This window comes from Rhipicephalus sanguineus, chromosome 9 (genome assembly GCF_013339695.2).
Source record: "Rhipicephalus sanguineus isolate Rsan-2018 chromosome 9, BIME_Rsan_1.4, whole genome shotgun sequence".
Taxonomy (NCBI): Eukaryota; Metazoa; Arthropoda; class Arachnida; order Ixodida; family Ixodidae; genus Rhipicephalus; species Rhipicephalus sanguineus.
The window spans coordinates 26,861,549-26,981,358 of NC_051184.2; the positions used below are offsets into that span (position 1 = coordinate 26,861,549).

A 119,810-nucleotide genomic window follows, 5' to 3' on the forward strand; every position below is an offset into this window, starting at 1 on the left:
GTGTGTGTGCGTGCGTGCGTGCGTGCGTGCGTGCGTGCGTGCGTGCGTGCGTGTGTGTGTGTGTGTGTGTGTGTGTGTGTGTGTGTGTGTGTGTGTGTGTGTGTTTCGAACGGTAAGTTCGAAACACACACACACACACACACAAAAGAGGGGGGGGGGGTTCACTAAGAGATGTAGGAAAGGTGCATCATGCAGTTCGTTAAGAGAGTAGCGATGGGAGGGGGGGGGGTATGTTTGTAGCCGCGGGAAAGTGGACCGACAGTGACTGTTGCGAGAGGGAGACCTCTTTTGATATGCGCGCGAGATGGGGACACTACCGCCACCTAAATTGGTCGTTCCCTTGGCAGCGGCCGGCTTCCAATCTGCCGTTCGCCCGTTTAAAGGAACGTCGACGACATCATCATTTTCTTACTTTGCCTATAGCATCGTCGCAGTGCCGTTTTATAACCGCTATCCGAGATAACCTAAGTGTGTCAGGAAGACACCGGGAAATAATTTCACTCATACAGAGGAGATTCTCGAAAACGCATGCAATCACATACACGTCTGACAATTACTGTGAGTAATCATCATTGCACTAATACTTCCTTGGCATGTTTCAGCTCAAACGAAGAGATGATAACGAAACGCGAAATGAACGTGAACGAAAAGGGGCCGGGTACCTATACACATGTGAGGATTAAATACACATCGGTCCGCATTACTCGCGCGGTGCTTTAGACATGAACTGAGTGACCATGCTTCCGCTCCGTTTCCCGGGAATTTACCGGATTTACATATATAGCAAACCGATGTTTAGTTGCCGATTCGCGTACACCTCGTTTCACCGCTTCCAATTACACGCGCTCGGTCACGCATCGGCCGTTACGTCGTTATATAATCAGTTGAACTTTTCTTTTTCGGAGGCATAAGTGGAATAAGTGGAAGTGGATAAGTTGAAGTTCGCAGGGATAAAGTGGAGTCAGCTCGCACGGGATTGGGTAAATCGAAGATCGCTGGGAGAAGCCTCCGTCCCGCGGTGAACGCAGACCAGGCTCATGGTGATGCTGATTTAATGAGTAGGCTAGGCGACTACTGGTAGCCACCTCGTTTCAAATTGGACGGTAGCGAATACCATCATTATCCACGACGACTTATGCATTAAGTGCATAAATTTAGCTGCAGATGTTGAGAGAGGTCAGTGGAAATGAGACGCCTCTCTCCAGCCCGACTTCCAGCTTACAACGGTAATCCGCGGCGGTGTGGTCTAATGGTTATTCTCCTCGACTGCCGACCCGAAGGTCGCGGCATCGACTCCCGGCCGCGGCAACCGCGTTTCGATGCAAGCGAAGGGCTCAGAGGCCCGTGTGCTTAGATTTAGGCGCACGCGCCCCAGGTTGTCGAAATTTCCGACCCCTCCACTCCGCATGCTTCATGATCATGTCGTGGTTTTGGCACGTGAAACCCCAACAATTATTATTATCAGCATACGAAGGTAACCTCTGTCGCCGTCTTGCCAAAACACAGGAAACGAAGACTTTTTTTTTTCTTTTTTTTAATAACTGAACAATGAAGTGATTTCTACTTATAATTTTGGCAGCAGTGCTGGCCGCCTTATCTCGTTTCCGGTGTTGATCAAGAAAACAACCCCGTTTTGTTTACACGGCGGAGATAAGGCCGCGAACCGGGAGCACGGTCATTGTCTTTTCTGCGGGAAATTTCAACGCGGGGTCGATGGCCGAATAAGCCGTGATACTATATTTAACGCTATCTGTATCGTGTTAGTGCGTGCACAAGCAGGTGTTTTAACACAGAGCCACGCGCGTGGTTTGAGAAACTGTTTCAGAAAAAAAAAAACTATAATGTCACGTAGTGCGAAGAGTGTCACGTAATACTGCGTGGCAGAAGTGTATATAGAATCACATCAGGCATCAAAACAAGTAAATTGCGCGACGAGTGGTGTAACTGAATTGAGCTTATTCTTCAACAGTGTTGCGAGGATGATTAGGCAAAAAGATGCATTAAGCAGCGTGAAGTTTAGAAACCCCACCAATGACAAAGGCACAATTAATCCCACCCACCAAAGCGCATAGGCACAATTAATCATCATTTTAAGCAGCATCATCAACAAAGCTTGCAGCTGCGTTCCTTTACCTGCGGCACGGTTGTCTACTGAGAAGCGAAGTCAGGCCAGCGATTGAGAAGCCGTTGCGAATGGGGCTCGATTACGCTATCGCGTTCTATAGAACGCGATAGCGTAATCGGGCCCCGTTCAAGAGTATACTCTTGAAGGCGAAGCTCAAGCGTCCTCCAAGTTTTTTACAGCGAAAACTGTTATGAGATCATTTCAGGGGCCGCTTTTGGCGCCTTAGTTGTTGTCCGCCGCCGGTGTCCGTACCACTATCGCTCGAAATAAGAAAAAAAAAAAACGAAATGAGAAAAAAAAAATGCCAGGATGGAACGTCCTCTGCGTGGGAGCCTAGTATTCAACCTCGGAGCCATGCCGGTGCTTGAAACTGTTTTGCGAAAAGGGTCCTACACAGGCTTCATGTCAGGAAGGAACCACATTTAACATATGCAATATACCGTGGTAGAAGAGTACAATAAGCACCAAGCGTCGCACAACGCGAATTCTGTAACCAGGCGTCACACAATGCGAACTGCGCAACGAGTAGGTTGTTGAATGTTTGCAACCCATTACAAAGGGCTCCGCATAATTATTCATCGTCATCAGGCACAGCATCAACAAAGCGCATAATGCTTTACATGCGTTTAGCAGGTACCACGGCTCTCCGTAGAATGACGAAAAATGGCATAGTGCCTGCTTCCCTACTTCTCAAAAATTACAATGATTTATAGCGTAGTGGGTTCCTCGCAAGTGCACTTATATTGGTTGCCAAGGAAGCCCTGCCCATAAACGCGTGATCCATTTCCTCGGGGTCTCAGTAAAGTTCTTCGCCCCCCCCCCCCCCTCTCCCACCCCACGTCAACGTATGTTATACAGCATGGCGGGAGAGGGAAAATAGCGACCGGGCGTCACCCAATGCAAATTGCGTAAATGGTGGGCCGTTTAAGCTTCCCACCCATTACAAAGGGCTGAGTCATAATTCTTCATCGTCATCAGTCGTCGCGTCAACAGAGTGCGCATAATGCGTTACAGACGTGTAGCTGGTGCCTCGCTTCTCCGAAGAATGTAGAATAACGGCTTAGTAGGTGCTTCCCAACTTCACAAAAATTGTGATTTATGGCGTAGTGGGTACCTTGCTAGTGTACTTTTATGTAGCCCCAAGAGAGCTTACAACAGGCTCTAGAAACGCCGCTCTTCCAGCTTTCGCTGTGACTGTACTGCGGTTTCAGCGCAGGCCTGGCGTTTTTTTTTTTTTTTTCCCGATAGGGCAAGAGCTCCTGAATTTTTCTTAGCTCTTTTGTCGGAACACACCTGAGCACGTTCACTTGGCTCTCGGTGCTGCGAAGGCTGCTTGTGCATTAAGTGAAGGAGTGTTACTGTTCACAATATAATGAGAACTAACAGACGATAATGCCGAGGAAAGTATTGGGGATGTTACTTCTAGTAATTTGGATATAAATGTGAAGAAAGTAAAGTGGACGAAAAAATAACTTGCGCCGGCAGGGACCGAACCTGCGACCTTCGAATAACGCGTCCGATACTCTACCACTGAGCTACGGCGGCGGTCATCCTCCCGTGCGCCGATCGCAGCCACGGCGGCGTGTGGAACACTCTTTTACTGCCTGTTGGCGTCACGTAGCAAGTGATATTTTTACGAACTGGCAGCTGACCAATAATCCCTCGCATACTACCTGAAGGCATCAAGTCTGCCAGAACGAGACCCTCGCTACGAATGAAGGAAAGAAGGTGACTGAAGAAGGAAGAAGGGTCTTCTGTGCACGGCACACACCCAATGCTACAGGAGATTGACCGAGTATAGTGCATTTTAAGAAAAGGAAAAGCTTGGCACTTGCTGAGCTGGCATATTATATACAATGCCACGTGCTTTGCGGCAGAACACTCGGGGCAGAAATACTCTGTAAAGATAGCTTGCCGTCTGTAAGAACAAGCATTTGGGCGCTAATGCCCTCCGCAGCGCCCGGCACCTGCATGTCATCCATTTGTGAATAACACCATTACTCTGCATTCAGGTGAATGAAAGAAAAACATTGGTATCTTCCGATGATTTACGAAGGCAGTTTATTAATATCAATCGGTTTAAGGGTACGGAAAAAGGCGACTAGGGGTTATCAGAAGACCCGTTGGCTTCCCTCGCTACGTTGCTCTAATTCGCTAACACCTGTGCCCACTGCGCTCCCCACTGGGGCTGTTAACTGTCGCATACCACGCAAAGAACTAGCACATTTGCAAAGAACCACCGACTCCGTCCTGCGCCAGCACTTCTCTCGAATTAAGTGAAACCTCGGTGATACGATCACAGCTCATACGAATTTCGGGCTGATACGAATTTTTCGTTGGTCCCGGCCAAGGCCCATTAGCCTGCAATGCAATGGAGTACGGTTGTTACGAACCAATTTTCACCCAGTGACGTTTGATACGAACGCATGCTACCGCACAGGTACGAAGAGGTGCTGTCCGTGCTGTCCCGGAAGATGCGCCAAGCACGTGCGAGCGCGGGAACGCAAGCGTGGCATGCGCGCCGCACCACCAAATTGTCAGAATCACGGTGTCAGAAAAACACTTTTCTTACGGTCAGAATAAACCTTCAGAGACGCGTCACGACCTCCGAGATTGTGTGCGCGAATCTTTGAAGCTCTTAAGTGCCTCCTTGTGCCTTCGCGTTTAAATTGCAGATGATATTAGCGCCATGCTTCTTTTTCTAACGCGTCGATGCGGGCTACTGTCGTTGTACTGTGTTTACACGTGCATCAGACATCCTATGAAAGGTGCACGAGGACCGAAAGAAGACCAGGACGGTCTTTGCGAAGGAGTCACGCCTCACAGTGTCAACATGCGCGACCGTTGAGGTCGCATGGGCATGGCCGTAAATATCCCAAGAACATCCCCAACACTTCCACGATAACAAAATCATAACACAAGACCGTGGTTCTGTAATTTTGTGGCCTTGATTCATCGCGTCAAAGCGCTTCTTTCGTTACTTGTACTGCAGTACTCCGGGGTCATGCAAAAAAAAAAGATACTAAAATTTTAAAGGGGCTACTGCTGTCGCGGGTCACAACGCACCTGGTTCGTTAATTAAATACGCGCGTACGGGCCATATATTTATGAGTGCTGGTATGATTGCCGACATCTAAAAACTTAGCTGACAATAATTCAGGGTTCTTGCGGACGTTGCTGCGGCCCTGAAAAACAATAAATGAAAATGTACGCCACCTTTCTTTTGTCGCAAGCTAATTTTTCATGCTTTCTGCTGATACGAATTTCGGATGATACGAATATTTTTGGTGGTCCCGTAAGATTCGTATCACCGAGGTTTCACTGCAATTCTTTAATTAGCAGGCGGCAAAAAGACTGCGTACTATATTACGCGAGCCGCATCACAATCGCCTGCTCTTTTGTTTCTCGTCCCTTGGCAAAGGCGCCGAATCAAGCGAGCCTCTCTTTTCACTACAGAAGATAAGGCTTCATTTTATCGCAGTGTATTACCGCTTCCACTCGTCCATTTTGTTTCCTCGGAGCTGCGCAATACGACAAACGATTGTTGGTCATGTTGAGGCGTTGCACGATATAGGAGAAATAGCGAAAATAACTTCCCCGAAGAACGGCGATCGACGGACGCGATGAAAATTCCGTGCTGCGGTGAAGACAGCACACGAAGCATACTGAACTGCGCCGATTCGACAGAGCATGGAATCGCGAAAACATCGCGACCTATCCACAGTGTCTACGACCAAGCAGAATTACGAGAGAGAGCGTCGGTGAACATGATGAAAGCAAACGCGTATCGCCCTTATACGTGATCGCATTACGTCAAGGCGAGAGGTAAAGGTGTGAATTACTTAACCATTAATGTTAACCAAACATTTCTGGCCAATATGTCGAGTTTCGGAAGTCACGTGTTAGGACGATATCGGCGAGGGAAAAAACGAAAGGTACGACATGGTCAAGTAGCTAAAGCATCCGCCTATATGCGGGAGGCACCGGGTTCGATACCCAGTGCCGCCCGGCACCCTCCCCCAACGACGCTTAGCCATGCTCCCTTAGGGGTTGCAGAAATAGGCAGCTTTCCAATCCTTAATTAAACCACCACTACTGCTGCAACCTCCCGCGGCGGGCGGCGTCACGTGATACCCTCTCCTGTGTAGCTTATTCACATCAACCATGGCATGCAGCACAATTGTGGCGGCATTGGTAATAATAATAATTGTAGGGGTCTAACGTCCCGAAAACACGATTTGATTATGAGAGACACCGTAGTGGAGGGCTCCGGAAAATTTGACCATCTGGTGTTCTTTAACGTGCACCTAGACCTAAGCACACGGGCCTCAAGCATTTTCGCCTCCATCGAAAATGCGGCCGCCGCGGCCGGGATTCGATCCCGCGAGCTGCGGGTTCAGCAGTCCAGCACCATAACCACTAGACCACCGTTGCGGGTGTGGCGGCATTGAAGGCAGTGGTTTTGTAATGGCTCCAATAAATTTCCTTCGTATTTGTGATAGTGAGCGTTGTGACGTCACTCACGCTTTCCTGGGTGCGCACAGCTGGGTTGCGTATATACGGCTTGACGCGGTGTCCGGCGTTTGTTTTGCCGGCATTTCTTGCGTTCCTATCAGATACGCCGAGAAGCTATTTCGTGTACGATATCTTTATACCACCGCGATAAGAACTTTCATTGGTGCTCGTTCGCAAAGTCTCCGGCGCGTGATAGCCTGACTTCTGAAGGAAAAACTTGTAGCGCAGAGCAACACACGGACAGACAGAGAGGACGGGACTGGCGCTAACTTCCAACTTCCCGTCGTCTCTGTCTGTCCGTGTGTTGCTCTGCGCTACAATTTTTTTCTTCAGAAGTCATGAACCAACTAGCCCGACAAAACGCATTGATAGCGTGACGCACGTTGGGAAACGCCACACGCCATTCAGCGAGCATTCAACAATTTTTTCGCTTGGTTTGTCGACTGTGCAACGCTGACAACGCGAGCGCAGTGGCATTTTCACGACGACGCGATGTAGGCGGTGTCTCCGAAGTGATGCCGAGGATTTGTCCATGTCGCGCCAAGTCTTGTCAAAAGCAGGCGCCATGGCAGCCGCGCTCTCAGAGCAAACAGAAAAAGCGTGCACCGGTGACTAGGGGCGCGCGATTGCTCGTCCCGTATACGTGTGTGTACGCTGAGCCTTTCAGGCTCCTCAGAGTCCTCAGCACTGCACCGAATAAGCGACAACACTGAGAGGGCGGTCTCTTATCAGGTGCGCAGCTTGCAGCTGTGCCGCCACCTTGCGGACTCCGATTGCGCGATTCGTCCGCTGCTGCTGCTGCCCGCCTGCTGCTAACAATGGGGCTCAGTGACAGGGTTCCTTTTCTCCGGCCGGCGTTATGCCGCACGTCTGGAGATCCCGTCACACCGCAAGAAGAAAAACAACACAGAATTCTTCGGGCTCGCTGGACAAGCAGGTGTGATTTCGACTCCGGCATCGAATAGGAGTGTACGCTTGCGATCGCCAATGCGTGCGCGAGTGTGCGGCTACCTACTGCGTCTGACTGGCGTGATCGTTGACTGAATGGATTCGTCTTCCAGCACGCTCGACAGTAGCGGCTCTCCGACGTTGATTGCAGGTGAGGTGCGTTGTGTTGACATTACGCGGTCAGCACATTGCTTATATAAACGCGCGCCCCGCGTATCAGCGGAAGACGCGGACTGCTCGGTGAGCTTCGTTTCCCGCTTCCGTTCGCTTCGTTGGCTCGTGAAGGCGTGAAGCGTTTGTCTGCCGGCGTGATAAGAACTCCGATGGGTCGTATAGCATCGGGGGTGAGCACATACACAATATCTGCTCGCTGCGACTGACAGTAGTGATCGCTCTGATATCGCGAAGGAAAGGAAAAAAGGAAACACGGATTGACGTTTTGAACTGATTGCACGTACGGGTGTTCTCAGAATAGTGAAAGAGTGAAAGCAAACTGTTGCTTAATTACCAGCCAATGGTGACAGTACAGTAAATACATTATATAGTAAGTGTCGGGGTCTTACGTCCCAAAACCACGTGTGATTATGAGGAATGCCATGGTGAAGGGCTTCGGAAATTTCGGCCGTCTGGTGTTTTTTAACGCGCACTGACATCGCAAAGTACATACATGTGCACGCGCCTCTAGGATTTCGCCTCCATCGAAAAGCGACCGCCGCGGCCGTGATCGATCCCGCGACTTTCGGGTTAGCAGCCGAGCACTTTAAAACACCAGCGAGGTAGACCACTTGTAAAAGAGTCAAAGCAAACTTTTGTTGAATTACCAGCCAATTGTGACTGTGGACCCGATACATTGTACAACGCTGTCATTGCTGGCATTCAACAGATAGCGAGCGATATCTTTGGAAATTATTGAGAATAGCATTTTCTGCGCAGTGAAAGCACAATGTATGCATACAATACGAACTGACTGAACGTGTTGTGGGTCGCCGTATGTTATGCTTCTACTCTACGACATGTTTGCGCGTAATTTTTCAAAAATAAGATGAAGTTGTATGCAGTTTGCTCGAAGCCTACCATATATACCCGCGTATTGCCAGCAGTGACTATAACGTTGGCTATCCGCCGCTGCTCTTACAATGTAGAGTAGGGTAGAACCGTGTATCAGTGGCACACGCCACGCTGGGGCACGGGTCAAAGAATAACACGTGCGTGATAATATGCCTCGGCCCCACTCCACGAAACGCTCTGGGCACTGCAGCAGTTTGTTTCTGTAAGGGAAATTAGGCAGAAATATGTTTAGGACAATTTTTTCCTGGGCCGTTTACGTCCTGTTATGGGGTAAGATTAGCGATGCCCGATAACTGACCGAAATAAAGAAACACAGCAACAAAAGCAAAACAAATAGGCAGACAAAACAAAGTAAAAAAAACATGCCAAAAATTAATGGGAGTAAAAATAACAAAACCAAGTCATAACTTAAAAGCACACAAATACACAGCTAAATGAAAGTCCAAAGTACGAGGTTGCAACGTATACATACTTCACAGGCACTTAAAAATTATATATTTTCTTCGCAAACTCTCTAATAATATCTGGAATTTTACGTGCCAGAACAACGATGTGATTATCAGCCACGCCGTAGTGGAGGGCTCCGGAAATTTCGACCATCTGGTATTCTTTAATGAGCATGCACTGACATCGTACAGTATAGACCGCCGCGTCCGGGATCGAACCCGCGACCTTCGGGTCAGTATGCCGGGCACCGTAACCATTGTACCACTGAGGCGGACCTTCGCAAGATCTCAATTCAGCGATTCAGTTGTCTACCAAAGTTATTTTCAAGTTTTGTGCGCTACTTTAAGTGACGGAAAAGTTCCGTGAAAAGCATCAGTAAACGGAACTTCTAACAACAACAAAAAACTGCCTCCATGCGCAATATTTTTCTGCACACAATTGTACGCCGAGCTTCCCGCGATCGGAACCTCGGTATTAACGCGATAGCGTTAAAGAGCTCGTATCGCAGAAATTGCGCTGTCGGCGTCGGGGCCGTTGGTTGTGAGCGAAAAATCATCATCATGTCCGTGACCGAAAAATCGAAAAAGCTGCAAATAAAATAAATAATAAAAATGTTGGGTCCGAATGAGAATCGAACCCAGGCCGTTTGCGTGGCAAGCAGGTGTTCTACCACACAGCCACGCCTCTGCTTGGAGCTGCACTGAAAGTAACTTTCGTGCTTCCCAAAAATACGCGTCCTGTATACAGGTGTCACAGTACGAGATGTAATATCGCAGTAATATTGCGTGGTACAAGCGTACATTGCCATAGGGCGTCACACCATGCCAATATCATAACGACTTCGTGGCTTAAAGACAGCCACCCATTACAAAAGGCGCACACATTAGTGCGCGTATTCCCTTAAGACTACGTAGTGGGTGCATCGCAACTTCGAAGAAGTTTCTCGCGCATAATTGCTACTGGTTTAAAGCATGCTACCCATTACATAAGGCACACGCCTTAGTGGGCGCATTCTGTTAAACCCTCGTAGTGTTCGAACTGCGCAGTAGGAACAGAATATCGCTATCGCGTTCAGCTCTTAAAGGCGAAGCTTAAGCGTCCCCCAATTTTTGTCCTCTGTCCATCTTCTCACAGATACGAGCTGTCTACGTGTGCTTGAGTGAAAAGAAAAAAAAAAGAAATTCCGTCAAAATGTAGCCTGATGCATATGCTGTTATGTCATGGCCTCCGAGATTAGCCGGCGCCTCGGCGCCGGCTAATCTCGGAGGCCATGGTTATGTTCTGCCAGTACTGACGCGAAAGTGGCATTTTTGAAATAACTTTTACATACACGCGCAGCCAATTTCATGACTGTGCCCGCCACGGTGGCCTATTGGTTATGGATGGTGCTCGACCCAAAGGTAGCGGGATCGAATCCAGGCCGCGGTGGCCGCATTTCTGGATGTAGGCGAAAATGCTGGAGGCCCGTATTTACTTAGATATAGGGGCACGTTCAAGAACTCCAGGTGGTCGAAATTTCCGGTGCCTTCCACTACGGCGTCCCTCATACGACGCCGCAGTGTCCCTCACACCACTACGGCGTCCCTCATACGACGCCTTCCACTACGACGCCGCAGTGGAGGGCTCCGGAAATTTCTACCACCTGGGGTTATTTAACGTGCACCTAAATCTAAGTACACACTGGCCTCTAGCATGGCGGACAACTACGCCACCAAAATCGGCTGTTGTGATCTCATAACAGCTTTCACTGTAATAACCGCTAAACCACCGCGGCGATTATACTGCCTGCATGCCTCGCAAGGATATATATCCGCCTGCAAGCGACAAAACGTCCTATACTCCTGTCTTACGCGAGAACTTCATTTCATTCCTGCGAACTTGTTAATTCCATCGATCCACCTATAACTTTGTGCCGACCTCGGCTGCATTTTTCATCCCTTCGTATCCGTGCCGTCGTTCTATGTGGCCTTCGGTTATCTTCCCTACGCATTACGTGATCCGTCCCATGTCTACATTTTTATCCTATAGTGTCAACAAGGATATCAGCTACCCATGTCTGCTCTATGATCCACTCTACTCTGTTCTTATCTTTTTGATATTGCGCCCTGCATTTGTTCGTTCCATTGGGTGCTGCGTGGTCCGTCATTTATTCCAGAATCCTTTCGTTATCTTCCAAGTTTCTGCCCCGTATGTTTGAACTGCTAAAATGCAATAGTTGAACTTACAACTCAAGCATCGGAATTTTGATTTCAGTGCTATATTAAGTTATAACTGGGGGGTGGGAACTTAGTCAAGCGGCTAGTCGCTTTTTTTTCTCACCCCCTCCATCCACACTGTATTGGTGGGAATAAATTTATTATTATTATTATTATTATTATTATTATTATTATTATTATTATTATTATTATTATTATTATTATTATTATTATTATTATTATATTACTTATGGTATGTCTCGTGGATAAGCGTCTGCATTATTTCGACGCGACAGCGTTAAAGAGCTCGTTTCGCAGAACCACAATTGAAATTAATCTGACATAACGCCTGTATCGTAGGAGTACATATGTAGTGTTTGCTGGTTTGTTAACGCGATAGCGTTAAAGAGCTCAGAAATTCCGCCGTCGGCGTCGGCGCCGGCACCGTTGGTTGTGAGCGAAAAATCATCATCTTGTCCGTGACCGAAAAATCGAAAAAGCTGCAAATAAAATAAATAATAAAAATGTTGGGTCCGAGTGAGAATCGAACCCAGGCCGTCTGCGTGGCAAGCAGGTGTTCTACCACACAGCCACGCCTCTGCTTGGAGCTGCACTGAAAGTAACTTTGATGCTTCCCAAAAATACGCGTCCTGTATACAGGTGTCACAGTGCGAGATGTAATATCGCAGTAATATTGCGTGGTACAAGCGTACATTGCCATCGGGCGTCACACCACGTCAATATCATAACGACTTGGTGGTTTTAAAGACAGCCACCCATTACAAAAGGCACACACATTACTGCGCGTGTTCCCTTAAGACTACGTAGTGGGTGCATCGCAGCTTCGAAAAAGATTCTCGCGCATAATTGCTCCTGGTTTAAAGCATGCTACCCATTACACAAGGCACACACCTTATTGCGCGCATTCTGTTCAACACTCGTAGTGTTCGAAGTGCGCACTAGGGGCAGGATATTGCTATCGCGTTCAACTCTTAAAGGCGAAGCTTAAGCGTCCCCCAATTTTTATAAAATTATATAGCCAGCACTACAACCATAATTGACATTGCACCGACATTACGCCTGCATAGGCTGTTTTTCCAAAGCAGTTTCTAGAGCTGGCGTGGCTCTTTGGTAGAATACCTGACTGTCACGCAGAACGTTAGGGTTGGATTCCGGCTGGGATCCTTATTTTTATTCTTTGCATTCGTCTGGTCAACTCTGCTGATGTCGGTTTTTCTTACCGCTCTCGCATTTAAATTACCAATATATGTTCCCGCCGTTCCTGGGTAGACATAAACTGTCAATCACCTGCAGTGTGGCGCATACCCGTACACCACGCCCCGCGGTAAACGGGTATGTGCCACATGTCATGGAGTTTCCTAAAGGTTGTAGGAAATTGTAGTATTGTAGGAAACTCTATGCCACACGTGTCTGGAGATAGATAGATAGATAGATAGATAGATAGATAGATAGATAGATAGATAGATAGATAGATAGATAGATAGATAGATAGATAGATAGATAGATAGATAGATAGATAGATAGATAGATAGATAGATAGATAGATAGATAGATAGATAGACTCACAGTGCCTTAGGTTCGCTAAATTAGTCGCATTTAAAAGCTCCGGGTTCGAGTGAGAATCGAACCCAGGCCGTCTGCGTGGCAGGCAGGTGTTCTACCACAGAGCCACGCTATTTCTTGAAACAGCGTCGGAAAAAAAAAAAAAAAACACTAACTTCATGTAGTGGAAGGAGTCTCCTTAGCAAATGTAATATTGCGTGGCAGACGCATAGAATCGCACCAGGCGCCAAAACATGTGAATTGCGTAATGAGTGGGTGTTTTAAAGGCTCGCCCATTACAAAGCGCTCAGACATATGTAATCATCATCGTCAGCAAAAGCATAAACAAAGTGAACAGCTGCGTAGGTTCGCGTGTTGCCTTACGGACGCGTAGCGGGCCCTTCGCTGATTCGCAGAAGTAATTACGGCGTAGTGGACACTTAACAACTGTACTTGCAGTAGGCATTCTAGGATACCTTGAAACGGCCAGTGTTACGCGCACAGTCGTTCGTTTCCTTACGGCACTGTTGAGGCATGCATTGTGAATCGAAGCTAGGCTAGCAATTGAGAAGGTGATGCGCACGGGGCCCGAATACATTCCACGCTTGAAGGCGAAGCTCAAGCGTCCTCCAAGTTTTTATAGTATACCTAACCTACACGTCGCCAATGTTGTTGCAAGAAGCTAAGACGAATAGAGACCCGAGTGCACAAACTTGGAAGGACTTTTAAAATGGCTCGTTCTTAGACTAGTTGGTTGATGAAGCGGTTGTATAGAGCTAAATAAAAGGAACGCGAATTCAGGTCCTGTACTGCGCGTCTCATACTCCTTGTACTCGGCGTTCTACAATAGCTTCATCTTGAAGGACACCGTGCGACAACCGCGCGATGGCGACGCCTCTTCCGTCTTCTATTGTGCTCATGCGAGCTCGGCCATTGTCGACAACGTTGACGAGGATAGTCGGTGCAGGTTTACAGATACCTTAAACAAACGGGCGATTAGAAAGAAAGAAAGAAAAAGAAATAATGGAAGAGAACTCCATCACCGGACTGGCAATGAAAGAAAACCAGGGTTGGATTTTAGTTTTTTAATTTCTTTTTGACATCCTGGCTGTCGCGTCGTACATTAGATTTTAAAAATTTATGTATTTTTTGCTTCTCTTAAAGTTTTTGTCACCATGATATGCTTGCTTCTTCCTCACGTTTTTTTTTTTTTTTAGTGTTTCTTTGTTTCGCTTTTTTTTTTTCTTGCCGTTTGTGGGCAGGAATTCCGTAATGTTAACTTCTGTGATTTGAATCATGTAGATCCTCTTTGCTTCTAGCATACCTTTCGCTATTTGAATGCTGTTACACCATCATTCAACTGTCTCTTTGAAAGGCTGTTGTACATAAACATAAAACATATTGCAAACGATTAGGAACAATTCATTGCAAATGATTAGGAATGACGGAGTGCTAAGGAAACGCTGGCGTTGAACAATAGTCAACGATGAAAGATTAACAATAGAGGGAGGATATTGATAAGGTTCGGAGCAATGACAGCAATGTAAAACGCCGGGTTGTGACGAAACTGTTATGTATTGTCAGGATACTCTCAATCTTATACGCCTTTCGGCAGACTTGCTATCCGTCATGCGCGTTGCACTGTGTACAAACGTAGCAGAGGCACGCTTATCGCTGCAGTTCTAGGTTTAACACCTTACGTGGCCCACATTTCGCAATGAAGAATGGGCGAAAACTTAAGTGCGTCTGGTGTTATGGAACAAAGGATTCATTTCGGCTGAATGCTCTGTCTCTTTATCGGTGGAGCGCGACCACGAAGAATTTTGGAGATCCCGAAAAATTCAACGTTCTGATTTGGTTGCCCCAGCCGATCTTCAGCTTCACCACCTCTAAAAGATCAATCGTGTCTGGAGTTTTAAGTGCCAAAAGCAAGATACGATTACGAGGCAAGTCGTAGTAAACGACGTCCGGAATACGTCTGAGGACGCGGGTTTCCTTAACGTGTGCCTAAATCAAAGCACGCGGGCGTTCTTCGATATCGCACCCGTCGAAATACGGCCGTCTTTGCCGGGAACCGAAACCGCACCTTCGGGCTTAGCAGCGCGACTGTTAGACTCTATACACGAAGCAAATTTGTATGTGTATTTATTTAGTACTATAGTACTATGCCTCAAGGCAGGCTTTCCAAATTTAAAGAAAGTGAGAGAGAGAAAGAACCGCCGAAGCCCTTCCAAAGGAGAACGGTGTGCGGTGTTTTATGTGGTAATAAAGACGATATTGGCAAAAAAATGAAGTGTATCATTGGCTTTTCATAACCTCTCCTGAATTTCCCCCTTCGCTTTTCGGTCCCTGTCGGCATTCCATTTCTGTAAAAGTGAAAGTTAAATGCCGTAGATGACACGTTCGAGACCTCTAGAAGCACCGACTGCTACACGAAATCAGTGTACGACTTCCGTGACCGTGGAGATTTATGGCGTAGTATCAGTATGACAGCGGCGTCGATAGCAAAGAGCTGCTATTGATTAACAGTTTGACACAAAACCGCTCGCTTCGTCTCCGGTCTGTGGCGTCGCGTCGTCTGCTACAAGCATCGCGCTGCGCAGACGCGCCGCCTGCCCGCTTTCGTTTTCTTCTGTTACTGCGCTGGTATCGATGGCCGGACGAAGCGCGGCTGGCGCGGCCAAAGTGGAACGGGGAAAAGCTGCCGCCGCTGCACAAACACGGGACGACGACGAAAACAAAAACGATAGCGATGCCGGCGATAGCCGTGGCGTGGCGCTGCGAGCGTCAGTGTTCTCGCGCCCGCGGCCCGTGCGGCAGCTGCCAAGGCAGCACAGGTGGCACCGGGGCGAAAAAACATGGCAGCACCGGACAGCCCGGTGCGGTCGCCCCAAAACTCAGAGGACGCCCGACTCCGAGTCCTAGAAATCATCGCCGAAGACGTCGCGGCCGCCGACCTCCAGTGGTCCCTCTTTGTGGCCGCGCTGCGCTCGTACCGCTACGACACCGTGCTGCGACCGTTCCCGACGTCGTTCGCCGATCAGGCGACGGACACGAAGCGCATCGACGAGCTTCGCGACGTGGCTGCCAGGGTTCCTCCGCTCGGCGCCCTGTTGCCCGCGGGCTCCGCCGCCAAGTCGTCGACCTCGGCGGCGACAGGTCCGAAGGGAGTGCCCCGAGAGTCCTGGGAGCTTCTGCTATGGGTGCTCACGTGCGGCGGCGTCCGCCTTAGGTCCCGAAAGAAGGAGGACGTGCCCGAACTGAATGGCGACTCGGCCGTCGACGTTGTCTTCGAAGTCGAGCATAGCCTGCAGGCCGACCGGCGTTTCGAAGGAACCCGCGGGGACCGCGAGGTCTTCTTCGCTTACCACGGTTCGCGGCTCGACAACTTCCACTCCATCCTCCACAACGGCCTGCTGGCGCACATGAACAAGAACGCGCTGTTCGGCTCCGGCACGTACTTGTCGAGTGAGCTGAGCGTCTCGGCCACCTTCAGTCCGGCCGGCTACGGCTGGCAGCACTCGCTCGTGAGCCCCGAGCTCTCCTGCGTGGCGATGTGCGAGGTGATCGACCATCCGGACGTCAAGTGCCAGGACAGGGCCAGGAGCAAGCCCTCCAGGGCCTACGCCCGGGACTCGATGGCGGGCATGGTTCCGGAGAGGTACTACCTCGTGCAAAACGACTCCGTGGTTCGCGTCAAGTACCTGCTGGTGTACACCGCGACGCAGCCGGCGCCGCCGCCAGCGCCGGACATCTTGCCGGCGGGCATGGTGATGAGGTCCGCGGACCGGGCCTACTACTCGCCCGGCTGGCAAGACTTTCTGCGCAAGAACAAGTCGTGGCTCATGGTTGCCGCGTACGCGGCGTTGCTGTGCGGCATCGGGCTGTCCAGCTCGCGCGTGGGTCACAACCTCATGCTCAAGCTATTCTATCGGTGACGAAAAAAAGAACGAAAGCCTGACGCCGGCGGTCACGCAATGTCCACATCTGTGTCCGGCACCTGTCAACGAGGACCAAAAATTAAGATTGAAGGGCGTCCGGAGCTAACCTCGCGCTTAGAAGGGAGCGCGAGTTTCGATGTTCCTATAGGAGCTCAAGGGAACAGCTGAGAAAAATCGACGTTGGAGGCAGATACCCGATCTCAAATGTCAATTTCCTCATTTTTTTTTTCGCGCTGCACTAGTCGACAATTATTTTACGAGAGACACTTTGAGACTTCTGATCAGTATTACAAATGTGCGACAGGGTGCGGCACTGAAAATGCCGCTGTGATATAAATTAATGGTGCCATCTGACGATGCGGTGTCTTGGCCACTGCCACTGATTCGCATCTATACAGTATACATATATATAGTTCATGAAGTGCCTTGTTGAGTGGCTGGGGGGCTGAACGTTAGCCTGAAATTGATAAACCAGCATGTGTCCTCCTTTATAAAGCTGTTTACTGCGCTGCAAGCGAAAGTTACAGTCGTTGGAGAGAGTGAAGTTGTACTTTGATCTTGCTCAAAGGTTTCGCGTCTAGATGTTGGCCCGTTCTTTTGCAATCAAGCGAAAGTTGTCGTCGTTAGAGTTGTGCTCCGAAATTGCTCAAAACGTTTGACGTCTAGATGCCGCCACGTTATGTTGGAATTCTCCGTTTGCCCGTCATGTTGAATGTGGTACGTTTTGTATACAACGACGTCCAAGTCGTCTCACAGCCCATTCGCATGTATACACAATCGTTTTAAGGCGTAAATGCAGGTGGAACGCCGGACTAGACGTCATTTTTAGTATTTCCATTATTTGCCTACGCTTTTAAGGGAATCTTGCATCTCTCACACGTATGGATGCGCTTTTACTTTTTAAACGATTATTGCAACCTCGCTACCGAGCTACACCATTGTGCTGAATATGCTTCAATATCTTCTCTTTCATCTTCGCGGAAGCACTGCGAGTCTCGAATTTACGAGCTTCTGCGCTTCGTGTCTGCAGTGCCACGAATGGACGCCGTAAACTTAACAGCTGCTCCGCGCTGTTCGACGAGCCATTTTATATACGCGTACGAAGTCTAAACAGCTTCCATTGAAAAAGTCTCGCGACGCGGCTGCGCGGTAACATTTTTCTTCCACGCCCTTTAGTTCGAAGCTCTGTCGTTGAATACTACGTGCCATTAATTGCTCTGTAAATAAAAACAATGAAACAGAGAACTAAATAAACTCCGTGTATATTTTGCTCGCTTTCGTATGCCCCTTCTTCCGACTGTACCGTGTTATTCATTTATTCATCATTAATATAGATAGGCATCGCGAAGTTGCAAAACTTGCATGGAGATGAGTAATTAACACGTCATTGGACGCATGACAATGACGCACGTCCACGTATACGCGAGGTTAATATAGGAAATAATCGGAAAGAAAAACGCAACCAGAGATTACCAACAAGTGAAACATGTACTGCTCAAGAATAATTAAGATTTCTAAGAATAAAAGTTGCGGACCATTAAAGATGGTTAGAGCATAAAAAGAGGAGCCTTGGACAAATACACAGGTACATGCGTAGCCAACAGCATAGCCAGCAAAGCGCAGACTACTTACCTTGAGTAAGGCGAAATTTGGGTTACTCCGTTAAACTCTTTGAAACTGAGTATATCATGTCCAGGAATTCGGGACATCGACAACTAGCGCCATCTGTTGTGTTGGCTGCTAAGTGGCACCGTCACTCAATGGGAACCGACCTTTGAACATTTATTGTAGTGTAACGCTTGAATGTACGCTTAAATCACTTCGTCCATAGCATATGGGTGTCATTATGCCACAGTACGAGAAGTTTTGCTTTATTCCCATTAGCTTCCTGGGTTCGAGAGCCACTTTTATGTGCTATGTGAAACTCCATAGGAGATAATTTAAAAATTTATATAAAAACAATGCGTTCTCACCTGCTTAAATCACTGAAGGGACCCAATCTCGATGATTCAATATTCGTACCTGTGAAGTTTAGCGGATGTCGGCGGAGTTTCTGAGGTTCGACGGGAACTTTTGTCTAATGTGCATTGCAGCGAAACCACCTTATAGGGGTGCATACGCTTCATAGTGTTTACGGTTGCCCTAAAACAGGTGAAAATGTCAGTGTTTTTATATAATCTTGTTTTTCTTGAAGCTGCTAAAGATATGGAGGGTATGAATACTGTGGAGGTCTTAAGTTGTTAATTAGCAATGAAAAGTCTTAGGTTAATTAGAGCAGATAGTAAAAAATGAGAATTGCTCCTCGTAATTCAAAGTAAGTAAGAATTGACAAGATATATTGATACGGATACGAATTTTGCTCCACTGCGTGGAGCAAAATCAAGGGTACTAATGAATTTAACAAGCTACTTAAAACTTATTGGTAAAAGCGGTTAGTATACAAGGACATGTGTATTATATATATATTTAGATATAGTATTGCGATGCACGCCATTAATATTAGATGGCTGTCGCATGCAAGTAACTAGCAGTAGATACTGTTATAGCTAATTAGTAATCAAAGGTATAAGAGATATGGTAATTATACTCTTTCATTACTAATACTTACACCTTGAAGTAAATAGAAAAGGGGTCAATAAGAATCAACTAATCCCAGGATTGCGTTGTAATGTATCACATGGAAGTGGAGACGAGGAGGATCAAAGATATAAGAACCTTAGGATGCTCATTAGCGATTAGGGGTCTTTTAGCTTAATTACTATGAAAAATTAACAGAGTTGACAATGACCCCCGAGAATTCACACTGAGTGAGATTTACTCAGCAACATTATGCACATTTGCACCCTGACCATATAAGTAATCACTTGTAATGAATTCACCAAGTTTTAGGTTATAATAGAAATCTTTCAGTATAGAAGGATATGTACATGATATATATAGGGTATTCAATGTATGAAATTTACATCCGAGGTAGATAGTAACATGCAATTATCTTTAGTGATAGTTATCGATAATTAGCAATCAGGGATAATTTGGGGAAAATCTATGGAAACTAGCAATTAGAAATGAAGATTATAGTTTATTAGTGATCGTTGTAGGCAAGTGCCAAGTGCGGGTATATGGTCAATAAATTAATAGGTCGACAACATAGTAATGCATCAATGCAAATATATAGGAAGAGGCTGAATACATTTGGGATGTGTGCTAATTGGCATTTAGGGGCTCTGCAGCGTAAATAATATTAATATTTTTTACAGCAGTTACGCCCACGCTGTGTACTACTCGCGATGTAGACAAAAAACAATCATCATTATGCCGGCGCACTCAGCATAGCTGTGCCTAGTTAAGCCATGTTAATCATAGCCGATTGTAATTAAGTTTAGTTGAGCACGATGAAAACTAATTAGCCAAGCATAATACAGCTAGAAGGCTAATTAGCCCTAATTAAGCCGAGTTGAGATTCTAGTCTGCGTAGTCATGCCGAGCTCGGCAAGAGATGCCGAGCGACACCGATATATTAATTATGAATCAGTCTAATTAGCAATATTTACGTTATATAACTCATTAGGTCTAGATTGACATGAGGTGAAAGCTCGTCGAGATGAAGCCTCGAGTAGCCCCGCCACGGTGGTCTAGTGGTTATGGCGCTCGACTGCTGACCCGAAGGTCGCGGGATCGAATCCCGGCCGCGGCGGCTGCATTTTCGATGGAGGCGAAAATGTTTGAGGCCCGTGTACTTAGCTTTAGGTGCACATTAAAGAACCCCAGGTCGTCGAAATTTCCGGAGCCCTCCACTACGGCGTCTCTCATAATCATATCGTGGTTTTGGGACGTTAAACCCCAGATATTATTATTATTATGAAGCCTCGAGTATGTAGATTATACTAATTAAGTTCATTAGATTAATTAAGCTAATTAGAATATAATTAATGCTAGCTTGACTTGGGATGCAAGTTAAGCTAGACCAAGTTCCAAATGTGCAAATTAGACCTATTACGCAAATTATTCCAAATAATCTGATTAAGCTAATTAACCTGTTTGGTGTTGTGACTGCCGAGCGATACCCAATCGAACCCGATCAACGCCTAGTCTATACTCGTGATTACCAATGTGACCCCCTGAACACTTCGTGCATCGTCGTGTGAATGCCCGTGTGTATAGTCAAGCCAAGACCAGCCAAGTGCCGACCAGCTCTGCTCTAGCCAAGGTTTGCGCGACTCAGTGCAATAATAATACCTAGGGTTTAACGTCCCAAAACCACGATATGATTATGAGAGACGCCGTAGTGGAGGGCTCCTGAAATTTCAACCACCTGGAGTTCTTTAACGTCCACCTAAATCTGAGTACGCGGACCTCAAACATTTTCGCCTCCATCGAAAATGCAGCCGCCGCGGCCGGGATTCGATCCCGCGACCTTCGGGTCAGCAGTCGACTGCCATAACCACTAGACCACCGTGGCGGGGCGCGCGACTCAGTGCAAGCTGCGCAAATTTTTTAAAATTAGGTCAGCTAAGCAGAATTCACGGTAAGACTATCTTACTAATGTTGATCTACATTCGCACCTTGGTACACAGTGCATTACTAATGAATGGTGACAATGAATTCAACATATGTTCAATTTAGGGGTGAAAGCTGTCAGTGTAGGACATCAGTAAAATAGATAGATAGTATCTAATCTATGCAGCTATAGATCTCAATGTATGCAGTTACAGTACAGTGGTGGGAAATAATAGAATATCATTCATTATTAGAAGTCATAAATATCATTAATTCGTAATCAATTATAATTATTCGTTTAATATAGACACCATCTATCACCGACAAGTGTCAGGAGAAATGTTTACGAGAGATGACGATTTAAAGGAGTACTGCGTTGAAACGGCGCGAAAATTGGACGCAGGCTAAGGAAAAAACAAAAACACAAGCGCTCGCACATTGATGAGTTATGCAAAACACTGGGTGCAAAATAGCCTGATGTAAGAGAAACAATATGCAGAAGGGTGTCTTCAAGGGCCAGTTGCTACATGTTACTGCACTCAAAACCGCGCGAAAACGGCAGGAAGGCTAACGAACAAAGGAACAGCGCTTCTGTTGTTTGTTCCTAAGCCATCGCCCCGTTTTTGCGCTGTTTGAAACGCAGTAACATGTACCAACTGACCCTTCAAGACATCCTTCTGCAATTTAAAGGAGTAATTAAATCTATCGATAGTTTTAGGAAATTAATAATTAAGTGCAGATATATGATAAAAATAAATTGAGGCATATGATTGCAAAGCATCAGATGATAGTCTAAAGAGAGAGGGTGAATGCATTGCGAGATTCTCTTGCTAATGAACATTTTCAAGCAATCCCAGAGAGCCCCGCGGGAGCGTGGCGCATTATGGTAAAAGTTTGTACATCGAGCGAGCCGGCCGTTCGGTCGCCCGCGGCTCGTTGGTGCCGTGGGAGCACGAAACGAAAGGAACGTACACGTCGCGGCTTGTTGAATATTCTTACATCGTAAAAGACTACACTTATCCAAACGCATCTGCCTGTATATCTACGCATGAAATGTGAAAGGAATAACACAGTCAGTGTAGGTATTGCCGAGCGTATGCATATCGGACGTAGCAGTTAATCGACATGCGCGTTATCGCGTGCCGATGCCGTCACGACGTTCGTTTGTGAATAATGTGAGCGGAACACCGAATTCATGTTTAGTGTATGAATACTTGGAAGGTACTAATGCGAATGTGTCGTATTGAAATGCCATATAATTTTCCGCCTCAGCATTTGGTGTCATGAACACTTTTGCGCTTGCTCACTGCGTTTAGCCGTTATGGCGTATTTCAAAAATAATTTCAGTGTTAGAGACTCATCTTGCGCACGACTACACATATCTACGGCATGCATTCACCTGCGAGCAAACACGTGAAAGTACAACCAGCGTTTCTAAAATGCAACAACTGCAGTTAGTATCAACGAAGGGCGCTAGAATCTTATCATTTTTTATATACATGTATATGCGGTACGAGCGACGCGCCCGCAGTCTAATCAGTCTCTCGAGGTACTCTGTAAATATCACAATCTCACCTTGCGCTCGTCGACAGTGCCGATGGACGTTGATTCCATGTGGATGCGCGACTTGTATAGACCGCTCCTGGACTTCATGTAGGAAGCCACGTTGTGTCGTTTTATTTATTTTTGCTGCAGGGCTGGGGTCTCAAACGTGACTCGCTCGTGACTGACTTCGTCCCATCCTTTTATCGGTCATCTCTAGGACGGACGAAGCCTCAAAGGGGTCAAAAGGAAACCGCGCAGAGGCAAAAACCGGACGTATGCACTAAGGGATGAGGAAGGCAAAGTCACTGTCAATATGGATAGGAAAGTTAAAATAGCTGAGGAGCTTTACAAATATCTGTACAGCCAGGAAAACGAGGACGATAACGTAAGAAGTAGGCCAGAGGAATCGGACAACCCCCCAGTAATGACATGGGAAGTAAAGAAATCCTTAGAGGGAACGCAAATAGGCAATTGCCGCTGGTTAGGATCAGGTAACATCAGATCTGTTGAAAGACGGTGGAAAGATTGTTTTAGAAAAACTGGCCACCATGTATAGAAAGGGTCTCTTGACGATGAAGGTACGAGAATCTTGGAATAATTTTAAAATCACCTTAATTCATAGCAAAGACGACGTCAAGGGCTTGAGATATTACATGCCGATCTGCTTACTGTCCGTTGTCTACAAGCGATTTAAAAATATAGCAAGATTCCGTACAGGCTACTTGACAATAAACAGGTTCACACGATCAATCAAGTGATAGAGAAATGCGCGGAATATAACCAACCCCTACATATAGCCTTCATAGATTACGACAAGACATTTGATTCGGTCGAGATGTCAGCAGTTATTCAGGCACGGAATCAGGGCGTCGACGAACCGTATATAAAAATACTGGAAGAAATCTTAGATTTAGGTGCACGTTAAAGAACCCTAAGTGGTCAATAATTCTGCAGCACTCCAATACGGTGTCCCACATAATTATATCGTGGTTTTGAGACATCAAACGCCACTAGTACTACTACTACTACTATTACTACTACTACTACTACTACTACTACTACTACTACTACTACTACTACTACTAATAATAATAATAATAATAATTATTATTATTATTATTATTATTAGTAGTAGTAGTAGTAGTAGCAGTAGTAGTAGTAGTAGTAGTAGTAGTAGTAGTATTACTAAGGCGTGAAACTGGTAGAGTGTTGGTTTATGTAAATTGCATTACCGCAAATGAAAGCTTGAAGCATTTATATTCAACCTGTTTTATTGTTTTCTCCACGGTGCATCGGTTTAAACCGCACTCGTATTAAGCGTCTGGTCGGGTTGTGGATATCACAACTTGCAACCTCACTGCAAAAAATATATATATACAGAGACCAGGAGGAGCCATTTATTTACTTCTACACCGCCAAAATACGGACACACTGCGCCGTACCTTTTCGGATGCGACAGCAGCCCCAGAAGATGGCCTAGCGAATAAAGCAAGCAAGACTAGAGGAATATCATAGCCTTCTCCCTTTATATCTCGATTTTTTTTTATCCTACGGCAAGAGCATGCGTAATTCCGAAGTATCCATGTGCGCATTCACATGGATACTTCCGAATTATTGATAAGAAGATGCTTGTGATGGAACATGCAGAATATTAATTTAGGCAGAACTCTGTGCGTGACACTCCCGCATTAATGATGACGCGTGTGTACGAGGTTGTTTTTTATGCATTATTTTTGTTGCCCCCAAGCGGCCTACCTAAACAGTAATACATTAAGGGCCTTTACGTGCCATAACCCCATTGTCATTATCGCCAAGCCGCAGTGGGAGATTCTGTGATAGGTTTAAACAGCCGGGGGTCTAGAACGTGCATCTAACAGACCTAAGTAAGCATGTGTTCTTGCATTTCGTCCCCGCCGGAATACGACCGCCGTGGCAGGGAATAGAACACGCGACCTCGCTACTCAGCAGCGCCACACTTTATCAGCCAATTGCTTCCACGGCGTTGGCGGCGTCAACAAAAAATCACGTGATGACATCACGATGGGACGTTATTATGACGTCACACATTCCCAAGATCACGTAATTATGACGGCATGATGACGTCACATAACGTGACTTCATCACATGACATTGTCGCATTGCACTGCCTCTGTGATCGGTTGGCCAATCACAGAGGCAGTGCAAAACCACGTTAGGTGCAGAAAGCTTTTGCTCGAGGGTGGGGCAGAACAGACACATCGAGTGACGACAAGAAGAAAACTTTCACCTTCGAGTCGTCTTAGTCTAATGCATAAGGGGCCCAGTGCGTTTTTTTTATACGAATGATAGGCCTTGCCTACGAGAAGTTCTTCTCGCAAACGTAGTCACGAGGCGTGCGCTTTCGATCTTTCCTTGGCATGGCACGTGCCCACGCTTCCAAGCTCACCGGGTCACTAGGAGCTTTGAAAATATCAAGCCATACAACACTGCCCTCTTAAATAATGATATTACTTAGCACCCTCTAGTGTTTATTGGCATTACTGTACGATTGAGACGATGGTAATGAGTGATGCGAGGAAACCGAAGAATTTCATCATATAAGATTTCTGACAAATTCGGTCCGTCACTTAGCAGGCGAATATCGTGTCTACTAAGTATGAAAATAATCAAAAAGTTGGCCATGCCTTTAAGAGGGGGGTCACACTTTCTGCGAGATGGGAGTCGCGCACTGCAGCACACTGCTTTCAGCGTCATTGACTGCAGCACGTGGCTTCAGTTAAGCTCCCATTGCGAGAAGCTCAATGCGGCCACTCTAGAAGCGCCACGAACCAACACAGAAAAAAAGTTGGGCTCATCACGTAAGAAAAACAGAGTATGTACATTGCCTACGGTACGTAACGAAATGCAGGGAAAGAACTGCGCTTGCAGACTTGCAGACCATCGCCGTGGTATAGGTAAGGCCTGCGTTAATAATATCCGGGATTTAACGTCCCAAAACCACGATATAATTATGAGAGACGCCGTAGGGGAGGGCTCCGGAATACTTGACCATCCGGTGTTCTTTAACGGGCACTAACATCGCACAGTACACGGGCCCCTGGCATTTCGCATTCATCGAAATGCGACCGCCGCGGCCAGGATCGAACTCGGGACCTTCCGGTTAGCAGCCGAGCCCCATATTTACTGCTCCACCGAGGCGGACAAGGCCTGTGTTGACAGCAATGTTTACCTTCTGGCAGCACGGTAACAGGGCAGTTCAATGCCTTGCGGCTGTTATAATAGTGGGTACACCCCGCTAAGGGTTGCACACACACTAGCGATGTGTATGTGTGCTTCTTTTCGTTTTCTGTCCCCTCTCGGCGCGCTTTTTCACGCTCAGCAGTGAACTAATTGACTAAAAAAAAAGAAAGATATTCGTGGAAGGTTGCTCAGCTTGCCTTTAACAACTTTCAGTGTAATCCACTATTTGAGAAACATCGCCTCGTGAGGTGCTACGTTGTCTACCGGTAAACAAAGGCACGACACAGAGAATAAACATAAAACGGCTTTTCGAGAACCTTCCACGTCACTTGCGAACATAAGCAAGAGATTTCAACTCGTAATGAAAATATTAAATGGGCCCTGACGAGAGACTTTTTAACGAACTTTACCATGTAAAAACAGAAACAAGCTATTTTGTCCAGAATAAAGCTGGTTGCAAGAACCGGGTTTCAGCCGCGACCTCCTGCAATTCTACAGACCAGCATAATATAATAATAATAATTGTTGGGGTTTAGCGTCCCGAAACCCCGATATGATTATGAGAGACGCCATAGTGGAGGGCTCCGGAAATTTCGACCATCTGGGGTTCTTTAACATACACCTAAATCTAAGTACACGGGCCTCTAGCGTTTTCGTTTCCATCGAAAATATGGCCGCCGCGGCCGGTATTCGATCCCGCGACCTGCGGGTCAGCAGTCGAGCACCTTATTCACTAGACCACCCTGAAGGGTTGCAGATCAGCATAGGCAGTCAAACAAGAAGGCGGGTTTCACGATACTTTATATCAGTCTAATCTGTTTCATCCCTCTTTCACCAACACTTAGCGGAGAGGAAAACGCGGCCTGGGTAGCATGTCATGAGCATAAGAAGTCGGTGATTTCCGGCGTCTTTAGTTATCGACTAAAACGCGTTCTTGGGCTAGTTGGTGCATGGTCTGACAAAAATGTGGATGCACAAAGGAACGAGGACAAGAAATGACAGGACCGGTGCCAAACTAAAAACTGTTTTATTTGAAAGAACATTGCATTCCAGGTAGCTTCACGCGCATGGGCGAGTCACATTGACAATCACGGTAACAGAATGACAACCTACTTTGAGTTATCAAGACTTGTCTAAAAAGTGTAATTCGATGCGATATATATTCAAGGAAGCCACACTAACCCATTGGGCACCCTTATTTATGCAAAAAGCCTCCCACAATTCTCTGGCCACCTGGTTTTGACTTTTCCCAAGCATCGTGGTTTCGAAAAACCAGGGCGCGCATGCGCAGGACTTGCAGTGCGAAGGCAAGTGTAAACCAATACATTGTTAAGGGAGGCTTCATGTTCGTTTAATCGAATATTTAAACATCGACCAGTCTGGCGGATGTATGTCCTACCACAGCTGAGGGGTATTTCGTAAACCACCCCAACTACGGGCAATACGGTTTTACAAGCTGTATGTCACAGGCGGCCTTATTGTTATTCTCAGACACACGGGCGCATAGCCGCGAGAGCTTGTTAGGGGCGCTGTTGAAACTAAGGTGACTTTATTAAAATGATTCTTTTAAGATCATTGAACAATATTGTGCTTGCAAAGGTATTGTTGCTTTACCTCTGCTGGTAATTGAGCTTTAAAGAAAAATGTCTGTGGGCAGCGAATATAACACGGCAAGACGTCTTCTAAAAGCGCAAAATATTGAATTAATAAATAGAGACCAACTGAAATTAGGGACGGCAAGCGTCTGTCTACACATTTTGAAACCCGCGATCGTCATCACCGCCTCACAAGCTTGTGTTATTTTCTGGAAGTTAGGTTTTTTCACACTACAAAAACAGCAGGGCTAAAGGACGTTCTTGCTTTAGAACTTTTAGGAAACCCGTGGGAGCCAACAACAATATAATCGGACGAAATATATTGAAGAGGCAGGGGATGCGAAGAAGGGCAGCACGCTCTTTCGAGAGCTCGTCGTTATCAAGCCCAGCCAAGCGACATGTAAGCCTCCTTTCATTGCAACAGAACTGCTGATTCATGGTCCAGCAGCCCAACCGGCCGCTCGTTGCATGTGCTGCGGTTATCAGTCGTCGATTTAGGTTCGCGCTCGCTGCTTGTAGCGGATATTGTCGTCGTGCTTTTTTTGATGTATTGTGGTATTCTCGAATCGCGCGACTACGGCAAGCGTCATCGCGCGAATTTTGAACGTTGAAGGTCCGTACGCCACGTGGTGTGAAAAAAGGTGAACTAAAAGCGATGTCCCGAATTCCTGGGTATGAGTATTGTTAATTTGCAGCCACTTTCATGTCAACAAACCTATACCTGCTATGTAAAGCTCGAAAGGCATTTACTATTCCTTTCGCAAGAGCCGCGTCGTATACAGTCAGCGTCTACCCGCCACGGTGGTCTAGTGGTTATGGTGCTCGACTGCTGACACTAAGGTCGAGGGATCGAATCTCAGGCCGCGGCATCCGCATTTTCGTTGGAGGCTAAAATGCTCGAGGCCCGTGTACTTAGATTTAGGTGCACGTTAAAGAACCCCAGGTGGTCGAAATTTCCCAGCCCTCCACTACGGCGTCGCTCATAATCACATTGCCACACGCGCTCCTTTCTATGTTTAACAGCCGAGCTCTTTAACATAGAATGAGGTCTTCAGCTCTACACCACTCAATAAGAAAAAAATGATGTTCCAATTACAACAGTTCCCTGATTTTTTTTGAAATATAAATCTTGCCCTTAGGCATAGTACTACGCGGTGTCATAAGTACACGCATATAAATTTGCTTCATGTATGAAGTCCAAAGGCTCATTCACACTTGCGATTTGCAACGGTCGCGCGGCGAGTGACAATTAAAATCACACCATCTCCCGCTAAAGGGGACCTGAGGCGATGCGAAGCAGCGTTTCGGCATGTAGAGCCCGCGTTTCAGGGAGGGGAAGTGGACAAGGGGAAAGGGGAGGGGAAAGGGGAAGTGGAGATGAGGATGGGAGAGGGGGAAGGGAGGGGAAATGGGGAGTGGAGAGGAGGATGGGAGAGGGGTGTGTGGAGAAGGCTTGCGCATGCGCAGTAAGGGTGGTCACGCCGCACACCACCACCGGATTGAACTCCGCTATAAGATGCTTCACATCTAACAGCGACTCTGCACGCTACCGATGTTCACACCTGCGTGCGACCTACACCCGTCGCCACCCAGAATTCACGTCTGCTTGCGCTGCATTTGCCCCGTAAAATAAGCTGACATCCTGTTCTTGCACATTTGACTGGTTTAAAGTCCCTAGATTTTTTACTTTTACCAAAGTAGCGACAACTGTCTCCTCTTCCGACCCTCTCTCACACGCAGCCGGCGTCTGCCGCCATGTTCTTCCTAACCGATCAGATTTACAAAGCCACGGCCCCCCCCCCCCCCCCCCCCCCCCCCCCAACCAAAAGTTTGCGGAACGCGAAATTTCCGATAAAGCTATATTCCCGATTTGTCTGAGAACATAGCCTCCAAACAGATGTTCCAGTCTGTTGTAGTTATTGCGACCTACGCAGCTATCTGCTAGGTTAGAAGCGCCGTGCACTAACAGAGCAGAAATTCGCATTCGGCGGTTGAACCCACGTTCTCTAAACTTTTGTGGACGGGTGTACGTTTAAGTACATAGCCATGCACCTTTCAGATGACAATATGCGAGCGCGACGCGCATTTCTCCCTCCGCTAATGTCCCCGTCATTAGTGAGCGGGGGCCAATGAGCTAGATTCGTCGGTGGCGCTTCAGTGGTTGTCGCTACTTAACAAAGAGGATAGAAAAAAAAAATCTAGAGACTTTAGAGGGTTTGCGACTGCAGCCGCGTGACTGAGAAGACGAGCAGAGAGCGACTGAGCCAAAGTAGTCGCTTTGCGACCAAAGCGGTCATTCGCGACCGCTTGCGACTTAAACTTGGTCGCGCGACCGGTGCTAGCCGCATGTGCGAACAGTGGGCGGTGGAACGGTCCGTGAATCCAGCGATCTAGGTATGTCCGGCAGTCACATTGCGGATTGGGGCGTCACAAAATGAGCACGACGCACCATATGGGCCGCGGTAATGTTACGCCCATAGAGTGGTCACAGATGAGATTACTCTTCCGAATACTGCGGCTGCATAATTGCGCGTAAAGCCCAATTCGGATCCCTTTTGAAGAGACTGAAATATAAAGTTCAGCGTTTCTTGCGGAAAATAGCTTTTTCACTTGTCCACGCGGCACGCGTGGACAAGAACCGTGGCATGCCACGCATGCCACGGTCTCATTAAAGGAAACCAGGGGCGTAGCCAAGGGGGGGGATGGGGGGGTTCAAACCCCCCCCCCCGAAATTTTTCAGTTTTGCTTGCGCATATAGGCACGCACACATACAAACGCACGCACGAACATACATTAGGTATGGTTGAACCCCCCCCCCCCGAAAAAAATTTCTGGCTACGCCCCTGAAGTAAACTCTCTCTCTCTCTCTTTTTCTCACGTTAACGTATGTTATAATGCGTGGTGGGAGAGTTAAATAACGACCGGGCGTCACACAATGCGCATTACGTAACTAGTGGGTCGTTTAAAGCTTCCAACCCATTACAAAGGGCTCAGCCATAATTCTTCATCGTCATCAGCCGGCGCATCAACAAAGTGCGCATGACGCCTTACGGATGGTACCTCACTTCTCGGCAGAATGACGAATAATGTCGTGGTGGGTGCTTCCCAACTTCACAAAAATTATGATTTGTGGCGTAGTTGGCACGTTGCTAGTGTACTTGTATTAGTAGCCACAAAAGAGTTTATAACGGGCTCTAAAAATACCGCTCTTTTAGCTTTCGCTGTGACTGTGCTGTGCTGTCCGCGCAGGCCTGGCGTTTTTTGTTTGTTTTTTTTCCTGGGGAGATCTTCCTTCTTCGTGTATAAACAGTTGATATGGCGTAAGGTGGTGCATCGCCTACATTCCAGAAAATAGCAACGCTACAATACTAATCCACTCGTATGACTCAATATGCCTAAGAAAATTGCTTACCGTATTCACCCCCGTATGCAAGATTTGAATCTTTACCACTGCTTATAGTGCATACATTGCGCCGATTTCGTTTTACACCTTATCGAGGAATACTATGAATCTGGGAACTATAACACAGTGCACTAAGTACAGGGACGCTTATTTGGCATGTTTTGGTGATGTCAGAGCATCCGGTTACAGCGTGTTGCGAACGACATGACGATAATGAGTGCCAAGTTTCTCTTAATTATTTTACACGTATACTCCTATCCATGACAATTCAGCAGAACTCTACATGTTCCACCGTATATTCTTCAGTAGATGGCAGTAGTTGTAAAACCAAATAACATATCCTTGTGTGTGTCGAACCGTGGATCCAAGTTTGAGCAAAGATTCGGGATATTTCTTGAAGGTCGAGGGCAGCTTACCGGGGCTGTGAGGCTGTCCCATAGTAGAACACACAGTGTACACACTATATCGTCCCCCTTTACTCTGATATCATGCTCCCTGCTATAATGTGTCCGTCCATCTTGGGATAGCTTGCCCTCCCAATGTGGAGGTATGTTACTCTAAATCGTCTCATTTTTTTTTTAAAGCGAAGCATCTTACAACTCGCAGATTTAGGTGGCTTCGTTCGCGAAGGACCCGGCGCCCGCGAATGCTAAGAAATACGGCCCTCGATGGTGCGCCGGTTACATCCGTATACATATATTTGCATACGCCGTTTTACAATAATTGACTCTCTCTCGACCGTGGGCTTGTCGGTGATCGGCCGTTTCTGATATGACAATCTGATCTTTCATCGAGGTCGCTTGGCATTTCACGTCGTCACATTTCATTGTTGCCTGAATATGAACGCGTAATATAATAATAATCTGGGGTTTAACGTCCCAAAACCACGATATGATTATGAGAGACGCCGTATAGTGGAGGGCTCCGGAAATTTCGACCGCGTGGAGTTCTTTAACGCGCATTTTCGCCTCCATCGAAAAATGCAGCCGCCGCGGCCGGGATTCGATCCCGCGACCTTCGGGTCAGCAGTCGAGTGCCATAACCACTAGACCACCGTGGTGGGACAAAAATATGAACGCGTGCACTGTCGTTGTCGCATGTAGCTACTTAAGTGTTGCGCTGCTAAGCACGTGGATGAAGGTGCAACTGCCGGCATAGAGGAAGGAAACAGTTAGAAGGGATCATAGCGCAATAAGAAAGAAAGAAAGAAAGAAAGAAAGGAAGAAAAAAAGAAAGAAAGAGAGAGAGAGATAGAAAGAAATAAAGAAAGAAAGAAGAAAGAAAGAAAGAAAGAAGAAGAAAAGAAAGAAATAGAGAGTGAGAGAGACCATGAAGAAATAAGAAAGAAGAAAAGAAAGAAAAGGCCAAGAATAGAAAGAAAGGAAATAAGAGAAAGAAAGAAAGAAAGAAAGGTAGTATGTGAGGCACACAGACGCAAAGTCTCGCTTCTCCCCATTTTCCCGGTAACCGACGGTATAGTTTCCGATTTTAGCCAGCACGTGGTGTGCAATTCTTGCAACCATGTCTGAGTGACCTTTGTCTCCTTCTAAAAGAAGCAAGGCGGCCACTTGAGTCTTGTTACGTTGAATCGTCGCGTGCGGAGCAGCGAGCATGTCCTCGAGGGTGAGGTTGAATTGATCCTTCCGGCCCAGAGTTGTACGCGGCCCGTTGTCATGGTGACACCGAAGAGGAGAAGGAGAGTGCTCACGCACTCGCACACAAAACGGGACATTCTGTTTTGCGTGACTGCACTCGCGCCTTTGTGTATACGCCTACGTGCGCGTGTGTGTGTGTGATGTTGAGGATTTCTTACAGTGACGATGTGGAATGGGAGCGCTACCTGAGAGGTAAAGTCCTTGGGCCAGAGTTACCTGTTAGCGATGTTGATGTCGTAAGGCACATCGGGCTACTTACTGACTCACAGGTAAAAAGTTGGGCAGAGAAGTGATTTGCAAGACGGTAGGCGCGCCAGCTACGCAGTCGTTTCGCGATAACTTTTACGGCACATAGAAGAGACGTACGACAGGAACGACGGGGCAGAATGCTTGATTCCAACCGAAGAATTTAATCATGTTTTGAACGTGTGCACGTGGAAGTTGATTGCGCACGTGCAACAAGACAGACCGTTGCAAAACGAAAAACGACATACAAGTACTTCTTTACGGAGGCGTTATGTTTTCCATTCTCTTCAAAAGAGAGGTGGGAAGGGGGGGAGGGGCAAACTGCGTCGCGTTGAGGAGAGAAAGGTGGCAGGCGACGTGAGGCGCTGAACGAAACTGCATTGAGGGTGACTCAATATAAACACATCTACTTTTTCATCAAAATTTGAACGTTAATGTACGCATGGTTCACCCCAGCACTACAGCTGCACGTCTAGAACAAAATGCAGCCGGTTATTTAGCTCATAAGGTATGTAGCCCGCGCGGTCAAGAAGGGGGCCGTAAAAGTTCGAAGGGGTTTGGGGGGGGGGGGGGCGAGGCGAGGCGAGGCGAGCTCACCCACGCCTCCCGTAGCTGACGCATATCTCCCTCCGCACCTTGTTTATGCGGTATAGCGGCATATCTATTATCAATAAATGACGCAAACGCGATTATACTTTTGATCCTGTCGTTCCTGCTCATTTGCATTGGTCTCGTAAAACAGTCTCAAAAAACGGTGCTAAGCGCGGAACCCACAAGCCGTAGACAATATGCTCGAACGCGACTGACAAGCGAAGGGTGCAACTGCGCTCGCACACACTTCCGTCACACATATGTCGCTATATCGCCGTGAGTATTGTTTTAACGCGATAGCGTTAACGCAGTAAATGCGGTGTCGGCGTCGGGGGCGTTGTCCGTGAGCGAAAAATCCGGACAGATGCGTGCAAAGAATAAAAATCAGTGTTCGAGTCGGAATCGAACCCAAGAGTGCAGTCATGTATTCTACCGCAGAGCCATTCCGGTGCTTGAAACTGCTTCGGAGAAATACCTTATACAGTTGTCATGGCGGGCGAGGAGTCAGTTAACGTGTGTAATATTGCGTGCCTGAAGAGTAGAATCGCGCCATAGGCGTCACGCCAGGTGAATTGAGTATCGAATGCGTGATTGAAAACTGTCAACCCATTACAACGGGATAAACTATATTTCTTAATGACCATCATAATCATCATCAGCCACAACATAAACAATGTGTGCAGAGGTGCGCGTACCGCCTTACAGACGCGTAGATGGCACTTCGCAACCGTAATTGCAACAGGCGCCCTATATATAGGAGAGCTTACAACGGCAAATGTAGCGCGACCAGACGTTCCTTTCTTCACAGCACGGTGGAGGTGTACTACATCGAGAAGCGAAGAGCATGAAAAGCGATCGAGAGGGCTGTGCGAACGGGTCCGATAACGTTATCGCGTATCTCTCTTCAGGCGAAGCCTCCGTATTTTTCTGCGACATTGAGCTGGTCTATACTTGGAACGCTCGCAACTACGGGTGTTCGGCTCGAGCCACTCGACGTCCGCTTCAAACAACGCAGGCACAGCTGCTCTGTTCTTCTTCTATTTCCTCCCTATGCAAAGTGGGAACGACAGCGGAATGACAGATAGATCGCGTGCAGCACCGAAAAACAAAAAAAGTATATGCCGTCCTAACTCTATCACGTCGTCTGCCATGTATTTCGTTGTACTGTGCAGCTGTGGCAAACTGTATAAAACGGTCATGCATATATTTCAAAGTTTTACTTGCCGGAAACGATGTACACGCCTCGAATGAAGCTTTGTTATCCCTTTCCAAGATGACATGGAACAGGAGCAAGGGCATAGCCAGAATTTTTTTTCGGGGAGGGGGGGGGGGCGAGGGTTCAACCAATTTTTATGCATGTTTTTGCGCGCGTTTGTATGTGTGTATGTATGTTATATACATGCAAGTGTGAAAATATACGGAGGGGGAGGGGTGTACCCCGCAAACCACATGTGTGTGATCTGGCGACTTGGGGGAGTTGACTTGGGGGGTTGACTTGTGGACTGGTGGGTTGTACAACCCCCCCCCCCCCCCCAATTACATGTGTGGCATTCTCAGCCTACATTTGTTTTCGTCGCGCGGTCACGCACGCGAAACGGGCGTTAAGTTCACTTAATGCCGTTATATGGAAATGACGCTACATTCGCACTGTGAGAGACGCAATACATTCTTCCGCCGTCGCAGTACGGCCGTTTTTGCTGTGACAGTACGCTTTGTAAGACCGAAAGTACACGTCTCAGCGGCCGGGTAAATCATATATGTAACGCAGGAGACATGATGGCTGTACGAAGATTCGTGTTTATTAAACACTTCGTCCTCCTCTCTGACGGCAACCGAAGTTGTCATGAGAGCTGGAAACGCGTTACTGGCGCTATGTTTTGGACATGAACCCGATGTAACGAAATAAATAATAAATAAATAAATAAATAAATAAATAAATAAATAAATAAATAAATAGAGCTGGGCAGGTAGTTGACACTCAATGTCAGACTACCTCCCCTTATTACTGTGCGCTCTAAGAAAAGGTGTCCTTTGACTTTTTTTTTTTTTCTGGGAAGGTCTTGGGATGTAGAACTCGCTTTAAAGAGACACGGTCACTCTCCTTTGGAGTGTCGTGCGTCCCACGACTGTTTTAAAGAGAGTCCACGTGCCTCTCTAAAAAGAGTTATACATGTGAGAGTCACACGTGTGGCAAAAAAAAAAAAAAGAGTCAAAGGACACCATTTTTCTTAAAGTGTAGGGTCAATAAACGTTTTTTTTTTTTTTTTTTGTTTACCTTCTTCGTCTATCGATCGGTTTGCATCGCAGCTCAACGGTTGCATTAGATAAATCAACGAAAGTAGGACGTAACCTAGAAAGTTTCGGAAATTCCCTTATTTTGCCGAAACGACCAAAATGCGAGGAAACAATCCGGAATTCCAGTCGAAATACGGAACTAGAGCAGGGTAGTCGATTGAAGAGCCCCATTTTCGTTTAATACAGCCGTATGAAGCCAACAGATACCGAAGCCAAGGAAAGCATATCGGCGTTGTTTGTAGTTTGAATAGAAATGGTACTAAAGGGCATAGGCGTGCGCACGCGGGGGTAGCCCCCCCCCCCTCCCCCTAACCATCCAAAGGGGGGCGCCAATTCTTCTCCCTGCCTTTGCTTAGTCTCATGGGCGTGCGCAAGGGGGGGGGGGGGGGGGGCAGGGGGGCGGCCGCCCCCCTTAGTCACCTAAGAAGAGGGGCGCGCTATGAACCTTCGCCCCCCACCCTAAAGGGGAACCCTGCGCACGCCTATGCTTAGTGTTACCTTTCACGTCATTGTTCAATATTCGCAGGGTTATCGTTAGGCATGTTTTTTTACGATAATGGCGACCACGGACCCCTGATGTATTATGAGAACTGTTTGCTTGCTTCCTAACCTTACCCCGAGAAAGCCGGGGACCAATGGTAGGCCGTTCTGAGAAGCACGTCATCGCTTCATTTTCATTTTTGCATCCATTGCGGACCTTGTATTCTTTCGGATGCGACCAACGAAAGGCGGAGGGGGGGGGGGGGGGGGGTTATGAGACAAAAAGAAATTGAAGTGCACGAAAAAGCAACTCGCCGCTGGTAGCGGACCGAACCCGTAACCACCTCAGCGTTCGAGAAGCGTGGACCTAATTTTCTCAATAATAGCGAAGAAACCTTTTCCTATCCAAACTGATTAGAACAGATTTTCGAATGACTCATTGAACGGTATCGACTACATCTCTCTATTCTTTCCTCCTCTCCCTTCACTGTACGCGAAACGATATCGATCGTTCCTCCGGGTCCATGTCGTAGCGTCGAGGGTGGAGTTACAAACTTCCCTCTCAGCGCCCGTGTTTCTTAAGCGTCCAAGGTCACTCGTAACATCTGAAACGACGCCAGCAGCATTCCCCGTGTTTCTTTCGGTGTGATCGTGGTGCAACCTTGACCTCGTCGCGCGCGCGCGCTTCTTCCATTATTACGTTCAATTAAAGGAAAGAGTGTATCCGACAAAAAAAAGAAAGAAAGAAAGGAAGGAAAATAACATTAGAGATGTGTCCGAGGCATCGCCTCGTCGCGGTCCAGAACGCAGGTTTGTCGTCGCCACAGCGCTATGAGGAAGCTCAAGCGAGCGCTCGTGTCTCCAAGGAGCAGATACAGCAGCAGCAGCCGATCACCTCTCTCAGGTTCGAGCCTCATGTTCTTCAAGCAAAGGCTTGTTACGAGTTGCACATTTCGGCGGTGATGGCGGCATCGCACATATACGAGTAAAAACCGACAGTGTAGACAGATGCGGCCCTCGAGGCTGCAACGCTCACATGTGTATTTTTGTATGTGACATTTTCTTTTCGAATAATTCATGCTCTTTCGATCGTGGACTCTCGGCAATCAGCCGTTTCTGATATTGAAATTTGATCATTTATCGATGCCACTGGTCAGTTCACGTTGCCACATTTCATTGTTGTCTGGATATGAACGCGTGATCGTTTTCGTTGCCTGCATGTAGCAACTGAAGTGTTACGCTGCTAAGCACGTGGATTACGGTCCAATTCCCGGCACGGAGGAAGTAAACCGTTAGGAGGGAGCATTGCGCAGTGCATTAGAAACAAAGAAGAGTAATAAGTCAGGCATGCACGCGCGAAGCCCCGCTTGCCTCCATATTCCGGATAGGGTAAGGGGCTCCTGAGTTTTTCAACCTCTCCTAACCTGTTGTCGCGATTTCGCGACGTGCAAATCGCGACGTGCCGAAGTAAGTATATATACTCGCGGACCGGTTTTCTTGGCAATGAAGGGAAGGCTGCGGGGGCGGAGCTACTGGACATGTTACTGCTCCGCGAAGTAGTCGGTGGCACTGGGAGTCGAACCCAGCACCTCCCGCATTGGAAGACGAACGCTCTAACCAGTCGACCACCGCTGCGGTGTGCCGAATGTAAGCTCCCGAATCCAAGCGGAATGCTCAGGAGAGAGAAATCTTAAAAGGGACACTAATAGTGAAATGCCAAAATAAGTCTATGCTGATAAATCTTTTCTTCGAGAACTCGGTTGACGTTATAATATCCTAATATTGACATCGTAGATCCGTTTATAGATGATAAAGTGAAGGTCAGGATTTCATTCTTGAATTTCGCGCGAAAATCTCAGCCTTGAATGTCACCGTGACGTCACAAATTCAGAGCCCTCCCCCACCCTTTCCTTTTTTGTTGTTGGTAGTTTGACCGCGTTGGTTCAACACGATTTCCTGAAATTTGCAGTGCCAAGCCCCTAGTTCCCTCAGACTAATGCACTGTTCTAATGGAGCAACGGAATGGATACAGGGGTGTTCTAACGTTCAGACGTTCAACATCCGCACAGTGTTTTTTAGTTGGGAAATGCAGATTTCGACGCCAGCTCTGTCACAAACTTCTCCACAACGTAGGAAGTGTCGTATACACGACAGAGTTTTGGCACAGAGCGAGACGAGACAGAGCACATTTAATCATAAATATAGTTTATGTATACACCAATAAGTTGACAAATACCCGTGAAATGTATCACACTTTTTCAACGTACATTTGGCAGTGATGCATGCGTAGTTTATGCGGTAGAAACAAGACGCCAATGGCGCCAACAGGATAATCTGCAGTCACGCTTCACCCGGGAAATTATTTAAACGCTTAAACCTCGAGCGGAGTAGCCGGTAGCGAGTATGTCGTGTAGTGCACATACAGACGTTCGACGTGTCACGGGTAGAGATAAGCGATAAATGGAGGTCAGTCACTTCAGCTTACAGACAAGCCACTTCACGCCGACAGGCGAAGCGACCACCATGTGGAACGCGAACTTTCTGAACCCGATCGAATTTGAAAAACTCTCGCGTTTGCCTTTATTCCTTCGAGATGGCGCCAACTGTCTCAATCCGCCTGTAGCGTCGGCTTCTGCGCAACTTCGTGTCGCTATGCGGAAAGCACGCCGTAGCATTATCAGCGGGCCCTTCAATTCTTTGAGTCTTATGTGTTAACATTCCATCTCCATTTCGTCCCTCACTCCCTGTCCTTATTCTCGACTCCCTCATCCACTGCTCACCGCCATTCAGGGGTCAGCTAATAACAACTGCTGGGGTTTTTTACGCACCAAACCCACGATGTGATTACGCGGGACGCCGTAGTGGAGGGCTTCGGAAACTTTTAACCACCTGGGGTTCTTTAACGCGCACCTAAATCTAAGCACACGGGCCTCTAGCACTTTGCCTCCATCTAAATGCGGCAAACCCGGCCGGGATTCGATCTCACGACCTTCGGGTCAGTACTCAACCTCCATAACCACTAGACCAACACGGCGGGCAGCGGTCAGGTAGTCACGTTAGTACGGTCACCAGTAAAAATATTTCCTTCTCCTGAATTCCATTTGCATATATTTTCCCAAATAAACATCCACTTACTGCTACATCTTGTGCCAGAAAACTCGTAGGCTGCGTTACAGAGCGTCTATTGATTGGTAACAGGGCCTTAACGTTCCAAAATGGCAACCGGCAGCTATAAGGTATGACGTAGTAAAGTGATCCTAGTTAATTTTGATACGCCTACGCTTTTTAATGGGTAATGAGGTTTTTAGCGCAAGAAAGAAACGACACGTGCAAATGCAAGAAGCGACACACAAAGGCGCTAACTCGCAAATGTTTATCTTGAAACAGGAAACCATATGGTTCGCATCGAGATTGTTCGTATCAGCAGGGAATCAGTTAACCCGCGAAATCGTCGAGGCTGAATCGATTGACAAGCTGGGGTGGTAACTGTATTTCCAAGCCGTCGATTGCCCTCTCCCGTAAAGAGTTAGCCTATCTATGTAAAGATAGTTGAGCTCTTCAAAACTGCGCAAGTGATGATTCACTCTAACAAAAAGAGGGTGTCATTTCACTATGTTTTGCTACACGTGTGACTTTCATATGTATAGCTCTCTTTAGAGAGTCACGTTGACTGTCTCTGGGAGAGTCGTGGGATGTATAACTCTCTTTAAAAGGACATGCTGACTCTATTTTGGAAAGTTGTGCGTCCCACGACTCTCCTAAAGAGAGTCAAAGTGACCCACTAAAGATAGTTCATAAGTAGTAGTCATAAGGAGTACATAAGTAGTCATAAGGAGTACATAAGTAGTACTTATTGCTCTATTGTAAAATTAGATAGCCAGCACCACAACCACAATTGATATTGCACCGACATTACGCCTGCATAGGCTGTTTTTACAAACCAGTTTATAGACCTGGAGTGGCTCTGTGGTAAAATACGTGATTGCCACGCAGAATGCTTGCGTTCGATTCCTGTTGGGATCCTAATTTTTATCCTTTCCATTCGTCGGGTCAACGCTGCCAATGTCGGTTTTCTTAACGCTCTCGCATTTAAATTACCAACGGCTGTTCTCGCCATTCCTGGGTAGATATAAACTGTCAATCACCTGTGGCGCATACCCGTACACCGCGGCCCGTGGTATACGCGTTCTGGAGGAAAGGGTTTGTCGACGTACGCAACAGGACTTTCACGTTATTCATGTCGTGACCAGAGAGTCATATTCGTCAAATCCGCTACCCTACCATGCCAATTTTGGTGACACTAAGTTAGAGAGGTGATTACGAGAGTACCCAGACGTAGGCGGATAGAAGATAGATAGAAGATAATAGATAGATAGATAGATAGATAGATAGATAGCTAGATAGATAGATAGATAGATAGATAGATAGCTAGATAGATAGATTAGATAGATAGATAGATAGATAGATAGATAGATAGATAGATAGATAGATAGATAGATAGATAGATAGATAGATAGATAGATAGATAGATAGATAGATAGATAGATGATAGATAGATAGATAGATAGATAGATAGATAGATAGATAGATAGATAGATAGATAGATAGATAGATAGATAGATAGATAGATAGATAGATAGATAGATAGATAGATAGATAGATAGATAGATAGATAGATAGATAGATAGAAAAACGCTGGAAGTGCCAAAGGGTCGCTAAGAAATGCTTCGCATTAAAAACCGCACTATGCCATACCAACACGCCCGAAACGATACGTTACTGAGTTTCAATGGTCACTGTAACGAGGGTTTCCGACGTCAGATACCGCAGCCAGAAATCGAACCCACGACCCTCGCAAACAGCACATAATTGCACAGCCACTTTTCCGTCGTCGCGGCGGGTGTTACGAAACGTGTGAAGCCGGGAGGGGCGTAGGGTGCAGCTTTTGTTTGCCGATGGTGAATGGCGCAATCGGCATCCTTTCTTCATGTACTCCTTCTTTTGGGAACAAGCCAAAGACTGAGAACTCGCCTGTTGCCATAATTTGCGTCCTATAATCACGCACCTTGTTTATAAAGCGGGCTTGATGGGCTGGGCGCTTTGCCTGCCGTCATACTTGTATCATGCATGTGTTCGCCATGACGCGTCATGTCCGTCGTATTTATTAAGGCGAAAGCCTTAGATTTCTCATCAAACTCGAAAAGTGACCGTCGACATCAAACGAAGTGACACAAAAAAATCATCATACGATGACGTCGCTGCACCAGTGACGTCATAACGTGACGTCATCACAAGACATCGTCGCTTGGTCAAAGGCGGGCCGATCTTGCAGAGGCACTGTAAAACCACGTATAGGTGTAGAAAGCTGCGTAAGCCTGCTGCGCGTGGGTCCATGGTCCAGGAACCTGTGCCTCCGAAAGTGGCCATCCGCGGGTACGGCCAATTTAACGTGCTCCGAAGAACGTCGCGTTCCACTTCTTGGTAACGAGGACGAAAACACAATCCGTGGTTGGGCGGTCTCTTCGCACTTGCGCGAGTTTTGCATCGACAGTTCCTTAATTACTACTAGATGAAGAAATTATAGTCGGGTACAACTTTAGAAGGCAGCGGCATTTCCTCCTCAAAGGCGGATGAACGCAAGCCTGCACCAATGGGCGCGCACTCGGGACTGACGTCATGAGCGGGACGGCCGGTGGCTCCGCCTTCGGAGAACATCGGCGCGTGCATGAGCGGAACTATTTCTTTAGTCGCGGAGGCGATCGGCTGCCGCGCTTCGGTCGTCTGGGCGGGGCCTCTCTTGCCTTCTTAAGTTGTATCCGACTATATTATAGTAAATATAGGGGAACTTCAACGAGGAAGCTGCCGTATGGCCAAATGGGAAGGTAGCCCGTCAATGGGGAACTTCAAAAATTATTCTCTTCCTTAAAACAAAAATTGTAATGATAAAACTTGCCATGTAAGAAGAACTATTTATTTGCTTGCGATTGAGGTATGAAGCTGACTCTTTAATTGGAGCACCACGTGGTGTAAATTGCGTCTCAATGTGACCAAAATGATGAATTTTCTCAAATTTGTAATCTTTTCTCGTAAAATTTGGAAGCACCGGTAGTCTGACAATATTTTTCACGCAAGATATACTTTGTGTGGAGTAAGTAGTCATCACTCAGATATTCATGCAAAGCGCGTTATTACAGTGAAAAAAAAAATGCAAACGTGGAACATTTTGACAAATTTTCTGGAGGCGTACTTGGCAAAAAGATTGCAGTAATATTATTGAGCTTCCAACACCTTAAACAACCAACTGTGGTATTGAATCAGTAAGCGATACTTTCAGAATAATTTTTTTTTCAGACAAACAACACTCCCGACGATATTCTGCAAAATTCGGAAGGCTCCCACGTGACCAGAATTTGTTTCTCTCCGAAATATTCTACCGACTCACTGTTTTGAATGCAAGAATCAGCACAATTTTCGTTTTCTAGTACGTTTGAGATGATCGACAAAATGGCTGGGACGTTTGGCGTGGAATGACCTAGAACTGTTCACTTCTCTTACTCCCGGAAAGCCAGGGACCAAAGGCAGGCCATTGTGGGAACCACGTCGTCGCTTAATTTTCGGTTTTTTTTTTTCATTGTGAAATATCTCTTTAGGACTCTCACCAACAGATGGGGGGGCTGTAATGACTCCCCCCCCCCCTCTATTGGGGGACCCTGCGCCCTCCCGTGATTGTGCTCTTTAAGGGTATTGAAGCACCCCTGTCTGCAGTCATCGTTTCCCACGCTATTTACTCGTCGTAGCAGAAAACATGTAACGCAGGCTTCTTCGCCAGACGCCCGCGCAACACGTTCGCGGGTTTTGGCCCTCTCGGTGCTACTGAGCTCGGCTCGGATACGGCTTCGTAATCTGGACAATCCCCGTGCCGTCCCGCTGGCGCAGTACGCGAACTCCGACGCCGCCTCTATGTTTTCTCGACATTCGCTCTAGAAAGCGGATAATCGATGTTCTCACTAGAGTGTATAGCGCTGTGGGGAGAGGACTGACGCTTATATCTGCAACACTTAAGGGAGCACGGCTCAAGCCCGTATTAAGAAACCAACCTTATCCTTATCTGTCGATTTCCTTATCGTTATTGTGCCCATGACGCACGTTAAGTGCATAAAAAACAGAAAGCAGGGCAAGAGACAACCGAGGTTGGTTTGTGAATGCTGACATCATGTTTGTTATGAAGCTTGTTAAACGCTACAGAAAAAAAAAAATCACGCAACATAATAATATCACGCGAGCGTCGACCCAAGGATACGGTAGTTTCTAACATCGGCGAGATGAAACGAGGTTGGCGATACGACGATCAGCGTCACAGCGGATTTCTGAACACACGATCGCACAGATCATGCTGATATTGTGCACGCATCTCTAAGCAAACAGCGCAGCAGACGGCGCCCGTGCTAGTGTGTGCTCTCTGCGCATGCGCATTATGTAGGAAATCTCGTCACAGGCGCTACCAAATCCAGGGGTAATAATATCTGGGGTTTAACGTCCCAAAACCACGCCGTAGTGGAGGGCTCCGGAAATTTCGACCACCTGGGGTTCTTTAACGTGCACCTAAATATAAGTACACGGGCCTCAAACATTTTCGCCTCCATCGAAAATGCAGCCGCCGCGGCCGGGATTCGATCCCGCGACCTTCGGGTCAGCAGTCGAGCGCCATAACCACTAGACCACCGTGGCGGGTCAAATCCAGGGGTCAAAGTTCGAGCGATATTTAAAAAATGCAAGGGTGTATGTCGCCACAAAAATTGAATCGGTCGTTTTGGAATTCCCTCTACAACGCAACGAAACGAACTTGGCCTGAAGCGGCGAACTTGGCCTTTTTTCATAATTGATCTTAGTTAGTTAACCACTTGGGCGCAGCATGAAAAATACCCTAACGAGCGCCACATGACGGCAAACCATATGTATGTTGGTTCCATTCGGTGGCGGTTAACGACTTTTTAACAAAAAAAAACATTTCGTTCTAGTTATGTGAAACATCCTGTATATACTCTTGTACAAGCTCCAAGGGTTGGTTTTCATCCCGAGCTCTTTCTCTTTCGGTGGGCTATTAATCATTATCACTGTCTTCAGCACATTCATTTTAGGTTTAGGTTTAAGTAAATAATCATTTTTGCAATTAATCGCCGTCATCGCTGAGGTGCACATGTCGTCTACGAATCTTATAAGTTGCTCAGATACGCTCCGTTAATCTTTATTCCTTTTTGTCGCCGCATTCCGGTCGTTTAAACATTTCTTCTAGGCATGCGGTGAACAGCATTAGAGAGATGGTATACCTCCTTGTCTGACGCTTTTCTCGATCGCGATTTTGTGTGTGGTGTGTGTGTGTGTGTGTGTGTGTGGTGTGTGTGTGTGTGGTGTGTGTGTGTGGTGTGTGTGGTGTGTGTGTGTGTGTGTGTGTGTGTTGTGTGTGTGTGTGTGTGTTGTGTGTGTGTGTGTGTGTGTGTGTGTGTGTGTGTGTGTGTGTGTGTGTGTGTGTGTGTGTGTGTGTGTGTGTGTGTGTGTGTGTGTGTGTGTGTGGAAGGGGCGGAGGGGGAAAGAAGCAAGGCAGCTGCGGATTGTAAACCTGCAAGTAGGCTAATTTTCCGTTCTATTAATTACCCCGGCTTAGCCTCTGTCGACTAGGCCAGTTTTTCGTTCCATTAACCTCTGATAGCGAGAAGTACAGTGGGGATGGAAAGAAACGCGAACAGTGCAGCACCTACATTCTCTACTGCTTCGCATTTATTTTCAAGCGGTTGTAGCCTTGATGGTAATAAAAGCCACTAGAGTCATCCGTGATGCAATCAAGAACCATTCTAGCTCTTTATCGCCACCAAGGTGCGTGCGTGATGAAAACAGCGCGCCGCGTTGTTCGCGTTTCTTTCCATCCCGCCTGTACGTACTGTTATAAAGGTAGCATTAGTACGCAATTATCAAAATATTGGTACCTAATTATGTGCTCTATACCACGTTTGACGAGATCGCTGTCCTCTTGTAGATTTTATAGCGCAACTAAGAGAAGGGACACAAGAAAGATACACACGCAACAGAGCGCAATGTTGTGTGCGTGTCTTTATTGTGTCCCGTCGATTAGTTGCGCTATACAATCTACAGTGATGCTATGTGCCAGCACGTCCAGTCTTCAACCTTAACAAGTTGTCCTACAGCTATGCGTGATGTTTCCCGCTAAATTATAATTAGCACAACTAGTCGTGACGAACGTCAAAGTTGAAAAGTCAATGTCTATGACGCTCGTTCTTTGAATTTATAACCGTTGGGCCTATGTACCTTCTAAATTCACGCTGCTGGTAGAAATTGTGCTTGCGGAGTTAGCGCGCTGCGTTTACGCAGAAATGTGTAAATTTGAATTCCTTAACAACGTCCAGTCATAGTTCACGGCAGAGAGCCGAAACGTCTCGTCCTGTTCAGGAGATGATTTATTACTACCGTTTAATACCAGTCGACTCAATTATATTGCTTATCTTAATTAGCACACCATGTTATACCTTTTTGTCACAGCAAAGGCAACGTTCGGTTCGCGCGCAAAGTTATAAGATGAGCATCAGACGTTATCTGTTAATTAATGCGTGCCAATCTCTACCGCCACCTCTCGGTCTCTGGTGGTGTGGATGTTCTTCCGCAGCGCCTATATTTTATATCTGTTCTCTCTTTCAGTTAAATATATTTACCATGCAAATCAATCCACTCAGTTATACAGCGTCGAGGGCGCGTGGCCTCGGTGTCAACATCGTATAAAGGAGCCGGCAAAAGCGAAACTCTTTCTGGCGAGCGTTAGTGTACGAGGCTCTTCCGTTCTGCGCGACAGCGTCGCGACGTCGTCCTTTTCCGAAAATAAGAAAAAGAAGAGAGAAGTGCGCTTCTAAACATGGAACCACAACAAAACCAAACGCTAACAACCGCCAGGAAAGCGAGCCAAAATTTGTTTCCCTCGTCCAACGACTAACTTCCTCGGTAGCTGCGCGTTCCGCCGCCGACGACGAAGACATCCGCACGCACGCACACATGCACACACATCCGCGCATACACTCCCTAGCTTTGGCCTTGGCGTCGTCTCTGTCGACCAGTCGGGATGGCGCCGACGTCGCTTTGGGCCGAGTACTTCTTTCTCTTTCATTCATCTCTTCCTCTCTCGTCCGCGACCGCTCCCTTTTACGTTCTGTCCTCCTTCGGACTGCACTCGTTCGGCCACCCCTCATGCTATACCCCACTGAACTCTTCTTCAAATCAACTCTTATCTTTCTCCGCAAAGGCTTGCTCTTCCGTCGCTCGGCCCGCTTTTAAAAGGACACTATTTTGTTGCTAGACCTTTCATCGGCGCCCCCCTCAATCTCTCGCCAACGTCGATCTGGATCGTCGTCATCGAAAACAGCTGGGTCCTCTCCCTCCCCTTCACACGCTCTCCCCCTTTCCTACACGTGAGAAAGAGCGGTTTCTCTCATCTGTGTGTTGTGGACGCGAGAGAGCTGTTCTTCCCCTCTCCACAACCCATAACGTTCATCCTTCTCTCTCTCTCTGTTCGTCTCTCGTTGCACCACGCGGCCGCGAGATGGCGCCACGTTTGGTCCCGTTTCTCTTACGTCTGTTAACTTTTTTTGCGCTTATTCTCTCTCTCGCTGCTACCCCCACAACCGACGCGCGCGCGACTACTGCGCTGTTGGCCCGCATTTCGAGTGAGCGCGCTACTTCGGACTAGTGCCGTTTTCGCGTCACACGGTAAGCTAAAACCGGCACGGCGACGGTAAGCTCCATAGAGGCGCGTTAGCGTCGCCGCCGACACCTCCGGTTCCGAGCGTCGAAACAGGATAAGAAGAAAAAAAAAAAAAGGAAAGATCTTCCTTGAGAGAGAATGCGTCCCTCCGACTTTATCGCGAGCCAGCGTGCTCTTGCGATCGTCCGGGTGTGTGTGTGAGTGCGTGGAATCTCTACTCGGACATCTCAGTGGGCAGGCGTAGTTCTCGCAAAAGCATCGCCTGTCGCTTTGTGGTCACTGAGTGCCGTCGGCGAAGGACTATCGTCGCCAAGTTTGTCTCCCACAGCTGGTGGCCCGTACTCGTCGGACACTCTTCTCCAAAAACGGATCGCGATCTCCGAGGAAGATGTTGAATTGGTTCCGCGAGGGACCGTCCGAACTTGAAGCAGGTACGATGCTATATGTGTGCTTTTGCGGCTGCCTTTACTGCAAATACCTGCGAGATTCTCAATTTCTATGCATGCGCCGTTTGCTGCCAGACATGCCTGCTGACGCGCGTGCCGTGTTGTTGCCACCTGCCACTCCCACCACCAGATGTATATATCCGTATGGCTGGGAGAGGGTGCGTGCGCCGTTCGCGTGTTTCGATGAGACGCGGTGGAACACGTGGTAACGCGTTTACGCAACACGCCTATCCAACCTCTGCACCCCTCCCTCCCTCCCTTCTTCTCTCAGCTGGCCTGGTGTTTCAGATGGTGCGTGCGCTTCTTTCTTTCGCGCACTACGTAACCCGGGGACGGCGCTGAGGACAAGAGGCGAGCGACTGCTTAAAAGTGCATCTGGGCGGCTCTTTGCGGAAGTTTTGCAACAGTGGGTGCGGGGTCGATTCCCCTCGTTCGCCGAAGTGACGTCGCTGCTACCGTATTTCTTGTTCTCGAGATATGGCTCGGTGCATCTCTCATACCCACGCTTCCGTTCAGGAACTTGCTCGAGCTACTGCTGTGCATAACGGGGTTTGCCCCGTTTCCTGAAACTGCGAAACGCGGAATCTATGTAGTGCATGACTGAGCGGCTGCATCAGCGGCGTATCTGGGGGGACGGGGTTGGTTTGCGCGGCTCAAACACTCCCAGCAATTTTCACATTCTGTATACGAGCGCGTCGGAACACCCCCCCCCCCCTCCACCTTTCTGAAAAAGTTTTTGGCTATGCCCCCGATTTGCATAACCGTAACAATAAGAGCTGCTAGCGTAAGTCTCTTGTGTTCACCACTATAGCGATCTGGTTCAGTTATGTTTTATTATTACTTTTTAAATTTCTGGCTTCGCTGGTGTCTTTTTACTTCGAGATGCTCAGCGCTCAGACTCCGGGAGGAAGCGAGGGATCTGCCAAAATAAAAAAATAAAACCGTGGGAGGGGGGTGGGGGTTGTTTGTTGATCAGCAATACATACCACATGCCCACTGCTTTCTTTCTTTATTGAAAGCTGTATCAGAAGGCGACACTGCAACTCTTTGCTGTTGCAATGGTGACAGACGTGACTGAAGGCCTATCGAAACGATGAAACAAGGCTGTCGTTCACGTTCGTTGAAAATAAGAAATGAAAGACTGATGCGTCCGTTCGGTAACAAATAACTGTTTAATTATAACACGAAAAAACGCGGCGCGAATACACAATGAGTTGAATGCTTCTTCTCGGCACGGAGGGCGATTTGCGACTGCCCGTCACCGCGTCGTCTTCGTCTTCCCTTCTCTCCCGGTGGTCACAGCGCTGTCCGGTGCCCTCGTTCTCTTCACCCGCAGCTGCCCGGCGGTGTCAGGTTACAGCCAGGGGGGCGCGTTCCGAGCTCGCCCGAGAGGCCGTAAAAGGGACCTTTTTCTCCGGGCTGGGGACCGTATACAAACATTCTGCCCTCTTCTGCCTCTTCTCGGAATTTCGTTTTCAACACATTCCCCCCCGAAATGACGCCGTCATTTGCCTTTAGCTATACAGCTCAACCGGGTGCAGTAGTTGAACGGGTCGTCGAAGCACTGTTCCTCCGGGCATTCGTACATGGCACGACCTAATCTTGCCGTCGCGGCCAGGAAATGTTGATTCAACGGCTCCCATCTTCCACATCTGCCTTGGCAGCATCGATTCACTCAGCAGTACCAAGTCGCCAGCTTTCAGCTCCCTTGGCGTTTTTCCTTTTAGCTGATAGCTCCGTAGCTCTTTCAAGTATTCATTTGTCCATCTTTTCCAGAACTGGTTCAGCAGTTTACCTCGATTGGACAAAATCTCTTGAAAGTGGGAAGAGGAAAGGGTTGCGATCTCCTGGCGTTGTAGATTAGGCAGCGACGTCAGCCGTCTTCCCGTCAAAAATAGGGCTGGACAAAGCGGTTCTGGCTCGTTGGGTTCGGTATAGACATGTGTTAGGGGGCGCGAATTTAACATGGCCTCCACTTCACTTAGCGTTGTGCTGAGCTCTTCAAATCCGAGACTGCTCGTTCCCAACGTTTTCCTTAGAGCCTGTTTAGTGAGTCCAACCAAGCGCTCATAAAATCCGCCCCACCACGGCGCGCGCTCCACAATGAACTTCCATTGTATGCGAGAGTTGGCGACGAAGTTCTTAACCTCTTCGTTTCTGATAACTGTCCAGAGTGTGGCCAGATCCCTACTTGTCTTCTTGAACGTGAGCGCGTTGTCACTATAAATAGTGCTCGGTAGTCCTCGTCGAGATATGAATCGGCGGAAAGCAAGCAAAAATGCAGCAGCGGACATGTCACTCACCAACTCGAGGTGTATTGCCCGGGTGACACCACATGTGAACAGAGCAATGTACGACTTCGTCGTCGTTGTCCCCTTGACGAGAAGAGGGCCAGCAAAGTCGACACCGGTCACTTCAAAAGGAGAAGCCTGGGTGATGCGATCGCTTGGAAGAGGAGCGGTCACTTGGCTCGCTGGCCTTGAATGGAAACGCTGGCACGTTACGCACGCCTTTAAGGCTCTCTTTACCAGCTGCCTCGCCCCGATCACCCAAAACCGCTCCCTCAGTTGCGTCAGTGTGTCCCGTATTCCTCCGTGCAACACCTGTCGATGACACTGCAAGATGAGAAGCTCGGCCAGGTGGCTCTTCTTGGGTAATACAGCGGGATGCTTCTCGTTGTAGTCTAGTTGGCTACGCTGCAGCCTTCCGTCAACTCTTAAAACTCCATCACTGTCAATCATCAGTGAAACATTTCTCAAAGGTGAGTCAGGTGGAATTCGCGTTCCGTTGGCGACACACGCAACTTCTCTTGGAAATCCCTCTCTCTGTTCACGAAGTATCCAATATTGTTCCGCTTTATTCAGCTCGTCCGATGTGAGGAATCCCAATTCTCGGCCTTGGCGTTTCGTTCTTGCGATGAACCGAAAAATCCACGCTGTCACTCTGATCAGCTTTGAGAGTTTACCGTATTGTTTCAGGTCAATTATGGCCGAACTAGCAGGTGGCGATGTCGTAGCCGGCAATGCACTTGTTTCCTTTCGTTGCTCTAGCTCAGCTTCGTTAAATGTCGCCTCTGGAATCAATCGGGGCCAATCCATCTCTCCCTGGCAAATCCATGGCGCTCCGTTCCACCAGAGCTCGTTTGTCGCCAGCTGCGCAGCTGGTATTCCGCGTGTCAGAAGATCCGCTGGGTTTTCTTTTCCGGGGCAATGTCTCCATGCGAACCCGCCCGTGAGATGCTGAATTTCAGTGACGCGGTTGCGCACGAACTGCTGCCAGCGGTCGGCATTTCCCAGGATCCAATGGAGCGCGATTGTTGAATCCGTCCACAGGCAGATGTTCGGGGGCTGCTCTTCGAGGGTATCCAAAATGTAGCGACATAATCGAGCCGCAAGCAGGCATGCCATTAGTTCCAATCTCGCCAGAGTAATTTCCTTGACTGGCGCAACCCTTGATTTGCTCATCAGTATGGTCGAACTTGTCCCGTTGTCACCCTTCAGAGTGAGGTAGGCGACCGCTCCGTATGCCACTGGACTTGCATCGGCGAAAATGTGAAGGCAGGTCGTCATCCCTCCGTTCGTTTGTGACCCGTAATACCGGGGTACTTGAACATCGTGCAGATGAAGGATTCCGTCTAGCCACTCTCTCCAGGCTGCCGCGATGTCGTCAGGTAGAATGTCGTCCCAGTCGATATTTCTGCGCCACAGCTGTTGAAAGAGGACTTCGGCGCGTACGATAAAGGGAGACAGCCACCCCAGTGGGTCATATATCCGCGCCGTTGTTTGCAGCATGGACCTTTTTGTGGGGTGTTCGACATCCTGAATGCGATCCGTGCACGGAGAGAACGTTAAGCGGTCAGCACATGGATCCCACGTCAGTCCCAAAACCTTCAGCACTCCCGACAAATAGCCGAGATGTATGGCGCCACGGGAGTCTCTCTCGAATTGCTGGCGTAGCGTTTCGCTGTTAGATGACCATTTGTGCAGTTTCATTTCCGCAGCTTCAAATATTTCGGTTGCCTCGTTGTACAGCCTCAATGCTGCTTCTTCGCTTTCAGCCCCCGTTAGCAAGTCGTCCACGTAAAGACTGTTCTTGAGCCGACTTGCGGTTTGAGGGTATTGCTCTTCGCATTTCCTCAAGTGGTGTTGGAGCGTTGCGGAGAGCAGAAATGGGCTAGCCGTCGTTCCGAAAGGAACCCGAGTCATGCGCCAAGTTGCAATCGGTGGGAGTGGTTCGCCAGGTTTAGGTGTTACCTGAAACCACAAAAAACGCAACGCATCTCGGTCCGCAGGTCTCACACCAACCTGCAAAAACGCTTGTTCGATGTCAGCAACCAGCGCCACTCGGTGTCGGCGAAAGTTGAGGAGTAAACCGACTAAATCTGCTGTCAAGTTCGGTCCACTCTCCAAGTTGTCGTTGAGTGACTTTGCTGAGTTACCGTGTGAAGAGGCATCGAAAACCACTCGAAGCTTATGGGAGTCGCGTATCACCGCCTGGTGTGGCATATAATAGAGAGTGTCGGCTTCACTGATGCTGTCATCTACGAGTTCCGCTATCCCCAGTTGATCGTAGTGTCTGATCACTGAGTCGTAATCTTGACACAAGTCTGGATAGTTTTGAAGGCGCCTTGTCAAGTGATGTAGACGCTTCATGGCGATCTCCTTATTGTGGTGCAGCGATGTTACGGGCTTCCAAGGAAGGGCCACCTCGTAACGACCATCCACTCGCTTGATGGTTTCTTCGAAAAATTCCAGGGTAGGATTTGGTTCTTTCGTTTTCTCGATGTCGTTTACTCCAATAGATTCCAGTGTCCAGAATTTGGTAAGTACGTCAGCCGCATTTCTTTCTATGACAGACGTTCGAAGCGCCACTGTTTGTGTGCACTGGGACGATTCGTTACTCCCCTCCACAGGCCCTTGAATAGTCCAACCGACCACCGTTTCAACAGCCCTCAGTTTTCCTTCAAGCCTAGTGGTGCGGCCAGTTGTGAGCTGCCAAAAGTGATCCGACCCGATTAGCAGCTCGATAGAGTGAGGGTCACCGTCGTTTTTGAAGTCGGCAACTTCGTAACCGAGTGCAGCAAGGCGGTCGGTCCATATTTTCGGTGGTGAAGGGATAATTTGGTCACAAATAATGTCTGTCTCCAGAACATCTATCTCGAATTCCCGTTTATCTCTCGTTTTTAGTTTGACAGACACTCTGTTGAACAGCCTTTCTTTTTGATGACCTCCGAAGAATCCAACTGTCAGCCTTTCGCTGCCGATGAGTTTGCATCCTAATCTCTTTGACGTAGCCGATGTGATGTACGAGCGTTGGCTGCCGCCGTCGAACAATATTCGCACCCGAGCTCTGGAGGTCTCTCCGCAACACCAAGCTTTCGCCGTTTGCAGCAAAACTGACTTCTTTGTGGCGGTTCCGCTGCCTGTGACGGTAGCTTCCAGAGTAATGTGCGCGTTTGCGACGGGGTCGTTCGGTTGTCGTGCGTTCGTTTTTGCATACGTCGGGTCACACATCGTGCTGGCGTGCCTTTTATCGCACTTCGCGCATCGTATGTTAGATCGGCATTCTCGAGCCGGATGGCCTCTCTTCGTGCACCTGAAGCACCTCCCATTAGATTGTAAAAGTGTCTTCTTTTCCGCTATCGTTCTCTTTTCGTCACAGTTCTGTGTTGTGTGGCTGCTAGCGTCACAAAAGAAGCAATTTTCCTGAGTGGCATTTTGGTGCAGCATTGCAGCAGATGGAGCATGCTTTTCTTTTCTTGCGTGCAATGAGGGGCCTTCTTTGGGACTGTATTTCGGCGATTGCTTTACGCCCATGCTTTGTAGGGCAGCCAGGTTTTCACGGCTTTCAACTTCCACTCGGAGAAAGGACAAGAGTCTCGTGAAGGTGTTTACAGTACCTCTGTCTCCTTCCTCCGTGGTTAGCGATGAACCGTCTGTGGTAGCCTGATGATCGTCAGTTGGGCCGCCTGTCTCCACTACGCACTTACGGCTGAAGTCCAACAGGATCTCTTTCGGCATCGCTCGTTGCACGATGGGCAGCAGCATGGAGCTGAAGCTGTCGAGCTTCCGGCCGAGAGTCTCGAGTCCCCTGATATGCGCTGACACAGTGTCGTAGAGACGCCGAAGTCCGCGCACATCGTCTGAAGCGCGCACAGGTGTAACGTCGATGAGCTTCTTCATGTGCTCCTGGATTAGAAGCTCTTCGTTTCCGAAGCGTTTTTTCAGAAGCTGCTTCGCGTCGTTGTAGCACCGGGACGTTGGGGGTAGGCCGGTAAGCACCGCAGCTGCATCGCCTGTGAGAGATGCCCTCAGGTAGTGGAACTTATCCAGTGTGGAAAGTTGATCGTTGTTGTCCACCACCTGTTCGAACAACTCCCAGAAGGGCTGCCACTCATGCCGTCGCCCACTAAACTTGATCAGCTCAAGCCTTGGCAATTTCACGTTCAGCTTTTGTGACGTCGTTGTTTCGATTACGTCACCGCTAACCTGTTGAGCTGATCGAGTCTGGGCAGCTGGAGCTGGAGAGATTTCTTTTGAGCCGCCGTTCCTTTGCTGCTCCAGCCGTGCCAAGCATTGCACGATACGGTCGTTATATTCTATCACTTGCGTGAATTCTTCCTCCAGGTCGTCTTCAGAAACCAAGGCCTCAATCTCGTTGTTGACAGCGTTGAGCTCTGTCCGTATGGATGTCAACCGGGCATGCAGCACTCCTGCTTCGTTCGGTGTGAGGCTAACTTGCCTGCCCTGCTCACATTCGTTGATGAGACGTGTGGCTTGTGCCCGGAGGACCATGCGTTTTTTGCGCCCGCGTTCCATGTTCACAGCATAAACAGTTCGTTGGTAAGCTCACCGGAAGGACGGCATCAGGCGATCATCACAGAGACGTTCCGGCGTGGAATCGTTGGAGCACACTGTAATGTCCACGGCAGGATGAGTCCCGGGTTTCGGCACCAGAAAGTTTGTCGTTCACGTTCGTTGAAAATAAGAAATGAAAGACTGATGCGTCCGTTCGGTAACAAATAACTGTTTAATTATAACACGAAAAAACGCGGCGCGAATACACAATGAGTTGAATGCTTCTTCTCGGCACGGAGGGCGATTTGCGACTGCCCGTCACCGCGTCGTCTTCGTCTTCCCTTCTCTCCCGGTGGTCACAGCGCTGTCCGGTGCCCTCGTTCTCTTCACCCGCAGCTGCCCGGCGGTGTCAGGTTACAGCCAGGGGGGCGCGTTCCGAGCTCGCCCGAGAGGCCGTAAAAGGGACCTTTTTCTCCGGGCTGGGGACCGTATACAAACATTCTGCCCTCTTCTGCCTCTTCTCGGAATTTCGTTTTCAACAAAGGCTAAGGTGGCGTCCGTTTTGTTCGCTTATGGGTTATCATGCAGCGGAGTCGCAGATAGCGGTGCAGGTCACTCGCGACGTATAATGCCGCAGATTAGGTATTTCCACGTGTACGGAAAATGTCTTTTCGGCTGCTATACTTACCTCCTTGCGTCGTTCATGTACGACCGATTTTTTTCGCATTAATGTTAATTCTTTCAGACATTTATCACCGAAGTTGTTCGATCCCGGCCGCGGCGGTCGCATTTCGATGTAATCAAAATGGTAGAAGCCAGCGTACTGTTCAAATTTTCCGGAGCCCTCCACTACGGCGTATCTCATAATTATATCATGGTGTCGGGACGTAAAACCCCAAATATTATTATTATTATCATATTATTATTATACTGTCATCGCCAAACTTATTTGGCTGATATGTCTTGCTAGCTCTCCTCCAGCCATATCTGTTTTCTATAAACTTGAGCCTCAGTCACTCGCAGCTGCGTAAGCCGTTCAACTTTTGCGACCAGCATAATTTTCCTTCGCACTTGTACCGCACGTTCGTTTCGGGTTATTTCCCTGACAGCACGCATCGGTCTCCGCACTCACATGCAGTCGACGTCAAAAGTTTAGAGACCGCTAGATCCCAGAGAACATTAAATTTCTCGGCAATTTGTGACCATATTCGGTCGAACTGTACAGTACTTATTCCAGGCCCATAGCCAGGAATTTTTTTCCGGGGGGGGGGGGGGGGGGGTGAGGGTGAGTGAGGGGCTCACTTGGTGAAAGCCTTGAAAAACACCTATCTTCACTGTTTTTTCCGTAAAACACTCCCTCCATCAGAATTTCGGGGCCACCTGCCCTCCCGGAAATCTCAAGGCCGGAAATCTAAATTCCAGGCTGCCCGCCGTAGCCGCGGGAATATTCAGCTTTTGTCTCGTGGTCCCTAAACTTCTGACACTGACTGCATACACTTGAACTGCTGTTGACAATGGCTTAATGAGAACGCTTCAAGTCCAAGCGGTGTCCCCTACACCGAACTCGCAAAACACAGCCTCCGGCTTCTAGATTAAAATATGCTCACTTTCTCCCATGAGAGGCCGTTCAGACAATGTCGCTCTATCCCAGCTGGTTTCGTTCGTGCTCTAATTGCCGAAGCAAGCACGCGTGGCGCTGTATACTTGACCTACATGAAAATGTTTATATCAAGCATGTATCTTATAATCCAGTGTCGTTCTCCTAATTACGGGCGTCGTGCGTATGGCTATAAATCGTGGCTTCCGAACAAAATAATACCTGTTGACGGTCGCGTTCCAGTTCTTTGTCTGCTTTTCTCTCTTCAAGAGCTGAAGAAAGAAAGAAAGAAAGAAAGAAAGAAAGAAAAAAAGAAAGAAAGAAAGAAATCTGCTGTAGGTCAGAGGACGTTGTTATGGAAGCTTGGCGGCACTCTGTCGCAACGAAATGTCCACACGGCGTGCATGCCTCAGATTCCAGAGATTGTGATCCGCCGCGGCGTTTGTGCTACGGCGCGATAGAATAAGAGAGGACGTCGGATAGCTGGGGCGCTCGGCTCACATACGTGCGGGCTTCGTGGAGGAAAAGACCGTGGACTGCGTTATGTAGCTCCCGCGGCCGACGTGCCATTCGTTCTGCGCGGTCTGTATACAGTCGCACGAACGCGTGACGGAAGTGTTTGCCGCTGCATCTTTGCTTCTCTTTCTTCTGGAAAACGTAAAAAAAAAAAAAATTAGAGAAAAAAATAAAAGGGGGGTCACCGTGAGTGGTTGCTTACTTTTCATTACGCCAACCAGTTCTGTCAAAACCGCGAAGGGAATGTCGGAACGATAGAAACGCGCGCGTTTTATTTTTATTTTTTTACAGCGAGGCTCTCTTAGTCTACCCTGTGCCGTCGTAGTAGTAGTAGTATTAGTAGTAGTAGTAGTAGTAGTAGTAGCAGTAATCATAGGCGCGCACCAGGGGGGGGGGGGGCGGGGGGCAAAGTTTGCCCCATACTTTGACTTAATAGGGAGGGGTGGGGGCTCTGCGATGAACCTTCGCCCCCTCTGAAGGGGAACCCTGCGCACGCCTATGGTAGTGGTAGTATAGCAGTAGTATAGTAAGGCTCGTTCAGACTTGCGACTATAGCACCGTTCGCGCGGCCAAGCTAGCCGCAAATCGACATGGCTGCGTATGGCCGCTTTGGTTGCCAGCGGCGACTGCTTCGGCTCATTCGCTCGCTGCTCCATTTTTTCAGTCGCGCGACTGCAGTCGCGAACGTCTGAACCAACCATACGACGCAGTTAAAACGTGTATCACGGAGTAACTGCGACGCAGTACCTGTATAGAAAATGCGTCACACGGAGGCTGCGGTATCGCGGCTCATCCAGTTTCGCAGTCTAGCCCAGTTTCGACGGTATGCCTCGTGCATAGCGGAACGCATCTCGGTGGCACTGACAAAGCGAGATCCAGCAGTTCTCGCGAGTCGCGAAACCCGATTAAGCGACGTAAGTTGTTTTAAGAATTGCCGCTGCACGGTACAAGGCCACATGCGAGCGCGCTAAATCTTCGCTTAATATTCTACTCAACGTTACGCTCGCGTAGACGCTGCGGAAACCCCCGGCTGTGCATATTAAGTGGTAGTGTAAGAGAACTTTTTTTTTTCTTTTCTATTTGCCGTTATTTTATCCTTCATTTTGTGAAGCAGTGAGCTTCGCTTGGCTAAAAAAAAAGATATATATATATATATATATATATATATATATATATATATATATATATATATATATATATATATATATATATATATATATATATATTCTCGCATATAACCCTCACCAATAAACGCGAAAATGTGCTTAAAAAGTGTGCAAGAAAAGTATAGGAATAGCTTCTTTTTTTTTTCTTTTTGTAGAGTTATAGTTAAGAGTGTGGGTTCTTGCAGGGGCGAATTATATGCAAGAAGATACGGTAATAAAAAAATGGAGACGACTACGTTTGACGCGATCGCATGGGTGGCGGCACTTGTGGGGAAGCTCTCGTTGTATCCGAAGAAAGAGGAGTGAAACTATAGCAAAGGAGAGAGCGGGGTGAAATGAAGCAAGCACGCTTTCCTTTGACCCTACAGTTTAAAGAGTGCTCAACTTTCCGAGTTCACCCTCACCTTGCCACAAAAACTCAAGCTGAATAACAGCAAAAGAAAACGCATGTAAGCCCCGATTCAATGCGTCCGTAGTTAGATCAATAGTTTCAATTATGCGCGTTGTATTCCAGTGACGCCAACAATATTTGACAATGCTTTCTTCGCATGCACGCCTTACTCGGCGCTCAGAAACATCGTATACGGCTCCGTAAGCCCTAACGCTGCCTCCCGTGGCTGTTTGGCTTGGCGCTGCTAAGCACCAGGGTGCTTGTTCGATTCCCAGTCACTTTGGCTGCATTTCGATGAGGGCTAAATTACAAAAACACCCCCGCGGTAGGATTTAGATCGCGTTTAAAACTACCTGGTGACCAAAATTAATCCGCTATACAGAGTAGCCAGCTGGACTGTAAACCTGGATAACCTAGCAGTGTTTTCAAGTGTACAGAGACCCTTATTTATGCAACCCATAAGTGGGGGGGGAGCACGACGCAGCGCCGTTAGGAAAGGGGAAAGAGTGAGAGAAGAGAGCGGAGGGGAGAGGCGACCTTCCCGAGATATCAGAACCCACAACAGCGAGCGCCAGGCCGGGGTACCTATAGAGAAACCAGTGGGCACCCGGCGGCACTGGGAATGGAACCCAGTGCGTCACGCTATATGGAAGCGGACGCTTGCTTGGTTGATTGGTTCCTTAGGGGAATAGCTCAACCCACTACGGGGGATCGCCCACGAAGCGTGCGGCAGTAGGCTTTGTGAAAAAATAAAGTAAAAGGAATATACGAAAAAGATTATGTATAGTAAAAAAAATGTTGGGGCAATTTTGATTTTTTCCTTTTTTTAATGAAGTGTTAATTAAACGAGTGTTAAATAATAGAATTAAATAAATAAGTAATAACAGCAATTTAAGTAAGGGAATGAAATGATATATTCCTAATTATAATATTAACATAACAGTCTCTTTGTTTCGTTAATATAAATGAATATGGCATTATATATGCCCCTGTTGCATTGCCCTAGTGCCGACGCCCCCAGGACGCTCGCTTGCTTGTTCCTTGCGTTTGGCTCACACCCACAACGGGGGATTGGCCGAGAAGCCGGCGGTTAATGTAAATTATAACGTTAAGTAAAAGTCAGGGAAAAAGAAAAGCGGCTTTTTTTCAAACAGAGTAAGGCTATTGTCGTGATACGGAAAAATAAAATGAAGCGGACGCTCTAACCACTTGACAACCGCTGCGGTCTTTCCTCTCTTTTCTCTTTAATCCTGTACGCAGAGATGAACTTATACGATCAATCTCATCGCTATTAGCCTATTTGATGTACACTGCAGGGCGATCGCCTCTCACTGTGACCTCCAATTTGCCCTGTCCGGCGCGAGCCGATTCTATGTTATGCCTGAAATTTTTTTCAAATTTAATCTACCCCTCACCCTATACCGACATATCCTGCAAATTTCTTAATTTCACCCACCCGTCCCCACACCCATATAAATGGGGATGGGTAGAAGAAACTTAAAGGCGTAAAACAGAATGCCTGCACATTTCAAATTTGGGAAACGTAGCCGTCCCCGACTTCGTTTCTCGTCCCTTAATATGTATTCCTTCGATCGAACTCACTACTGGTCATCTCTCCTTCGCATTAAGTGACCTGCGCAGCTCGGTACATTCTTTTTTTCTCTTGATGTCGGCTAGCCCTGTTTCTTCTCTAGTCCACTCTTCTCTAGCTCTTCCTGTCTCTCAAATGTTATGCCTATCATTTTCCGTTCCGTCGCACGCTGCGTGGTCCTTCTCTAGTTTCTCTGTTATCGTCCAAGTTTACGATTGTGAGCTGCCGTGCAAGAAGGCTGGACTCGTGACCAACGCCACTCGGATGATGTCGACTCGCGCTCTCGTTGTAAAATCGAAGGCTCGTGTCGTGATCGAGATGAGGGGGGACAGGGGCGCGGCGGTCGGTTTCGCGCGCGACATGGGCGTGTCCCATTGGCGCTGTGCCAAGGCGGAAAAACAGTCGTCGCGAGAGGCGAACGGCAACTGCAGCGACGCGAGACTCGAGCGCGTCGTCGTTCGTTTGTTGCTGGCGGCTACAGCGCCGGCGACTCCACTCACTAATGTGCGCGAATCACGAAGGCCAGGAATTGTGTGTGTGTGGAGGGGGGGGGGGGGGGGTATTACGAGCAGCCTCCGCGATGGCCGCACCGCGTTGGCAACGGTCAAAATGCTTTGAGAGTGGCAGTCCCTGCGGCGGCAAACGATGAACGTCGGCATTCTGCAAACGTCGGCATTCTGCAAGTATTTATGTAGAGTCCAGGCAGCAGCAATACTGCAGTACACATTCCTCAATATGCAAACTTGTCTTGATGCGAAAAAAAAAATGATGAGAGAAATAGAGGGAAAGATACCTTCAATGCAAGGTTGTGCGTATGCAATAGCCTTCTTTTAATCTACGGTATACAATGTGCGATGTACGTGGTAAGATAAAAATTTATACTAATGTACACAGAAAGTCAGAAACCCTAGTTTGAACACTTGAAAACTCTTGTGCGAGATTAAGTTGACTAAAAAACTACCTGCATGGAATATGTTAGACTCCCGTCCGCGGCGCTCGCATTTCGATGGAGGCGAAATGCTAGAGGCCCGTGTACTTAGATTATTATAAGGTGCACGTTAAAGAACCCCCAGGTGGTTGAAGTTTCCTGAGCCCTCCACTATTACGGCGTCTGAGAGCCGCGTCTCACATAGTCTGAGTTGCTTTGGAAAGTAAAGTCCATAAAACAACTAACGAACCATTCGGATATGGACCTTTTTTACAGATGAGAAAAAACGCCGCCATGCTGGGCTGTGGCACGGGAGCGCAAAGGCTGACGTCACAGCTTCGGCATGTCTATTTAGCACAACCCATAGAGGATTATGGTGGCGCCCAGGGAGCAGTCTGTGAAAAATTCTATAGGCAACGAGGCGTTTACTCGCATTTGAGCCTATTTCTTTTGTTGAGCAGCGAAAAATAACGTGGCAGTTTGACGTGGTCTTCATCTTCCACGCAACCTCGCCGCGCGAGAATTTCCTTGCGGGTAAAAAAGAGCGATGTGGACCGAGCGAGCGTCATTTCCTCCTCACAACGAAGTAACGCGACGACTGACGGGAAAATGTAAACTGTGAACCCTCCCCGCGCAGCGAACACGTACGCGCCTGTATACCCGCATCGTGCGCGCATCGCGCCTGCGTGCATGGCGTTCGCGTGATCGCTAGAGGATCGGGTATCGCCCTATCGACTTACTCGGCCAACAAAAGACTTCCTGTTTATCGGCGCAATAAAAAAAAAAAAATGTGCAGCAAATCCAACGCCCCCTGCCAGACCCTCCGTACATCGAAGCTCCGTCGCATCTTCGTCTCTCAACCGACACACATGCACACGACGCGGCGTGTCTTCCGGCAAAGGCGACCTCCTGCACGCCACATGGTTCTGCACAGACAACGCCTCACTACAGAAGAATCGCAAACACGAACAGAAACTTAGCGCAACGGGAGGTCACAATGCTCAACCCGGTTGCCGACTGTGAGGGGTGGCTAGCGGGCCGGGCCATCGGAGCTTTGGGAAAGCCAACGGCAGCCCCGGACTGGAGGGTCCGCCCTGAGTTGTTAGCGAAGAAGTTTGACAGATTAGTATTATCAACGTCATCGTCATCAACCGGCGCCTTTTTTCGTCCACTTTTTGTCAAGGGGCATGAGCACGGGGAGACGCCGAATGGGTGCTCGGATGTTCTGGCCCACTCTGCCCCCTATTCTTTGACTGTTAGTTAGCTCCAGGTATCAGACTTCCCATAAAGTGAAAACCCCCTCCCCCCGCCCACACACACACACACACACACACACACACACACACACACACACACACACACACACACACACACACACACACACACACACACACACACACACACACACACACACACACACACACACACACCACACACACACACACACACACACACACACACACACACACACACACACACACACACACACACACACACACGAACTCGGAAAAAGGCTGTATCCGCCCCTGGTAAGATGTCCACGAAGTCTCTGAGAGGCCATCCCGTGGTAGACTACAACCGGAAGTGAAGTGCAGGCGGGAAATTTATAAGGCGTGTTTTTAGACAATACAGAATTATGTTTTTTTTTTTTTTCATATCGGCTGCGACAAATAGCGTAATTATAGTACTTGTCCTCGATTAGTGCAAGCAGCATGACTTGCACTAAAAGTTACACGCAAAAAACTACACAAGTGGCTAAATGACTGAGATAACTTATTACATTTAAATAATTGCAAGACATACCCACTTTATATATCTGAGGGTGAACGGCTCGGATTTCGAGATGTGCGCCGTGTGTATATGTGTGTGTGTGTTTGCGTGCGTCTGAGTGTCGTAGCACAAAACTACCTAGAACGCCAACGTATTCCTTTGGATCACAACTCATATCACTCTGAAAAATTCGTTTAAAGCGGATACGCCTTCGAAAATCATGAGCGGCGAATATCCTAAATTGCAATGTATGCTCTGCAGTAATTAAACAATTGCTAATTATTAATTTGCCGATTATTTACTTGCATTTCTCACGCAGATAATATCCGCCGCTTAAAGTGATCGATCTCAGCGACTACAGCTACTGTCACAGGCGGTTTAAAAATGTTCCGTATTGTCTTTGGAGAGAGAAAAAAAAAACCCCTGTCTATATTCTGCATGCTCGTCCTTGACGCTAGTCCTGTCTGTGTCGTTTTTCTGTGCTCTGTTACATACCCTCGGGGATACTCGCCCATCACTGCGCATTATTATAGATTATGATAACTTACGTCAGTGCACATCATGAAACAAATTAAAGACGACACAGAACATTAAAAAAACCAAAGTAAACGCTGCTCTGAGTCCTCCTCGTTTCTGATACGTGCTGAGCCCATAAACTAACATTACTAATTATAACTAGCCCAACAGTAATTAAGTACATACCAGTTTGAATGATATGCGAACACTTTGTGAATGAACAACAGTTCCGACTTGGAGCTGATCGATAGGGCGTACCCGTGAGCTGAACTATAGCACAGCTCGAAAACACGGGTTGCTGTTGTAACATCAGATGTAAACCCTGGGGTTACGAGTCAAAACCACGATACGATTACGAGACGCGCCGTAGTTGGGTACTGCGGAATGATTTTTGACCGCTGGGGTTTGTGTGTAACGAGCATTCATATCTAAGAACACTCGGATTTCGCTCCCACTGAAATGCTGCTGCCGTGGCCGGGGATCGAACCGGCGTTTTCGAGCTTAGCAGCGCCACGCCTTACCAGCTAAGCTATCAATCAATCATCAATGAATAAAACAATTTTTTTTACAAACAAAGGCGCTCTGAGATATGTTAAATCGATAGCTATTTCACTCACACGCTTATCTCCGGCTATTTGAGAGGTGAACGTCAAGGGTTTATCTTTAATGCTCTTTCTTGTGTCTTCGGGTGTCAATGCGTAAATTTTTTTCTAACCATTCGCTGAGCCTCGCTGAAACTATAAGAGCTCGCTCGAATTGTATAGCGTGTATATCACCATGCAAGCGGCGGCCTAGAGATACTGTAGAAACACTGGACCACCGCAAGTGCCGCCGTATGTCCCGAAAAAGACCTTTTAATATCCTTTTTCGCAGGCCGGGTGTAGCCGCACGTGAAGGAATATTAAGTTAATTTTAACGAAACATTAATATCGCAGCTGAGAACAATGCAAGAAAACGAGAGAAGGCAGGCGCCCTATCCTGTCTTCAATCATTTTTCTTCTTCGTTCTCAGTTGCGCCAAAAATATTTCGTTAAGCTATCCTATGCACCAATTCGCTCAACGTTTTAGGTTTATCTACGCAATGCACAAAACACGCCCCCGCTCTATTAGAACATGCAACTTCGTTTGTCGGAGGCCCCTGTGCTCCCTTTGTCACATAATAATGTTGAGCTGGTAAACATGCCTCGACGTATAGCGTCTGTCTTCTCTCCTACGTCCCGCAGCCTTTCCACCAGCTGTCCTTCGCAGACGCGGCGCGTCTGGCCCACGCAGCAAAAGCAACAGGGCCGGCGGCGCGGCAGACAATAGGAAAATAGCCTTATAGCACGCACATCCCGTCATCGTGCCAGTGACAAAAGAGCGCGCGGCTGCGGCTGCTCTGAACTATCATAGCGTTCGCATGCGCGGCAGACTACAGCGAATTGTATACACATACGCGTCTGTGCAGACGTGTTGACATATCGAAGATCTCGAGAACGACTCTTCTTTGCTGTAGCGAGTTGGATTGTCGGACCATCTTCCGACCAGAATGGAATGGACTGGACTGCGTTAAAGAGCCTCATGGCTTAAGGCGAAAGCCTTAGGTGCCTCCTCAAACGCAAAATGTGACCGTGGGCGTCACAGTTATGCAAAGAATCATCACCCCGCGATGACGTCACATATGACGTCGCGTTATGCGACGTCATAGTGACATCACGTGATGTGACGTCGTGCGACATCACATGATGACGTCATCATGTGATGCTTCGAGTCGTCTTAAGCAAATGAAAAGACACCGGGCGACTTCTCTGAAACGTCGCAATACACGGCGTCTTGTAGCCTTGTAGTGTATAACATGTTATACACTACAAGGCGAGCTCTTCTGTATACTGACAGGTAGCTCACTGGACGAGCGGATACTAGAAGATGCAGGAAACACTGAAGATAACAGAGAGAGAGAGAGAGAGAGAGAGCTCTTTAATACAAGTAGAGGCCGGCTGGACGAGGTGTGCCACTGGCGAGGGACCGCACTCCGAGAGAACCACTTTTCGGAGAGATCGCCTTCACGGCGCGCTGATTGGTTGGTTGAGGAAAGGCGGCCAAGTAGTCGCTTCAATCATTGGACAGTCCAGATGCTACGTCACGCAAAGCGACACTGTCGCCGAAGGTTATCGTCTCAGAATACGGCTACCTAGCTGCTGCTCTGCCGAGGGAAAAGGGAGAAGGAAAAGGAGAGAGAGAAAGTGCGCATGACGATGATAGTGTACAAGGAACAGGGTTGTCTGCATCTAGGGTGAACACCTCATTACCGTTCAAGACCTCATAGCACAACGATACGAGAAACAGCGCGACACACGGGACAGTGAAAGAGACGGACCAAGCGCTGACTTACAACCAAGGTTTTATTCCGTACATGGGGGTATATATATATAGCACACGCCAACGTTACTAGAACAAACTCAGTTTCAGAGCTCCGTATCTCCGCCAGCGGAGGAGGGTGGTCCGAACGGCGGTCGCGAGAACTAGCGGCGCTGCAGTTCCGTCTTGCGCCACTATCGGCGCGTCGTCTGCTGCCACGGCATAACGCTGCGGTCCGCCGCGCAGTTGCTCGCGGCAACTGCGCGGCAACTTTTTTTTGTACTAGTTAGGTGGATACTTAGGTGGATATGCATAAGGTCGTCTGTATGCATTGGCCCACGTGCGTTGTTCATTGACTGGCTAAGAATCGATATTCAGTCTATATTGCCACGCCCACTTCTTGTTTTATTTTGATGTATTCTGATTTGACCAGCAAGGACGGTTATCAACGCTCGACGCTGTCCGCGAAGCAGTGTTCGAGAAGCTTCGCGATTGCAGTAGATCGTTTTGGTAAGATTTCGCGATGCACGCGAATGTTCCAGCTTTGTCGAGAGATAACGCCGCCACCAGCGATATCGCTGGAAAGTTCGATAGCGCCTGTATAAAAGCCGACGCGCTCGACCGCTTGTCAGTTGATCGATGGTCGACGCTCTGTTCGCCGCTATCAGTGTATTGCTGTAGTTTGACTTTCAGTTTCCCGGCCACAAGTTCGGCCAAAATAAAGTTTCGTCTCGGACCTGCTGACTGCTGCCTTCGTCGACGTCACGACCCCGTGACAACATTTGAGCTGTCTACATTGCGCTTAACTTCCGAGCATAAGAGTTTCTAAGCGAATGAGGGTTTTCAGCGTAATTTTTATAACTACCACCACAATTTTAGCCGCTGCCGTCTTATCTAAACCAAGAACAACCCAACACGTTTGTAAAAGCCTTTATAGTGTACACAAAGAAGCGTACTTACTCGAGATACAAAAACGTTCTAGAAAAACAGTACTCATGTTCCTACAATATATTGAAAAAAACTTTCTGGAAAAACATCACCAATGCTTTGCAATGTTTACAAGACACGTTTTCGCGACGGTTAAAGGGATACTGACCCAAAATCGGAAAATTTTACGAGAACTCGGTAAATGAAATCCCAGTGTGCGATGACATCGAATAGATGTCGTCTCTGAGCAATTTTTTCAGCGGATAGTTGTATTTTCGGTGTCTCATCTTTCTACGTCGCATCCCTCTACGGTGCCTTAAACAGTTCGAACAGAGCGGCGGTGATGTGAGCACCGAGCAGTTATTCGCGCGTACTCTGTCGCTAGAAGAGTCGTCAGTATTCAACTTCAATTTTTCAACTTCACCGAGCAGGTGTTCCATGCCCGCAGCACTTCTTACACGGTACGACAGCCGTTTTTTTACTACGCAGTTAAACTGCTCGTCAACTACAATTATCTTTTGCACAAGTAAGTCTCCGTTCCCGAAGCAAAGTGTGGGATTGGGCTAGTTGGTATTCCATTATTAAACTGCTCAGCGCAAGAAATTTGACACGGTACACATAGAAAAGACGAGGACCAGCGCTGGTCATCGTCTTTTCTATGTGTACCGTGTGAAATTTTTGCGCTGAGCAGCCCGTTCCCGAGCCGGCGAGTGTAAAATATTCCGCACATCTTGTTCAATACCTCGTCGTAAAATCTCTCGAAAATCCACTACTTTGAAGGCATAGCGACAGCTGACAACTGATCGAATGTTAGTGTGATGCAACTCTCAGTCTCGGTAGCGTATATAGGTAATCGCCTGCCTTTCGTTTTGCTGTTCTATTTCTGGCGGCTCCTCCAAATTGGGCTCCGGGCTTTCGCGGGACGCCGTGCGTTTTGGGGGGGGGGGGGGGGTGATTTGCGCCTAAACCCCGAACATTTTGGCTTTGAAATGTGGGGTGGAAATGCTGGGAACAAGCGCGGCACGGCACCTGGCGCGAGTTCCCACTTTCCACGTGAGATCAAAACTTCTTGTCCCGCAACGACACGACGATAGTGCTTTACAGTGTCGTCACTCTGAAAATGAACGTCACAGACCTTACATTTCGCAGTAAGCTTTCTATCTTTGCGATGCAAAGCTTGAATGGCGTAGGGTCTTTTGGAGGTCCGAAGTGTCGTGAAGCGGAGTCGTCGTTGCGGTACCCGCTCTTGCAGCCCGGCGCAAAGCAAGCCGGCATACCGCACTGTGAATCTGTTCGCCCTCGTTACGCTTCGTACATCATGCACGTGTCTTCGTACAAGACGCTAAGCCTGGTCAAGAACAGTCGCAAAAATGACGAGCTTACACAGCGCAGACGACGCTTTAACCCACGTGCGCTCGTACACCGGCGGCGCGGATCACAAGCGCCAGCCGCGGGAGCTAGACGTGACTGCAGCGCCACTAGTTCTCACGACCGCCACGTGGACCGCCTCTCCGGCGGAGCTTTTAAACTGAGTTTGTTCTAGTAAACGTTGGCACACGCAACATGAAAGGAAGGATAGGAGAACAGTGACGTGGAACTTTGTTCACGAATTCTATGAAAGCTTCTGAAAAAAAAAAATAAGACCATCATCCAATAGACAGATAGGCAATTTCCCTGGTGAGGAGCGCTAACGAAGGCACACTCACGCACATATCACCGTTTTTGTCAATGCAAAATGCCTCATAAATCTCACGTGCTCGTTGATCCCTGTATCGCTCAATGTTCGATCAATGTAAGATACTTCGGCGGATGCCTTCTCGGGTGCACGAAAATCGGCGCAATATAAAAAGCCGAAACGTCAGTTATGGCAGAGGAGGCGCCCCCTCCCCCTCCTTTCTTTCGGTCCGCATACCTTGCACGTTTAATTAGCGGCATCATTTTGTTCTACACATGCAGTATAATGCTGAAATGAACCTTGCACAAACTATCTTCTAAATTTTGATAAATGAGATTTATTTTGTGTACCTCACTCTCAGTCCAGGAAGCGCAGTTAGTCAGTTCTATCCCCCCTCCCCCAACCTCTCTCCCCTCCACACCTCCCTGACTAATGGGAATCCTAAACCGTCATACGCCTCTGGCTGCAAGTTTCACAGGTAGCAAGCGCGGCATATATTCATCAGGGTCTGCTGTATGTGCGTCTCCTGCATCATACAAAATACACGTATTTCGTCTTGTTATCTCACGCGTAATTTTCCTCTCGAAACGTCTATACCATTGCACTTGCGTGACTTCCGCGCAGTATGGAGGGCAATTTTATAAAGGTTGCGAACGCAGGCAAATGTGCTTTTTCTACTCTGGCGCTGTACACAACACGGCTTCACACGCCCAGGCGGGAAGATAAAAAAGAAGCGAACGACGTGTTCGCAAGGTCACTCGGAAGCTCTGTTGTCAGCGCGTGTAACGTGATTAGGCGCACGCAACCTTCCACGTCATTAGCAATTAACGAAGCCAGCGCAGAGCCGTGTGTGTGTGTGTGTGTGTGTGTGTGTGTGTGTGTGTGTGTGTGTGTGTGTGTGTGTGTGTGTGTGTGTGTGTGTGTGTGTGTGTGTGTGTTTGAGGACATGTATGCAGTGTTCAATCAAGCCAATTTCTTCCTTGACAGACGCGTATAGCTTTTCCGTTTTCCCAGGCGGAGGGAGAAGCGGACAGCGTTGCTAAGGCTACTAAATGATAGATGTTGTCTAGCGTTGACTTGGCTAACGTCTTCTGCAGGACCAACATTGTCTTTTTAATGCGCAACATATCTTTGGCTACCAAAGCTCAAGGTTTATCGAGAATCATTTACGATAGTTTTCAGGCACGAGTACAAGCGATAGTGTTGTATAATGAAACAAAAAGGTAATGATTATCCGGTTTTTCTCATTATGTACGTACTGTAGTGCGGAAGATATGTCTTGTCGACTAATTCAGGTTTGACCGCTACTTGTACTGCATATTTTCTTGAAAATGTATAAGATATTCACAATATCGCACAACCTAGAAATGAGTTAGCTATCTTGCTGTATCCGTATGTAGCCCCTACCTTGTCCTTTGACTTTGATGTATGCCAGTTTTTGGTTCATTTGATTTGAGAAATCAACATTGACATTTTTGTCTATGCAATTATTACTACTGCCAGTTTCTTTTTTATTCCCTGTTGTGCTAGGATTTTTTTTTTATCTGACCTTCAGGTGGCCTTTGGCTACAGGTCCGACAAGTTTTTGCTATCTGTACATATAATATGAAATAAATATTTGATTTGACATCGAACTTGTCTAAACCGATTTAATGCGAGCTTATTCGGGCGCGTTAAACTTAAATGCGAAGCGCCTAAGCTTTTTTTTTTTTTGTCTGAAAATGCACGTTGTTATATTATTTTCATTTTATTTTAGGCGATCAACACGGTCATATCCAGCCTTGTTGATACGCGACGTCGGCAAATGTTGCGCCACGACGGCGCTGACCTCGTCTGACTTGACGTCGTCTGGTCGCGCAGACCAGACGAGGTCAAGTGGTCGACACGGGCAGGCGCAGAAGTGTCACGATCGATCGTGATGTCAGGTCCAACATTTCGAGAGCACCGTTAACATTAAGACATCTTTTGTGTTCTTCCCAAATTTCGCACTTGCTATTCACCTTCACACGGGCGAGAATAATCTTTAGAGTTCCTTCATGACATTGAAAATGTCCATCGGCACTCTTACAACACGAACACACGTTACACACGCGGCAAGCATCGGCCTTGAATGCTCCCCCTGAAAGTCGGCACTCCTCATACTCCGACCGCGCCGTGTCCCTACGGCCCCAATCACAATTTATTTGCATTACACTCCCATACCGCAAACCCCTACCCTCCGAATCGTTGGTCTGTACTTGCAGGACACGGGAAAAAACATTACTCTGAAGGCACTAAGGCAGTCTACTTACTCCGTCATCCAGCTTCTTAGAAGGGTGTCAAATTCACGCGCATGCAGGTCTAGATGAAGCAGATAACCTCAAGGTGCTACATGCCTTTGTACTTAGTAGCATTCTATATGCCTCTCCTTACTTGAACCTGTCCTGCACAGATAAAGACAAAATTAACGCTCTAATCCGTATGGCTACCAAAGCAGCGCTTAATCTCTCCAAAAATACTAGCACGGATAGGCTCCTAAACCACTGAACGCACAGCACAATGCAAGAACTGATAGATGCATATATACAATCGCAGTACCTTCGCCTGACTGGGTCCGAAACAGGGCGGCACATACTGGATTCGCTTGGAATCCGTATTTCAGCACATACTTCAGAATTAGTCTCGCTCCCTCGTGCCATGCGCGCCGCGCTTATCCTCAAACTTCTCCCTGGGAACGTTCATCCAGAATACCACCAATCCCGCCGCGTCGCGCGAGCAGTTACTCCGCATAAGGAATATGGCACCTTAGAGGATGTGCGCTGGGTAGATGCCGCGTGTCCCGCGGTATCTACCCATCATGACCCGAAAGGCGTGGCTTTGATCCCGGCAGTGGTGGTCGCACTTAGGGGAAGCTTTCAGGGAGGTCCGCGCACTTAGATTTAGAACCACGTGTGGTCGAAATTATCGGGAGCCCTCCACTGCGGCGCCTCTCATAGCCAGAGTCGCTTTGAGACGTTAAAGCCCATAAAACAACCAACCTTTTCTTGTTTAAAGCAAAAGCTTTTAAACGCACGAGAAACGAGGACAAAAGAACTAAGAACGTGACTGTCCTCCTTTTTCGTGGGCTTAATTAAAAGCTTTTGCATTAAACATGAATGTTCACCAACTAGCCTATCTCGCCGTCTTGTTGCTACCTTTTCTGTTATCCGAGTTTTTCTTTTCTTTTTTTTTCATTTCTCTTTGCTTGACGACTGCAGAAATGACACGATAAACCCGTTCCAGGGGCGTAGCCAGAAATTTTTTTCGGGGGGGGGGGGGTTCAACCATACTTTGTGTATGTTCGTGCGTGCGTTTGTATGTGTGCGTGTATATATACGCAAGCAAGACTGAAAAATTTCGGGGGGGGGGGGGCTGAACCCCCCCCCCCCCCCCCTTGGCTACGCCCCTGACCCGTTCATACTTTCAGACTTGACTGTGGCTTTCATCAAAGCCGCCGGAATCGATTCCCCGACTTCGTGGTTTGCAGCAGAACGCCACATAGCGTTTCAAAGCGAGCCCGTGCGGCACACTTCCCTTAAATGGCATTAATCATCACCGGCCTATTCTGTGCGCACTGCAGGACGGAGGCCTTTCCGGCCAATGATCACCAATTTACGCAGTCTTGCGCGAGATTCCATTTTGTTCCCGCGAACTTCTTAAGGAGATCATGACACCCAATCTTCGATCATAATCTGTGTTATGTTGGTTAATCCTTGCGCGTTCACAAACAAGCTGGCGAAATTGTAGTGCATTTGGTCGTGCAATTAATTTGTAATTGAGTATTTTTATAAACAGGCGAGCAGCCTAGGAGTCGGGCAACACTGACGCACTCGCGCGAGCCGTGACGTAACCAGCTGCTTGCTTTACGAGCGTCTGCGTTCCGGCGAACGATTTGGTTCCGTGGTCAGCTGCGCGTGCAACGTAGCTATTTCAGCTTTCTTCAACTTGGCATTGAAATTGAACAATTTACAGCGGCTGAAACTTTGATAGAAGACGACGACTCCGCTCATGTGCAGCACATGACGTCACACACGCCATGACAAAATGACGGTCGCCGACGCTAGGCGAGGTTTTTGCCGGCATTCCTTTACAGTCCATTTTTCACACATGTACAGGCACAATAGACCCACTGCATCTACTTTTCGCTGGAAACCGCAAATTGTTGGGTGGCCGTGTCGTGGCCCCTTTATTTTTATCACCCCTCCTAAGTTCCTGTCCTCCTCGACTTCGTTCTCATTCCTCCATTTCCTTGCTCAAACTGAACAACCGTTATATGCATAGGAGTGCGCACGTGGGGCCGGGTGGGGCGGCCCCCCCCCCCCCTAATCACCTGAGAGCGGGGGGGGCGCAAAATCTGCCCCGTACATATTGACCCTTCTAGTCACCTAAGAGGGGGGGGGGCGCAAAATCTGTCCCAGATATTGACTTAGTAGGGTTGGGGGGGGGGGCGCTGCGATGAACCTTTGCCCCCCTGATGGGGAACCCTGCGCACGCCTATGGTTTATGTATGCATTACGTGGCTGGCCCAGGTCCCTCGTTTTACAGCTTAAGCTGGCTTAGACTAGAGTCACTGTATATGCTACCTAGCATATACAGTGACTCTAGCATACACAGCATATACAGTAGCATATACAGTAACTCTAGCTTAGACCAGAGCCGTATATTGGGAATATACGGCTCTGGCTTAGACTAGAGTCACTGTATATGCTACCTTAGCATATACAGTAACTCTAGCTTAGACTATCCTGAAGCGCCGCCGCCGCCGCCGTCGTCGTAGTAGCAGCAGCAGCAGCAGCAGCAGCAGCAGCAGCAGCAGCAGCAGCAGCAGTAGTAGTAGTAGTAGTAGTAGTATTAGGCGTCACGAAGGTCACGAGACCAGAAGGGGGAGTGAATAATGAACTAAAACAAAATGATGATGATTATTATGCTCGAAGTTATGACGACGAAGTTCTGCAACGCGTACAAGACAAGGTCGAGACGAGACACGTGAAAACAGGACAGCGCTCGTTCCGATTTCTCGTTTCTCTTCTCGTCCTTATCTTGTTCGCTCTGCAGAATTTCTTTGCTGTGGACCAGCTGGCCAATCCCAAGAATAGTCTGATGTTGATGACGTTTTGCACCGAAAGTCATCGTCATCACCAGCTTCGCTGTCCCACGGTTTTCACTGCCTGGAACAATTTTTTTTTTAGTTCGTGCTTAATGTCAACTATAATATTTGCTACCACGTTGTCTTCCGATCTCATGCTATTACGTCTATGTCGTCTTTCCGTTCCATCGCACGCTGCGTGGCCCTTAAAGGGGCACTGACACCAACGTTCGAAGGTGAGTTTACTCTGCCATACAATATATTCCTGCATACAGAGGCGCGGCTCTGACCAAGCGTGGAGCTCAGGAAATGCTAATAAGATACTTTATTTTGACATTGAAAGGGCCCTGCAATACTTTTACAAGTAATCATCAAATGGCTTCATTAAAATAGCTTATTGCCTTACGAATCGAATGCCGCAAAAATTTTTAGAATCCGTCATGTACGAGCGGAGTTACAGGGATTTGTCGTACGCTTCAAGCGCTTTCTCTCTCCTCTCGTACCCGCGAGCGCCCTGAAAGCTACGCAGGCTGGGGGATGACAAGGAGGCGAGAAGATGCGTCCGTTCGTCAGCGCGTGGCTTACGTAAGCCGCACGTGGCTTACGAACGCGCGGCTTGCTTTCAGTGTGATCGCTAGTGCGCGCGCGGGCACGTGGCGGCATCCTGCGCCGGCCGCGGTAACTATGCAGCTTACGATACTGAAATCAGCCAATGGTCGTGGACTTAGGGTTTGTGGCGCGGTCATTTGGTTTTATGGCATCATTTGTTGAGAGAAAAGCGAGCGATTATACATTCCAGGTCGCGTGCATGCTTGGCTCGAGTGTTCTCAGGAGCCTCGACTACCGATCGGTAGCGTTTTCTGGTCATGCTGAAAAAGTATTGCGCAGGACCCCCCCCCCCCTTCCCTTGAAAGTCCATTTTCGCAGGGGCACCCACCTACTGACATCGACACTAGTCTGACGTGGACACAAATTTATCACAGTAAAACCAGGACATTGAAAAAAAAAATGCACAGACACGTACATGCCAAACAACGTTCTCAAAGTAACAGCAAAACATAAATGATGCGTTGCACATACAATTGACAATTTAGGTAACACCGTGATAGTGCAAAAGAAAATGTCCGAAATACAAATAATAATGTTCCTAAACAAAATGACATTATTAAGGCGAAAGCCTTACACGCCTTATCAAACGTGAAAAGTGACCGTCGGCAGCACAAATGCATAAGCACAAATGCATAAGGAACGGTGTGACTTCTTCCACTTTCACTTACGTAACCAAAGCGTTCGTGTTATCTGAACGTAATTATGCCGTATAAAGCTAGCCGATGGCCCTTACGTAATCGTCTTCGACTGCCACGAACAACTGCGTAGGAGCTGTATGAAAATAGAGGGATACCTCAGTACGGTGTCTGGGACGTCGCCTGCAAGACATGCGTACCTCGCATACACAGCTTGCGCATGTAGGAAGGTTGTTATGCAGATGTGGTTGACAGCAGCGTGACATTTTTCCGGCTGCAACTGCGTGAAGGTCGCCATCTTGTATGACTCCCGCAGCGCCGACACCATGTCGTCGCCTATATTATAAGCCAACAGAAACGTGTTACCGCGCACTTATGCGCTTGTAATAACGCTCCTGCTAACAGCAGAACCTCGCTATAACGAACACTGATATCGCGAATTATCGCTTATAACAACTAAACACACACTTTGGTTGGTCAAGCTTCATTTCACTGCCATTTATTTCTTTTTATAACGAAGCCGAAAACGCGAGAGCGGCCGCGTTATCGGCTATAACGAAGAAATATTTGGTTCGCGCGAGGCTCGAAACTAAAGGTACCATAAAAAGCAAAATAAATATTGAAAGACAATTCACTACCACATTTCTTTCTAGATGTGGTTGTGCGTTGCTGGGAAAAGCCGCCAGTCAAAGATAACATCCTTCTTAAAACGGATGTGAACGCAGCATGCCTTGTCACGCAAACTTTGTTCTGTTGTAATTTTACCTTCTCAAGTTCCATTCTATTTAGTCTGAATTACAGCACGAAGACAGGTAAGGACACCTGGGTAAGGATTACCTCATTTATGGTGGGTTTAAAGCCTAGAATAATTCGTCTTGCTATCTTACAAGTTTCGCATCAGCCAGGTTGCGGATTTCTATCTCTAGTGTTACTATGAATATCGGATACAACAAACTAATCGATGGGCCGGTGCACATGTAGTAGAAGGTGTGTGTGTGTGTGTACATAACTGCCAAAATGATTAGGGTGTATATGACGTTGGCTATAACACGCTGCTCGATAAGGGTGTGGGGTGTGTCTTTTCCATGCATGCAAGTGTGCAATTCATATGCACATAAAAATACACTCTGCGCAGAGTCTGCGGCCATCGAGGATGTGTTGCAGTGCCTGGCCCGGGGCATGCGCCTTTACAAGGTGCGCTCCGTCAAAAAGGTCTACCGTCGCCGCTACCAGCTACTCTTGGAGAACATGCACCTCGTGTACAGACGCTCCAGGAAGCCCTTCTTCGTCGCCAGGAAGCCGAACGGTCAGCCTAGTGCACGAGATTTCGAGCGCTTTTCTATATATATATATATATAAAAGAAATTGGGGTAGCTACGCACTATAGTGGTGCGAAAACTGACGAAGCAGCAGGGCTGGTTGTGTTGCCTTCCTCCTCCCCCTCCCCCTCACCTGTCTCTATCCTTCTCGTTCTCCTTTCCTCCTTTCCCTCATCCTCACATCTGTCCACCCCCTAACTCTCCTTTCCCAACCCCCTTTTTATACTTTACTATACAAGGCTATGCTATGTTCTACTAGCGTGCCTGGATAGCCGAGTAGTTACGACGCTCTCCTTCAGATCGTGGGGACGCGGGTTTGAATGCTGCCTTGCCAATGAATTTTTTTCACCAAGAATTTTGCACATGTTGAGTATAACAAGGCTGGGCAGTTTCTTGTCTACGCCGGATGGACTAATGAAAAGCTTAACAGCTCTGCTGTAAGGAGTTCGGAGTAGTGAACAAACTCTCTGCCTTGCCTTCCCCTCGCCCTCTCTGCTTTTCCAGGCATTGCCTTTCCAGACATTGCTGTCCATGATCGCTTTACTGCTGACCAGATCACATGCAGAAAATGTCTTTTTTTTCTTGAAAAAAGAAAGTAGGTAGTACAACACACCTATTTCCAATCTCTGTGAACCGAAGCTTATTATACAATGGCTCACCCTCTGTGTAACATTCTGCAACGTTTGCTTACATGCTTACCTGAACGGTTTAGGCATAGGCCACTTCTCGTAAATTAACACATGTTCGCAAGCAAAACTGTGCGCGTGTGCTGCTATCAGTGTATAAAGAGCACTTCCAATGGAATTTATATATATGCCCAACTGTCTCATGTACGCAGTGGACATCTTTGAGGTCGAGGAGGTGCGCCAGGGCTGGAAGACAGACGTGTTCAACGGCGTTGAGCGCAAGTACCAGCGTGGCTCTCGCTCGCATTACCTTCCTTTCAGCGTCGACATGAGAGAGGACCGCTGTTTCTCGCTCATCCTGTCACCTAAGCACGAGACTCTCGACTTGGTTGCCCGCACCCCAAACGAGTGCGAGCTATGGGTGCGCGGTCTGCGCCACCTGGTGGCCAACTGCAAGAACACACGCAGGGACCAAGAGTACGAGAGGTGCGTGGATTCCCAGAGTGCGGTGTCGCACACCTCTCTGATTTTGCGACGTCCGTCCGTGAACTTAAAAAGAACTGATGTGACCTCCTCAGAGTGAGCGATGACGTCACATAATGGCGTCCTCATGTCATGTCACAGATCATCAAAATGTATGACATGATGTGACCAAGAGTACGAGAGGTGCGTGGATTCCGATAGAGCGGTGTCACTTTATTCTTACTGCGGAGGTGTAACTAGCATGCCTCTGATTTTGCAGCGTCCGTCCACAAACTGAGAAAGAACCCACATGACCTCCTTCAAGTGACGTCATATAACGGTGTCATCATGTGACGTCACAGGCTAAAATTTACAACATGGCGTCATCGCTCACATGGAGGTGGTCACGTCGGTTTTTTCTGTTCGTGGATAAGCACCGCAAAATCAAAGAGGTGTGCTATTTAAAGCTCCACAGTAATAATAGAGCTAATTGCTTCCTGGATCGGCCCACCTTTGAACAATCGACAATGTCGTTGCTCAGCAAAATTTATGACAACATGATGTCATCATGACGTCACCAATTGCCATTTACGATGGCCGGGTCAAAGGTGGGCCGATCCTGGAGGCACTGCAACACCATGCGAGGTGCAGAAAGCCTTAGTGGAGTGGTACTCATGTTTTGTACGTGTTTTGCCGCATCATTCAAGTGTAGGCTGTGTGTTGGCGCGGTTGTGCATGGCAAGTATCGGTTGACCACGCGTTGTGAGAATGCCTGAGGAGCAGTGTAATTATGGAGAACGCCAACGAGAGCAGATACGGGAAGCGTGCCCGCCAGCACTGCGTAGTGGAATGGTTTCAACTTTTTTCTTTAATTATGATACCAACTATAGGGACTCTCCATGTGAAAATTTGCCATCGACGTTGATATGGTGGTCCGTGTAAAGTTCAGCGAGGCGAGATAGCAAGAAGATGCTATCTCACCCTACGTGCAGTGCGCTGTGGTATTGACCCAGGTGAAAATGAGTAACTGGGAATCCAACTGGTTTCAACTGGTATCAACTGGGATCAAATGGTTCCAGTTGGGAAACAACTGGTCCCAGTTGATTCCAGTTGCAACTGGTTCCAGTTAGCAGCTGGTCCCAGTTACAACTCAACTGGTCCCAGTTAATTCCAGTTGCAACTGGTCCCAGTTAGCAGCTGGTTCCAGTTACAGCTCAACTGGCCACCAACGGGAACCATGACCAGTTGAACTGGAAGAAGCTGATCCCAGTTGGAAACCATAACCAGTTAAATTGGAAGCAAGTGGTCCCAGTTGCGCCCTAACTGGAAGTGCGACCAGTTGTCCTGGTTGTACGGTTCTTCAAAGTGAAAGAAGAAAGATAATTGAACTCGAACGCATATGCAGCATTGCTGCACTTGAGCGAATGGGTTTTATCTAAGAGCTTTTTGTGTCCTATTCGCAGAAGGGTACCATCACTGGCCTAGTAATATTCCTAGGACAATGAGAGAATAAGAAAATAGCATCTCATCAGGGGCGTAGCCAGAAATTTTTTTTGGGGGGGGGGGGGTTCAACCATACTTTATGTATGTTCGTGCGTGCGTTTGTGTGTGTGCGCGCCTATATACGCAAGCAAAATTTAAAAATTTTCGGGGGGGGGGGGGTTTGAACCCCCCAACCCCCCCCCTTGGCTACGCCCCTGCATCTCATGGTTTGCGAATGAATTATCTTTTCTTGTTTAGACGTCATCCTCTTCGTGTTGTTTAAACCCCATTACATTAATATATACAGCCTTACCTCACCTGATATATATGTATTTTTTAAAATCATATTATCGTGGATTATTCCGTTGCGCAAATGCGCAACACACTGCACACAAGCGTACGCTTGTTTTAGCATCAATACATTCAACTAACATTAAAAAGCTGTTGTCAATCTTTTTACGTCCATCACGGTGACAATACGCGCAACCAAGGCGGGCCCAATTGACGTTGGGGTGTTAATATTGCCGTCGTCTCGCTGGGAGCATGCCATGCTTAATAGTCTTGTGTGCAGCACAGCGGTTACTTCCGTACGAGAACGAAAAATGGAGTAGTGCCAGTGCCGAGAGCTACCATCTGAGACTGCCGACATGCTGCCGACACAAACGCACAACGCACAAAGAATAAAGCTGCACTTTATTCTGTGGTCTGGACCACAGAATAGTCACTGCATGCGAACCCGCAAACCGTTGCACAAACGCAGCCTCTCTACATCGACTGCCGTCACATTAGTTCCGTATCTCATAGGCTCATACATTGAACGAAGCAGTAAAGTAATCAAGCATAAAGATTACATATAAAATAAACTGAAATGAATTATTTCGTGCCAATTCGGCAATATTTATTGGAAGAAAGAAACTGGATAACAAAGACATAAAATTTAGAAAAAACAGCGATGCTAGTTTCGTACACCACATGGGACGAGGGCTAGCTACCGAGTGCTCGGTGGTCCGTGGTCGCGCTGCTTAGTTGTGCTGTTTTTCAGAAGGAACGTGCAGTCATGGCATGCGTAAATTAGACTTTGTCGAATTAGTGTTCGGCAGCTTCATCTGTGGAAGACTTTGACTTCAGGCGAACGCCGGACAAGTGTTTACGCCTGGGACAAGACGGATATATCGACCCATTGTGTGCGGAATGCTGCCTGCCAATTGTCAGCGATGCAGCCGTTTGAAGGTAATTATACCATTTATGCTTCGAGTGCTAGTTGTTCAGTATCCTAGAGAAGATGTAGATATAATGCAGGCAGAGTGCTTTGAGTGTTGAGACGATGGAACGTTGCATTGTAAACAAATGCTTTCGATACTGCTCTAGCTAAGTTTGTTTATGGGTTTGTGTGGAGTGCTCGCAAACTTGCTGCCATTTGTTTGGGAGCATCACAGAAAACGAGTGCCGTGCAATACTTGTGCTTTGAACGGCGTGCTAAATAACTATGAAGTGTACTCGTAACTCTGTCCGCGACTTTCAAAAAAAGCGCTAAGGGCCCGTATTTGCACTCTAAATGAATATTCCTGAACCTGTTGCATGTGTAGGCATATGAATTCGAGTGAAAATAATGGTGTTTTTTTTATTATTTTTTGCTGATGATATATAAACTCGACTTCTAAAAATTCGGAATAGATGCAGCGCATGATCTCTGTAGACACTGTTTGTCGTGTGAATTGTTAGAAGGTAGGTCTGCTGTGTATATCTATAAATTGATATGACTGTTCTGAGACATGCATGAAACATGTTACCTCTTATTTTGCAGCAACGCTGTTTCATTGGTCACGGGTGAATGGCACAGATTCATCAGCTGCGCAGCCCGAAACTTCACCAGTATATTGGTTGAGAAAATACAGCACTGCATGAAAGCCGAGCGGAGGAAATCTTTGCACTGAATGTGCAACCACAGTGCTGGTCCAAACCAGCCACAGCAGGGAATGCCTAGAGCTGTGTAATTTTTTGTGTAATAGCAATAAATCATGATCATCTTCTACACTTAACATGGAGTGTCAAGTGTTCCACTGAAGTGTTTGATGTGCTCAGAATGAACATTATTTGCACGTTGAAAATTGTTTGAGCTAGCTGGAGTACAAGCATGCCCATTTGGGCACCAACGGGGAATGGGACCTGTTCACAACTGGGAAAGCATTTCCAACTGGGAATGCATTCCCAATTGGTACCAGTCGCCAACTGGGAATGTATTCCCAACTGGTCCCAGTCGCCAACTGGGAATGCATTCCCAACTGGTCCCAGTTACCAACTGGAAATGTGTTCCTTAAACCAGTTGAAGTGGAACCAGTTGAAACCAGTTCGATTCCCAGTTACACATTTTCACCTGGGGAGGGAGGTGCAATTGTGGAGGGAGAGGGCGAGCACAGGCTGGTAGAAGAAGAGGAGGTGTGGATTAGATACAAGTGCGCCATAGCATAGCCAAAGTGCGCGCGCCTTTGATAGATAGGAGGGGGGGGGGTGACAAGACATTCCTTTTTTTATGTGTCTCCTCTGTTGTGCAGCAATCAGTTGTCCATGGAACTCATCTTAAAGAGTGCAGCATAATTTAAATTTCAAACGCCGGCATTTGGGGGTACTGAATAAGAAATATGCTACCACATATGCGGCTGCTAATGTTTTCCGCATTTTTGTGCTTTTTTGATTGCTTTAAGTACATTCATCGTTCAGCTGCATTGTTCTCATTGCCAGGTGGCTGCGGGACCAGTTTCAGAAAGCGGATGTCAACAAGAGTGGCTCTCTGAACTTCCAAGAATGTCAGGGTCTTCTCAAGCAACTCAACATCACCATGGACAAACGTCACTGCCAAGCTCTCTTCCATGTGAGCAGTTATGTTTGCATCGTCTTTTCCTAGCGCCCAGACTCCTCGAGTAGTGCTGTGGTATGTCACTTGTGACCATCGCTATCCATCACCAACTGTAAGAATCTGATATGAATGAATGTTTCATCTAAACATTTCAAATGAATGCAGTGGATGTTGAGGTATATCGTTGCGTTTAGGCTAAAGTATGTTAACACCTCGATCCATGCTGTTAAGTTCCTCGAAAAGCTTGCAATACATGCTGCACACTTCACATTGTGACTCTTCTAATGCAACGATTCACGTTAACTTCTTAGTGGATATGCATTTCATGAAAAAACTTCTCTATTGTAAATTTACGAAACCGTTGCGCAGGCTCATGATAACCTGTAAGATTCGTTATAGCATTGCGTTTGCATCACTTGTACCAATTCCAGCTTTTGCAAGATTTACCCGACATGCAACTCCTGAACGCAGGCTGCCAATTTCAAGAAGCACAAAGTAAACGGAGAAGACGTGCTGGACCGAGACGAGTTTGTAGCCTTTTACCACAGCCTTTTGTCACGGCCCGACGTAGATGCCATCTTTAAAACGTGAGGCTTACGTCATTTTTTTACACATTTCTGATAGCGGTATAAAACTTTAAAGTGATGCAGTCAGAAAGTAAATTTTTAAACAAAACACACAGTATTGCAACTTGCAGTGCAGCAGGTGGCAAAGAAACTTACGAAATGGCATGATGAAAATGAAAATTCAGCAAGTTACAAAGGGTCTGTTTTAATCAGGTTGTCAAACTGGACAAAAATACTAGTTCCGTTTATGTACATGCAGTGAGCGTGAATTTGAATCCAGTTCTACAACTTTTCTTCAACATTCTGCAATTCCTACAACAGTTTGCTAATATTGTCTTACAAGATGAACTGTAATCTTTTTCTAGGCAGCACAGTGTTGCATGGTGCCGTATCAGCCTGCGCACCCGTGAAACCTTTAACATATGGAGGGAGAGACCAATTGCCTGGAATGTGGGGGAGAGCAACTGATTGTTCTGCATGAAAATCAGTAGTTAGGGCACTTTAGCTTTATACATCTATGTCAGGTATAGACATAAAGAGGACCATGTTAGGTAGTTGCATCGTTAGTTTGTGTGCGATACCAGGTGCCACACCTCTACATGTTTAACCATGATTTCTCCTCCTGGACCTCCCCATTTTTGTTCTTATCGCCACAAAAGCTTAGCTCGGGAATACCAAAGAAAATAACTTACAGACATCGAGGTGCACAAATTTTAGAACCTAAAATTCCACAGTACTAACTAAATCATGTCATAAGGTTTAATTTTTTTTCACGAATTCTCCATTGCAGTTCAGTCAATAACATCGCAAATCTATAACAAGATGTTTGAGAGCACTCACTATTACTGGCCTTGAGAGCGAAACGTAAAGCATACGTTCAACAATGTGAAATGCAGTGGCTCAGTCCTGTGCTACTCGAAAACACTCGGCTGAAGCATGTCGTGCATGCTACTTGAATCCATTTTTCTCTTTGCCACTGTTGCAGTGTTTTATTGATAGCTTTCTTTAAAAGAGTAGGCCATTGCAATGAAGCCAAGGAACCCTAGTTAGAATGAGAGCAGGTGATTTTCGCTCTGACATGCAGTTTACAAGTTGGCTGCACTATCGTGGGTAATTTTTCATGTGAATAGGAGAGAGAGAGTTATGAACAGAAATTCTTATTGCCACACATAGTTACCTTAAGGGCAGCATATCTGACTTCACATGCATACGTTAAGGACGCTCTCCACAAAAAAAAAACTACGAAAGAATGAGCTTACTTACATACCTAGCAGTCAAATTACAAGTTTCATCAATTGCAAGGCTCATCAGAGTGTTTATACACTACGCAATTGAAACAATGTTGGCTGCATAGTGTAACCTAGACAACTGAGTTTATGAGTACAAGAGTCCCTGCGTAAGTGGCTGTGCTTACCAGCTAATGCATATCGTTTGTCTCCATTGTCCGATGCTGCTCAGCTCCCCAGTCATATCTCTTTGAAGGGCGTGTGCGGACTGTATACTTATTTTGAAAAATCACGGACCTTGAAATTTTATTTTTTGATCAAGCACCTATGTTGGCCTGCATGCTTGACCCGTTTCTTGCCAAACCAGTAACACACCTGTTTATTTTGGTTCAGGTTCGGTTCAGGTTCAGACACATTCAAAGAATAATGGTTCGGGTTCAGCTGTGGCTGAAATTGCGGTACAGGTACTGTTTCCGGATCAGGTTCAGTTTGACAGCCTACTTTTAACATCCGTGAAATGCCCGTTTCTGTGGTCTAGAAAATGGCTAATCTCCCACTCCTATCCAGGTTTGCTGGCCACAGCATGAACGTGATGGGTCCTGAACAGCTGTTAAAGTTCCTTACTCAGGAACAGAAGGTGTGGTGGGATTTCACTATCGTTAGTATGTACATAGTGTGCAACTAAATTCATATTTATTCTCTGGTTAGATGAATGTGTCCCTTGCCGATTGCAAGAGGATCATTGAGAAGTATGAAGCAGACAAGCACAAGCCACAAGGCTTCCTTGGAATTGCAGGTATACAGCATTTGTCATATCGCTCATCCCTTTCAGCATAAAAATTCTGAGCTCTTCAGTACAAAAAATCTTATGCGATTATGAAGAACACCAGAGCGGGGCGCTCCAGAATCATTTTGACCAGCTGGGTATAATAGCATACACATGCATCTTTTTTTTCATTTCATCTACATCACAATGTGGCCACCATCGCTGGCATCAAGCCTGCAATCTTAACCTCCGCAACACAATGCAATACCTGCTAAGCAGCCAATGCACGTATTTTTCAGCATATGAACACGCGGCATAAAAGCAAGTGGTCACATCAGGATCAAACAATGTCGTGCATTGTACATAAGTTGTAATACAACTTCAGATGTGCCAGACACAACTGTATTAAGCTTAGAATGAAATCTTTGGTCGCTTTGAGGCAGGAGTACAAACAAAAATGTACCTCAAACAAAAATGATAGTAAAAGGCACTCTTTTTCTGCGGTGCGCAGGTTTTCGTGAGATGCTCCTTTCAGAGGAGCACGACATATTTGACGCCAAGCACCGGCAAGTCTGCCAGGACATGAACCAGCCACTGAATCACTACTACATAGCGTCATCCCACAACACGTGAGGAGTTCTTCTCTGTGCTGCAAGATTTTTCTGTGTCACACTATTTTGCTGGATTGCTCATAGAACATGCACCACTTGAGGTGGGCATTCCTTTCCCATTCTTTGGTGCATATACTTAATTTTACTTAAAAATGGTCTGTTTCTGTTTGAAGAGTTTTGAGGTCTCAGAAATGCACCTGCTGCCTTTCAAAGCAGTCAGTGGGCACATTTGAAACTACTATACACCGTGGTAACATACATATTGCCTTAACTTGTGTGCAATGTTTCGTATCACATTTCTTCACTAACACATCAACAGCATCATGCATTTTTACACTCAATTTCATAATCGTAGAGCACCAATAGTATGCAAGTGGGAACACACGGTGAGTAATTTCTCTGCCATGAACTGCTCAGATTGCTTTGGGGTTGTGGTTGAAAATGTTTTGAATGTTTTGGCAACAAGCGTGCCACCAACTTCTCCGCATTAATTTGTTATGTGAATGAAAACATGCTTGCTAACGCATAGTCATAATCAGAGATGATACAGACCCAAGAACTGCTTGCTGCAAGGAAAAAATATGTGTTGAACCGTTTTTCAATACCACATTGGTACTATCTTTACCTTCAGTGGCAATCATTTCAATCCTTGACTGCTTTGAGATGTCATGTTCCACAATTTCTCACATGCTTGTCCTGCTCACAATTATTGCAGAAACTGGGCAATCTATTTACCTTCCTAACTCTGTACATTGTGACAATAACAGTTTACACTTCACCCTTTTCCATTCTGTAATGCACAGGTACCTAGTCCAGGGACAGCTTGTTGGCAGCAGTAGCGTCGAGGGCTACATCAGGGCATTGAAGAAAGGATGCCGCTGCCTGGAGCGTGAGTTACATCCATTCCGAGTTTCTTGAGCTCAAAGAATCCCTTCCTTGACACTTAGCTGCCTCCGCAGATGTCGCGCCCTCTGATGTTTGGTTTCAGCTTTATATCTCAGGAACTTTTCTGTATTTTATTCTGAAATTTTGCGTGCTCAATAAGAATTTTATTGGCCTTCACCTTGTGTGATTTTGACTTTGTAACTTTTGTTACTATTTTTTAATTAAATACCGAATTTTGTACTGGGGCATAAAATATGGCGCTTTTAACTGGGTAATTAATTTTGTTATTTTATACTGGGGTATAAAAGTAAATGTACCTTTTCTCAGAAACAAAAAACAGCATGACCGTGAAATCTGGCATGCTAATTCCACATAGTAAGTGGCATTAACCCCTAGCTCTAAAAACGGGTTGGTGCATTTAACTCGCAAGAAAAAAATATTGTCCTCACATGTCATGTGCTGTAAGAGAGACTTTCCCAATTAATAATTTTTTTTCTTAATTATAACTCGCACAATTTTTCAAAGTTTTAGGTTCAGACTGTTTGGAAGGGATTTAAGTATAATATGAGAAAATTTCAGCGCAATCGGTCAGATAGCTTTCCAAAAAAGGTACGTCAAGCTTTGAAAATTGAAAAAAAAAACTGATTGTGAGAAAAACGCGCCTTTATGTTTCAAAACACGCACGGACAGTGCTCACGACATAAATCAATGACTACACTGCAAAAGCATTACGGCTGGGTAAATATGCAATCAAAACTTATGAAACTGGCAGAAAATGAAGATATTTAACTGATATGGCCATATTCATTATTAAAAAATACATACATGCAGAAATGATGATAGAAAACAACATGTAAACAAGCCCTTGCATATGTCAGGAGGCGCGGTTTTTGGCGCTATTTCTACATGGCTTCGAGTGCTCCTACGCGCTTGCCATGGCACGGTTTTACTCCTCAGAGTGTGGATTATTTTTTAGTAATGAAATAAAAAAAAACGCTTTTTTGGTCGATCTACCCTACCATACCCCTTTAATTCAGCAAATGACGATGAATATCGGGCTCAGGCACCTGCACAGCTGGGGGGGCCATGATTGCCGACGTCAGCTTGTCATATTAGGAGCAGACTTTATCAGCTGTAAGTTTAATAAAGTCAACCGATCAGCCAAAAACACTGCTTCTGATGCACCAACAGTTACTCAAGCTGAAAGCCATTTCCGAATTCACCGTCATATATTGTTATCATGAGACGTCTCCTTTGTTCAAAAGAGCTCTTATTGCGCGTTTCTAGTTGATGTCTGGGATGGACCAGATAACGAGCCCATCGTTTACCATGGCTACACTCTCACCACCAAGATACTCTTCCGGGATGTCCTCGAATCGGTCAAGCTTTACGCCTTCAGAGAGTCGCAGTAAGTTCAATTGTTACATCCGGAAGTGTTCCTATTCAGGAATGGAAATTCGCTGAAATGCAGTGACCGGCTAATCTTATCGGACAAGCTTGTCAATTGCCAGTCTACCCTCCACGCAGGTACCCCGTGATCTTGTCCCTCGAGAACCACTGTACTCTTGAGCAGCTGAAAGCGATGGCCAAGCATCTAGTCGAAATACTGGGCCGTATGTACTTTCGTACATTCTATCAGTTTAGATCTAAAAATTTCAGTGTGACTAGTGCACACTGCTTATACTGTACTGTACCATTGCGTGTATTGTGCTTCGTGATAAGGTACAATGGCTCTCTCTCTATGTGCTAGGATGAATTACAGTAATGAAAGCAGTAAATTTCAGTTCTACGTTAAAAGCCAAAGTAAAAGTTCACGGAGTCGTTTCCACGTGAAGGAGGCTGCTTTTCATTCCAGATAGAATGGGTAATCATCATATAGTACTTCGATTTAGATGTCCATTAAGAAACATATTTGGTAAATGATAATAAAGTCAAACTGAATAAAATTTCAGATGGTCAAAAGTCGCATAGCCCTTCTATTTTCTAACGTTGCAACTCATCTTCATTTTTTGCAACTTTAGCACATTAAAAATCAGTTATCTGACAGTCATTAAACTGTTGTTACAAAAAGTCTTCGTTGTAATTACTTGTGGGAAGGTCGGTTTATGATAAAAAAATACGTTGAGGCTTACCAAGTAATCCATAGTCAGACCTCGATGGCTTGGAGCTCATGCAGGCATAGCTATTGCTGCCTGTTGCATGGCATGTGGTTCTTCTGCAGAATACGCAGATTTCATTCTGTAAGAGTTTGGATGAAAATGTAAGTTAAAGCTCTTTCATTTTTGTTGTTTCAGCTTTATTGTACAAGAAGCCAATCGGTGACAAAGAAACGGCAATGCCACCACCCTCAGCGCTGCTGAATAAAGTTCTCATTAAGGTAACATGCTCATGCAAGTATACCACTTCATAAGAGTGCACAGCTGTTTTGCTTCAGATATGTGGGAATGGAGGCATTTTAGAGAAGTGTAAATTCATAAACATGCAAATTTAATCAGGTAATAGCATAATTATTCCATCTGAGCTTGTAGTTTAGCACTAGCGCAGACTCGGAGCTTGTGCGTCGATCCTTAGCATCAACCGACTTCCACGTGCCTTAGCGAGGTGCCGCTATGCGATCGCGCAATGAAGACGTTAGCGGTGGAGCCATAACTATAGGGTAACATATCATTTTGATGAACAACTGGAGATAGTCGGTTTAGAAAACACTGACTGACATGTTTATATATGAAAATGCATGACTAATTTGGGACACGATAATTTCACCACTTGTCACTTACATAGCTGTTATTTTTTGGACTCCCTTAATCAATATATTAATGACTTTTAATCAGTGTTTTAATCTACACCACTTTCTTAAATGGGCAGACATATATCGTCTGTACTGTGGTGCTATGTTGAGCATCTGCACTATTGGTTGTGGCTAATGTGTGCAAAACACCTCTAATGCAAGCAGACCTGTTAATGCAAGACCATGTGATATTCAACTATTTTTTTCTGGAGGTCTAACGCCATTGACGCATCAAGGATGTCAAATACAAGCACTTATGCACTTAATGAAACTGCACTTCATTACTTATTGCATGCTTTGATACTGGCCATTGCTATGCACAATAAAGGTAAACATGTATTCACATAGAAAAAGTTAGAAAGTAAAGCTATTACTGCCACTACATGCCTGACACCTCTTACAAATACTGTTTGTTATAGTTTATGCCATACCCACATTCATGACTGTACTGTGCTTTTTGGCAATGTTCCGCTGTATTGTGAAGTCCATAGTGCCCGTTCTATTGCAACACTTGTTATCGTTCCCATGTTTGTCCATTTTCCAAGATTGCTGTGACAGTGTTGCTTGATGTCGTGTCTCATGTTCCTTGTGTATTTCAGGGCAAGAAGCTAAACAAAGACCTCTCCTTGGATGAGGATGAGTATAGCGACGATGAAGGCACTGCAGCCAAAGTAAATAATGAACAATCTCTATTTAGCAGCTGCATGAATCTTATGTCTTCGTGAGGCATTGGTTGACTCACTTCGTTACACGTATTGATCGTCACTAGCAGAAATAACTGTGTTTGCTGCGTAATTATCTGTCTACGAACTTAATTTATCGCTTAGCGTTAAGTGCACACAAATCCACATATCTTAAAAGGGTCATGAACCACCCATCAGGTTTGGTGAGAAAACACATCCTGCCAAACGTTGCAGTCGTGCTTGGCAAGGAGAGCTTACAAGTGGAACACGAAGTTGCCGTTTTCTCAGGCGCCCACTTTTCATACAGAGGCCCGTCCTCGCACACTTCGGAGCTGCCGGCGCACTCCTTTTGATGTCGAACAGCGAGCAGCATGCCATTGGTCAATAACCGGCATAAATCAAGAGCAATGTTTGGATCAGATGCGCTTTTTGCCACGGGGTGAAACTCTGTGCCAGTGCTACACTCCATATTGTGCTGAATTTCCCAGGAAGCCATACTCACACGCAGGATTCAAAACGAGGGAGAGCAGTCGCATTTCATCGTGCGCTGAGAGTCGAGACAAACGCCGACATAACTTCCTTCCCCCGTGCCATCCCTCCCTCTGTAGCTCCCAGTGTGCTCGTCGGAAAGAGAAGAGAGAAAGCACTTGAAAGTGCGCAACAAACACCTGTAACTTTGCTCGTTATTGACGGATTAAAGACATTTTTGCAGCAATCGATTTGTGAGGCAATAAACCCCAATACTGATCTCATTCGATCATTTTTTGGCAAAGTGGTTCATGACCCTTTTTAAAAGTGCCTCTTGTAAAAAACTGGAAAGAATACAAAAAATTTGAAGGCTTTGTTTGTAAATCTTTTAAATGAACTGCTTCGTGTACTTTTGGCCACTCTTCTGATGTTTCTGATGCTTTCTGTATGGTACGCTGCACGCTTGCACTGTTCTTTCATTTGAGTCCAGTTAAGAAACTCGTCAAAATGCTCTACGAAATAAGGCCGAAACAAGCTAGCAAATCTAACATAGATTATCATGTAGATATTATTCACACTTGCTTTGTTGGACACGCTATACAAATCCCATTTCGGTCTGTCTGTTATTTCTTTCGCCTGTTGAATTGAATTGAGTTTATTCACAACAAGGTTGCGAGGATGACCAGGCAAAAAAGCTGCGTTGAGCAGCTTGAGGGGAACCTGGCCACCTCATACACTGGGCAGCTTCACAGCGCTCAAACACAAACACACGGTATACATAATGCGTGAACTAAAATAGTAAAAACAGTAAACATCCACTGTCAGAATAAATAAACAAGGTTATTGTGGAATCATTTGAAAAAAAGGGGGAAGAAAATAGGCGAAGTGATTAAGACAGAGAAAAGAATACAAATGAACCCACGGCAGCACAAGCAAACACATAAATACGTCGCGTAGCCTTTTTAGCAACAGAGTAGATACATTGAGACCATTTTCTTTGTTGCATTGCTTTAATGCTTAGACCTCGCATGGAGCTGTCCTAGCCAAGGAGCTTTCGGACTGCGTCAACTACTGCAAGGCAACACATTTCAAGTCATTCGAAGAGGCCGAAAAGTGTGAGTATAAATGTTATCCATTATGCTCACTTTACCATTATTAAGGCGAAAGCCTTAAATGCCTCGTCAAACACAAAATTTGACCGTCAGCGTCGGCGACCCGCGGCGTCAGGGATGAGTGATGCAAAAAATCATCACGTGATGACGTCACCATATGATGTCACGATGAAGTCACAAATTGCCAAAATTTGTGACGGCATAGGGACATCATGCGACTTAACGTCACATGACGACGTCATCACATGACATCGTAGCTTGGTGAAATGTGGTGCGATCACGGAGGCAATGCAAAACAAGATGAGGTGCCTCCGATCTTGGAGGCAGTGCAAAACCACGTTACATGCAGAAAGGTTTCGAAGGCTGGCGGGTGCAGGATCAGTATATCGACTGAGAAGAAAAGGAAGATTGCTTTCGCCTTCGAGTCATCTTTAGTGAATGCATGAAGGGACCCTGTGAGTTTTTTACAGTATGATATGCAAAATTACTGACCCACAAGTCTGAGTACTACACGATCCTCTTTCTCATGATGCAGAAATAATAAATTTCTTGTTGTGAGCACAGTATATACATATGCATCTGACGGTGCAGCTTGACAAATGGAGGGAAAATGGGGGTGCTTGAATAGGCCATATTCGCACATTTGCACGATTCTAGCGCACCCCCTATTGTAACGTGCAGGTAATTGTACATTAGGAAAGCTGAAAAAAAATAAATTGGTGGAGATTTCACTTTTGAGCCCAATTGTATGTAATGCACACACAAATTTGAGGGCTACAATTAGCAAAAAAAATGTGCGTTAGAATCATGCAAATATGGTTTGTGGAAAGGCATATAAACACATGGCATACATGCACATGTTGCTTTCATGCTAAAGTTTCTCCTCTTGTGGATTTATTCATTTAGATTGTACTGCCGAAGGATTTTTTTTATCACAATGAAATCACAGATACCTTGTTTTATTGACTAAACTTTCGTCGGTCATGAACAAGCTTTGAAAATTAAATGACAGATATTTGCAAAAAGCCAGATACGAACCTTTTTGGTAACGAAAGGAGTGGAATTTTTGTTTTTTAACCTTTATCGCTAGAACATCTCCATTAACAGTGTCAATAGGCCATGAATATATAAAGCATGAACTATAGCACACTGCTCACGGTACACGGATGATCTACGGTGGCTGCTGCTATATGCCCAACCTGACAGTCAACCATCGTCCGAGCTCTTCTTGCAACGGCAGGGCATTTGAACATTAGTGGACTATACCTAAGAAGTGCAGGATTATTTAAGAAGTGCAGAGTACACAGCTCATTATGCTTGTCTAGAGTGCTGGAGCGACGCATTCCGGACTGCATAAATGGCACATACGGAGAAAGCGTGCTTTGAGATAGCCCAAATTTATGCATTCACTGCCACTAATGATACATGATTAAATGTGGGCTACCTCAAACCGTACATAGTCGGCAGACCTCGCCAGTGCAATCTGGAACGCACCGCTTTAGCATTCTAAGCAAGCGTGTTGGTCTCCATACCTGTTCAGTTTACCTCAGGCAAGCCTTTCCAGTGTTTTTCACATTCATGTTTTCTTTCTCTCTCATTGTCTTAGTTCAGAAGCACCTTGTTTTACAAATTTATCAATTTGTATACTTTACTTGATCAGGGCACTTCAATGAAATGGCCTCCTTCAGTGAAGTCAAGGCCAGCAAGATCTCATCGACTCCCGAGGGTGCTCAGTGTTTTGTTCGCCACAACAGCAAGCATCTCTCCAGGATATACCCCAAGGGAACCAGGACGGACTCGAGCAACTACGACCCCATCAAATTCTGGAATGTCGGCTGCCAGATTGGTGCGTTTCTCAACTTCAGCTTTCTTTCACTAGAGTAACTGTCCGCATCAGTACAAAAAGGCATTGGTGATCCGTTCTAATTTACACTATGTTGGATATCGCAACAAGCCTTACTGCGAGGTCACGTGAAGGCCATTGACATTTTATTTATTTATTTATTTATTTAAAGTACCCTCAGCATAAATATATATTATAGAGGGGAGAGGCAGTATAAAAAGAGTCCAAGTAAGATTATACCGGAAAAGAATTAAATTCAGTGAAGTACGAAAAGTATGTTGTAAACATTGAAAAAATAATGTTAGTTCACCATAGAACAACATTTTTGAATGCACAAGCCAAGGGATGGTATATCGATACATATATATACATACATATAATTTGCAAATATCGAAATTTTACAAAAACAAAGAAGTCACATGAAACCTGTTGTGATTAATGAATCATGATTAAATGTCGTTAACTAAAGCAGTTTTAAATGGAGCATGGTTACATAGGCTAACTATAGATGCCGGCAGACCGTTCCATACGTTGCTTGTTTTGGGCAAAAATGATGCTTGCAACGCAATTAGACTTTGATATTTTGTCCGGGAATCCTCCTGTGATTCAGTAGCGAGCATAGCATTTACACAGTCTTTTGCAACAAAATAAGCTTGGTGCATTCGTTGATGCAAACACGGGATCTTAGAGTCAACCCACTATCGCCTTTACACAAAGCATGTTAGGAAGCTCAGAACAGTGCCTTTTGTTGCCTTCATTTTGTTTTTGACGTATTCTCTTCCTCAGTGGCATTGAACTATCAGAGCTGGGACCAGAAGATGTTCTTTAACGAGGCAAAGTTCTCCCTGAATGGTCGCTGCGGTTACGTGCTCATGCCAGAGTTCCTCCGAAAAGGAAATTTCAGGATGGATTCTCCTGATCCGTCTCTCAAGAAGAAGCTCGTTTTGAGGGTAAGAAAAAGAGCCCATTCTCTTTCCTTCAAAAATAGTGCGATTCAATTTGACGGCAAAGGACACACTCTTGAAAAAGCAATTTTGCTTTTATTCACATTGCCGAAATGTTTTTGATTATTGCTTCATTATTTAGGCCAAGATGACATATAACTACGCTTTTTTTTCGCACTAACACATGCACGTGCATGTGTTAGTGGAAAAAAAAGTGCACGGAAAGATAATTTGCCACCGGCAGGGAGTGAACCTGCAATTTGAAGGTTGCTGGTTCGGTCCCTGCTGGCAGCAAGTAGTCTCTTCGTCCACTTTAACTTCTTGTCATTTATATCACAACTGCTAGAAATAACATCCCCTATACCTTCCTTGGCTTGATTGTCTGTTACTTCCCATTAATGTTGTGTCTAACAAAGAAAAACACTAGCCCTAAAAATCCCCCTTTCATTCTCATCACATGGGCATTTAGGACAACAAGAAAAAATTTTAGTTTTCATTTTGCTAGTTGCACATCATCATGAGGCAACTAATTGATATACCACTGAGGCCTAATAAGATGGGCTTTTCTCTTGAAACTATATGAACTTCAACCATCTAAATAGGCATTTGTTATCAACATATTCAATTAGGGTAAAGTATACCACGTGCTACAGTGGTACATGCCACAGGAAAGCTCTGCATGCACACGACTGCCATATGTTACCGTAAATTTTGCCAAATACGGTTACCACATTAAGAAATGCAATTGACTGCAGCAACCAATTACCACCTCACAAAGTTAACTATGAGCAATTACCATAAGTGATTTCATGCTACTTTCCTTTCAGTTTTATCGCATACTAGTATTGCATAAGTACAGTAAACAGAACAGGCTGGCCTTGTTCTCTCTGAGCGCACCCTATGTGGCCTCTTGCATGATATATTCACCAACAATTGCTTTTAAAATCTTTTGTCAGTCACCTTCCCTCATGTTCTTCTAAAGACATCAGCAGCAGCACTTAAGATCACTCGATGCACATGTTGGCAGTGTCCCAAGCTGCCTTGCCTGTTGGCTGTTACAGCTTCCCTCATCAGGAATGTAATTGCATTGGTTTAATTGATTACTGAGAGGAATAATTAATCTGTACATGTTGCTAAGTAAAAAGCTTGATTACAAATAATTACATGCTACTAGTTAAATACAAGTGAAATGCATACAATCTTCAATTAGAAGCAAAAATATGTGCATGAGGGGTTGTTAAAATATCTTAATGACTGTATTAACAAGCAATTGCAGGAAACAGTTTTCACTGATAAATGTGGTGTTTCTACGGAGGCTTTTCTCCAGGTTCTTTCTATGTATTTAAAGTCAACGCTGGTAGGTTGGAAGGAAGGCATTTATGTGCAGAAATCAGGGATTGGTATTGGTTCAAAGGTTGCTCCAATTCTTAGTGATTTAAGACTGACAAACGTTTAGAAGGGCACCTTATGCAATTCTATTATTAAGGTTTTTTTGTTATGTGGAGGATTACTTGAGTTTTTGTAGTGGTGAGTACTTTGAATCTGTGGTTACCTCAATGAGCATAAAATTTGAATTAAATGGAGGAGGGCCGAACTTTGCCAAGGAGTTGCCTCAGAATAATGGAATGCATTTTCTAGACATTGCTTCAACATTTCAGAAGAACCACGTATGCTGGCAGTATCCACCTAGATCTTCAAAATTGCTGCTGAACTTCTCGTCAAAGCATTCTAAGGGTGTAAAAAATGGTCTAGCCATGTCACGCCTTAAGTCTTCCCACACCAAGTCGTGTGAGCACAAAATGAATGCCAGCTTTAACGCACAGGTTACGTTTCTTTCGGGAGTAGGTTATCCTCGCATTGCAGTGGCCACTGTCGCTGAACGTTTCCATTATGTCCATTATGTCAAGTCCGAGCATGATTGCAGAAAGTGATAGGAAGAAACGTGTTGTAACTATTCCTTACATTCATTGCATACCTCACAGGCTAAAGAAAGTAGGAAGTAGATACGGTATTAATGTTGTTTTTACTGCTACAAATAAGCTAGGTAAGATTGTGCTGCTATGCAGAGCAAGAATTAGCGAGTAATAGATAAGAAGCAAACTGACATTTGTTTCGTAAAACACACCAACAAACTGACTGATTGCCGTACAGGTGTGGTATATAAGGTTCCTTTTAGCTGAGGCCACTTGTACGTAGGACTGACAGGCCACAGTGTTAACCAGAGATTAATGAATCACTAACTGGAGGCTCACCTTCTAATCTATCTTTACATTGTTGAGAGCGCAAGTGCACACCAAAATTCAATGAATGCACACTTTTGTACCGGCACAGGAATGAAGATTGAGGCTTGGCATAACGATAATAGTGGTAGTGCATGCGTGAGTCAACCGTTGAGTAACTTGCATAAATAAGAAATCAAATGCCTTAACAGTTATCTTTCACGTTGACCCCAACACATGCCGGTTTAATAGGTTCGCCTATTACCTGGGCATGTGCAGATAAGTTTTTGTGGCTTCTTTCTTTTCCGCCGCTGTGCACCTCTTCAGTTGATAGTCGGCGTTTGTGCTGTCTAAACTTCCTTCTTGTGGTCGCGTTTGCACGCCCTGTCTTTTAGAATGAAAGATGTTCAATATTCAATTTGGTATAGGAAGATTATTCCCCAAACATTTATTATCTGTTTGATTGCATAGCATAACTATTTGCGCACTTCAAATTTTTGGGGCATTGTTTTGAAGGAAGAGTGAAGCTGCTTGTATGATGCATATTACAGAGCAGCAGCAAATGCGTTGAGAATGTCTTCGCTTAAAAACCTCACAGCTTTCATCAGACCCATCAGTTCTTTGACCCATGATTTATACATTACTGGGGCAACATGATCATTCACGGATGCAAACTTGACACAAAGCAGTCCAAAGTAAACAGTTGAAATGCTAAAAAAAAGCACATGTAGAACACATTTATCAACTGTTCTTAATGATTCGAAGACACAGCTTCATAGTTTAAACTGTAAGGAGGGAAAAAATTTATGTATGACTGCACAATACCGATTAAAATTTTAGCGCCTTAGTGTCTTTCTAGTGTATTCATGTGATTTGCATTCACGTCACAGATAATCAGTGGCCAGCAGCTGCCCAAGCCCCTCGAGACCACTGACGGGGAAATCGTCGATCCTTACGTCGTGGTCAAAGTGTTTGGACATCCGCTCGACAATCAAAAGGTCAAGACACGGTTTGTCAGGAATAATGGTGAGCCATACACTTCTCATACTTTATGCCGCTCTCCCAAACCTGATCCATAAGAAAAGATTACTGCTTGCTAAACTCCCTGAGCTAGTTAGGTTGGGAATTACAAGTTGGGTCAAAATACCAGTTAAAGTGTGTCTCGATGAAGCTTACTTCACTTCACAGAACGGAGAATGTCATCTCAAAGGGATACATGCGCATAAGCATTTGTTTAGCGCTCAACCTCTTTGCTTCCTCCTACTTCTTTCTCGTGTCTTTTCTTCCTAGTTTGCGCTAATATGTATCCCTTTGATGTCAACCAATTTGCCTGCCGAATTCTTACTCAATGGTATTTCACTTGAGGTCAAAGATTTAGCTCTTGCTTTGGGCAATCAAGAGCACTGTAATACTTGCAATATGTTTTGCTTTATGAAATTCTGAACACCACTACCTTATCAAGGAATAACTTACAGCGCAACATGAGCTTTACGTTAACAGCAAAACGGACAGTAAAAGGCAGTACAACAGACATGGAAAACGGACAGTAGAAGAGAAGGACACAAGCGCCGTGTCTTTCTGTTCTACTGTCTATTTTCTAATTGTGTTGCGCTTAAAAGGACGTACAACTGCTCACAACACGAATTGAGATAACCCCACTAATGGAAAGATTGCCTACTGCATTGTCCAAAACGAACCCTGTTCTTCTTGTTAAATGCGGATTTATATTTTTATTTCCTCACTCAAAATTACTTTTTGGCGTCTCTCGCGGCAAAAATGTGAAGATGCACTCGTTGGCCATCACGTGACCTTTTACTGGTGTACGCTATTAATTGTCTCTATATTAGTGTTGAAATGCAGCACACTTTTTATTATAATCTTTTCTAACTTAAATTGCAGTGCCGATATGCCTTTGTTTGTACTGAGGCAGAACAGTGGCACCGCCTTCGCTTGACTTATGGTCCGATGCTCATGAGCAGCAGCATGAACGTTTTTAGCTGAGGGCCTAGCGGCACGTGCTGACGAGTTTGAGAAGATTGAAGAGCACCTTGTGGCCTCCGCGATTACCTCTGGCAACGCGTTGCCAGAGTTAACCGCAGAGGCCATGAGCACCTGGCTCGTGAGGTGGTAAAGGGACCTCACGTGACGACGAGCGCTCGGAAAACTTATTCTACCTGCTTTTTATATTCAACAACGATTCAAAATGTCAATATGAAGGTGGGTAACCACAACTTCACCCACTTCTGTGAAAGCAGAGCCTTGAGCGTAACCCAAGGAGGGCTATCGGCATCGCTATCGCTTCACAGCATTGCTGGAGGACGCCTCTATGCGCACTTTTGAGGCTTTTCAGATAGAAAAAGTACTGCGTATAAAATAACCACGTGGTTTGGGATCAACCTCTTCAGCTACAAACACTACAAAGGGTGAGCTTTCTGTTGCGCCGTAAAGGACTGGGTCGAGAAAAATCGGTTGTCAGTCTTTCCACGATGAACATCCACCAACTAGCCCAACTCGCGATTCTGCTTCAATACCACAAGTTTGAGCTCAAGAAATGAGACTGTGGTCCTGCTGGTTGAGCAAAATTGCGCGTAACCTTTTCTCTCGTGCATGCCTTGCAGGCTTCAACCCAACGTGGGACGAGGAATTCGAGCTGCCTGTACACGTCCCCGAGTTAGCCATGTTGTCGTTCACTGTCAAGGACGAGAGTCGCACGGGCAAGAACATGAAGCTGGCCAAATTTGCCATTCCCTTGGATGCAGTGGTGCGAGGGTTATCGCCATGTGCGTCTATACAACAATGCCTTCATCTCCCTGGTGCCGGCAAGCTTATTTGTGCATGTCAGCTTCCGCAAGCCCTGATTGTGTGCATCGTCGTGAACTTCCAGTGTGAAGGATGCCTTCTTCCGCAGAGCACATTGCGAGCATTACAAGCCTCATTCTTGTCATTGACATTTGCATTGCATTGCAGTATGTCATTGCCATTGCAGTATGTGCCTTCTTACAACTCGTTTGGGCATATGCCAAAGCTTCTGTCTTGCATGCTGTAATAGGGTTGCTTTCTTGTGCTAACCGACAACTGCCGGATAGCCCGTTCTGATGTTTCTCTGCACTACAAAGCATGGTTTGCATGTGCACGTCATCTTCTTCATCAACTTTTTCATCAACATATTTTTTTCACACATGAAAAGCTCACAAAGGTTCAGCTTGGTGCACTAAAGAAGTTGCAGTGAAACAAGAGCCAAGGTAGTATCTTATCTGAAGTTTTGAAGCCATGACGCGCACACTTAAAGCTGTTGTCTTGCCTATTCGCATAAGTTTCATACTGGTGAGAGTGGGGAATCCTCACACTATGCGATGGTTATTTCAACATATGTAGTCTCCGCAAAACTTTCCGACAAACTTTGTACATAACAGGGATGTTGCTTAAGACATTGTAAGGTTCTTTTTAATGGAATTTTGTAATGTCGCGTCGTCGGTGCCTTAATTTTACCTACAAATTCATTCTCTTCATTGTGCCCTTACGCTGCCCTATATGCTCATTGTGCTAACAGACCACCACAAGTGATACATGCACATGTTTGCAAGGTGATTCATTTTGCTACATTTTTTTGTAAGCAGTACGTGCATTCTCTTAATTGCGTCATACCTTCTCCGATTCAGCAGCCTGGACTTTCCACTACCATGCACTGGTAGTCCACTGTTTTTCTGAAATGCTTTTAAACATGTCAGTGGTGAAGGAAATTAAATTACAGGAGGTGTGTCAGCGGTGTTGTTACGCTTAAGATTACTTTTTGGCGCCTCTCGCGGCATTTGTCATAACAATGCAATTTTCACATACAAAGTGGACATCTGAGGTCTTGTTGCAGAATAGCCAGAGTGTGGTCTTGAGTGCAAGCAGTGACCAACATGTCTTAGCAGTATGCCAGTTGAGGCAGTGAAGTGTCCGAAAAAGATTTGAATGCGTGTTTCTCAGCAAGTGAATGCAACTAATTGCATGGTAGTAGCTAAGGAATGACGGCCAAGTTGTGGTCTCCTGTTTAAGCATTGGATGATATTTACCTCGCAGCACTTGTTCATATATATTGCATGACCAGCTTGTGTACTACTGTTGTTAATGATGTAAATCATTTGTCCCTCAAATGGTATAGTTGTACATGTCTGTATCAGTATGTGCCAAAAAGTTGTGTGTAATGGTGTACATTATTTTGTTCTTTCCACCTGGCCGTTTCATTATCTGCCAGGTAACATGTACATTTTCTGTCTTTATTATCATGTAAAGTGGTTTCCTATGGTACGTGGAAAGCAATTGCAAGCACTATATTTTCCGGTAATGCTGCGGAGCTTAAGATTTATTCAAGTACAAACACATTGTTAGTTGACTTATTATTCAGTAATCGTGGCTAATGACTGCACATTGTCACGATCACAAGATGAATGGCATATATTAAATTGATGGGCACAAACTTCGTTTCAGTTATATGTGCTTCTGTTAGTATAGTTTTGAAGTATATTTTTATTATTTTTGTAACAAATTGCAAACTAAGTGCATGACACCTATTTGGTGCCATTTTCTTTCTCTCAACATTACACTGCCTCAGTTATTGAATATTCCCCAGACAACTGTAAGTGCAGCTGCTGCTTACAGGAACAGCATTGTTTGGTATTTACAGGAAAAAAAAAAGCCGGGCATTTTGCCTTTTTTTTTTTTTTTTGCTGCTGCTTGGATGAAAACATCGTATGTGACTGAGACAGCTTCTTGTGGCGCATCAATTTGCAGTCACCATGCATACAATTAAGATTTTTTTTCTGGTTATGAAGTGGCTTTAAAGTGAACATTGAATGCGAATGAAGATTAGTGGTGTGCCGATGTTTTCGAAGTGGATGGAAGGAGGTTTGTTTGGGGCGTTTTTTGTGAATTGTCAAAGCTTACGCCCTCACACTTGCACATGGCATGTGACCATTTGTCTTGAATAAAATGTGCAGTGTTTACCTGTGGACCAAGTCTTTGTTTTCATGTCCCCCCTTTAGGTAAATATGAGAAGTTCAGCTCAGCAATACCACAAGACAAGTGCTATAGGATATTGGTGTCATCTACAAGAAATTTGAAAGAAAAAAAAAAGACAAATTCTAGAGTTTATGCGCCGAAACCAGGATTATGTTATAAGGCATGTCATAGTGGGGTCTCCAGATCAATTTTGACCACCTGCAGTTCTTGAGCGTACACCTAAATCTAAGTGCATGGATATTTATTTTGTGCAGATGCTACCTGAAAAGGATATTGCAAAAATCTGTAAGAGAATCGGGACAAACTTCATCAAGGTAATTTTTGTCTGGGCATCCCATGCAATGGACAATTCTAAAGTGCTTCTGCACAAGAATGTCTCCTGTGCAACTCCACTGTTGAGATCGATCGGAAGACACCTCAGCGCAGCGTCTGGAGCAGCTAAAATCTCGCTTTGGAGCAGCATAACAACCCTTTGGAGCAGTTACCAAGCAAATATTTTCTAATACAAATACTGATCGTCCCCAAGCTTGATGAGCTAGCTAGCAATGCTACATATTTAACAAAATCGATAATAATAATATCTGGTGTTTAACGTCCCAAAACCACAATATGATTATGAGAGACGCCGTAGTGGAGGGCTCCGGAAATTTCGACCACCTGGGGTTCTTTAACGTGCACCTAAATCTAAGTACACGGGCCTCAAACATTTTCACCTCCATCGAAAATGCAGCCGCTGCGGCCGGGATTCGATCCCGCGACCTTCGGGTCAGCAGTCGAGCGCCACTAGACCACCGTGGCGGGGCAAAATCGATACAGTCGAATCCGATAATGAATACCGCTTGCTACAACGAAATGTCCGCCACAACGAATAATTTTCGATTCCCCGTCAGCTGCCCAAAGAAAACAACGCGAAAAATGTCTCGTCACAATGAACACTTTTTCTCCACTTGAACGAAGTTTTCGCGATTGCTACCACATAAGCAAAAGGAGCTTGCTATATATAGAGGATTGCCGTGAAATTCCGCTAGCAACTCAACAATTTCTCGTTGCCAGAGCTGTGCGGCGGCATTTACAAGACCCGTGTCTTCATCGGAGGCATACTTTCTGGCCACACATGCACATTCACAGCCCTGCGATCGTGAATGACAATCACGGCGTTATGAAGGCACACGCGTAAGTATACATTCTGGCGCAGCCGTTGCGAACACAAATGCGGTCGTGTCGACGCGATCATGGACGACCACGCGCGCATTCGACGTACGCGCACCGATTCAAAGCAATGCTGCGGTCAAAACCGCTGTAGACGCGATCGCAGATAGCAACGAGGCAGTTATGAAGGTACGCGCGCACGGCCAGCGCGCACAGATTGAAAACTGAACTAACCGTTTGCCGCAACCGCTGTGCCGAAAACCGCGGTCGCTATCGTCGGGATCATCGATAGCGAATAAGCTCCGAAAGTACGCAGCTGACACATCGGAAGAAAGAATAAAGACAATAAAGTCTTACAACGGCGCAAAGCGTTTCGGCTTTACGACTGTTGTAGAGCTTAGGCACTTCGTTTTCAGTTGGCCAGCGAACTTCGGCACGCGTGTTCGCGGCGCTACACGCTCGGCACGCTTCGAGGGTAGCCTGAATATCGTATTTGCTCGTGTATAACCTGCCCCTGCATATAACCGGCACCCCCACTAAAAACCGCGGGAGCTTGAAAAAAAAAAAAAAAAAAAAAGATCCCCGCGTACTGACACAAAGCCGCCTTCCTTGCATAACCGTGGAGGCGTGCCGTGAAGCCAACTTGCGCATCGAAATTAGCGTATATAATCCGCACTCCAAGTTTAGCTCTAAATTTTCTGTATATTTTTTATGCGTGTTATACGCGAGAAAATACATTCACTCGATTGTGCGGCCAAGTACCTCTGCGTTAGCGAGAGTCCAATGCAAAAGACAATGCATGCGCTTGCCGGGACCCAAAAGACGAGTCGTCTTTTGTGGTCATATGCGTGAAGTTTCGTTGCAACGAAATTCCGCGACAGCTAACTTTTTCGCGCGTCCCGTCAATTTCGTTGTATCAGGATTGACTGTAGTATGGACGTATATACGGTATACATGTCGTACGAATGTAGATTTCTCTCTTCAGTTGTCTTTTTTTTTTTTTTGGTCGCGAGAACACTCGGACCTTCGGTCCATTATCATAATTGCCGCGACAGTTCGGCACGCAGCATCGCCCCATCGTGCGGGTTTGCAGCCGTCCACTACGCGAATATCCAGTGCTCAAAGCGCATCACATATCCACGCCGCAGTTCACGGACGCAGAAAAACACGTTCTTCTCCAGTCGCCAACAAAAAACAGCAGCACGCCGCGAAAGGGTTTATCAGCTAGGCTTAGCAATCCAGCTCTCTCGAACAGCGTGCAGGCGTAGGCATGCCTGTGCCGTGAAACACGACGGTCCAAAGCGAGTGACGTCAGAACCCACGGCAGGAAGAGCGAGCGGGCCTGAAGTATGGCGTTAGCCAAGTCTAAAGGAACAGTGTAGGTGGGCGGCCATATTTGGCTCATGGCTTGCTTCTTTGTCTCTATTTTTCTCGTTTTATTTTCCTCTCTTTCTTTCTCCATCTCTTTTTGTCTGTTCCTTTCTATTTCTTTCTCTTGCTATCTCTTTCTTGGTCTATCTTTTGTTCCCTTTCTATATTTCTCGTTTCCTCTTTCTCTCGATTTCTTTCTTTCTGTAACTTTTTCCGTCTTGCTCCGCTTTTTTCTCTTTGTGTCCGTTTATTTTTATATATCTCTCTAGTTTTTCTCTGTCTTTCTATCTTTTTTCTCTCTCTGTACTCGTTCTCTCACACATCCGAATTATTGCATCCCCCCACGCCGGACAAAGCGCCGCAGCGGGAGAGCGCGACCCAGGCGCACGTGTTCGGAGAGCGTAGCAGAAGATGGAGAAGAGTAAATTTATGCTGCGATATCGTATGTACCTTGACTCTTAACTAATCTAACTTCTAACCTGAACCAGAACCATCAATTTTGAACCAGCTTTATTTCTTTCGTAACTTTTTCTGAATATTCGGAAAACCGGTAGTTAACAGGTCAACCGCGACTGCTTGGAAGAGAAACAAGGGTCACTCGTTGCTAGTGCAACTAAAAATTCAGGCGAAACCAACTAAGGTTGTTGTCAATGTATATGCGAGGGTACCATTGGATTGAGATTGAATGAAAACATTGTTGCTATTATAATAACGGATAATTAGCCGCCATTAGGCAGCACTAGCCGAAATTAGCAATAATTCACCCATGACCAGTCAACCTTAGCCATAATTTAGCCGGAACATTTGCCGGAACTAGCCGGCATTAGCGATCATTTAGGCACGTTTGGTCAATATAGTTCAACATTAGTCAGCAAAACACCAACATAATCCCGACATTACTCGACATTTAGCCAGCATCTGGCTCGGGGTCACGTGACGCGAGCGGTAACACAGTAAGACATAACTCGATCAACACAAGTAATCATTAAATCTTTTTTAAATTTAATCATATGTTTCGTTCCAAGCAAAAACAGACATGCATACACGTACGTAGTGTGAAAGTGTCAATCTGCAAAATCAGCCTTAATTTTCTCACGGGGCTTGAGTACCAAACAAGACAGAAGTTCAGGGGAAGAGGGAGGCGTGAAGCGATGAGAAATCGTTGAACAGGGAATGCCGCTGGAGACAATGTTTCGGCAAGCTGACTTAATTTGTCTTCGTCAGGGCAGCAGCATTGCCTTGATGAATTACCACTTGTCAAAATGTTGGCTCCAGCGACATTCCCCGTTACAGGATCTCTCAAAGCATCAGTGAGTCCATTACATGCATTTCAGTGACAGTATCAGAAGTAAAGGCCCACAAAGTTTCAAACTGGCCATGTGCATTTCTATGAACAGTAAGGAGCCTATAACTGCTTCACATCATGCCAAAAGTAAAAGATAGATGAACAAACTGTGCAGCCGAACCAACACGCATTCAAGCCTCTCATTAAGCGTATTTTGCCGGCAACAGGTAGGCTGTCATCATGATGAATTAGTCTAGCGACACTATAGCTGCGCTTATGTCAGTCCAGTCATGCTTTCAGAGAAAATGGTTTACTCGTGCACTCATGCAAAATGAATACCTGCTCAAATGGAGCCAAATACTTGTGCTCACCCGTTGTCACTAGGAAACTTGAAAAACCTTCGTGGACCTGGAAATCCCTGGGTTAACACACCACAGAGCCGCTCAAAACATGTGGTACCCCGATTTAGCCATCTTCGTCTAATGCATGGTTGACCTGCTCGACGATGGCTCACTGCGACTTCCGTTCGCTGCACGCCATATTGAATGTCTTATCTTTCCCGTATTCGTACTTGGCACGCCAACCGAGCGAGATAATCGAGCGCGATCCAACTTGCGATATCGCTGAGCGAAGGCAAGCGCTACGAACACAATTGTCAACAAGTTTCCGCGCTTCGCCCGATTTCAAATTCACAAAATAAGAAATAAAGACGCCAAATAAACACAATAAGAGTTCTTTACAGTTCAATCAAATTTGTAAATACTCGTGAAAGACAACAAATGCGAACATCCACATCAACCTCACTTTGTTAAACTATATAGATCTTAGGATGCCCGGCAAGCGCTACGAACACGCATGTTCCTTGAAACCGAAACTGGCGCTCAGTTCCCGGGGCCTGCGAAATAAGACTGTTCCACATTAGCCAGTGCTCGTTGTGTGCAAGTAATACGGCACACTAGGACACCACCGCTCGGCCAGAGCTCGCCGTTCGCATTCACGAAACCTGTGAGGCACGCCAAGATATGCTATCAAACGTTAAAAAAATTATCAGTGGCTTAGCTCGGCTATGCCAGGATATACGTAGCGTTGGCAAAGGTTCAGCTGATTATTCTGAGCTTTCCTGATTGTCTAGGATTAGCTTGATTGTAATGCTTACTGCTGCTCCAATGACATACACACGGTATACGTATTATGTGGCACATGCATGTTTATTTTTGCTCAACGTCAGGTTGCTTCTATTCTTCGTACGCTGAACAGCTAATTGCCAGGCAACTACCTCGGTATCCGATGATATAAGCTTCTCGGCTCTTCTGCGCCGTTGAGCAGCATTTGCGCTCTCCTTCTCCATGACGTTACCCACCTGCAAACGCCAGTCAGAGGCGCTGTCAAGGGGCACCAGCTAGCACCAGCGCATTGTCAGACGGCGACTGCACAGCGAAGGCGAATAGCTGCGCGTACCATGGCTACGACGTCACCCCGGTCACCCCTCTCGAATGCGCAGAGCAGCAGCGGCGAGTCGCGCGCGCCGGCGCCAGTCTGTCTGCCCGGCTACGACGCCACTCCTCCCGCTCTCCGCCACCAGCAGCGGCGAGCCGCGCGCGGCGGTGGCGGAGAGCGCGTGAGATGCCGGCTCCGCACTGATCCTCGCGCATGCGCAGCACGGCTCATGAGGATCCACGCGAAATCGACTCCGGCTAGGCAAGTGTAGCTAACACTACAAAAATCTTCACGAAAATGTTGCAGGCCCTGCTTGAATAACCTTCACTTATAATATCAAGCGAACATCGTTCATAGCTATCACAGCCTGCAAGTACGTCACACTGCGGAACACTGCGGCATGCGCACATGGCAGCAGACGACACCGAGTCAAGCCGCGCGGCTCTCAGGTTGCATAATGTCCTGAACGATTCACCTTTGGCGTAAACACAAGGCAAATGATAAAAACATGTGCACTACGCAAACGATCCGCCGTACGAACGTAAAATACGGCGTAGTCATTGAGACGTATGTGCTCCGTTGGCTCAATGATGGCAGACGGAAGAGATGCAGTGCACTCGACATTCTGAGGTTGTCCTAAAATGGCAAAATTGTCCTCGCACATTTCTCGACGTCCTTGGCACCAGGGACGTAGCCAGAAATTTTTTTCGGGGGGGGGGGGGGGGGGTTCAACCATACTTTATGTATGTTTGTGCGTGCGCTTGTATGTGCGCCATGTATATATAGGCAAGCAAAACTGAAAAATTTAGGGGAGGGGGGGGGGGCTGAACCCCCCCCCCCCCTGGCTACGCCCCTGCTTGGCACGTATTGAGGACGACACGAGCTGGTTTGACCCGGAAACGTCTTTTTGAGTGCTTTCTGAGGACAAGTTGTCCTGAGAAGATTCTTCCAGAGACCTTTTGGGGATGACAAAAGCAATGCACTGAGCGCGCTTTCTAAGGACAAGTTGTCCTGAAAAGGTTCTTCCAGGGACCTCTTGGGGATGACAGAAGCAATGCATTGAGCGCTTAGATATATCTAATTCCTCACGTCCTTTTCACACTAAGTAGACACATATCATATGTGAAAATTTTCTCTGCACGTTCGTTTCACACAGTTATTGCATATTTTCACCTCGTTGCTTCTCTTTTGGTTGCTCAAAAATAAAAAAAAACTAGACGAGGAGGACGAGAAAGCCTCGTGCGCAGTCGACAGTTCCACACTCTTTCAGTCCGACTTCTTGAATAACCGAAAGCAGGAACCGACAACATCGAGGATATATCGTTTCCGCGGCGACTCGGGTGGCGTTTCTTCAAATCTTCAAGGATCTTGGTCTCCGTGTCCAGCTCTAGCTTCAGGTCCTTGACCAGCTGCTCGCGCTCCGTGATCGCTTTCTCGATCTGGTCACGAGGCAGCTTTAGGCATCCTTTCAGCTGCGTTATAGCAATACAAGAAGGATGCATAAACACTAGGAATGCATTTGATTGATTGATTGATTGATTGATTGATTGATTGATCGATCGATCGATCGATCGATTGATTGATTGATTGATTGATTGATTGATTGATTGATTGATTGATTGATTGATTGAAAAACTAGGGACCCACCCTTGCTGCTCCCTTATCCCTCTTATCTAGGAATGCATGAACTTGGGAATAAAGGGAATTCAACTGCGCTTTCTCAGGCTTGCATGTGCGCACCGAATTTCCAAGAGATTAAAGGGGTCATGACCACCTGTCAGCGAGAAAACATTCTGCGGATAGCATAACGCTGCAATGAACACCTCAGCCAAATCTTGCAGTCGTGCGCAGTAAGGAGAGATTTAGAAGCAGAGCGTGAAGTAGCCATTTTTTCTCAGGCGCCCTCTTTTCATGCAGATGCCTGTCCTCACTTGCTTCAGAGCTGCCGCCACCCGCTGTTTGACGTCAACAGCCGGCAGCGTGCCATTGGCCAACAGCCGGCATAAATCAAGTGCGGCGTTTTGATCAGATGCGCTTCTAGCCACGGGACGCCGCTACGTGCCAGCGCCGTGTATAGTTATTTTATTGTATATGCTACCTTTTAGCATATAAAGTAACTCTAGCGCCGCGCTTTATTCGGCACCCGCGTCCCCACGATGACGTCGCACGCGAGAGGGCGCCACTCAAAGATCTCGGTGTGAATAGACCTTTTCACGGACGGCTACCTGGGCGCTGCCATAATCCTCTCTAGGCTGTGTAAACAGGCGTGACACCCCCAAAATGCACTGCAGAGGCTGTAGTGTCAGCCTTTGTACTCCCGTGCCACAGCCCAGCATGGCAGCGCTTTTTCTCTCCTGTGAAAAGGTCTATAGTCTGCTAACGTTACACAGTGAGCCACACTCGCGCAGGGGCGTAGCCAGAAATTTTTTTCGGGGAGGGGGGGGGGGGGTTCAACCATACTTTATGTATGTTTGTGCGTGCGTTTGTATGTGTGCGTGTATATATACACATGCAAAATTGAAAAATTTCGGGGGGGGGGGGGGTTGAACCCCCCAACCCCCCCCCCCCCCCTAGGCTACGCCCCTGCACTCGCGCACAAAAATAACAAAGGAAAGAGATCGATCGCGTTTCATCACGCGCCCTCAAGGTCATGAGGCGCGCAGACATAAGCTCTAGAGGAAACAAGGCACGGTCAGAAGCCGCCGAACATGATATCCCTCGCACCAGTTCCTTTTCCTTATTTCGCGCTCTTTCAGCGCCGCGTAACGTTTTCGTCCGGGCAAGGCAAAGCTCACCTAGCGAGTCCAAGTGATCGGTCGCTGCAGGGCTTCAGTCTTGCAGTATGCACAACTTGCGTGTTGAGCGAACGGCGGTTCTCAGCTGTCACGTTCGCAACGACGTGAGTGACGTGACTCAAGCACTGGGTAACGACAAAGGGACCGAAATACTTGGAAATGAGCTTCTGGCAAAGACCCTTCTTTCAAACAGGCATCCACAACCAGACAAAATCACCTTTGGCGAAGGTGAACGGCAGATGTCTTACATCAACGGTCTTTTGCACGAGCAAGTGAGGAGAGAGTTCTAAGCCGTGCAAGTCGACGTGCTCCTTCAGCGTGACACAAAAGTCTGCACGACACTGGCGTTTTCATTCGTCGAGAAATGAACTATGGTGTCGAGAAAACTTTGAGGATGACGAGTACAGAGAAGAACGTAGGGCTTATATCCTGTTACCTCACGTTTCGCGGTATTAAAAGAGTATATAACGAAAGGTAATTCAGCATCCCAGTTCTTATGGTCCGCTGAGAAATACATGGAAAGCATGTTGATGATGGTACGATTGGTGCGCTCTGTTAGGCCGTTGGTTTGCGTGTGGTAAGGTGAGGAATGCCGATATTGACACCCACAGAGCCGTAGCAACTCTTCGATAACTTGAGCGGTGAACTGCCGGCCGCGATCTCTGATCAACACACGAGGGGCTCCATGACGGAGGATAATCGACTGCAGTAGAAACCACGACACATCCGATGAGGTGGCTGAAGCAACTACCATCGTTTCAGTATACCGTGTTAGCATCCCAGTTCTACGCACGCGATGATTAAGCGGCGGTCGGTGGCAGAGTTGGGGAAGGGGCCGAGTAAGTCTATGCCAACATTTTAAAAAGAGGTCGGTGGCAGACACCACAACTGGCGACATAGTGCTTGGCCGTCTTCCACAGTCGAGGCCATTAGAAACGTTGCCGAATATGGCGAAGCATCCGGGCAAATCCAAGGTGCCCAGACGTAATGTCGTCATACACTGCCCGGAATACCGCAAGGCGCAGGCATTCGGGAATGACGAGGAGCAGTGGGGCGCCATTGCTGGAGTAATTCTTGCGATATAGAAGGCCGTCATGAATCAAGAATGGCGTTGCGCTTTCAGAGTTGCGGGTCGCATCAGTAATTTGTCTCAGTGAAGGGTCGTGCTGTTGCTCGTGACCAAAGACGTCCAAACTATAGAAGTCGGAGATCGCAGCCAGGAATTGTCCAAATGGTAGTCATCAGTGTCTACATTCCTAGATGGAAGACGAGATAAGCAGTCGGCATATGCGTGGCAGCGATCACTCTTGTAAGCTACAGAAAAGTTGTATTCTTGAATCCGCGATGCCCAGCGAGCTGATCGGCCAGCTGGGTCGTGTAGTCCGACAAGCCAACGCAGACGATGGTGATCTGTGACGATCTTGAAATGTCGGCCTTGCAGATAAGGTCTGAATTTCTTGAACGGCGAAAACTACCGCAAGAAATTCCAGTTTTGCGACTGTGTAATTGATCGCAGCCTTCGTCAAAGTACGACTTGCGTACGCAACGACGTGTTGGCGTCCGTCATGAAACTGAAGCACAGCGCTAACACCACTAGCATCATCTGTATGCAGTTCCCTGAGTGCATCCGGGTCGAAATGACGTAAAAGTGGCCCGGAAGTGAACAAAAACTTAAGCTGCTCGAAAGCAACCTCACACTGCACGGTCCACCGTATTGGGGTGTCCTTCCGGAGCAAGTCTGTCAGTGGATGAGCAAGCAAGGGCGACGCCCTTAATAAACCTGCGAAAATAAGAACAGGGGCCCAGGAAGCTACGAAGATCCCTCACCCTCAGCGGTTACTTAAAGTTGCGGACTGCAGTAATTTTGTGGGGATCTGGTCGGATGTCCTTGTCGATGAGATATCTGAGAACAAGAGCTTGACGCTAACCAAAATGCACTTCTTTATGTTTAAAATGAGCCCAGCTTGTTCGGTGTAATCCAGAACAACGATGAGCCGCTCGTTGTGCTCGTGGAAAGTCTTTCCGAAAAGAAGACAGCGACTAGTTAATCATACGTCGCAATTCGGCCAAGTAGTTGGGCGTTGTCCGACTGATGCCTGAGGACTCTACAGCCATTCTGACGTCAATTGTGGTCTGCTCCTCAAGTGTTCCCAATTTAAGTCCGGCTGGTAGAGCAACAGGCTCTGTGGAAGCGTTGACAGTCCACAAAAAAGCATGTCCGTCGATGGCCCGAATAACACACCGTGGTACCAGCACATTCTTCTTAATAGCGTTGGTGTGGTCGGGCTCGACAAGTCCGGTGCAGAGTCCCCACCGGGCGCGAGAAGGGCACACGGGAACAAACACTGTTGTCTGACCAGGGACGGACACATCTTTAGGCAACGAAGGCACATCGGTTGGGTGAGTTTGAAAGTCGTCAATGGCGGCAGCTCACAACGTGCTTTGCAGAGGAATATCTCCAGTTCCACAATCAAGCGTTGCGCCGCATTCATGAAGGAGGTCTGTACCTAAAATGACATCATGAGTTGCTCGAGCCAACACAGCTAGTGAATTCGGCTCTGAAACTCTGTCCTCCAATCGAAAGAAGAACTGAACAAAGGCCGACAGGGTGCGACATTTCACCTCCAACTCCACGAAAAGTTTCTTTGCGTTCTCACGCGAACATAACTTTATGGCCAAACAATCTCGACGACGCGGGGACGGCGAACGGCGTGATCATCGAAGGCGGAGTAAGGCTTCGCTCGGAGGCCGGGGACTAGTTGCGCAATCTGCTAAGCCACTGCTGTTGATGAGTGCGGAGGTTTCGTGCACACGAGCCGGGTACGTCAAAAAACATGGTGCTCGCGGCTGGCAGCGACAGACGCGCGAAATATGCCCTCGAAGGCCGCATGCGTAGCAAACAGGTAGTTTTCAGCTTACATTAACGGGAACAGAGGTACGCGGAGTCGAGTACTGCTCAGCAGAAACATGTCGCGACACCTGATAGTAGTCTCCATGAATACGCCTTGTTGGTGTTGAGTGGCAACCCGTCGGTGTGATGATATCCGGCGGTGACCGTGATCTACAGGGACAGACTGGAGGCTCGTGTTGAAATGTGCCTCTTCAGTTTGCGGTCTACACTCGACGCGACGCTCTCGCGTCCACTATCATGGTGGTTCGGGGCAGTCGTCGAACGAGCGGTGTTTAGTGAGCATCCACTGCTTGGAGCTGTGCTACCTCCTCTCAAACTACTCGACGGATTATGAAGCGAATGTCTTCGCAAGCGCCTGAGCTTGGGCAAAATTCTCCGGGGCTTCAGAGCCTCGAATGCGCGACACTGCTGCCTAAATTCGGAAAAAGTGCTCAGGTTTTCCTTCATGAAGAGGAAATTGTACACGTCTTCGGCGATGCCTTTTAACAAATGTCCGACTTAGTTTTAGTCAGACATATTCGCGCTTACAATCCCGCAAAGCTTCAATAACTCTTCAATTTATGTCGTGCACGTTTCGCCGAGCAACTGAGGTCTACGCGAGAGCGTTTGCTCAGCTTTCTTCTTCTTTGAACTTGTGTCCCCAGAGCAGCTGGCCATCAATGCCTGCACAAAGATTTCCCAAGTGGTGAGCACGTGTTCATCATTATTGAACCAAACCAGAGGAGTCCCGGCGAGAAAGAATGATACGTTCAAGAGTTTCGCCGGCGTACTCCACTCGTGATAGCGGCTCACCCTTTCGTAGTGCTTCAACCAATCACCCACGTCTTCATCTGTTTTACCTGAGAATATTAGGCTTGTGCGAATATTCGAGCACTTCGAATATCCGAACGAATATTACAGTATTCAAATTCGTTTCGATTCGAATTTAAATTATTGGAAATTTCGAAGTATTCGAAATGAACGAATAAGTGTAAACAGCCCGCATGTAACTCCTCTGTAAAGGTGGTTTCACTGCAGTAGAGGGATGCTGTGCCGTGAATACACCTTGCCGAGCCTCACTTTCGTTATATGAACATATTACCCTCACATCGATTCTTCATTTTTTTAAGTTTCAAAGCTTGTTATACCGGCTTATATACTCCAAGTATAGTAAATTTTAGAACTTAACACGTTTTACCGGTCATCACTTGCATTCTACCGAAAGTCAAGTCCTGCTACTATTTAAAGTTGCTTCCACTTTCTTTGAACCAAAAAGAATGACATTTGCACATGCCTTGTTTCAATTAAAAAAAAAAAATATTGTGCAGTTTAGTTGGGCCAGGACAAGTACGCTCATCTTTCTTTATAATATGTGATATGCATATGCTACTCGAATTCGATTCGAAATTATTCGACTGAATCACTATTCAATTCCAATTCGCTTCGTGCCTAAAATTTCCTATTCGCACAAGCCTAGAGAATATGCGTGGTTCAGGCGCCCAGCAGTCTGGTTGTCTTGGTCTGCGGCCATCTTGTTTCAAGGCCCGTGGCACTGGTTGATGCAGCAGCGCTGCCCGGCGGCATACATGCTTCGGCAACGGTCATGCTGGTGTTTTCCTGGGTTAGACTGAATCGACGTCTGCTGCTTCGAAGGTCTTCTGCGACTGGGTTGTCCAGGGCGTCAGATCATCCAGCAGCTGCACCAAGGCTGTTGCGGATGTGATGGGCTTACTTACAATGAGAAATAAGCGCTGGAGAAAACACAAGGGACAGTTGGAAGCCGACGATCAAGAAATCCCTCGCGCCATTTCTTCTTCTTCCTCCTTCCTTCGCGCTCTTTCAGTGCCGCGTTACACAACTGTCTCTTTCCTTCGGCTAAAGCCGAGCTGCGCTCTAGCAAAACGAGTCCCTGTAACTCCGCTCATTCTTGATCGACACGGGGAATTTTTGCGGCAACTGATCCGTGAGGCAGATCATTCGAGGATTACATGGAAAGGTGGTTCATGCACTCGTTAATATCTTGAATGAAAGCAAGGACACCACTGATCGTGAACTGAAGCGCTGAAGCTGAAGTCACGGCTACGGCACTGCTCTGTTGCAGTGACTCCGCAGCTACAGCGCAGAGCAGTCACCGAATATGATTTACGAACGATGGATCTTGTAGTTGTGTCACCACTGAGTGCTTTATAGGCCACTCACCGGCTTACCGCTGTGCTCACGGCTTTGCCCCACCTCCAGCGGATCGCTGAAGGTCACCCGTTTGGGCAAAGACGTGGCCGCGGCTGGCACACACTGCCCTGATGATCTTGGCGAGCACGATCTTGCTTGAGTGCTTGGTGTCGAGGGCCTCGCTAGCAAGGTCGCGCAGCTCACATATCACTGCAAACGAGAAGCAGTGAGAATGACCATGGAAAAAGCAAGCTTTGGGGCACAGTTGATGTTTGCATACTCAGTGTTTGTGAACAATACAATGTTAGGGTGTCCATTGGTTATATTCTTCCTTTGAATGCCACCCATATTAAGCAATCAGTTATGAATGACAAAGTGAAGATTCAAATGAGACCATGTTGTGTTAGTTCATCCAGACGATCGACTGAAATCACAGCTTTTGGGACGTAAAACCCCAGATATTATTATTATTATTATTATTATTATTGACTGAAATCACAGTGTAGAAGTGCATCTACTATACTGCTTTTTCCATTTACGTGAATGGCTTTTTGCAGTATGTGATTGGGTTTACCAATATTGTTACTGCAAAGGCAACAGATGTACTGCACTATATAGCCTAAATGAATTCCTTCAACATGCCCCCGCAGATAGCCCTAATATATTTCCCACAAATGTTTTTGCAAAGAAGCAGAACACTTAAGCGTGAACAAAGAAGGATAGAGGGAGGTGATGACAATGCAAGCGCTTGTGTTGTCATCGCCTCCCTCTGTCCTTGTTTGTGTGTGCGTAGGCGTTCTGCTATGCAAAACCAACTCTCCCAAAAATCCGTGCTCCAGCAAAGTACAGACACTGCGATTGACTTCCGGACACCATATTCCGGACCTCGATTCACACTCATACAGGGCACGAAAGATCTGGTTACTATGCTCCACTTTCCAGACTAAGTCATCTAATCGGAGAATACTTGAATTTCTTGGACCAGGCCGCTTATTTCGCACGCGCAAGCACAAAGTGGTGAGAGATTGTGACTAACCTTCGTCCTTTATTCTGAGCTCCTCCTGGACCATGACGAGTGTGTGCGTCAGTTCCTTGAGTTCTCGCGTCAGGTTTTCCGCCTGGAAGAGACATGACAATCAACATCTCGGGATGACGTTCCACACAAGGGTGGACCTAATAGGGACAGAGGGTACGTCAACAACTACTTGTTCTATTTGAAAATAAACAAACAAACAAATAAATAAATAAAATAACTAAATAAACGCTGTTATGGGCAAGGTAAGCAGACAGATTCAATGGGTATATATATAGTACAGCCGCACTGCAAGAGATTGATTACATTGTCGCAACAAAACACGATTCGCACACGCCTGCACACACACAATGAAGGAGAAAGAAAAACTGCGTTTATGCATGACAAAACAAGCTCCAGAAGCGAACACAACGTATGGAAGAAATCACATTGCAGATGTTTTTCTTTTTACCCATAACTCTGCCGGGCACCGATGGAAATAATTTATCTGGTGTGGGCAAAGTATCACATGCAGCATCTACAAGGTCACTACACTAGTCATTCTCAATGAACAATACAGCCTAACTTTCTCACAGCGAAGTCACATTTGATCTTGAAAGTACTTAAACACTTATTCAACACGCTTCACAAACACTGGTTTCATAGTTTGTGAATACTCACACAAACTGTGGCATTATGTCTATTACCTCACTCTTGCAAATGAGCATATCACTGCTTTATCGTGACAGCTGCCATGAACAAGGAGCGTCATTGGTGTGGACTAATTGCAATGTGCTTCTAAACTTGTCTGCAATCTCCTAAGCACCAACGAGAGAGTTTCAAATCCAATCGCACTGCCACCATGAAGATAATGATGACGACCCATAGTGCTTTCAGGCGCAAGGGCTATGTGCGGCCAAGGAGTGCCACGAAGGAAAATGCAAGAAATGGAACGATGCATACAGCTGCAAGCTATTGCCCCCATGTAATTCCTTGACGTACGTTCATGCGTCAAGATGATTTATAGTTGATGCTTTGCTAATCATGATCACAAGTTTCAATCATCTCAAAGCACTAAGTGCCACGAGTGAAGAAGGGAAACGCTGAGAATTCAGCATGTATTAGATGCCAGGGGCTTCACAGTTAACTCATTACGTTTTTTTTTTCTCCCAAGAGTAGTCTTACAGAGGCCCTGCAACACTTCTTCAGCATGTTCAGAAAACGCTGCCGATCGGTAGTCGAGGCTCCTGAGAACACACAAATCAAACATTAGAGCACAGCACGAGGCTTGGAATTTGTAATTAATTCTCAAAGTCAGCTAAAAACGCTCCCTCTTCTCTCTACAAATGATGCCATATACTCAAATGACGGTGCCGTATGCTCAAATGCACAGCCATTGGCTCAAGAGCTGCGCAATTGCTGTACCTGCCTCGGGAGGCCGACACGTGCCCTCGTGCGTGCTCGTGATCTCACTAAAGGTTTGCTGCGCGTTCGAAGAAAAACAAAAATGTGCTCAAAGTCACATGACGCGCATGACGTAACTTGTTTCCCCTTGCCATCCCTCCGCTGCTTAGCTTCCGGCGCGTTCGACGAGAGAGGAGAGAAAGCATATTACAGATTGGGACAAACCTCTGGAACTCCGTTCGCACTTGACGGATTCTAAAAACTTTTGCAGCGATCGATTAGTCAGGCAATAAACTCCTTTAGTGAAGCCATTCGATGGCTACTTGGAAATGTGTTGCAGGACCCCTTTAAGGCCCAACCATTAGACATGCATTTTATTCATCGAACAGCAAGCTGCATTAAACACTTATTCAAGCCTGCTTGGCATCCATCAAACTGAGCTGGTCAGCCAACACCAAACGCCAGGGAGGATGGCAAAGAAAGATCTGCTTTAAAATGAAAGCCAAGATAAAGAAAACGAAAGCTTACCTCTAGTGATTTCTTGTCTGCCTCGATTTGCAGTGCGCCCTTTTCGACTGTCAGCTTACAGACGTCTCTCACACAGGCGTAGAGATGTTGTTGCACCTTTTCAAGGCTGCTCTTCCTGCGAACGACAGAGCACATACAGCTTCTCAGAGATGAATGCAGAGCTGAGACGCGTGAGCTCTCTGCCTATGCAGAAGCCTATGCAGAATGACAGAAAGACAAGACAGGACGAGAGCTCACTACCAGCTGGTTTGTTACGACAAATTAAGGAAATTATACACTCAGTACATCAGAGGCACGCCTGCGCACACATAAAAAGGCAAATTCAATCAAAAGATCTACAGATTATGGTAAAACAGCTCGACCTCATTCCATTGCAAGCACACTGATGTTTGGCTGACACAATCTGGGTCCTTATTTTTCATGTGAAACGTTTCTAAATGTTCACGTGCAACAGATTCCCTGCCGCAACCTTGCAGCAAGGAAACCTCGTGCTGGAACCTTGCAGGTTTCTGCATAACTTGCATGCCATCACAACAGACTCCCATAAGCAAACCTACCGTGTTTACTTGATTGTAGGTCAACCCATTTTATCTAAACTAAAAATCCGAAGTTGGGGAGTCGTCTGACAAGCGAAACAGGAAGCAATACTGCCAGTTACGTTGGAACAAACAAGAAATCAGGGATGCTGTGGCATGGTTATGATGTAACATTTGCCTTCCGGCTCTACTTGTAACATATACCATAGTTACTCGTGTATAACCAGCACTCTCAACAACGATTCTGAGAAGATCCCCGCGTATTGCCACGAAGCTAGCTTTCCTACATTTTGTTATTAAGTTTTTTGTATTGACTTTTACGAAACAGGTTGCAGGGCTGGTTGGTGACACAACCTTACTTCAAATATTACATCGCTACTTTTTTAACAGCGAAGCTCTTCAAAGTGTGCTCCTTCGTGAGAAACTACCACCATCGTGAACCGGCTCGCGCTCTCTTCATTCTCTTTACAGTGAACTTGTTTAAGCAATCGGTAACTTGTGTTCCGGCGTGCAAAACTCCTCAGGTGGATATGCACCACAGGAATTGGGCAAGCCTTACTACCGTGTACAGCAGGTGCGAGTGTCAAACGAAAACGAACACATGAAAAAGAGAAAGAGATAGAAAGAGAGAGAGATAAAGGGAACAAACATATAAAAAGATAAAAACACAGAAAAACAGAGAAAGAAAAAATATAGAAATATTGAGAAAGAAAGAGAGTGAGAAAGAAAGTAGCTGAAACAGATAAAAAAGAGATACAAGAAACGGAGAGAAAGAGAAAAGAAATAAAGAGAAGCAAGGAAGGCCGCCGAGCTCCGCTCTTCCTTTAGGCTTGGCACCACTAGTGTTATGAAAGAGAGAAATAAAGAGGAAGAAGGACAGAGAAGAAGAGAGAGAAAAGAAAGATAGAAATAGAGAGAGGAAGAAATAAATAGAAAGGAACACAAGGAACCGAGAAAGGAAAGAAAGAAAGAAAATATAAAGAGAAACAAGGAAGGCCACCCAGCTGAGCTCTTCCTTCAGGCTTGGCACCACTAGTGTGATGAAAGAGAGAAATAAAGAGGAACAAGGACAAAGAAGAAGAGAGAGAAATAAAGATAGAAATAGAGAGAGGAAGAAATAAATAGAAAGGAACACAAGGAACCGAGAAATGAAAGAAAGAAAGAAAATATAAAGAGAAACAAGGAAGGCCACCCAGCTGAGCTCTTCCTTCAGGCTTGGCACCACCAGGGTGATGAAAGATCGAAATAAAGAGGAACAAGGACAGAGAAGAAGAGAGAGAAAAGAAAGATAGAAATAGAGAGAGGAAGAAATAAACAGAAAGGAACACAAGGAACCGAGAAAGGAAAGAAAGAAGAAAATATAAAGAGAAACAAGGAAGGCCACCCAGCTGAGCTCTTCCTTCAGGCTTGGCACCACTAGTGTGATGAAAGAGAAAAAAAAATTCGGCAGATCCCACGCACTGTGGGAATCGATGTAATGCGAAGCAGCCAGCAAAGAGCTGCATACATCGCCTTGTTTGTCTTTGAGCCAAATGAAATCATTCATGCCATGGCATCTAGTCCACCATATATCGCATGTTTGCCATGCACGCATACATGCACAATCGAGTGTAGACCATGCCAATGAAACGCATATTCTGGTATATAAATGCATGACCTGTCGTTTATGTTCATCACGCACTCGTGTCATGCCATACCAATTTTGGTAGATGTCACGTTAACAAAACGGCCGGAAGCGCACCATGACAGTGGCATGTAAATCATACCGTACATGACATGCATAACATGATTCGCATGTTAAGACCTCTCATTTATGTTCGTCATACAGTCACATCGCGCAATACCAATTTTGGTGTATATCAAAGGAGCGAAATGGCCACGAGTGCACCATGAGTAGAGCAAGTAAATCATGCCATACATGACATGAATATTATGGTTTTTCATGTTACCACCTGTCACTAATGTTCATCATACAGTCACATCGCGCAATACCAGTTTTGGTGTATATCAAGCTATCGAAACGGCCGCGAATGCACCATGAGCGTGGCATGTAAGTCATGACATACATTGCATGCATGTCATAGTTTTCATGTTACCACCAGTTATTCATGTTCTTCATACAGTCACATTGCGCAATACCAATTTTGGTGCATATCAATCTAGCGAAACGGCCACGAGTGCGCCATGCGCATGGCATGTAAATCATGTCGTACATTTCATGCATGTCATGATTATCATGTTACCACTTTTCATTTACGTTCGTCATGCAGTCGCGTCGCGCAATACCAATTTTGGTGTGTCAAGCAAGCGAAACGGCACGAGTGCGTCATGAGCATGACATGTAAATCATGTCGTGCATGTCATGCATGTCATGATTTTCATGTTACCACGTCTCATTTACCGTCGTCGTACTGTCGCTTCGCGCAATAGCAATTTTGGTGTACATCGAGCTAGCGAAGCGGTCGCGAATGCATCATGAGCGTGGCAAATAAATCATGACATACATGACATGCATGTCACGGTTTTCATGTTCTTCATACATTCACATCGGGCAATACCAATTTTGGTGTATATCAATCTACTGAAACTGCCACCAGCGCATCATGAGCGTGGCATGTAAATCAGGCCGTACATGAATTGCATGTCATGATTTTCATGTTACCACGTCTCACTTACGTTCGTCATACAGTCGTGTCGCGTAACGCCAATTTTGGTGTATATCACGCAAGCGAAACGGACGCGAATGAACCATGAGCGTGGCATGTAAATCATGACATACATGACATGCATGTCATGGTTTTCATCTTACCAACTGTCATTCATATTCTTCATACAGTCACATCGCGCAATACCAATTTTGGTGTATATCAATCTACTGAAACTGCCGCTAGCGCATCATGAGCGTGGCATGTAAATCAGGTCGTACATGACTTGCATGTCATGATTTTCATGTTACCACGTCTCACTTACGTTCGTCATACAGTCGTGTCGCGTAACACCAATTTTGGTGTATATCACGCAAGCGAAACGGACGCGAATGCATCATGAGCGTGGCATGTAAATCATGACATACATGTCATGGATGTCATGGTTTTCGTGCTACCACCTGTTATTCATGTTCTTCATAAAGTCACATCGCACAATACCAATTTTGGTGTATATCAATCAAGCGAAACGGCCGCGAGTGCGCCATGAACGTGGCATATAAATCATGTCATACATGACATGCAGATCATGATTTTCATGTTACCACGTGTCAGTTATGTTCGTCAAACAGAAAT

General features: G+C 46.5%; 2 protein-coding genes across 2 annotated transcripts; both read left to right on the plus strand.

The window, feature by feature from the left end:
- Positions 1–15,672: 15,672 nt before the first annotated feature.
- LOC119404828 (protein mono-ADP-ribosyltransferase PARP16) lies at positions 15,673–18,451 on the plus strand. The gene has a single exon (XM_037671501.2). It carries the CDS (start codon positions 15,720–15,722, stop codon positions 16,797–16,799), a length of 1,080 nt encoding a protein of 359 aa, XP_037527429.1. The 5' UTR covers positions 15,673–15,719; the 3' UTR covers positions 16,800–18,451.
- An 18,693-nt stretch (positions 18,452–37,144) lies between these two features.
- On the plus strand, positions 37,145–98,016 carry LOC119404827 (1-phosphatidylinositol 4,5-bisphosphate phosphodiesterase delta-4-like). Its single transcript, XM_049419029.1, is given in 19 exon segments — positions 37,145–37,232; positions 75,231–75,401; positions 76,253–76,526; positions 80,724–80,853; positions 81,310–81,425; positions 83,198–83,267; positions 83,339–83,426; positions 83,908–84,025; positions 84,811–84,896; positions 86,180–86,300; positions 86,420–86,505; positions 87,187–87,269; positions 88,280–88,351; positions 89,853–89,946; positions 91,604–91,789; positions 92,573–92,736; positions 95,840–95,975; positions 97,568–97,713; positions 97,715–98,016. Coding segments are annotated over 19 exon segments (2,307 nt in total). The 5' UTR covers positions 37,145–37,159; the 3' UTR covers positions 97,808–98,016.
- The last annotated feature ends 21,794 nt before the right edge of the window (positions 98,017–119,810 follow it).

Excerpts from the sequence above, each read along its gene's own strand:
- LOC119404828 (XM_037671501.2), top strand. The coding sequence starts at position 15,720 with ATGGCAGCACCGGACAGCCCGGTGCGGTCGCCCCAAAACTCAGAGGAC.